The sequence below is a fragment of the Pleurodeles waltl genome, chromosome 5 (assembly GCF_031143425.1).
Source record: "Pleurodeles waltl isolate 20211129_DDA chromosome 5, aPleWal1.hap1.20221129, whole genome shotgun sequence".
In the NCBI taxonomy this organism is placed as follows: Eukaryota; Metazoa; Chordata; class Amphibia; order Caudata; family Salamandridae; genus Pleurodeles; species Pleurodeles waltl.
The window spans coordinates 1,541,965,181-1,542,109,359 of NC_090444.1; positions in this window are offsets into that span (position 1 = coordinate 1,541,965,181).

Sequence of the window (144,179 nt, forward strand, 5' to 3'; positions counted from 1 at the left end):
GACCTACCTGGCCCATCAGGGACCACTGGACAACTGGTCACCCAAGCCCACTCACAGACCACCACAGAGCCTCCCCCATCAGGATCCAACACCACAGCACCCACCCAGCGTACCCAAACCTCTGTCCGCAAGACATGTCAATCAGCAGTGTGCCCACCTGTACAGGGACCCCAGGCCACACCTCACCCCCACGACAATCAGGGTCCTGGGGTCAGTGGCAGTGGGCATACCGTTCAGGGGACAGAGGCACAGGTCAACAGGGACACTGGGAGGACTGCTGTGCGCCAGGGGGAGGACAGGAGCAGGGAACCGACTCTCCAGGAGCCACTTTCCGAGATCCTGGGAGCCTACTAACATTCCCAGGACACAATGGGCCAGATCCTAGACAACGTGCAGAAGAACAGGTGACTGCAGGAGGGACAGTATCAGGGGATCAGGGAGGACTTGCAGGGCATCAACACCACCCTGATCTCCATAGCAGGGGTGCTGGCAGACATGGCCAACAGCACACCAGCAGGTCCCTACCACTAGCCAGTCAATTGACCAGCCCTCCACTTCTGCTGCCGCTAGTGGGCAGGAGGCCCCGCCACAGGACCCACAGGCCAGCAGCATCCTTCCCCCTGCAGAAGATGAACCACCCCGCAAATGTTGCCTACGACCCAGACAGAAGCCAGAGAAACTTGCCAAGACCACCACCTGGAAATGAGACTCTCCTGATTGTCCCCCTTGTGTACCACACTGTCACCTTGTCCAATTTGAACTGCCTTTGCTCCCCTTCCTATGGCTACTGGGAACATTGCACCTTTGCTACAAACAGACTGGAACAATACCCTGGACTTTCCTCCATCATCACACCATTCCATTGCACTTTTCCCTCCATTTTTAGCACTACTATAAAAACCTTTGGACACAACTCAACTACTTGTATGTCATGTGTTGAAAATGTGTATTTATCAAAACAGTTACATCCATTTCAACTGTACTGTACATTCTGAGAGCATAGAAATAATGACCTGTAGCTAGCTGTAGTCAGCACATCAGTACACAGTTGTTATATCACCAACAGCTGCAATATGACAAACCATAGGTGACAGTAAGTAGAGGTAAAAGGAAGTGAATGCCATCTTGCCACAGCCACACAGAATGCACCAATAGTCATAGAAATGTTAATCTTCACTGTCTCACCTGCCTGCTGCTCATCCCACTGTCACTTGGAAGGACCCAGTTGCCCGGAAAATGGAGCACTGATAGCACTTGCACAAGAGGGGGTATCCCAGTCGGATGATGGATAGCTGATATAAAGTCCAACTGGGCACACAGCTCTGTGGTTGTGGCCCTGTCCAGTCTATAAGTGAGTATTATGTGCCTGTCCTCCAGTGTAGCCAAGTCCAGCAGAGGTCTGTGCATGGGGTTATGTCTCCACCTCCTATTCATCTGCATCAGTAGGTATCTAAGGGACACAGGAGTGAGTAGGCTGTCACAATTGGAACAACAAAACAACAACTGCAGCCCACATGGTACACTTATGTATTGGGACAGTGTAAATGGCGCAGTATGTGCCAATCTAATCTGTGACACAGTAATTGTCAATAAGCCTGTTTCCCCCCCCACCTGACCTCCCCCCACAGAAATGGTGACCGCCTGTCCTGGATAGAGGAACAGGTGGAAATGAGGTAATTTTGCTGACATTGGGCGTCGTGGCGGAAGCCGTGCAATTCCTCATTGGATAATTTGGGGCTCTATGGAGTACTGTGGCCAATGGGGATCTACACCTGCGGTGACGGTGTACACCACCGCGGACGTGACTGACATTTTCTTTCTGATTCCTCACTTGTTTCCTGACCTTCAACAGGAGAACACCTACACTGCATGTGCTGCTGTGACCTGTTTCTGGAACCTAATATGGCCCGTGTGACTGGGGAAAGGGCCCTAGCCTTCACTTTGGAGGATTTGGAGCGATAGGTGGATGGGGTCCTACCCAGTACGGACAGCTGTATGGGCCTCCAGACCAGCAGGTGAGTACACTTTGGCCACGATGCATGTAGCAAGGATGCATGGAGATGTGTGTTAAAGCACTGTGTAAGGGTGGGTGGGGTGATTGTCTGTTGGTGATGTACATGTTGTGCGCTGGCCTATGTGTGTGCCAATGGTGATGAAATCGGGTATGGTGCGCCATTTGTGTGACAAGCTGGACTGTTTGTTTAATGGTGTTCTCCTGTCTGTCTTGCCCCTGCAGGTCAGCGCCCATCAAAAGAAGGGATTATGGCGTGCCATCACCAAGGTCGTGTGGACCCTGGGGGTCTATGGCAGGCAGAGCACCCACTGTTGGAAACGGTGGGAGGACCTGAGACACTGGGCACGGAATACCGCTGATGCCCCAACTGGGGATGGCCTTCCAACGAGGAAGGGGTGCCCGTTGGACCCTGATCCCCCTGATGGCCCGCATACTGGCGGTGGCCTACCCTGAGGTAGATGGGCGCTTGAGGGAATCTCAGCAGCCACAAGAGGGTGAGTACATTGGGTATCATTACATATTTTGGCTGGTGGGGTGGTACCCGGGTGGTGGATGTGTGTTGGTGGGTGCCCCTAAGGCCAGGCCGGGCCAGACATTGCAGTGTGGGTCAACTGAAGGGTAATGGTTGCATGGCAAATACAGGTAACCTAGCTTGTTAGCAGTCCATATCAGGCAGGGCATTGTGGGTCCCAGGTGTACTGCAGTTGGTGGTGTGTGGTCCTCATCTGGCCTTAGTGACTAGCCATATCACTGGTAGTGCAATCCATAGTGGTTAAGCGTGTTCCCTGTGTGTGAAGGTGATGTGCATGCCAATAGTGGTGTTGATGCAGTCATTGACCAAGTGTATCCTTTGTCTCCCCCCTTTCTTGTTTTGTCATTCTGTCCTTGTGTGCATTAGCATCATCTGGCGGAGGTGCAGGGGCACTGATGACAGAGGGAGCTGCATCCCACAGGACCCTGGAGGCAGAGTCCACTGACGCCGAGGGAACCAGTGGGACGGAGGGCGAGGGGAGCACCACGGCGGAGACTGGAGGAGACAACACAGACTCAGATACCTCCTCCGATGGGAGCTCCCTGGTGGTGGCGGACACCTCTGTGACCACCCCAGCTGCAGGTACAGCCGCCACCCCATACTAGCACCGCCCTCCCAGTAGCCCCTCAGTGAGTTGCACATGACCGTTCACCCTGAAGGGTGGGCACCTCCTTCGCCCCAGGCACCTCAGGCCCGGCCCAATGAGCCCTGCTGCCCTGAATGAGGAGGTTATTGACCTCCTGAGATCCATCTCTGTAGGACAATCAACCATTGTGAATGCCTTCCAGGGGCTGGCATCCCAGATGCAGCAATGCAATGCATTCTTGGAGGCCATTCTCGGTGGATTGGTGGCCCAACAGAGATCGATTCAGGCTCTGGCCTCCTCTCTGATGGCAGCCACTGTCCCTGTTTCTATCCTCCCCCTCCAACTACCATTTCCCAGTCCCATTCCCCTCAGCCCCAACCCATCCCAGGCACACATACAGATGAGCATGCACACAAGACAACACCCAAGAGTGGCACAGGCAGACACAAGCACCACACTTTATCCCACAAGCACTCACGCAAACACCATACAGTTGCAGACACAACCATATCCACTACCTCCACTGTCTCCTCCTCCTACTCCTCCTTCCCAGTCACATCCATACTCACACCTGCATGCACTGCCTTAACATCCACCACCAGCATCACCACACCAAGCAGCGCACACACCTCACTAGCAGACACCTCCACAACATCCATCTACTTGTCACCCGTGTCCTCTCCCACTGTGTCTGTCCCCCCTCCTAAAGGACACAAACGCAAGCACTCAGACACCCAACAGCCATCCACTTCACACACGCACACAGCCCATGCACCTGCACCCAAGTCCAGTGGATGTACACCTCCAACAACCACTCCTTCAACCTCTACTCCCATCCCTTCTCCCCCCTCCTGCCCTAACGTTCCTAAAAAGCTTTTCCTTGCCCAACTTGACCTCTTCCCTCCGCCTCCCCTGTCCTGCCCATAGAACCAGGGTGCCAACCAGACAGCCCAGCACCTCAGCCAAACAGTCCACAGGGGCAGTGGAGGCACCTCCTGGTCGTGGAGGCAGGACTGTGAGGGATTCCACTCCAACAGCCAGGAAAGGAAAGGAGCCCACTGCAACCACAGCCAAGAAGGGGAAGGAGCCCACCACAACTGCAGCCAGGAAGGGGAAGGAGTCCACAACAACTACAGCCAGGAAGGGGAAGGTGTCCTCAACAACTACAGCCAGGAAGGGGAAGGAGTCCACACCTCCTGCCATGGAGGGAATGAAGCCCTCAACTCCATCAGAGGCTGGGAGGGTGAAACCAACACCACCGCCACCACCTGTGGTCACCGAGCCCTCACCGCGAGCAGAGGCAGCCCAGGAGGTACTGTCAACTGTTGCCACAGAACAGCAATCCACACCAACTGAGGCAGTGCAGCTATCACCACCAGCAGAGGCAGCCCAGGAGGCACGTCACCTTTTGCCACAGAGCTGCACTCCACACCAGCTGAGGCAATACAGCTGTCACCACCAGCAGAGGGCATGTAGGCCACCCACCAGGGACTGCTGCACAAGGGTCCCCCTCCAGAACCAGTGGGCATGTTCCCCAGCTCAAAGACTGTAACCTTGCACTCCCCAGCACTGAGAAATGGGCACGGAGTCCCCTCCAGAACCAGTGAGCATGTTCCCCGTCTCAGAGACTGTAACCTTGCACTCCCCAGCACTGAGAAATGGGAATGGAGTCCCCTCCAGAACCAGTGGGTATGTTCCCAGCTCAGAGACTGTAACCTTGCACTCCCCAGGAAAGAGGAATGGGCATGGAGCCCCCTCCAGAACCAGAGGGCATGTGCCCCAGCTCAGAGACCATAACCTTGCACTTCCCAGCACTGAGAAATGGGCCTGGAACCCCCTCCAGAACCAGTGGACATGTTCCCCAGTTCAGAGACTGTAACCTTGAACTCCCCAGCAAAGAGGAATAGGCATGGAGCCGCCTCCAGAACCAGTGGGGAAATTCCCGTATTCGGCTAAGGTGCTCCCCACACCCCTGGGGTGCCTGCCCACTTGCAAAATGATGCCCCTGCAGTGTTCTTTCCGGCTGTGTCAGGATACATGTTGGGCTTTGGACTGTGCCCTGTGGCCTTGTGTGTCCTTATGACTTTGAACTGGGCATTGGCACTTTATGAACATTTGTATATATATGGTTTGTGTAATGGGTTTTGCTATGCTAATACATTGTCAGTACTTCCGAAATCTGGCCCTTGTTTTATTATGCTGTGTGTCGTGTGCTATTGTTTTTTCGTGTGCAGCTGGTTGTGTGTATTGTGTGTGTGTGTGTCTGGTGCGTGTCGTGCGTGTGTGCGTGTCACTCTCATTTTCCTCCCTCCCTTGTATGCTAGGAGGCCGTACTCACCGTCGTCGTCTTCATCGGCGTTGGTGTTCCAGGTGGAGCATAACGTGGAAAATCATCGGGAACACTTGCAGTTCAGGTTCCATGGCGGCGTGGTTCTTCCCTGTGTCTCCAATGGTGAGTCCTTTCACTTCTGAGCTGTTTCCGGCAGGCTTTTGTTGGCGTTGGTACCGCCCCGGAAAAGGTGCCGGTTTGTAGTGTCTTAATATGGTGGGCGGTACTTTGTCTTCCGCCTGGCTATTGGCTGCTTCCACGATGGTGAGTGTTGTTTCCGCCCTGGCGGTTGGTGTGGTACATTGGCTGTCTATTGGAGTTATTACCACCATGGTCTTAATTTGGCGAAACTTACCGCCAGCCTGTTGGTGGTATTACCGCCACTTTATCACTCACTGCCAGGGTCGTAATGAGGGCCGTAGTTTTTTAATTGTCTCTCGGATAAGAATTCAGATGTGGAGAAGTCCTAAAAAGCTAAATATTTTCAATGTGGAAGACTTAATACCGTCTTTTAGGCTGCTGTGATACATTCAAGTTTATTGACAATTAACTAGTAAGGAGTGAATGTTCAGGAATTGTTTTTAGACTCAGTCACACAGCAAATATGAGTACAAAATTCACACAAACTCTGGCGGTCATCCTGACCCTGGTGGTAAAAACCGCCAGGGCCGTGGTCCGCGGGAGCACCGCCAACAGGCTGGCGGTGCTCCTTTGGGCATTCTGACCGCGGCGGTACAGCCGCGGCCAGAAACGGAAAGTCGGCGGTCTCCCGCCGGCTTTCCGCTGCCCAGGGGAATCCTCCATGGCGGCACAGCTTGCTGCGCCGCCATGGGGATTCCGACCCCCATACCGCCATCCTGTTCCTGGAGGTTTCGGCCGCCAGGAACAGGATGGCTTGTATGGGGTGTCGTGGGGCCCCCGTAAGAGGGCCCCACTTAGAATTTCAGTGTCTGCTTAGCAGACACTGAAATTCGCGACGGGTGCTACTGCACCCGTCGCCCCCCTTCCACTCCGCCGGCTCCATTCGGAGCCGGCTTCCTCGTGGAAGGGTGTTTCCCGCTGGGCTGGCGGGCGGCCTTTTGGCGGTCGCCCGCCAGCCCAGTGGGAAACCCAGAATGACTGCCGCGGTCTTTTGACCGCGGTACGGTTTTCTGGCGGGTCCCGTTTGGCGGGCGGCTCCCGCCGCCCGCCAAGCTTAGAATCACCCCCTCTGTCTCTTGTTGCTTCTGGTAGTAACATAATGCTCAATAGTTTAATAAAAAGGGGAGAGGAGGTGAAAATGGGGCCCTTTCCAATCTCAAGTAAGGACAAGCATTGGTAAAATCAGCACACACATAATGGATTGCTTGCAGGCACACAACCAGAAATACTTGTTTATTCACTGGATATTGATAGTTTGTTCTGTAAATTCTCCTTTATCAAAGCACCACGAACTAAAACAGTTCATAAATTGACCAATTGACCAATTTCATTAAAGCCAAAATATAGGGGCTCATTCCGACCCCGGCGGTCAAGGACCGCCGGGGCCGGGGATGCGGGAGCACCGCCAACAGGCTGGCGGTGCCCCGCAGGGCATTCTGACCGCGGCGGTTTGGCCGCGGTCAGACCAGGAAAACCGGCAGTCTCCCGCCGGTTTTCCGCTGCCCTGGGAATCCCCCATGGCGGTGCAGCTTGCTGCGCCGCCATGGGGGATTCCGACCCCCTCACCGCCATCCTGTTCCTGGCGGTTCCGACCGCCAGGAACAGGATGGCGGTGAGGGGTGTCGTGGGGCCCCTGGGGCCCCACTTTGAATTCCAGTGTCTGCTCAGCAGACACTGGAATTCGCGACGGGTGCAACTGCACCCGTCGCACCCTCCCACTCCGCCGGCTCCATTCGGAGCCGGCTTCCTCGTGGGAAGGGGTTTCCCGCTGGGCTGGCGGGCGGCCTGCTGGCAGTCGCCCGCCAGCCCAGCGGGAAAGCCAGAATGGCCTCCGCGGTCTTTCGACCGCCGAGCGGCCATATGGCGGTTCCCTCCAGGCGGGCGGCTCCCGCCGCCCGCCGGGGTCTGAATGACCCCCATAATGTTTTATATTCATGCTATAATGCTTTTAACATGACATTTAAGACGTGATAATTCTATAACCCAGAATTTGGCTGAGGAACACTATCAAATATGTTAAAGGTCAGAAGCAAAATAACTGTTCGATAATTAGCTACAACTGTCTTTTCCTTTTGTGGTGGTTGTGTGCTTGAAGGCAGTGCATTATGGATGGATGCATTGCCATTGAATGTTTAAGAAGCCTCAGTTGTGAACTCTGCACTCAGACTGTCCAAGAAGTGCTAATCTGCATGTTACAGGATTGAAAAAAAAGCACTGACCAATAATTAATGTAGAATGGCTTTGGCTGTGGTGGTTGTTGTGTGTTTCATACGATGCATAATGAGTAGACCTGATTCACCATATCTTCAGTATGAGAGAGAGAGATCGATCGAGCCTGGCTCCTCATGGGCTGCAGTACAGCTCCGAGCTAACCTGCTCGTAATGGGAGTATTTCTAGCAGTAGCTCAGCTCCGAGCTCTGCTGCTTCTGTCTGCCTATGATGAGGCAGAGCTGGCTGGCAGGGCTTGTGGTTCGCCTGTTCTAGAGTGGGTGGTGCTTCAGAGAAGCCATCAGAGCTGTCTGATAGGGCAAAGTTTGAAAATAGCCTAGGATCTAAGTTGACAATGTTAACCTCAGTGCAGACCTCCTTCTGCAGTTAGTACAATTCCAGTCTTAAGGTGAAGGAAATCTTGAATGAGGCCATTGTACAGAAGCTATGGTAAATCCAGCATACCCATAATGCATGACAAAGGGAGTGTGTTAAACAGCAGCGGAGGGGGGGTGATAGGGAACACAAACAGAACATATGCACTCGTATGAAGTGTGCCTAATATATTTAAAACAGGTACTGTGCATAACAAAAATGAGATAACTACTTTAAGGCATTGGAGACATAAATAGTACATTAAAAAACACACCTAAAATGCCTGCTGCTGCCACACATAGGGGGTTGTTACAACATTGGCGGTAAAAGGCGCTTACCGCCGTGCAGAAGACCGCCAATACACCGCCGCGGCGGCGGTATTCCGCCACAGCTATTATGACACACATCTCGGAATCTGCCGAAATTTAGACAGCCACACAACACCGCCACACCAAAGGTCAGTGAAAAACTGGCGGAAACAAATCCTCCACCTCCACGCCAACAGAAACACGCCCATGCTATTACGACCCACGAATCCACGCGGCGGTCATTCAACCGCGGTATTCCATTGGCGGTACACACCGCCACGCTCAAAATACACACACATCTCCAAAACACCACCACATTGGACAATTCCAAATACACACACCTGATACACATACAAACACCACTCCCACACACCCAATTCAATATAAAACACACACCCACATCAACCACAAACCCCTACGACCAAAAATTATTGACGAAGGCCAGAGAGAGAGCACAGAATAGACAACCCAGTCACACAGAGGCACACAACACCATCACCCACACAACATCCACGCACAAAACACCACACACCACTACACTCACCACACTCATCACCACATACACCACCCCACACCTCACCCACACCACCCCATGGCACGCCAAAGACACCCCCGCTTCTCCGAGGAGGAGCTCAGGGTCATGGTGGAGGAAATCGTCCGGGTAGAGCCACAGCTATTTGGCTCACAGGTACAGCACACATCAATAGCCAGGAAGATGGAGTTATGGCGCAGAATAGTGGACAGGGTGAACGCCGTGGGACAGCACCCAAGAAATAGGGAGGACATCAGGAAGAGGTGGAACGACCTACGGGGGAAGGTGCGTTCAACGGTCTCCAGGCACAACATCGCGGTACAGCGGACTGGCGGCGGACCCCCACCTCCTCCCCCACAACTAACAACATGGGTGGAGCAAGTCTTGACCATCTTGCATCCTGAGGGCGTCGGAGGAGTTGGTGAAGGATGGGACACTGGTAAGTCAAATCTTAACTATCATATCCCCCACCCTACCTGCATGCTATCACACACCCCCTCCCTCACCCCCTCCCCTATCACTACAACTCCTCACTAATGTACCCATGACACTAACCACCCATCCCAACACCAAGCCCTGCATGACACAACTAAGCATGGACACCCCTCACTAAAGCATGCCCACTGCCCATACCCAGAACACCCCCCCAACCATCATCACACAAACCCACACACAGGAAGGCATGCACTGGGGTACACAAACACCCACCCATTGCACACCATTACACACACACATGCAATAATTATGCTCTTATGCCCCTGCAGGAACCCGAAGGACCGTCACAACACCAGAGGGTCCAGACAACAACACTCCACCCTCAGAAGAGGCCCACAGTGATGAGAGCAGCTCTGCCCTACTGGATCCTGATGACCATCCCGGACCATCGTGGGCCTCGGGACAGTCGGTTCCCCTTGCACAGGCACAGCCCAACACCGGCCTTCCACCCTCTTGTAACACCAGCACAGCACCCACCCAGCGCGCCAAACCTCCCTACCCAGGACAGGTCAATCAGCGGTGTGTCCACCACTACAGGGCACCCAGGCTAACCCACCACCCCAACAACAACAGGGACCTGGGGCAGTGGTAGTGGGCACATGGTCCAGGGGACGGAGGCACAGGAACACAGGGGAACTGGGAGGGCTGCTGTGCGACAGGGGGCGGACAGGCCAAGGGAACCCACTCTCCACGAGGCCCTCACCTCCATCATGGGAGCATACCACCACTCCCAGGAGACGATGGCGACGGTCCTGGACAAGTTGCAGGAGACCCTGCGTCTGCAGGACGAACTGTATTTGGGGTTCAGGGAGGAGCTCAGGACCATCAGCTCCGCCCTGGGCACCATCGTAGGGGTGCTGAAGGACATACAGCAGACCTTGAGGGACACCGTGGCACTAAAAGGGGCCCCTGACACTAGCCAGGACGATGAACTACCCACCACCTCCGCCGGCGCTAGTGGACAGGACGCCCCGCGACAGGACCACCACACCAGCACCCCACCCCCTGCAGACGGTGAACCACCCCGCAAGCGGTCCCTGAGATCCAGGAACAGGACAGAGCAAGATGGCAAGACCCCCGCCAGGAAATGAGACCACCCTGATTGTCCTCCCACTGTCTCACTTTGTTACCCTGTCCATAGTCGAACTGCCCCAGCTCCACTTCCTATGCCCAGATGGGCAGTGCAACTGTGAGACTAATAGACTGGACTCTGCCATGGACATTCCTCCACCATACCCCATCACCATTTTACAACCCCCCTCCATTTTTGAGCACTTAAATAAACACCCTTGAAACACAAAACAATCTGTAGTCAGTCTGTGATTTAGTAAATATGTATTATCAATGACAGTGTCATAATGGCTTTACCATTGTCAGGCTAACATACCTATGTCTCACATCACAAGCCCTTGAAGGATGCAAGCAGTTGACACGTAGGTAACCACACCTGTGAAACCGTAATGGAAGGGTACAACTCAGTTACCAAATAGTGAATTAAATCGAGAAACAGGATAGAGGGAGACGTGTGAAAGTTAATGTAATGTTAAACCTGAAAATGTTCTCACCTGTGTGTCAATGGAAATATTGCTGTATGACTGACTCCCTGTTGTTGTTGTCTTCTTCCTCAGCTTCATCCTCATCACTGTCCACAGGCTCCACAGACTCCACAACTGCCACAACACCGTCATCTGGATCATCCTCCTGTAGAAAACGCACCTGGCGTCGCAAAGCCAAATTATGGAGCATGGAGCAGGCGATGATAATCTCGCACACCTTCTTCGGTGTGTAGAATAGGGATCCCCCTGTCATATGGAGGCACCTGAACCTGGCCTTCAGGAGGCCGAAGGTGCGTTCGATCACCCTCCTAGTCCTCCCATGGGCCTCATTGTACCGTTCCTCTGCCCTGGTCCTGGGATTCCTCACTGGGGTCAATAGCCAGGAAAGGTTGGGGTAACCAGAGTCCCCCAATAGCCATACACGATGCCTCTGGAGTTGACCCATCATATCAGGGATGCTGCTATTCTGCAGGATGTAGGCGTCATGCACTGAGCCAGGGAACATAGCATTTACCTGCGAGATGTACTGGTCTGCCAAACAGATCATCTGGACATTCATGGAATGATAACTCTTCCTGTTCCTGTACACCTGTTCACTCCTGTGGGGGGGGACCAGAGCTACATGGGTCCCATCAATGGCACCTATGACGTTGGGGATATGTCCAAGGGCATAGAAGTCACCTTTCACTGTAGGCAAATCTGCCACCTCAGGGAAAATTATGTATCTCCTTACGTGTTTCAGCAGGGCAGCCAACACTCTGGACAACATGTTGGAAAACATAGGCTGGGACATCCCTGATGCCATGGCCACAGTAGTCTGAAAAGACCCACTTGCAAGGAAATGGAGCACTGAAGGCACCTGCACGTCAGGGGGGATTCCAGTCGGATGACGGATTGGTGACATCAGGTCTGGCTCCAACTGGGTACATAGTTCCTGGATAGTGGCACGGTCAAACCGGTAGGTGACGATGACATGTCTCTCTTCCATTGTCAACAGGTCCACCAGCTGTCGGTACACTGGAGGATTCCGCCATCTTCTCATATGTCCCAGCTGACGGTGCCTATGAAGGACAACAGCGAAGAACCAGTCATTATTCCTCCAGGTATGTACCCACAGTTACACACAAGACTACACCACTCACAAAACCCTTCCTGTATGTGTGTTGAGTGTAGGCCTAGCTATGTGTGACGCAGTAGTAAATGAAGCCATGTGGGCCCCTGAAATGGCGGCTGCCTGACCTCTAAACTGGGACAATGGGATTGTGGGGTAACTGCGCTGGCGTTGCAAACCGTCACGGTAGGCGGTCGTAGACCGCGGCGCAATGCTGCATTGGTTAACATTGGAGCCAATGAACAGGTGCGCCGGAGGTGATGATGCGCACAGCTGCGGACGTCACCGCCGCAGACTTCACCACCATTTTCTATCTGTTCAATCACTAGATACCTGACCTTCGACAGGAGAGGACCTACACTGCAAGTGCTGCTGTGACCTCGGTCTGGAAGCGACGATGGCTGCTGCGTCTGGGGAAAGGGCCCCTGTCTTCACTGCACAGGAGTTGGAGAAACTTGTGGATGGGTTCCTCTCCCAGTACACGCTACTCTACGTCCCTCCAGACCAACAGGTTAGTACACAGGGAGTACGTTGTATGGGCTAGGCCAGGGTGGAGAGGGCTGGTTGGAAGAGGGAAGGGGGCAGAGTTCATAGAACATTAATGCATGGGAATGAATGGGCCACATGGCCAGAGTAGGGAGGGGGCCACTCACAACGACGGTGCAGTTGGTAATGACTGTTCCTCTTCCCTTGTGCATGTCATGTAGGTCAGCGCCCACCAGAAGAGGGACATCTGGCGTGCCATCGCCAAGGAGGTCCGGACCCTGGGGGCCCACCAGAGACGGGGCACCCACTGCCGGAAGAGATGGGAGGACATTCGCCGCTGCAGCAAGAAGACGGCGGAGGCTCAGCTGGGGATGGCCTCCCAACGTGGGAGGGGTGCCCGTGTTACCATGACCCCCCTGATGTTCCGGATCCTGGCGGTGGCCTACCTGGAGTTGGATGGGCGCTTGAGGGCATCACAGCAGACGCAAGGGGGTGAGTACAACCTCATTCTGCGGACTTTGCGTGCAGTGGAGGTGTCTGGGTGGGGGAGGTGGGCTGTGGGTGTCCCTAGGCCAGGGCGAGTTAGGTAGGCAAGGCTCTGTAATGTAGGCCATGTGGCACTCTACCCCACCTCAGCAGAGTGCCAAGTCGAGGTGTAGTTGCCCCTGTGGCATTCATGTGCGCAGATGTCCACCATTGCCATGTAGGCCATATCCCAGAAATTGCGTGTGCAGAGGGCAGGAGCACGGCGTAATGCAGGGGGCTGCTGCATCTGTCTTGTCCGCCAGCGGTAGCGGTATGCCATGCACTAAAACTCTCTTTCTTCTGTCTCTCCCCCCCCTTTCCTGCTCTCCCTGTCCTTTTGTACATCAGCATCAACGGGCAGAGGTACAGTGGCACCGGAGCACGAGGGAGCTGCATCCCACATGGCCATGGAGGGCCACACCACGGACTCTGAATGCACCAGTGGGACAGAGGGCGAGGGGAGCTTCACGTCGGCCACCGGATCACCAAGCAGAGACACGGACTCGTTCGCCGATGGGGGCTCCCTTGTGGTGGCGGCACCATCTGTGCCCCCCACCTCTACAGGTACAGCCGCCACCTCCCCTACCAGCCCGCCCTCCCAGCAGCCCCTCAGCGTTCGCCCCATGCCCGCTCACCCAGGAGGGTGGGCATCACCTTCGCCCCAGGCACCTCAGGCCCTGCCCCAGTCACCCCTACTGCCCTCAGTGAGGAGGCCATTGACCTCCTCAGGTCACTCACTGTTGGGCAGTCTACCATTGTGAATGCCATCCAGGGTGTAGAACGAGAGTTGCAACACGGTAATGCATTCCTGGAGGGCATTCATTCTGGTCAGGCTGTCCTTCAGAGAACCCTGCAATCTCTGGCCTCAGCACTGATGGCAGCCATTGTCCCTGTGTCTAGCCTCCCCCCTCCAATTTCCTCCACCCAGACACAATCCCCTGTACCCCAGCCCATCCCAAGCACACCGACAGACCAGCATGCACAGAAGTCACCACACACAAGTAGCTCAAGCAAACATAGGCACCACACACACCACAGGCACTCACACATGCATCACCCACATGCAAAGACTGCAACATCCACTGCCTCCACTGTGTCCCCCTCCTCCTCTTCTCCCTCCTCCCTCCCAGTCTCGTCTACACACACACCTGCATGCACCATGAATCGCACCAGGACACCCAGCACCACACGCCGCTCACCTGCACTCACTACCTCCACTACCATTTACACGTCCCCTGTGTCCTCTCCCAGTGTGTCTGTGACGCCCCCTCCCAAAGTACACAAACGCCGGCAATCACTCACCCAACATCCATCCACCTCACGACAGCCTCCAGTACCTGCACCTGCACCCAAAACAGCTAAAGTGACACCTCCGACAACCACTTCCTCTTCCTCCACTCCCAGACCCCCTCCAGCTACCCATCCCAGTGTTCGTCAGAAACTGTCCGTCTGTAAAATTGACCTTTTTGCCCCCACCCCCCCTCCAATTCATCAGTCCTGTCGTAGCGCCTCAGCCAAAAAGCCTCCAATACCAGTGGTGCGTGTTCAAGGCTTGTGGAGGGCACCGGCCACTAGGGCGGGCAGTAGGACCCCGAGCCAAGGCACTGGCAGCCCACCCCCTGTAAAGGCTCTAAAATTGGAGAGTGGACGACGGGACCGTGTTAAGACTCCTGGCGGGAAAACAACTGACATGGGTTCCAAGGGGATTGGAGAGTCAGCTGTGACTCCACCAAAGGTGGGGAAGGGCCAGTGGAAGTCTGCCCAGCCTGTTGTGAGTGTCACGGCGGAGAAGTGCGCCATCATTTCCGGCGGTCGAGACACAACCGCCAGCACCGTCATCACTGGTCCAGAGTCCACCGCCAGAGTCACAGCCCAGGAGGGCTCAAGTATCGTCACTGGTCAGGAGACCACCGCCGGAGTCACAGCCCAGGAGGGCCCAAGTATCGTCACTGGTCAGGAGACCACCGCCAGAGTCACAGCCCAGGAGGGCACAAGTATCGTCACAAGTATCGTCACTGGTCAGGAGACCACCTCCGGAGTCACAGCCCAGGAGGGCCCAAGTATCGTCACTGGTCAGGAGACCACCGCCGGAGTCACAGCCCAGGAGGGCCCAAGTATCGTCACTGGTCAGGAGACCACCGCCGGAGTCACAGCCCAGGAGGGCCCAAGTATCGTCACTGGTCAGGAGACCACCGCCAGAGTCACAGCCCAGGAGGGCACAAGTATTGTCACTGGTCCAGAGACCACCGCCGGAGTCACAGCCCAGTAGGGCCCAAGTATCGTCACTGGTCAGGAGACCACCGCCAGAGTCACAGCCCAGGAGGGCACAAGTATCGTCACTGGTCCAGAGACCACCGCCGGAGTCAGTGCCCTGGAGGGCCCCGGCTGCTACAGCCCCACTGGGCAATGATGGAACGTCATGCCACACACCAATGCCCAGTGTAGAGAACATCATGCCACACACCAATGTACAGTGTAGAGAACGTCATGCCACACACCAATGTACAGTGTAGAGAACGTCATGCCACACACCAATGTCCGTATCAGAACCGCCATGGCAAAGCACCGCTGAACAGTCCTGAGCCGTCATGGCAAAGCACCGCTGAACAGGGCAAAGACCGCCACAGTCTCTCAAGTCTCTACAGTGGGTGGCTTGCCCACTGTTCAATCCTGGGGAGTGCAAAGCCACAGTCTCTCAAGTGGATGCATGTCTCCACTGGTTCTGGAGGGGGACTGGTGCCCAGAGTGCTTCATCCTGTGCAGGACAGACAGAGTGGATGCATGTCTCCACTGGTTCTGGAGGGGGACTGGTGCCCAGAGTGCTTCATCCTGTGCAGGACAGACGGAGTGGATGCATGTCTCCACTGGTTCTGGAGGGGGACTGGTGGGTGCCCAGAGTGCTTCATCCTGTGCAGGACAGACGGAGTGGATGGTGTTCTCCACTGGTTCTGGAGGGGGACTGGTGCCCAGAGTGCTTCATCCTGTGTAGGACAGACGGAGTGGGTGCATGTCTCCACTGGTTCTGGAGGGGGACTGGTGCCCAGAGTGCTTCATCCTGTGCAGGACAGACAGAGTGGATGCTGTTCTCCACTGGTTCTGGAGGGGGACTGGTGCCCAGAGTGCAGCACTCACCCCGTGACGGTCCCAGTTGCGTCACTGCCCCTGCCGCTAATGGGCTAGCGGTGCTCGCCTTGGCGGTCTTTTCCCTGTTCGGTAGTCCTTGCCCTGTACAGCGGTGCTTGCCATGGCGGTCTTGCCCTGTTCAGCGGTGCTTGCCATGGCGGTCTTTGCCCTGTTCAGCGGTGCTTGAGTTGGCAGTTTCTGACCTGTTCAGCGGTGCTTGCCCTGTTCAGCAGTGCATTCCATGGCGATCTTTGCACTGTTCAGCGGTGCTTGAGTTTGAAGTTTCTGACCCGTTCAGCGGTGCTTGCCCTGTTCAGCGGTGCTTGCCATGGCGGTCTTTGCCTTGTTCAGCGGAGCTTGAGTTGGCAGTTTCTGACCTGTTGAGCGGTGCTTGCCCTGTGGAGCGGTGCTTGCCATGGCGGTCTTTGCCTTGTTCAGCGGTCCCTGGCCTGTTCAGCGGTGCTTGCCAAGGCGGTCCTTCATTGCCCAGCAGGCCTGTGGCTGGCGGTCCTTCATGGGTCAGCTGGGCTGTGGCTTGCGGGGCCCTCCTGGCCAGTGACTCTGGGGCTGGCGGTGGCCTCCTGGCCAGTGACGATGGGGCTGGCCTCCTGGGCAGTGACTCTGGCGGTGGCCTCCTGGTCAGTGACGATTGGGCTGGCCTCCTGGGCAGTGACTCTGGCGGTGGCCTCCTGGCCAGTGACGATTGGGCTGGCCTCCTGGGCAGTGACTCTGGTGGTGGCCTCCTGGCCAGTGACGACTGGGCTGGCCTCCTGGGCAGTGACTCTGGCGGTGGCCTCCTGGCCAGTGACGATTGGGCTGGCGGTGGCCTCCTGGGCAGCGGGGATGATGGCGGTCTTCTCCGCCGTGCTGCTCCTCCCAGACTTTGGAGATTTCTTCTGCCCCTTCCCCACCTTGGGAGGAGTCACAGCTGAGTCGACACTCCACCCGGGACCCTTGTGAGCGGGTTTGCTGGCTGGAGTCTTCCCCCTCTCCCGTCGGGCACTGTCCAACTTCTGGTGCTTCACGGGGGGGGACTGGCTGTGCTGTGGCTCCGTGCCACACTGGCTGTCCTGGTGGCCGGTGCACTCCACATACCTGTAACAGACACCACTGGTCCCGGAGATTTTTTGGCTGAGGTGCTAGTACGGGACCTATGAGTTGGAGGGGGTGGTGGGAAAGAGGTCAAAGTTGGCCAGGAAAGGTTTCTTAGGAACACTGGGACGGGTAGCTGGAGGTGGTTTGGGAGTGGAGGAAGAGGTAGTGGTTGTAGGAGGTGTACGTTTGGTGACTTTGGGTGAAGGTGCATGGGCTGGAGGCTGTCGTGAGGTGGATGGCTGTTGGGTGGGTGTGTGCCTGCGTTTGTGTATCTTCGGAGGGGGCGTCACAGACACACTGGGAGAGGACACAGGGGACGTGTAAATGGGAGTGGGGTGGTGAGTGCACGTGAGAGGGGTGTGGTGGTGGGTGTGCTGGTGTGGGACGTAGTGGCTGTAGATGTAGTGCATGCAGGTGTGAGTGTAGACGAGACTGGGAGGGAGGAGGGATACGAGGAGGAGGGGGACACAGTGGAGGCAGTGGATGTTGCTGTGTCTATATGTGTGTGATGCTTGCGTGAGTGCCTGTGGGATGTGTGGTGCTTATGTTTGCCTGAGCTGCCCTTGTGTGTTGAGGTGTGTGCAGGCTGGTCTGATGGTGTGCTTGGGATAGGCTGGGGTACAGGGGATTGGGTCTGGGTGGAGGAAGTTGGAGGGGGGAGGCTAGAGACAGGGACAATGGCTGCCATCAGTGCTGAGGCCAGAGTTTGCAGGGTTCGATGAAGGGCAGCCTGACCAGAATGAATGCCCTCCAGGAATGCATTTGTGTGTTGCAATTCCCTTTCTACACCCTGGATGGCATTCAAAATGGTAGACTGCCCAACAGTGAGGGACCTGAGGAGGTCAATGCCCTCCTCACTGAGGGCAGCAGAGGTGACAGGGGCAGGGGCTGAGGTGCCTGGGCCGAAGGTGATGCCCACCCTCCTGGGTGAGCAGGCACGGGGCAAAGGCTGAGGGGCTGCTGGGAGGGCGGGGCTGGTATGGGGGGTGGCGGCTGTACCTGTAGAAGTGGGGGGCACAGATTTTGCCACCACCACAAGGGAGCTCCCATCGGAGGACGAGTCCGTGTCGCTGGTTGCAGATCCTGTGACCGCCGTGGTGCTCCCCTTCCCCTCCATCCACTGGTGTATTTGAGTCCGTGGTGTGGCCCTCCATGGCCATGTGGGATGCAGCTCCTTCGTGCTCCGGTGCCACTCTACCTCCTGATGATGCTGATGCACACAAGAACAGGGAGACCACAAAAAGGGGGTTGGGGGACGACAGAAGAAAGACAGGTTGAATGCATGGCTTACCGCTACCGTTGGCGGACAATACAGACACAGCAGCCCCCTGCACTACGTCGCGCTGTTGGGCTCTACAGATGCAATTCCTGGGATATGTCATACATGGCTATGGTCGACATCTGCACACATAGATGACACATGGGCATGTATACCTGTACTTGGCACTCTACAGAGGTGGGGTGGGGTGCCACATGGCCTGCATTACGGAGGGGCCTAGCCTACGGAACTCGCCCTGGCCTAGGGAAGCCCACAGCCCTCCTCCCCCACCCAGACACCTTCACTGCGTACAAAGTCCGCTGAATGATGTTGTACTCACCCCCTTGTGTTTGCTGTGATGCCCTCAAGCGCCCATCCAACTCAGGGTAGGCCACCGCCAGGATCTGGAACATCAGGGGGGTCTTGGTTCGACGGGCACCCTTCCCACGTTGGGAGGGCATCCCCAGCTGAGCCTCCGCCATCTTCTTGCTCCAGTGGCGAATGCCCTCCCATCTTTTCCGGCAGTGGGTGCTCCGTCTGTGGTGGAATCCCAGGGTCCGGACGTCCTTGGTGATGGCACGCCAAATATCCTTCTTCTGGTGGGCACTGACCTACATGACATGTACAGGGGAAGAAGAGAAGTCATTACCAACTGCACTGTTGAAGTTAGTGGCCCACATCCCTACCCTTGCCATGTGGCACCTGCATTCACAGTCCTTCATGCACGCAGAACTGTGCCCCCTTCCTTCTTACAACCAGCCCTCTCCACACAGGCATAGCCCATACAACGTGCTCTCTGTGTACTTACCTGTTGGTCTGGAGGACCGTAGAGTAGCGTGTACTGGGGGAGGACCCTGTCGACGAGCTTCTCCAACTCCTCTGCAGTGAAGGAAGGGGCCCTTTCCCCAGACGCACAAGCCATTGTCTCTTCCAGACCGAGGTCACAGCAGCACTTGCAGTGTAGGTCCTCTCAAGTCGAAGATCATGTATCGAGTGATTGAACAGATAGAAAATGACAGTCACGTCCGCGGCGGTCACGTCCGCGGCGGTGCATACCATCACTGCCGGCGTACATCGTCATTGGCTCCTGGCACCCATAGGGTCCAATGTTAACCAATGCAGCATTGCGCCGCGGTCTTCGACCGCCTACCGCGACGGTGTAGAACGCCAGCGCAGTTACCTCACATCCCATTGTCCCACTTTAGAGGTCAGGCAGCCGCCATTTCAGGGTCCACATAGCCTAATTACCAACTGCGTCACACAGACCTAGGCCTTGTCGCACAACACAAATACAGGCCAGATTTTGTGTATGAATGGTGTTCTGTGTACACTGTGGGTACATACCTCTGAGTTGTTTGACTCTGTGGTCGCTGTTGTCATTCCTAGGCACCGTCCGCTGGGAAATGTGAGGAGATGGTGGAATCCTCCGGTGTACCGACCGCTGGTGGACCTGTCGACAATGGAGGAAAGACATTTGATCATCACCTACAGGTTTGACCGTGCCACAATCCAGGAACTGTGTGCCCAGTTGGAGCCAGACCTGATGCCAGCAATCCACCATCCCACAGGGATCCCCCCTCAAGTGCAGGTGCTATCAGTGCTCCATTTCCTTGCAAGTGGGTCATTTCAAACAACAGTGGCCATGGCATCAGGGATATCCCAGCCTATGTTTTCCAACATGTTGTCCAGAGTGTTATCTGCCCTGCTGAAACACATGCAGAGCTACATCGTTTTCCCTCAGGTGGAGGATTTGACTACAGTGAAAGGTGACTTCTATGCCCTTGGACATATCCCCAACATCATAGGTGCCATTGATGGGACCCATGTAGCTCTGGTCCCCCCCCCCACAGGAGTGAACAGGTGTACAGGAACCGGAAGAGTTATCATTCGATGAATGTACAGATGGTATGTTTGGCAGGCCAGTACATCTCCCAGGTAAATGCTATGTTCCCTGGCTCTGTGCATGACACCTACATCCTGCGGAATAGCAGCATCCCTTATGTGATGGGTCAACTCCAGAGGCACCGGGTGTGGCTATTAGGGGACTCTGGTTACCCCAACCTGCATGGCTACTGACCCCAGTGAGGAATCCCAGGACCAGGGCAGAGGAACGCTACAATGAGGCCCATGGGCGGACTAGGACGGTGATCGAACGCACCTTCGGCCTCCTGAAGGCCAGGTTCAAGTGCCTCCATATGACAGGTGGTTCCCTATTCTACTCACCAAGGAAGGTGTGCCAGATCATCGTGGCCTGCTGTATGCCTCACAACTTAGCTTTGCGATGACAGGTGCCTTTTCTGCAGGAGGATGGTCCAGATGACGGTGTTGTGGCAGCTGTGGAGCCTGTGGACAGTGATGAGGAGGAAGCAGAGGAAGAAGACATTGACAACAGGGACTCAGTTATCCAGCAATATTTCCAGTGACACACAGGTGAGAACACATTCCTGCCTACTACAAGTACTTTCACACTTCTACCTCTATCCTGTCTGTCGATTTCAACCAGTATATGGTAACTGAGTTGTACATTTCCCTTACAGTTTCACAGGTGTGGTTTCCAACGTGTGCCATCTGCTTAGATTCCTCATGGACTTGAGATGTGTGACATAGGTATGTTGACATTACATTTGAAAACGCATTTTGTCACTGTCATTGCTAATACACATTTTCAAAATCACAGACTGACTCCAGATTGTTTTGTGCTTCAAGGGTGTTTATTGAAGTGCTCAATATTGGAGGGGGGTTGTAAAATGGTGAGGGGTGATGGTGGAGGAATGTCCATGGCAGAGTCCAGTCTATTAGTCTCACAGGTGCATTGCCCAAATGGGCATAGGAAGTGGAGCTGGGGCAGTTCCAATATGGACAGGGTTACAAAGTGGGACAGTAGGATGACAATCAGGGTGGTCTCATTTCTTGGTGGGGGTCTTGGCATCGTGCTCTGTCTTGTTCCTGGATCTCAGGGACCGTTTGCGGGGTGGTTCTCCGTCTGTAGGGGGGTGGGGTGCTGGTGTGGTGGTCCTGTGGCGGGGCGTCCTGTCCACTAGCGCCGGCGGAGGTGGTGGGCAGTTCATCGTCCATGCTAGTGTCAGAGGCCCCTTGGAGTGCCACAGTGTCCCTCCTGGTGTTAAGTATCTCCTTCAGCACCCCTACGATGGTGCCCAGGGCGGAGCTGATGGTTCTGAGTTCCTCCCTGAAGCCCAAATACTGTTCCTCCTGCAGCCACTGGGTCTCCTGAAACTTGGCCAGGACCGTTGCCATCGTCTCCTCGGAGTGGTGGTATGCTCCCATGATGGAGGAGAGGGCCTCGTGGAGAGTGGGTTCCCATAGGCCTGCCCGCCCCCTGTCGCACGGCAGCCCTCCCAGTTCCCCTGTGTTCCTGGGCCTCCGTCCCCTGGACCGTGTGCCCCCTGCCACTGCCCCCAGGTCCCTGTTGTTGTTGGGGTGGTGGGTTATCCTGGGTTCCCTGTAGTGGTGGACACACAGCTGATTGACGTGTCCTGGGGACGGAGGTATGGGCCCGCTGGGTGGGTGCTGTGCTGGTGTTACCAGAGGGTGGAAGGTCTGTGGTGGCCTGTGACTGGGTATGGGGAACCGACTGTCCCGAGGCCCACGATGGTCTGGGCTGGTCATCTGGATCCAGTTGGACAGAGCTGCTGTCATCACTGTGGGCCTCTTCTGAGAGTGGGGTGGAGATGTCTGGACCCTCTTGTCTGGTGACGTTGGGTAGTGCTCCTGCAGGGGTGTAAAAGCATGATTATTGCATCGGTGTGTGTCATGGTGTGTAATGGGTGGGAGACCGTGTACTCCAGTGCTAGCATTCCTGTGTGGGGGCTTGTGTGATGATGGTTGAGGGGGGTGTTATGGGTATGTGCAGTGGGCATGCTTTAGTGATGGGTGTCCATGCTTTGTTGTGTCATGCAGGGCTTGGTGTTGGGATGGGTGGTTTGTGTTATTAGTACATTTGTGAGGAGTTGGAGTGATAGGGGAGGGGGCGAGGGTGGGGGTCTGTGATAGCATGCAGGTAGGGTGGGGGATATGATAGTTAAGATTTGACTTACCAGAGTCCATTCCTCCACCGACTCCTGCGAGGCCCTCAGGATGCAGAATAGTCAAGACCTGCTCCTCCCATGTTGTAAGTTGTGGGGTAGGAGGTGGGGGTCCGCTGCCAGTCCGCTGTACCGCAATGTTGTGTCTTGAGACCACGGAACGCACCTTCCCCCGTAGGTCGTTCCACCTCTTCCTGATGTCGTCCCGATTTCTTGGGTGCTGTCCCATTGCGTTGACCCTGTCGACTATTCTTCGCCATAGCTCCATCTTCCTAGCTATGGAGGTGTGCTGCACCTGCGATCCAAATAGCTGTGGCTCTACCCGGATGATTTCCTCCACCATGACCCTGAGCTCCTCCTCCGAGAACCTGGGGTGTCTTTGCCGTGCCATGGGGTGTTGTAGGTGATGTGTGGGGTGGTGTATGTGGTGATAAGTGTGGTGATTTGTAGTGGTGTGTGGTGTTTTGTGCGTGGAAGTAGTGTGGGTGATGGTGCTGAGTGCCTGTGGCTGCTAGTTTGTGGATGGTGGTGTCTCTCTCTGTCCTTCTTTCTGAAATTTTGGTCATAGGGGTTTGTGGGTGATGTGGGTGTGTGTTTTATATTGTATTGGGTGTGTGGGAGTGTGTGCATTTGTATCAGGTGTGTGTATTTCGAATTGTCCAATGTGGCTGTGTTTTGTAGAGTGTGTGTATTTTGAGCGCGGCGGTGTGCACCGCCAATGGAATACCGCAGTTGAAAGACCGCCACGTGGATTCGTGGGTCGTGATAGCATGGGCGTATTTCTGTTGGCGTGACGGTGGAGGTTTTGTTTTCGCCAGTTTATCACTGACCTTTGGTGTGGCGGACTTGTGTGTGTGTCTGAATTTTGTCGGATTTCGGGATGTGGGTCGTAATAGCTGTGGCGGAATTCCGCGGCCGCAGAGGTGTGTTGGCGGTCTTCTGCATGGCGGTAAGTGGCTTTTACCGCCAATGTTGTAATGACCCCCATAGTCTTTTTCTATAATGTTCAAGATGATATAGCATCTTTTGCAACATCTATCTTTCTTTCTCCTTTCACTTTCCCATCATGCCGCTTCCTAAAAGATTTCCAGTCTTATGTCTTTACTTAGAGTCTACCTTGACAGGGCGGGGAGGAACAGTCAAATTTTACAAAGATATCGTTATCTTAGTAGAAAGAATAGCTACCCTCAGAGCAGGCTGGTCAGACACAGAAGCTACAGCTAAGGTCACAGAGACTTTAAAGGTTCAGACATTAAACAGAGACAGAAAGTTATATCAGTCATACACGCTAATATTTCACAGAAAAGCAGTGATGGTATCAATAAAAACGTTCTTCTCAAAAGAGAGTACAAAAGAAGTGGCATCAGCAATAAGTGTTCTACGCTTGGCATCAATTATCACTCAAATATTCTCTTAAAATGGATTGTGAAAAAACTATTATTTCATCACCTGAAATCATATTGCCATTTTCTTTAATGCACACCCTTTTTTCCTATGTTATCTTTTTATTAGTGGCAAATGAACTGAAATCCCACAGTAAATAATCATCTTTTTTTTAAATTTGATACTATGCCACCTTTTTTCTGCGTTCCAATCATAAGGTGTAATAGTGTAACTGAAATGCAATTTTAATACACTTTAGAGTACCACGATATGCATAGAATGACCTAAGGGTCACTGTAGGAGTGTATGAGGTTGTAGGCAGCTCACCAGCCTGATTCGAGTTAAAAAGTTAGCTTTATATCAGGTATATCAAATACAGGGCACACATTGTTGGTTCGAGAGGGATACAGACTCACTTATGAAACCTGTGTGTGTGAGCTGATGGTCACACCTACTACCCAGTCAATGGATGAGAGTAACTCTGCTTTTCATGGCTGATGTTAGAGTACATGGCCATTTGAAAGTGAAGTAAATTATGCGAGTGCATAGTAGTAACAATGCCTTCTGCAGAAGCCTTAGAAATGTAAGATGAAATAGAGCTCATTGATACAGACCTTAACTATTAAGCTGTGAGATAAAATAACAGTGACCTCAAATCTCAGTGTAGGTTTTGGGATAAAGAAACTCAACTGGTTCTCGTCATTCATGCTTTACAATGTAATGTAGTGGGCAAGGGCTGCTAAGACTTCCATTTGCTCAAAATTGCCAGATCATAATATGGTGGTATCTACCTCCAGTATGATGTATTTGATGTATCCTGCAGCAGATGTGGCCAAATTGGCACACAAGTGCCAATGTAATTGTAAATTCTCTGTTGTAGAGAGTTGTGGTCATTTTACTGGTTGTAATGGCGAAGGTCCTCCCATTAGAAGCTTTGATACTACTGTGTGCGTACACCGGTGATGAAAGTGCTGATGTCTTTGCTGGGCCAAATGCTTACCCATTCTCCTAGTGACCACAATCCCAGCTCAGACAAGGAAGTCTCAGGATCCACTTCCAAATGTAGTTTTGGTCGAGCTACACCTACGTCGAAAGAAGCACCAACAGCTTACCAGACACTATGGGCCTGATTTATTAAAAGTTAGCACTGCCTTTAAGTCATTTTTTGATGCAAAAGTGGTACAAACTTACAATATATAATTATATTTTGTACGTTTGTGCCACTTTTGTGCCAGAAATGATGAAAAGGCGGTGCTAATTTTTCATGAATCAGGCCCTATATGTGTTCAGGAGAGGAAGGGGTGTGCCACAGGATGTTGGGCAACAAGTTGTTGAATGCCTCTTTGGCATCTCAGTGCTTGCAGTTGCCTTGAGGCGTGGGCTGCAAGCTGCCCGGGGTGTCAGCCATGATGTGAAGTGGCAGATCTGCAGAACTTAGTGAAGACAAATGTAGGTTTCTTCTTCATTACTAAGCTCACACCATGAGTTCCAGGAAAGAGGCATGGACAGTCATTACAAACTGCTCTTTCCATGATGGTCTATCCACTGGATGTTATCTGAGGTTCTTTTTTATGCAATTTTTTGTTTGCAATATATAAGGAAGCACTGCCGAAGGATAATGATTTGCCGCCCATTAGTTCATTTATTTTGCTTTATCCCCTTACTACTATTTATGTTCCTGATCTTTACTTGTCATAGTTATAATCTACTTCTGGATATAATGCTTGGCTTTCTTCTGATGCCAGGGGACGTTTGCTGCCTTGCTAATCATTCCAGTTTTAATCTTCATTTTCAATTATGAGCTACAAAATTCCAAAGGAGGTGTTTACATTTTGTTTTGGTCTTTCTTCGTCGGTGGGACACTGTGTAGGGTGGCACCTTGGCTACTGGGAGGAGTCACCTTTTTTAGGGACAATATAGAAGGGGACTCAATAGACCTCCTCAGCTTATAGTTGCTGACTGATGGATAAGTGCAATGGAGACATACACAGTTCTAGGTCGTGTTAAGGTGAATAAATATCATTAGATATGGGTTCTGTTTGGAACTTAAGTTAGCCAAGAATAGTGATCCGGTCTTTTTTGTTGTTGCTCCGAATCTCTTTATTGAGTTTTCAACAAACAAATCATTCAAATACTGGCAGTACAATTGCAAAAAACAAGCCACAAAAAGATATGTAAGCATTGGCATGTGGTCATATTGACATTATGCCATAGCCTTTTTGAGTGCACAAAGCTCCACCAGAAACAGATGTAGCAATAACAAGGCCACCACAGGAGAGAGCATCCACAAAGCGTGTAAAAGGACAATATGGTGTACATATGCAATGAGCGTCTAGGGAATTCGGAATGCACATCACCTGTCTTGTATGTAAGGAAAGAAAGACTTGCCATGTGCTGCTTCCCAGCCCTAATGAGGGGAGCCCAGAGGCAGCAATGAGGCAGAGACGGGATGGTGATGAAGTTGTAGCCAGTTTGCCCTAAGCTAACAGACACAAGGCCAACAGGCTCATCGGAGTAAAACAGGTAAATAACAAAGTTTAAAAGATTCACTCTTTCTAAAGCAGACTCATCTTTGAACACCCAAAATGAAACACTGCACTGAATAAGAAGACATTGCTATTGTGTTTTTCTTTACAATAATCTACACCAACATGGTTGTAAATTATTTGGTGTACAGCCATAAAACCCGACTCCCCAGTCTTCCCAAAATGCCCTCCTATGTACACACTGTACCATACTGGCACCTTGTTTGTTTGTTTTGACCAAACCACAACAAATGCAGCGTTATGCGCTGACAATCAAAAGGTGTAAAAAGGGATGGCAAATTTGGTGAAAAAATATAGCAAGTGCCTTATTTACAAAATCGTAACAAGCCTGTTGAAGAGTGCTACCAATTGGTTAAAATCTCATCTTCGGCACCTTCCTATAGATGAAGGAAAAAAGGCCAAACCTCTAAGGTCTACATTTGAAGAAAGCCTGGGTCATGTGTTCACAAAAAAATAATGCATTAATACCTGCATAAAAAAGGGAAATGCCCTCAATTGAATGGGGGTGCTACCATTGCTCTCTGGATCACAAATGCCCAACAAACAAGGTTAAGAATGTGTCCGAAGTACCCAAAAATAGTTTTGATTAAATAGGCCGTTTAAAGCATGATTAAAAACAATTGGACATGCACAGTCCACAAAGTAACAGATGGGAGTGCACATGATGTACACAGAGATGAGTTTGTGGTTGCATTTGTTAACGCTGACATTTTACTTATAAATATTCATGTATTCTGAATGTTTAATCTGCATAGAAAATGAAGTAATGTAGATAAATAAAACACAACTTTGAAAATGTACCTACTTGAGTGACCGCCAGTAATCACGGTGTCTTTATTAACTGCTTATTAATATGAAATATCGTGGTCATGTTTCGATTGATGTAGTAGTATGTTAGATTAATAACCATGCACTATGTACTTGCTTTATTAATCATAGGTCCTATAATAGCGAGGTCTTGGGCCTAGATGCATGGTCTCATGTTAAGTTGCATTGCTTAAACGAGTCACATAAAATGGCTGCATAGAAAAGTAGATTTGTCTTTTTCCACCGTGTTGACCAAATGCTAGTAGCTACATTTCTTTCCCACTGCTTGCTAGAATATGTTGTGTTAGCTATTGATACTTTGTAGAATTTAGTGTGTGTAAAGGCGATGTTCCCAGGAACTAACAATGGATGCGCTGACTGGAGTACACGTCGATACGAAATTGTTACGTGACGAGCCCAACAATGGGAACAGGAGAAGAGGAGCGAATCATCGACATGTGAAATACAGTATAGTTATATCTTAGACTTGAGATTCTACTTTTATTGGACTAAATGTAAACGTACGATGTTTTACCAAAAGCAACGTGGGAAGATGTCCTTGGGAATCTAACATAGCCACACTGTACGGAGAGGAGACAGCACACTTTATCCTAAGAGTCCCGAGAGGAGACGTGCTCACTTTTCCTAACCTTGTTGCCGAGAAGCGACTTTCTGGATTATGTCCAATCCTGAAACATTTCTATCTTAAACTTTATTGCTGAGTCCCGATGTCTTGCTGACTGAATAAATGCCCAGTTGACGAAGACTGTCGCAGCTCGCTGAACCATTCTGAGGCAAGGTATAAGGCTACATTATTGATCTCGATGTCATTTGCTTTTGTCTTTAGGTACCAACCGCTAACTTTGATAGAGCCATAGCTAGATGTTTTTCCAAATTTGTGTTGACTAAATAGTTTTGCATGAAGCTCAAACATGCTATTCTAATCAGAAGGTTAGTGAAGTTTCTTGCAAAATATTAACAACAGTTGATGTCTTTTCTTTGTTGAATCTAAATGTATGCTATTTCTATTGCACAGTTATTCTTGCTATTGATTTGTACTGTAACTCTAGAATGTGTAGTGATCCACACATTGATTAAATTGACATTCTTTAGAAGATTCGGTCAACCAGTATTGTTTCTGTATGTGTACTATTTGATTTTGCGACGTGAAGCTTTGTTTATATAGTGAAATAAACATTCTAACTTTTACATAAAGGTATGGTTATTCATGGCCAAGTGGTCATGGTGCGTGGAAATTACTGACTCCCAAGAATATTGATCCTATTGATTGATATTGTTATTGATTGATACTGAAATTAAATCTTATGGTGGGAATTACTCTAAGCACAGTCAAAAGGTCCATCGAACCTCTAATGTGTCTCCTGATAAATTAATGAGAAGAAACCAAATAAGGTCAGACACACTAACCGAGATGGTAGCAGAGTATGATGGATAGTCTCCTTAACAGCCCATCATAAAGTTTAGAGATAGGTAAAAGAGTGACATGGTTACGTTTCCTTGGGAGACTCAATAAAAGTTTCCCTTGAGAAATAGCTGGTCTTTCCAGAGAAGGTAGTGGGGTAATGGTTAGTCTCCTACAAAGAGCAAAGTAATTTGCAGATTATTTGGTAAGAGAAATTGGTAAAGGTTAAAATTTCAGATTCGATGATACAAAGTGGAGAGGAAATGTGCCCTTAAGAACTGAGAATGACTTTCTCACAACCTTAGAGCTTGCCAATGATTGAGGATCCTCTTGGCATTCTAGTGACGGTGTGAATAGAATAGGTGTTGCGCTTGCGCAGATTATGCAAATCACACGTGAATTGTGATGTTTGTATACTCCAAATTGAAGTTGTTGAAGGAGATTGCGTACTCTGAAGTGTGAGACTAGGGATTTTGTCGAACTTCACATGTGTGTAGAGCTTTGTGCTAAAAAATTGTCCACATGGTTGTTGGTATACGGGCCCTGCGAGGTCTAAGACTCTGGAGTATATTGAAAAGTGTATGAGACACTTGGTTTTTGTTGTAATTTATCCGGTTTAATAGGTCGATTGGACTGGGTTGACAAGTTTGAGTGTGAGTCCAAGTGAGTGAAATAATTTTTTGACTGAGATCTGGCGAGTCCTGTGTGCACCAGGACAGACCCACTAATCAGTCGAGAGTAAAATTTGCAGGTTTAATTTTGTTTGCGAATCAGGGAAACAGAGAAAGAAAAAGTAGCTGCAAGAGCGAAAGGTCGTCAGTGAAAAATCCATAAGGTTTCTGAAGCGATTGTGTTGCCCTAGCTGTAGTAAACGGATACATTGAGGTTTTGATTTTGTTTAGTGTACGCAATAATTTTGCATTAGTCTAGTATGAATCTGCGTTTAGGAGGACAAGCCGCACATCTTTGTCAGCTGCTGTACGTGTGAGTGTGATGTCATTGGAGCCGCGCTGGGACAGGTTGGTTAGTGAGAATGGTCGCACACGGATTGGCGGACAACCGTGAATCACAATTGGTTGAGAAGGTCAGCGAAAAGGATTCTGGGAATTGAAAGTCACTTCCTGATTCTATTCAGAATAACAAAGAGGTTGCAGGAATAAAAAATTTCAAAGTGTTAAGGAGTGCCCTAAGAGGTGATACGTATATATTACAACGAGTATAGGAGATATTGCACCGCCAGAAGGTACACATGCTTACATTGTGTTCAAGGAGAAGGGCATTGCACCATGTCTTTGGCTGAAACAATGGTGCAAAGTGACAGAGAAATATGGGAGTTTAGTGGTGTTTCCTGCCCATGGAACAATTAATTTGAGGAACTTAGAGAATCTAACGAGGGTGCTATATGATTTGAAACCTCCTCAGAGATCAGCACAGTTTGAGGAATTAGCAATCTGGGAACTAGTAGCCCGATAGCAACAAAAATTGGAGAGGAGACTGAGAAAGGCAGAAAAGACACTAGCGGAGGCTAGATGGGACAGCGATAAGAAATTTTGGGGAACCAAGACTTTACAGGGAATTTAGTTGTTTCCTGCAATTACACAGGACAGTGAGAGAGAAGAAAGGAAAGCTACCAGAAAGACAAACAGAAGTCCCTCCGAGAGTAGGGAGCAGAGATCAAAAGAGTCAAGGAGGTCTTTAACACTTAATAAAGAGTCAGATGATGATGATGAATTCATTTTATAGTTATTGAGAATTCGTCCCCCCACCATATGCAGCATAAGAGAGCAGTCTGAGCACTAGTGTAAACCCCTCTGCACCGACAGCCGTTAACATGACGATGAGTCCAGTACAGGTTAATTCTTACATGACTTTGAGCCTAATGCAGAGCAGTACTAATCTGCCTACTACTTCAGCAGCTCAAAATCCAATGCCGCAGTTGAATATTCCTAGAATTTACCCTGATGTACCCATTGTCGAAACTGCAACAAACTTAATAGTGCAAACAGGACAGGTTTTCCCAAAACCAACATTGGTTCAGACAGAGCCAACTTCACTCTTACTGCTTCGAGTGCAGACACAAACAATGCCAAAGTATACTCCTATAACAGGAACACAGACAGATGTGTACACACTGATGAGCCAGAATACAGGAATCATGCTCCCACAAAACCCGAATGTTAGATCAAATCCAGATGCAGTGTCCGTACCCGTCACCATTGGTCCAGTTATACCATTGTTTGCCAAGGGAAATAACAGCACAGACGGACTGGGAGTCCTGAGTCAGAATTCAATGAGAGGAGGACTCAATGAGGGTGCTAGAGTAGTCTCTTCTGTGGGACAGACTTTTGATTTACCCACTTGCCAGGCCTAAACCTTCCCTTATCTTACATGTAAGGCACCCTTAAGGTAGGCCCTAGGTAGCCCCATGGGCAGGGTGCAGTGTATGTTTAAGGTAGGACATACACTAATGTGTTTTATATGTCCTGACAGTGAAATACTGTCAAATTCGGTTTTCAGTGTGCAAAGTCTATCTCTCTCATAGGTTAACATGGGGGCTGCCTTTAAATATTATTAAAGTCCCTTTGGGAGCAGATAGAAATGTGGAGTTTAGCATCTCTGAACTCACAATTTAAAAATACATCTTTTAGTACAGGTTGTTTTTAGATTATGTGTTTGAAAATGCCACTTTTACAATGTAGGCATTTTCTTACTTAAACCATTCTGTGACTCGGACTGTTTGTGGATTCCCTGTCTGGGTCAGTTTGATAGTTGGGCTGTTTGTACCTTTCCTCTAGACAGTGACACAAAGGGATCTGTGGGTAGCCTGCATATCCTGATAAGCCTTCTGTGCTGGGAGGGAGGAGAGGAGTGGTCACTCACACCTGAAAGGGCTGTGCCTGCCCTCACACAATGCAGTCTCCAACCCCCTGGTGTGGGTCTTGGGCCTGTCCTGGGCAAGGGACGATCTTACAAACAAGAGAGACTTTTCTTAGAAATTTGCCTACTTCAAAGGCAAAAAGGGGTATAAGTAGTGGACCCAAATCCCTGAAAATTAGATCACTTCTGGATTCAAGAGGAACCTCTGCCAAGGAGAAGAGCTGAGGAGAAGTGCTGCCCCTGCTGTGACTGTGCTTTGTTGGGCTATCCTGCAGTTACTGCTTCTGCCTGTGAAAGGAGAAAAAGACTGGACTTTGTTGTGAATTCCTGCTTGAGAAGAATCTCCAAGGAATTGAATTGAGCTTGCCTCCTGTTGTTGAAGTCTCAGGGCCATCAAAGACTTCCCCTGCCAGCATCTGGACTCTCTGCTGAGACTCCTGCCCCGCTAAGTGCTACCCTATCCAGTCCCTTTGCCCTTGAGAGGTTAAGCTGGCAGACAAGAACTGAAAATCCACTCACAGGACTCCGTGCGGGGAAATTTACGATGCACCTTCCACAACACAGCTGATAAATGACGTGCTGCCGGCTTTGTGGATGAAATCGACGCTGGGAGATCAACGCATCGCAGCTGGAGAAACAACGCACAACACCCGCTTACAGAGGCTGATAACAATGCAAACTCCACGCAGCGTGGTTTTCTAACACCGTGCGAATGGATTTTCCATGTATAGTCCCTGGGAGTACAAGTCAATCCGACTCTGCGTGGATCCGTGGTGCCCCTTCGGGAAATCCATCACTCTCTTGTGAGGGAGAAAAACAATGCATCTCCAACCCGACTGAAGAAGGAAGCGACGCACTGCCTCACTTGTGAGTAAGGAATCAACGTATCGCTGACTTTTCTGATGCATGCTCACCTGTGCTTCTTCATTTTGGATGCTAACTAGGTCCTCTGTATAACAACAGCATTCTCACTGTTTTTTAAGAATTAAGGGCCAGATGTATCAAGATTCCAGGTAGCGATTTCCAAATTGCAAATGTTAAGCAATCGCAATTTTAGAATTGCAAAACGCGATGTATCAAATTTGAAAATCGCTAATAGCGATTTCTTAAAATTCGCAAACGCTATTTGCGAGATCCAAATACTGAATCGCAAAAAAAATAGCGATTTAGTAACTGAAAATCGCAAATAGAGAAAACGACAAACTGGACAGCCTGATGATATTACAAGCAGGAAGTGAGTCAGCCCATGCTGTTTCCAGATGCCACACCCATAGGAGCAGTGAGAGAGACACAGCCCAGCACTAGGGAGTCAGCATTGTGAGGAAGCCAGGATCAAACGGCAACATGGCCAACGCTGACAATGGGAAGGAGAAGGGAGACAGGAAGAGGAAGCTAAAATTCAGTGAGAAAGAATTGGAGGTGCTCATTGAGGAGGTTGTTGGGAACCATGATAGACTCTTTGGCAAGACCTCACTCCAAGTACCTGAGAGTGAGAAGCGGAAACTCTTGTCTGACATCCATACAAAAATATGCGCAGTGGGTGTTGCGCAGCGTTCTGTGGAGGAGATACGCAAGCATGGTACAACTTGCAGTCCCGTGCCAAGGAGAGGGTGGCCAGCAGGCTTAGGAGGCAAAGAACACTGGAGGTGTACCATCCACCCACACACTGTCCACCCCTATGGAAGACCTGGTGGAGTCCACATTGCTGCCAGAAGCTGTCAGTGGTGTAACTGACATTGACACCTCAGGGACACCCAACACCAGCAAAGGTAAGGCCGGTGATCATGTGTATCCCATATGTGCATGTACACATGCCCCTTAGGAAATAGAACATAGCTTGATGCACAATGAAAAGTAGTCCATGTCATATCTTACATACAACACCACAGTGCCTTATGGGAGTGGTAGTACACAACCTTAAGGTGAATACACAACATAAATAGCAAGATAGCGGTCAGCCACATAGAGAAACACCACAAACGTCTCAGGGTGACACAATTTAATTGCACATTTAAAGCAACACTGTGGAAATCTGTGACAAATGCTAGAACTGACATGCTGCACATTGTCCTTGCTGATGACTCGGTCCCTGCTGCTGCAGTATCTGAAAAAGTGGGGGAAGCAGAAGCACAGCCACAGTCAGACTCAAATACCAGTGAGTCCTACAGTATTGTTCCGACTAGACGCAGGGCAAGGGTGTTACCACTGCCAGAGTACAACCTGGACTCAGATGAGATGCCAGAACACGAACCCACACCACCACCAGAGGCGAGTCCCACAGGAAGACAGCAGTCCCTGCACCAGCACCAGCGTCAGTCAACTCCCCTCAGGAGGCGCCACGATGCAGGCAGATGGGGCACAGAAGAAGGAGTGGGCCCATAAATCTTTGGCGGCCTGGAAGCTTTAATGCTGAAGGTGCACTGCCTGCAATGCAAACATTTGAAGTCACTGCACAGACAGTTTGTGTCTCACAATAGCAATATGGGGTTACAAAAGAAGCACTTGGAGACCCTGATTGAGAGACAGCAAAGAGTTGCTGAAAACACCAAGGAATTGACACAGGCCATTGGGGAACTATGCAGTGAGATACGGCAGGAGGGCGTCAGCCAGCACAGGCGCCATCAGCAATATTTGGGAAAGTTTGATATCTTCTGTAGATCAGTCAATCGGCTTGCAAGTTCAACAGCCCAGATATCACAGCGTGCCATTGCCACACAGATGGAGATGGCACATTGCAGTGGGGACATTGCACAGGGACTGGTGCAAATTATCAACGTAGTGGATGCTATGCAAACAGCACACAGTGTCACACCCAGCAAACTGGGTGTTGGTGACAGTGAGGAGTCCTCTAGCCTCAGCAGTCTGACAGTCCCTGTGATTGATCCGAGGTGTCGCAATGCCAGACACAGTACTGCAGGTGAACCTGCTACTATAGGTCCCAGCGAGGGCACTGAACACTCAAGTGGAGTGCGTGGACTTAAGAAGTGATGTTGAGGGCTACAGGGGACCACCTCAACATGTAGAAATAAAGTCATGCTATGATGCTAATAGTGTGACACTGTTAATAGTTCATGTCTGCCCATTGTGAATAGCTATGTCCTAATGACACATTGTTTACCTGAAGTCCAGGTAATAAAGAAGCTAACTACTGAAATACATATTATTGAAGTGGATTTGTCAATACTTACATAAAAAATGGTTGCGCATGATGTCAGCACGTCTTTGCCTGCCTTCTGCTGCACTGGTCCTGTCTGCTGGTGGAAGAGATGACAAGGGATCATCATCCTCATCTGAATCTGGCTCTGTGAGTTCCACTGGTATGCCCCTGGTGGTTGCTATGTTGTGCAGGATATCACATGTGGCCACAATTTTGCATGTTGTCTCAGGGCTGTACTGTAGTGCACCTCCACTCCTATGGATGCACCTGAAACGGCTCTTCAGCAGCCCAAAAGTGCGCTCCATCACATTGCGGGTAGCCCTATGTGCAGCATTGTACCTCTTCTCTGCTGGAGTGGCAGGGCTCAGGTAGGGTGTTAGCATATAGGTGCGCACTGCGTAGGCACTGCCTCCTGAATGCACAGAGAGTAAAATGAGTACATTTGCTGTCTGACGTCATGCTTACATCAATGCATTATTCCGAACTATCAAATTACCTAGTAGATATCCTTCCCCAAACTCCCCAGCTAGCAGTCTTGTGTGTATCCCACTGTGGCGAAAGATGTAGGAGTCATGTGTGCTCCCTAGGTATCTGGCCACGAGATCTGCAATGATGTAGGAGGCATTGCATGCCACCTGTATGTTCATAGAATGATGGTTTTTACGGTTGCGATACACATACTCATTGGCCGATGGTGAACAGATTGCTACAGGTGTCCCATCAATGGCACCTAGGACATGTGGGAACTGTGCTATCTGGTAAAAATTACCTTTAGTTTGTTGTAATGCCTGTGGGTTGTTGGGGAATCTTATGTACAGTTGTATTCTGCTCAGCATTGCATTGAGAAATGCGTTGAAAAATCTAGAGAGGGCACTCTGTGATACCCCTCCAGCTGCTGCTATGACCCCTTGATAGCTCCCTGATGCTAGTAGGTGCAGGGAGCATAATACCTGCACATGTGTGGGTATGCTATTGGTCCTGTGTGTTGTGCGCTGTAGCATGGGTTGTAGCTCAGCTATCAGGTCAAGTATCATGGCAGAGCTTAGCTCTACTTATCATAAATTTCCTCCTCAGCCTGCTTAAAAAGGATAATGCGCACTCTGAAAATGCGCTCCTGTCTCCTCCTCTCTCTCCTCAAACCTGGCAAGATCCTCATTCTCCTCGCCATGACATAGAGTGCAGCCATTGTGGAAGAGGGGCTGAGGCATTCTGGGCCTCTTTATATAGGTTGCACCTGGTTACCACATGGTTTCAGTTTGTGGTAAATTGCATGTGCAAAATGGCCATTCTGCGAATAATCGCATTTTGTGATTGTTTAGAGCAGTGGGAATTGTCCACTGGACCTATTTCTAGTGATGAGAATGCCAGACAGGGATGCTGTCTCAGTAAAGCCATAGCTGGGCAAAAACTTTGTCCATATGGCTGGAAGAGAGAACAGGGATGCTGTTTCTCTTGAGTTGGAGCAGGGCAGGGATGCTGTCCTATGAGCTCCACACTAGGGCAGGGCTGCTGTCCTAAGTGTTGTGAGGCAGTGCAGGGTTTCTGCACTAAAGTTTCTCTGGGAGGGTTGGAGGGATGCTCCATGTTAACTAAAATGGTGCTCTTATTCATCACCAATATTAGTTATCCCACAGAGAGGTACTTCTACCTCAGGGAGTACAGCTATGCCAGCTGATGATTCCCTTGGAACAGGTGCCACCCCAGGAGAGGTTTCTCCCACCACAGGAATGGTATCCTGAATGGCAGGGTGGTTAGGGGATACTGTGATACCCTTTTTACCTGTTGTTAGAGAGGGATCCTGAGTTTTCATGCCTTTTTCTCTCCTTTGCTTTTTCATTTCAGTAGAAATGAGAGGGAGCAATTCCTCAGGGATACCCAGCATGGCTGCATGGGCATAAAACTCTACCTCAGCCCAACCTGAGGTCTCTAGGTCATTACCTAAGAGACAGTCTACAGGTAAGCTAGGTGATACTACCACCTGCTTAGGGCCAGTAACTCCACCCCAACTAAGCTGAACTATAGTAAGGGAAGAAACTTAGTGGAGTTATGGACATCAATAATCTTGTACTGTTGCCCAATGATGTGTTTTTCAGGAGGCACTAGGTTTTCAGTCATCAAAGTGATACTGGCACCAGTGTCCCTGTAGGCCTGTACTTATCCATTGTAAGGGGACAAGCAGCCAGTGTGGCAATGCTGAATGGTTCACCATAATAGATCTGTCACAAGCATTCTTTTCTGTACCTCTTCATGTGGATAGTCAATTTCTCTTCTGTTTCAAATGTTTAGATCAAGTCTACTGTTGGTGTAGAATTCCTCAAGGGTTTTCAGAATCACCTTCCATTTTTGACCAGATCTTGAAAAAGAAGCTGGAGTCACTGGAAATACCTTTCCAATCAACATTGGTACAGTACATTGATGATTTGTTGATTCCATCTTAAACAAAGGAAGAATGCAAATAAGATACGATTGCCTTACTGAACCGTTTAGAAAAGAATGGCCATAAAGTGTCCCCAACTAAATTACAATCTTGTCAGAAAGAAGTTACATTTTTGGGTCACTAGATTGAGAAGGGAGTTAGGAAAATATCCAGAGAAAGGGTTACAGCCATATTACAGATGAGTCCCCCAGCCAGACAGAGAAATATCAGGATGTTTTTGGGAATGGTAAGCCATTGTGGACAGTGGATTCCCAACTTTTCAGTCATTTCGAAGCCATTACAGAAGCTGACCCAAAAAGGAGTTACTGATCCCCAAGTGTTAGATCAGGCCTGTATGAAAGAGTTTTCTGAGTTGAAAGAAAGTTTGTGCAAAGCCCCGGCTTTGAAAATGCCTGACTACAAAAAACCTTTCATGCTGTTCTGTCATGAGCGTGATGCATGTTCTTTGTCTGTCTTGACTCATGTTCATGGTGGTTTAAACCACCCAGTAGCATATTTTTCAGCTACTTTGGACCCAGTTGCAGCAGCTTTACCAGGCTGTTTGCGTTCAGTTGCTGCGGTTGGGCAGAGCCTCTCTCAGCATGAGGGCATTGTGATGGGACACCTCCTGACTATTATGGTCCCTTAATCCATTAAAGTTTTACTTACACAAACCAAAACACAATATCTAGCAGTTGCCAGGCGGACTCAATATGAAACGAGCATTCTGAGGTCCCCAAATGTGTCTTTGAAAAGGTGTACACTGCTTAACCCGGCAACCTTACTCCCTAATGAAAATGTTGAAGTTGATAAACTGAAAGACGTTGAACATGATTGCCACAAAGTAACCGAGACCAGATATTAGAGACACCCAATTGGATGAAAATGACCAAATCATTTTTGTTGACGGTTCCTGTTTAAGGGACAATGCAGGAATACTGAGAGCAGGATATGCTGTGTGCACAATTTCTGGTCTACTTGAAGCATCCTGGATTCGAGGAGTATACTCTGCACACGTGACGGAACTGGTAGCCCTTACCAAAGTATGCCATCTTTCTGCACAGTTTAAAGTTACCATCTATACCAGTGGTTCCCAAACCTTTTCGGCCTGCGGCTCCCTTGACTTATTGGCCATTGCCCGTGGCTCCCAGTTATGTCACTCTTTTTTTTTTACGGGTGAGGGGATGTAAGCCAGGCCTCCGGAGCACTTCATTTTTTCTCCTTGAAAATAATTGGGATTAAGCCGATAAAGGGTTTCCGTGACAGATGTGTCTTCCATAACTCCCCCACATGGCATTCCCACATGGGTTACTCAGGCCACAAATGCACATTACAAAAACCTAACAAGTTTGATTTCTTTGTACTGTGATTCTTTCTCTTTCATTCTACTGCATGGCTCCATTCTAAAGCCATGTTACATTAGAACGGTGCCATACGGTAGTTAGTATGAAAAAGAAAGAATTACAGTGCAAATAAATCAAACTTGTTAGGTTTGTGCAATGTTATGTTTTAAATTGTAAAACCCATTAAGTCAGTGCTTAATTTGTAAATAAAAACGTGCTAGAGATTAAAGCTCTCCTTTGAAATATGCAGCTGCTGCAAACCCATCAAGTTTGATTTGTTTACACTGTGTCTTTCTCTTTCATACTACTGTGTGGCTTTGTTAGCTGTACCGTAGTAGGAAAGAGAAAGACTCACATTGGAAACACCTCAAACCTGATGGGTTTTGAATTTTACAATGTAACATTGCAGAAACCTAACAAGTTTGACACATTTGCACAGTGATGCTTTCTTTTTCATGATACTGCACTGCTCCGTTCTAAACGTAACATGCTTTAGAATGGAGCCATGCAGCAGTTTGAAAGAGAAAGAATCACAGTGAAAAAAAAAATCAAACATGTTAGGGTTTTACAATGTTACAATGTAAATTGTAAAACCCATCAAGTTTGATTTGTTTAAACTGTGAGTCTTGCTTTCACCCAGTGAAAGCATTTCCAATGTTCCCAAGGTGTGCACGGTGCACCTGGCGAGTTCTGACGGTGCACTAGGGGGTCGTGGTGCACACTTTCAGAAACAATTATCTAAATGGCAGCCAGTATGGATTTGTACTAGTGCATAATTTTGGGCAGTTGTGGTCGAAGGGAGGTTTCCTAACCTCTTCTGGTTCACCAGTCGAAAATGTCGAGAGAATTAATGAACTGTTACAATCTATTCAAATGGCAGAGAAGATTGCCGTGGTGAAGTGCAGTGCACACCTGAAATCACAAGGTTTTGGCCCTCATTACAACCCTGGCGGTCAGTGATAAAGCGGCGGTAATACCGCCAACAGGCCGGCGGTAAAACAAATTGGAATTATAACCACGGCCGAAACCACGCACACAGACAGCCACTTTAACACACCTACCGCCAAGGTGGTAGCAACAAGCACTGCGGCGGTAACCGCCAACATCTAGGCGGAAGACAATGTACCGTCCACAGTATTACAACAGGCCTATCTGCCACCTTTTCCGGGACGGTACCAACAAAATCAAAAGCACGGTGGAAACAGTACACAGAAGGAAAAGGACTCACCTCTGGAGACTCTGGGAACAACCACGACACCATGAGTTGCACAACTTCCCCATGATTGCATACCTCTTCATGCATTACGAACAGCAACGCCGGTGAAGACGACCACAGTGAGTACTGCCGCCTAGCACACAATGGAGGGGGGAGGAAAAAGAGAGTAACACATACATGCAACATGCAATACTTCCACCCCCAACACCATACTCACAAACAGATGTAATAACATCACATATCTACCCCGTACCTCTCAGGAATAATACAAGGACAAAAGGAATAGATTAAAGACAGTGTAATAAGATAAAATAGTAGAAATTCGTGCTTCAAAATCAAAACAGTATATACATATAAACAAATGGAGGGACACTGCCCAGTGCTTAATATCCGTGTGCCACAGGTCCACTACACATAGGCCAAGGCCCCACTTGACTCCTGCAACAACACAGAGAGAACACTGCATGGGCATCAGGTCGAAAATACACAGGCACCTTAGGGGGTCGGGAGACGGGGGGTCACCTCAGCCGGAAGATTGTACAACAACACTGGCCCTGGAGGGGGCAACATGCCCTCTGCGATGTCCTGGGGAGTGCAAGGCCACAGTCTCTCAAGTGGGTGTTTTGCCCACTGCTTGGTCCTGGTGAGTGCAAAGCCGCAGTCTCTCAAGTGGGTGGTTTGCCCACTGCTTGGTCCTGGGGAGTGCATAGCCACAGTCCCTCAAGTGGGAGGTTTGCCCACTGCTTGGTCCTGCTTCTTCCACTGGCTCTGGAGGAGGTATTTTGCCCAGTGTGCTTCATCCTGGAAAGGAGTGGGTGAGTGGATGGCTTCTTCCACTGGTTCTGGAGGTGGCCTTGTGCCCAGTGTGCTTCATCCTGACAGGGATGCAGTGAGTGGATGGCTTCTTCCACTGGTTCTGGAGGGGGCTTTGAGCCCTGTGATGCAGCCCTTGGGGAGTGCAAGGTCACAATCTCTCACCTGGGTGTCACACCTACAGAATTTGCAGGGTCCAGGACGCACTACAGCCCATGGAGGCAGGACTACACACTGCCCGCCAGCGGTGATGGCTGCTCAGTAGTGGCAGTGGCAGTGCCGGTGTCGCAGATGCCAGTGGTGGGGGGAGGCTCCAGCCATTCTGCTGCAGCCTCGGACGGCTGCCCACTGGGGCTGCAGCTGCTGGCAGTGGTGCTGGTGGCTGTGGGGGGGAGGCTCTAGCCCTTTCTCTGTAGCCTTGGACGGCTGCCCACTGGGGCTGCTGCTGCTGGCAGTGGTGCTGCTGGGAGTTCTGGTGGCGGTGCTGGTGTTGGGGATGCCAGTGGTGGGGAGAGGCTCCAGCCCTTCCCCTGCAGCCTCGGTCGGCTGCCGACTGGGGCCGCTGCTGCTGGCAGTGGTGCTGCTGGCAGTGCTGGTGGCAGTGCTGGTGGCGGTGCTGGTGGCGGTGCTGGTGTCGGGATGCCAGTGGTGGAAAGAAGCTCCAGCCCTCCCCCTGCAGCCTCGGATGGCTGTACCACCATGGTTGGTTGTGGGCGCTCAGAATCAGTCCCAGCACCAGGCCTCCTGTCCTTCCTGCCTGCAGGTGCAGGCCCCTTGCCCTTCCCTCTCGCAGCTGGTGGTGACTTTTTGCCCTTCCCCTTGGCAGCTGGTGGTGTCTCCTTGCCCTTCCCCTTAGCAGCTGGTGGTGCCTCCTTGCCCTTCCCCTTGGCAGCTGATGGTGCCTCCTTGCCCTTCCCTTTGGCAACTGGTGCAGGCACACCGTCAGTGCTGATGGCTGGTTCCCTGGAGCCTCTCCCACCTGCAGTAGCTGCTGACACTACTGTGGCCGTGGACTGGGTGGCTGAGGTGCTCGCCTGGGTTCTGACCACCCTGTCCTGATGTGAAGGACAGGGGAAGGGGTAGGGAAGAGGTCAACAGCGAAGAGGAAAAGCTTCTGAGGGACACTGGGGTGGGAAGAGAGTGAAGGTTTGGGAGTGGAGGAAGAGGGAGTGGTTGTAGGAGGAGTCTGTCTGCTGTGTTCGAGTGCAGGTGCAGGGCTGCATGCTGTTATGAGGTGGATGGCTGTTGGGTGTCTGAGTCCTTGTATTTGTGTACTTTGGGAGGCGGGGGCACAGACATAGTGAGAGAGGACACAGGGGACGTGTGCATGGATGTGGGGGTGGTGACTGCCAGTGAGGGGTGTGTAGTGATGGGCGTGATGGTGATAGGGGTAGTGGATGAGTATGTAGTGCATGCAGGTGTGAGTGGAGACGCTACTGGGAGGAAGGTGGAGGAGGGGGACACAGTGGAGGCAGTGGATATTGGAATGTCTGCATCTGGATGGTGTTTGTGTGAATGCCTGTGGGATGATGTGTGGTGCTTGTATTCGCCTGAGCCCCTCCTGTGTTGTCTTGGGTGCATGCTGGTCTAAATGTGTGCTTGGGATAGCTTGGGGTTGAGGGGAATGGGACTGGGTAGAGGAAGTTGGAGGGGGGAGCCTAAAGACAGGGACAATGGCTGCCATCATGGAGGAGGCCAATGCCTGGATTGATCTCAGTTGGGCTGTCATGTCAGAGTGAATGCCCTCCAGGAATGCATTTGTTTGTTGCAAATGGCCTGCCAGCCCCTGGATGGCATTCACAATGGTTGACTGCCCAACAGAGGTGGATCGCAGGAGGTCAATAGCCTCCTCACTCAGGGCAGCAGGGCTAATTGGGACAAGGCCTGAGGTGCCTGGGGAGAAGGAGATGCCCACCCTCCTGGGTGATCGGGCATGGGAAACTCGCTGAGGCGGTGCTGGTACGGGGGTGGCGGCTGTACCTGTAGTTGGGGTGGACCCAGAGCCACCACCAGGGAGCTTTCATCGGAAGATGTATCACTGCCCGAACTGTCCCCACCTTTCTACGCCGTTGTGCTCCCCTCGCCCTCCGTCCTGCTGGTGCCCTCACCGTCGGTGGATTCGGCCTCCTGGCCCCTGTGGGATGCAGCTCTGCTCCTCCGCCAGATGATGTTAATGCACATAAGGACAGGGTGACAAAACAAAAAGGGGGGGAGAGACAAGGGATATACTTAGTCAATGGTAGCAACAACACCCCGTTGGCGTACACAACACACACACACACAGGGAACAGCCCTACGCACAAGGCAATGCACTAACAGTCACAATGCTAGTCTCCAGCCCATGGACAGGAATACCTAACGCCAGTAGCAGCATACCTGAAACCCACAGACCCCTGCCTAGTAGTGGATGCCTACTAGCTTGGTTGGGGTTGTTTTACATTAGAACCCTGCCCAACATGGGACCTACCTTGCAATGCCTATCCTGGCCTAGGAGCACCCACAGGCCCACCTACCCCACCCGGTGACCACCCCACCACGCGCAAGTAGTATATTGGGAAACCGTACTCACCCCCTTGTGGCTGCTGTGATGCCCTTAAGCGCCCATCTAGCTCTGGATACACCACCGCCAGTATGCGGGCCATCGGGGGGGTCAGGATTCGATGGGCACCCCTTCCTAGTTGGGAGGCCATCCCCAGCTGGGCCTCTGCCGTCTTCCTTGCCCAGCATCTCAGGTCCTCCCATTGTTTGTGACAGTGGGTGCTCCGTCTGCCATAGACCCCCAGGGACCGCACGTCCTTGGCGATGGCACACCATATACTGTTTTTCTGATGGGCGCTGACCTGCAGAAAAAGAAACATAGAAAAAGATATCAGTCATACCGTTTGGCCTGTTACACTCATGGCCCACCATAGCCCTCACATCCCCTTACGCACAGACATTGGCCACCATACATGCATCATGCTGCTCGGAACCCTTCAAGCAGCCCCCTCCCCGACACGTGGCCCACACACGCAGCACTCCATGCATTCATGCCCCATGCATTGTGCTCACAGTGTATTCCCCGGGTGGTCTGGAGGCCCTTACAGCATTCGGTACTGGGGTAGGACTCCATCCACCAGTCTCTCCAACTCCACAGTGGTGAAGGCAGGGGCCCTTTCCCCAGTGACAGGAGCCATGGTCGGTTCCAGACACAGGTCACAGCAGCACTTGCAGTGTAGGTCCTCTCCTATTGAAGGTCTGGTAGCAAGTGAGTGGCCAGATAGAAAATGGTGGTCACGTCCGCGGTGGTGCGTACCATCACCGCAGGCATACATCACCATTGGCCACTGTAACCCATAGGGCCCAATGACAACCAATGAGGAGTTGCACGGCAATACTAGACTGCCTCCCAGAATGGTGCACAACGTCAGCGGCATTACCTCATTTCTCCATGTCCATCCACACAGGACAGGCGGACGCCATTTCAAGGGGGGGCAGGCCATGGCACCTAACTGCGTCACAGTACACATAGGCACCATATGGGCCTATCCAATGACATACTGGCACAGTCACATCATGCAATGCAGTGTAGTATTTGGAAATGTGGAATACTGACCAGCTGCTCACCGTTTCCCCCCCTAGATTACAACCACTGCGGATAAATAGGAGATGGAGTCATCCCCCGTGTACAGACCCTTGCTGGACTTGTCAACAATGGAGGACAGGCACATTATCCTCACCTATAGACTGGACAGGGCCACAATCACAGAGCTGTGTGCCCAATTGGAGCCTGACCTGACATCTGCTATCCATCACCACACTGGAATCCCCCCTCTAGTGCAAGTCCTATCAGTACTCCATTTCTTGGCAAGTGGCTCCTTCCAAGTGACAGTGGGCTTGGCAGCAGGAATGGCTCAGCCAATGTTCTCAATAGTGCTGACCAGGGTGTTGTCTGGCCTGATTAAACACATGCGCAGCTACATTGTTTTCCCCCAGGTGGAGGATTTGGCCACAGTGAAAGTTGACTTCTGTGCAATGGGACATAACTCCAACATTATTGGGGCTATTGATGGTACACATATTGTCCCCCTCCCCCGGAGAAATGAACAGTTGTTCAAAATCGAAAGAGCTTTCACTTGATGAATGTGCAGATAGTGTGCCTGGCGGACCAGTACATCTCCCATGTCAATTCAAAGTATCCTGGGTCTGTGCATGATGCCTTTATCCTGAGGAATAGCAGCATCCCATATGTGATGACTCAACTCCAGAGGCATCGGGTGTGGCTAATAGGTGAACCCATTGTTCCCACCCAGTATATGTTGGTGTATGGGTATGGTGTTGGCCATAAGGGTTAGTGTTTGGCTAACATGTATACCTCGATATTTGCAGGTGACTCTGGTTATCCCAACCTCTCAAAGCTGCTGATCCCTGTGAGGAATCCCAGGACAAGGGCAGAGGAATGTTACAATGGGGCACATGGGTGAACAAGAAGAATTATAGAGAGGACATTCGGTGTCCTGAAGGCCAGGTTTGATTGCCTCCATCTAACAGGTGGATCCCTGTACTACTCACCCAAGAAGGTGTGCCAGGTCATCGTGGCATGCTGAATGTTGCATAACCTTGCCTTGAAACGCCAGGTGCCTTTTCTGCAGGAAGATGAGGCTGGAGATGGGCGTGTGGCAGTAGTGGACCCTGTGGACAGTGAAGATCAGGAGGCAGAGGATAAGGATGAGGACAACAGAACAGTTTTTATACGACAGTACTTTCAGTGACACACAGGTAAGACACTGTTACTTAACTTTGCATTGACAGTTTTTATTTGACATTGTACATGGCAGGCAGATTCTCCCAATTCTTTGGCCACTTACTGTACCCTTTGGCATCTCGATTTTCAGATATCTGTTCCCCACTCTCGTACCTGGTGTGTTGACTGCAGCCTACTACAGGTCATTCCTATGTATTTATTCCTGTACAGTTGTATTGCAGTGTTTAAAGCTTGTTAAACAAATACTTTGTTCAATCATTTGACAGACTCCATACTTGTATTTTTTAAATGGTGTTTATTTAAGTGCTAAGAAGTATCGAGGGTAGTGGCATGGGCTGGGTTGATGGTGGAGGAAAGTCCAGGATAGAGTCCAGTCTATTGGTATCACAGGCGCATTGTCCAAAGAGGCATAGAAAGTGGAGCAATGGCAGTTCAAGGTGGACAGGGTGACTGAGGTGACAATCAGGAGAGTTTCATTTCCTGGCGGGTTCTTGGCAATGTTCTCTGGCTTCTGCCTGGATCCCAGGGCCCATTTGCGGGGTGGTTCTCCTTCTGCAGGGGGAGGGGTGCTGGTGGCCTCTTGGTCCTGTGGCGGGGCCTCCTGTCTCCTAGCGGTAGCGGAGGTGGAGGGCTGTTCATCGTTTGGCTAGTGTCAGGGGCCTGCTGGTGTGCCACTGCCTCCCTCATGGTGTTGGCCATGTCTGCCATCACCCCTGCAATGGTGACCAGGGTGGTGTGAATGTCTTCCAGGTCCTCCCTGATCCCCAGGTACTGTCCTTCCTGCAGCCACTGGATCTCCTGCAACTTGGCCAGTATCTGGCCCATTGTCTCTTGGGAATGGTGGTACGCTCCCAGGATGTTGGTGAGTGCCCCCTGGAGAGTCGGTTCCCTGGGCCTGTCCTCCCCTGTCGCACAGTAGTCCTCCTAGCTTCCCTGTTGTCCTGTGCCTCTGTCCCCTGAACCCTGTGCCCACTGCCACTGACCCCAGGTCCCTGATTGTCCTGTGTTTGTGGGATTGCCTGGGGTCACTGTAGTGGTGGACACTCTGCTGATTGACGTGTCCTGGGGACATTGGTATGGGCCTGCTGGGTGGGTACTGTGGAGGTGTTTCCTGAGGGGGGAGGCTCTGTGGTGGTATGGGACTGTGCCTGGGTAACCGACTGACCCGAAGATCCCTGATGGGCCAGGTTGGTCATCCAGATCCAGGCGTCCAGAGCTGCTGTCATCATTGTTGGCCTCTTCTGTGGGGGAACTGGATGTTGCTGGCACCTTCTCTCCAGTGACGTTGTGGAGGACCTGTGGGGATGTAAATGCAGTGTTATTGTTTCTGTGTTTGACATCTTGTGCGTGGGTGTGTTGCCCTGTATGGTTGTGATTGCCCTGTCAGCTTTGCCTTGTGTGAGTAGTGATTTTGTGGGCGAGGTGATTCTCTCTAATGTGCATGCTTTAGTGATGGGTGTCCATGCAGGGCTGTGAGTGATGTCCATGCATTGGTGTTGCATGCAGGGCTTGGTATTGGGATGGGTGGGTTGTGATGGTGGGGTGCATGTGAGGTGGTGGGGTGATGGGGGTGAGGGTAGGGGTGGGGGTATCTGATGGCATGCAGGTGGGGGGTGATAGTAATAGAAATTTGACTTACCAGAGTCCAGTCTTCCTGCTACTCCTGCCAGGCCCTCAGGACTTCTCCTCCCATGTTGTTAGCTGTGGAGAAGGAGGTGGGGGTCCACCGCCAGTCCTCTGTACAGCTATCTGGTGTCTTGCAACCACGGAACGCACCTTCCCCCGTAGGTCATTCCACCTCTTCCAGATGTCATCCCTTGTTCTTGGGTGCTGTCCCATGGCGTTGACTCTGTCCACAGTTATCCGCAATAGCTCCATCTTCCTAGCCATGGATGTCTGCTGCACCTGTGATCCGAATAGCTGTGGCTCTACCTGGATGATTTCCTCCACCATGACCCTTAGCTCCTCCTCAGAGAACCTGGGGTGTCTTTGTGCTACCATGGGTGTAGTGTGTGTAGTGTGTGTGAGGGTGTGTGGGGTGATGTGTTGGGGTGTGTGCTGTAAGGTGTGTGGATGGTGTATTGGTGATGGTGTTCTGTGGCTCTGGTTCTGTGGGTGCTCTTGGTGTCTCTCTCTGTTGTCAATTTATTTGAGTCGTAAAGGGTTGTAGGTAGTGTGTGTGTGTGTTTTATAGTGTTGTGGGTGTGGTGTGTGTATGTGTCAGGTGTGTGCAGTTTGAATTCAATGTAGTGTTGTTTTGTAAGTGTGTGTGTATTTTGAGCGCAGCAGTATGTACCGCCAATGGTTTACCGCAGTTGAATGTCCGCCGCGGTGATTCGTGGGTCATAATGCTGTGGGCGTAGTTCTGTTGGCGTAACAGTGTGGGTTTTGCTACTGCCAGTTTATCACCGACTTTTGGGTTGGCGGACTTATGAGTGTGTTCAAACAGAATTGGTTCAATCCGAAGTTCAGACAGGTCGCTGAAGCAGTTTGCCATTGTTGCGCCATTTGTCAACAAATGAACGCGAAAAAAGGGACAGTTGTCAATTTGAGCCACATTGGAAGAGCAGGAGGTCCTTTCAGCAGAATGTAGATGGATTTTATTGAGATGCCTGCATGTGGAGGATTGAGATACGTGTTGGTGATTTTCTGCATCTTTGGTAACTGGATTGAAGCTTATCCTACACGTATAAATGACAGCCTCACAGTAGCGAAATTACTGCTTAGGGAACTGATACCACATTTTGGGTTTCCGATCCTCATGGGCAGAGCAATGAGGTTGCCAGTGGTTCCTGCAAATGCTCTTGTGAACATAACAGATGATATGGTGTTGGACTGCTGCAAAGGTCTGGCTGATGTGGTTCGCTCTTTCTCTCATCAGGTGGAAGCTATCACATTGCAACCATCTCAAGGACACAACCTGGAAGAAGGTGACTGAGTTGTGATCAGAAGGCATGAGAGGAAGACATTTTTGGAGCCCTGGTGGAAAGGCCCTTACCAGGTAGTGCTGATCACTACCACAGCTGTGAAGTGCGCTGGAGTTCCGAACTGGATCCACGCAAGCCATACAAGGAAAGTGGCATGTCCTTTGGACAATGAAGTGGAGTTGTTGAGAGTACCAACAATGACCAGACCAACCTCAGAGCCAGGAATGGGAGAAAGAGGAACTGAAACTGAATCTGAGCAAATCGAAAGCGGTTCAGCCCAGTCCTGTGAGAGACGAAGGAGAAGACCTACAGGAAAGTAGAAGTGGACCAACCTGTAGCAGGAACGTCTAAGCAGAGGAGGGCTCTCCCAGAAGCAGACAGTCTTGAAAGACAAGCAGAGTAAACAACACACCCCAAGGGATAAGGAGTTGGGGGGGATTAAAGCCACTGTGGTCTTATCCTCCTGAACCAGTTGCAGGTCCATCAAGAGAAAATCCTGCAGAGCAAGAAGAAGTTACAAGTTTGACACTGAAAAGTGAATTACCAATGGGTCTACTGAAAGGTGATAAGTGGCCGGAATCACAAGCGAAAAGAAAAGAAGCAATTACTGTGACAACAATTGAGGAGGAGGTAGACACGACCAGGAGGGAAGATGTGAGAGAAGGAGAATTAAATAGAGATCAAAAGCTGAAAAGAAGGAGAATTCCAAGTCGAAGGTACACTTGTCCTCAATGCGCGAATGAACAACAAGTGAATGGCAAAGATAATTTTTGTCTTTTTGTTTTGATCAAGACATTCCAGGTCAATATTTTGGCACCTGAAGGAAATCAATGAACTGTTGAAAACTGTATGCTGAGAGAAGTGCAAAGAAAAATAGACTATTGCAACTAACTGGAAAATACCTTGTGATAACCTGATTTGACAAGCTGCTAAACAGATTTTGACAACCTTGCCAATTTTGACAAAAGGATCCTGGAGATAAGACTGAAAGCTGTAAAGAATTGCTGAAAAGGATTGAAGATTTGTTTTCTATTTTGCTGAATAGTTATAATTTTTCTCTTCTACTTTCTGATTCTTTACAGATCATGAGTAACCTTAGTCAGCAGGTTAGGAAGAATGGGTGCTGTAAATACTTGAGTATTGGTTTGGCGATAGTATGCATGATATGGTGTCTGGTATTGATTGTGGGTATGACTATTCTTGACAAGAGTAAAGCCAACCATACTTCAGCTTTAGTGACAACTACTACACCCACAAAAATAGAGAAGTTTAGGTTAGATAAGAAGTATCTGCATGTAGATAGTGCCCAAGGAAAAGTTTCTTCTAATGTTTACTATCGGTTATTGAGTGAGTATATTGAAACGATGGATGTGAGAGATTATGGCCCTCATTACAACCCTGGGAAATGGGATTACGACCGTGGCGGAAACCGCCAACATACACAGCCACTTTAACACTCCGACCGCCACAGCGGTACAAACAAACAGCGCAGCGGACACCGCCAACAGACAGGCGGGAGACAATGTACCACCCACGTTATCACAACATGACTATCCGCCACCTTTTCCGGGGCGGAACCAACGTGAATAAAAACACGGAGGAAACAGTACACAGAAGGGAAAACACTCACCTCTCCACACCCCACGAGGAACCAGGACGCCATGGAGCCTGAATTGCAGATACTGCCGGCGATGGTCTTCCTGCTCCTCCATCAGGAGCTCCAACGATGGCGGCGACGACCACGGTGAGTACTGCACCTACAACACAGGGGAGGGCGGAGGGAAAAGAGAGTGACACACACATGCAACGCGCAACACCCCCACCCTCACCCTCACCCATTAAACACAAATACATGCTGCAACATTACATATACACCCCCCACCCCCTTGGAAGAATGCAAGGACAAAAGAAAATGATTTGAACAAATGTAATCATGTGAAATATCATTATCAAAATGCAAAATCCAGTATATACAATTATGTACACCAACTACACAAGTCCGGATAGTGCACCAATCATTGTCTGTGGACCACTGGGCCCAAAATGCATGGGCGAGGCCCACACATGATACCTCACTCCAAACAGAGAGAACACTGGAGGGGCATCACATAAAAAATACACAGGCACCTCAGGGGGAGGGGGGCACCTCAGCCTGATGAACGCACAACGCCACTTCTCCACGAGGGGGCTCCTTGCCCACTGCTTTATCCTGGGGAATGCAAAGCCACAGTCTCTCAAGTCTTTTCAGTGGGTGGTTTGCCCACTGCTTTATCCTGGGGAGTGCAAAGCCACAGTCTCTCAAGTCTCTCCAGTGGGTGGGTTGCCCACTGCTTTATCCTGGGGAGTGCAAAGCCACAAACTCTCAAGTCTTTTCAGTGGGTGGTTTGCCCACTGCTTTATCCTGGGGAGTGCAAAGCCACAGTCTCTCAAGTCTCTCCAGTGGGTGGTTTGCCCACTGCTTTATCCTGGGGAGTGCAAAGCCGCAGTCTCTCAAGTCTCTCCAGTAGGTGGTTTGCCCACTGCTTTATCCTGGGGAGCTCAAAGCCACAGTCTCTCAAGTGGATAACAGTCTCCACTGGTTCAGGAGGAGGCTTTGTGCCCAGAGTGCTTCATCCTGCCAAGGACTGAGGTAGTGGATGTGATACTCCACTGGTTCTGGAGGGGGTTTGGTGCCCAGAGTGCTTCATCCTGCCAAGAACTGAGGTAGTGGATGATATACTCCACTGGTTCTGGAGGGGGCTTTGTGCCCAGAGTGCTTCATCCTTCCAAGGACTGAGGTAGTGGATGTGATACTCCACTGGTTCTGGAGGGGGCTTGGTGCCCAGAGTCCTTCATCCTGCCAAGGACTGAGGTAGTAGATGAGATACTCCACTGGTTCTGGAGGGGGCTTGGTGCCCAGAGTGCTTCATCCTGCCAAGGACTGAGGTAGTGGATGAGATACTGCACTGGTTCTGGAGGGGGCTTGGTGCCCAGAGTGCTTCATCCTGTCAAGGACTGAGGTAGTGGATGTGATACTCCACTGGTTCTGGAGGGGGCTTGGTGCCCAGAGTGCTTCATCCTGCCAAGGACTGAGGTAGTGGGTGTGATACTCCACTGGTTCTGGAGGGGGATTGGTGCCCAGAGTGCTTCATCCTGCCAAGGACTGAGGTAGTGGATGTGATACTCCACTGGTTCTGGAGAGGGCTTGGTGCCCAGGGTGCTTCATCCTGCAAAGGACTGAGGTAGTGGATGAGATACTCCACTGGTTCTGGGGGGGGCTTGGTGCCCAGAGTGCTCCTCGTGCAGTGTGGCCGGAACAATACACTCACCTGGGTGTGTGTGCCACAAGATTGCCGATGTACAGGTAGCATGATACGCCATGGAGGCAGAGACATACCCCACACTGCTGCGGCTTCGCATTCCATATGCAGGTGACAACTGTGATGACAGTGATGCTTCCCGGAAGCTGCCCAGGGTCCTGGAACTCACCGCCAGCCTCTGACTACTGACCACTGGGGATGGTAGCCATGTCTGCGGTGGTGCCACTGTCTGCGGACGTCACAGGCTGCTGGCGGTGTCAGTTGTGGCAGTGCTGGCTGCGGGGTCTGTGGCGGCGGTGCTGGCTGCGGGGTCTGTGGTGGCGGTGCGGGCTGCGGGGTTTGTGGGGCGGTGTTGATGGTGGGGTCTGTGGCGGCGGTGCTGGCTGCGGGGTCTGTGGCGGCGGGGCTGGCGGCGGGGTCTGTGGCGGTGCAGGTGGCGGTGTTCTCCGCCGTACAGGTTGGCGTCAACGTGGACAGAAGGTGTGACACTGGTCCCTCAGTCGGTGCCACCATGCCCTCTCCTGACCTGCCCTCCAGTTTTTGGCCCTTCCCCACCATTGATGGTGGCGTAGCTGTCTTGCCACTATCCCCTTTCGTTTTCCCTGACCCCTTGATGGCCGGTGTTTTCGGCTTCTCCCTCCTGAATGTGGGCACCTTTTTCACCCTGTCAGGTGGCGGAATGTCCTAGCTCTCGTTCCGTGGCACACTGGCAGCCCTGATGGTTGGTGCACTTCATGGCCCAGCAGTTGCTGGCACCACTGTGCCTGGGGATGTGGTGGCTGAGGTGCTGGGCTGGGACCTGGAAAGCCTGGCCCTAGGGGAAGGACGGGGGGCAGGTGTAGGGAAGAGGTCAATGTTAGCCAAGAAAAGTTTTGTAGACACGCTGGGACGGGTAGATGGAGGGGGTTTGGGAGTGGAGGTAGAGGTAGTGGTTGTAGGAGGTGCACGTCTGCTAAATTTGGGTGAAGGAGCATGGGCTGGAGGCTGTTGTGAGGTGGATGGCTGCTGGGTGGGTGTGTGCCTGTGTTTGTGTACTTTGGGAGGAGGGCTCACAGACACACTGGTAGAGGACACTGGGGATGTGTGAATGATAGTGGGGGTGGTGAGTGCACGTGAGCGGTGTGTGGTGATGGGCATGCTGGTGATGGAGGAAGTGGCTGAGATACTCCACTGGTTCTGGAGGGGGCTTGGTGCCCAGAGTGCTTCATCCTGCCAAGGACTGAGGTAGTGGATGAGATACTGCATGCATGCATGCAGGTGTGAGTGGAGACGAGACTGTGAGGGAGGAGGGAGACGTGGAGGCAGTGGATGTTGGTATGTGACCATGGAACGCACCTTCCCCCGTAGGTCGTTCCACCTCTTCCTGATGTCATCCCTTGTTCTTGAATGCTCTCCCACTGCGTTGACCCTGTCGACGATTCTGCGCCATAGCTCCATCTTCCTTGCAATGGAGGTGTGCTGCACCTGTGATCTGAATAGCTGTGGCTCTACCCGGACGATTTTTTCCACCATGACCCTGAGCTCCTCCTCAGAGAACCTGGGGTGTCTTTGAGGTGCCATGACATGGTGTGGGTGATGTGTGAGGTGGTGTGTGTTGTGATGTGTGAAGGGGTGTGTTGTTGTGTGTTGTTTGAGGTGCGTGGATGTTGTGTAAGTGATGGTGTTGTGTGTCTGTGGATGCTGGTGTTGTTTATGGTGGTGTCTCTCTCTGGCGTGGTTTCAGAATTCTGATAGTAAGGGTTTGTGGGTGATGTGGGTGGTTGTTTTATATTGGATTGGGTGTGTGGATGTGGTGTGTGTATGTGTCAGGTGTGTGTATTTTGAATTGTACAATGTGGTTGTGTTTTGTAAATGTGTGTGTATTTTGAGCGCGGCTGTGTGTACCGGCAATGGAATACCGCAGTTGTAAGACCGCTGCGTGGATTCGTGGGTCATGATAGTGTTGGCGTATTCCTGTTGGAGTGACGGTGGAGGTTTTGTTATCGCCAGTTTATCACTGACCTTTGGTGTGGCGGACTTGTGTGGGTGTCTGGATTATGGCGATTTCCGAGCTGTGGGTCGTAATAGCTGTAGCGGAATTCCGCGGCCGCAGTGGTATGTTGGCGGTCTTCTGCACGGCGGTAAGCGGCATTTACCGCCAGGGTTGTAATGAGGGCCTATGTTTGCACACAGATTCCTTCATCAGTCGATGAAGGAGATACTTATCATAGTTTGTCCCTCACCTATGGGATACGTTTTGGTCTGTTACTAACAGGATTCTATAACCAGGAGTACATTCAGGGCCGTATTTATACTCCGTTTGCGCCGAATTTGCGTCGTTTTTTTCGACGCAAATTCGACGCTAAACTAACGCCAACTAACGCCATATTTATACTATGGCGTTAGAGGCGAATAGCGCCAAAGTTCCCGGAATGTGCGTCATTTTTTAGCGTGAACCCCTTCCTTGCGTTAATGATATGCAAGGGAGGCGTTCCCGTCTAAAAAATGACTCCCAGGCCTTTACGTGGTATTTATACTCCCGGGCAAAAGAGACGCCCGGGAGTGGGCGTGGCTAAAAACGGCGCATTTGCGCCGCTTTTTAACGCCTGGGTCAGGCATGGCGTTAAGGGACAAGTGGGCTCAAAATGAGCCCAGAGTGCCCTCCCCTACCCCCAGGGACCCCCCCTGCCACCCTTGCCCACCCCAGGAGGACACCCAAGGATGGAGGGACCCACCCCAGGGACATTCAGGTAAGTATTTTTTTATTTTTTTTAAATAATTTTTTTTGGCATAGGGGGGCCTGATTTGTGCCCCCCTACATGCCACTATGCCCAATGACCATGCCCAGGGGACAGAAGTCCCCTGGGCATGGCCATTGGGCAAGGGGGCATGACTCCTATCTTTACAATGATAGGAGTCATGTTGATGGGGGATGGGCGTCGAAAATAAATGGCGCAAGTCGGGTTACGACGATTTTTTCGACGTAACCTGACTTGCCCCATTTTAAGACGCCCATGCGCCATTTTCCCCCTACGCCGGCGCTGCCTGGTGTACGTGGTTTTTCTCGCGCACACCAGGCAGCGCCGGTCTGCTTGCGCCGGCTAACGCCATTCAATAAATACGGCGCCCGCATGGCGCTTCAGAATGGCGTTAGCCGGCGCAAAACTTTTTGACGCTAAACTGCGTTAGCGCAGTTTAGCGTCAAAAAGTATAAATATGGGCCTCAGTATTTCTATTCCAATGAGGACGTTGTGTTTTCGTTTGTCCCTAGAATTCAATACCTGAGTAGAGTAGCTAAGGAGAACACTGTAGAAGTAGTGAGAGGATTCTTTGATCCTCCGTTAACCTTTGGCGCCACATAGGTGCATAGAAACAACTTGACATGCTTGCTTACACCAACAGAAAAGAGCTTTTTAGATCAGACAGATGATAGGAGAAAAGCATTAAAGGAGAAGTTAGAAAAGGGTTTATAGAAAAGGACTTTTAGAAATGATTATGCATTTAGTGAAATAAAAACACAAGGTAGGTTAGCTTTAGATGAGCAACACGTAGGAAAGCTGTGTGTATCTAGGCTGAAATCAATAACTGATATGTTGTTTGTGGGAACGGGTGAATGTGGACATGTGTTTTTGTTTCAGAGTAAATGGACGTTCATGTTGAAGGGACAGGTCCAGCAGTTCCTAGAGTTTATTACATCTGTGGGCCAAATGCCTATTTGTAGGAAAGTACCATCTTGCCTGGCATGTTACCCCCATATTTCACTGTATATATGTTGTTTTAGTTGTATGTGTCACTGGGACCCTTCCAGCCAGGGCCCCAGTGCTCATAAGTGTTCCCTGTATGTGTTCCCTGTGTGATGACTAACTGTCTCACTGAGGCTCTGCTAACCAGAACCTCAGTGGTTATGCTCTCTCTTTGCTTCCAAATTGTCACTAACAGGCTAGTGACCAATTTCACCAATTTACATTGGCATACTGGAACACCCTTATAATTCCCTAGTATATGGTACTGAGGTACCCAGGGTATTGGGGTTCCAGGAGATCCCTATGGGCTGCAGCATTTCTTTTGCCACCCATAGGGAGCTCTGACAATTCTTACACAGGCCTGCCACTGCAGCCTGAGTGAAATAACGTCCATGTTATTTCACAGCCATTTACCACTGCACTTAAGTAACTTATAAGTCACCTATATGTCTAACCTTTACCTGGTAAAGGTTGGGTGCTAATTTACTTAGTGTGTGGGCACCCTGGCACTAGCCAAGGTGCCCCCACATCGTTCAGGGCAAATTCCCCGGACTTTGTGAGTGCGGGGACACCATTACATGCGTGCACTATACATAGGTCACTACCTATGTATAGCGTTACAATGGTAACTCCGAACATGGCCATGTAACATGTCTAAGATCATGGAATTGTCACCCCAATGCCATTCTGGCATTAGGGTGACAATTCGATGATCCCCAGAGTCTCTAGCACAGACCCGGGTACTGCCAAACTGCCTTTCCCGGGGTTTCACTGCAGCTGCTGCTGCTGCCAACCCCTCAGACAGGTTTCTGCCCTCCTGGGGTCCAGCCAGGCTTGGCCCAGGAAGGCAGAACAAAGGACTTCCTCAGAGAGAGGGTGTTACACCCTCTCCCTTTGGAAAAAGGTGTCAGGGCTGGGGAGGAGTAGCCTCCCCCAGCCTCTGGAAATGCTTTGATGGACACAGATGGTGCCCATCTCTGCATAAGCCAGTCTACACCGGTTCAGGGATCCCCCAGCCCTGCTCTGGCGTGAAACTGGACAAAGGAAAGGGGAGTGACCACCCCCGTGACCTGCACCTCCCCTGGGAGGTGCCCAGAGCTCCTCCAGTGTGCTCCAGACCTCTGCCATCTTGGAAACAGAGGTGCTGCTGGCACACTGGACTGCTCTGAGTGGCCAGTGCCAGCAGGTGACGTCAGATACTCCTTCTGATAGGCTCTTACCTGTGTTGCTAGCCTATCCTCCTTCCTAAGTAGCCAAACCTCCTTTTCTGGCTATTTAGGGTCTCTGCTTTGGGGAATTCTTTAGATAACGAATGCAAGAGCTTATCAGAGTTCCTCTGCATCTCTCTCTTCACCTTCTGCCAAGAAATCGACCGCTGACTGCTCTGGACGCCTGCAAAACCGCGACAAAGTAGCAAAGACGACTACTACAACCTTGTATCGCTGATCCTGCCGCCTTCTCAACTGTTTTCCTGGTGGTGCATGCTCTGGGGGTAGTCTGCCTCCTCTCTGCTCCGAAGAAATCTCCAGTGGGTCGACGGAATCTCCCCCCTGCAACCGCAGGCACCAAAAGACTGCATCACCGGTCCTCTGGGTCCCCTCTCAGCACGACGAGTGTGGTCCCTGGAACTCAGCAACTCTGTCCAAGTGACTCCCACAGTCCAGTGACTCTTCAGTCCAAGTTTGGTGGAGGTAAGTCCTTGCCTCACCACGCTAGACTGCATTGCTGGGTACCGGGGGATTTGCAGCTGCTCCAGCTCCTGTGTACTCTTCCAGGATTTCCTTTGTGCACAGCCAAGCCTGGGTCCCTGACACTCTAACCTGCAGTGCACAACCTCCTGAGTTGTCCTCCGGAGTCGTGGGACCTTCTTTTGTGACTTCGGGTGAGCTCTGGTTCACTCTTCTTCGTAGTGCCTGTTCCGGCACTTCTGCGGGTGCTGCTTGCTTCTGAGAGGGCTCCTGGTCTTGCTGGGCGCCCCCTCTGTCTCCTCACGCAATTGGCGACATCCTGGTCCCTTCTGGGCCACAGCAGCATCCAAAAACCCTATCCGCGACCCTTGCAGTTAGCAAGGCTTGTTTGTGGTCTTTCTGCGTGGGGACACCTCTGCAAGCTTCTTCACGACGTGGGACATCCATCCTCCAAAGGGTAAGTTCTTAGTCCTCTTCGTTCTTGCAGAATCCACAGCTTCTACCATCCGGTGGCAGCTTCTTTGCACCCTCAGCTGGCATTTCCTGGGCATCTGCCCAATCTCGACTTTGTCGCAACTCTTGGACTTGGTCCCCTTGTTTCACAGGTACTCTCGTCCGGAAATCCATTGTTGTTGCATTGCTGGTGTTGGTCTTCCTTGCAGAGTTCCCCTATCACGACTTCTGTGCTCTTTGGGGAACTTAGGTGCACTTTACACCTACTTTTCAGGGTCTTGGGGTGGGCTATTTTTCTAACCCTCACTGTTTTCTCAAAGTCCCAGCGACCCTCTACAAGCTCACATAGGTTTGGGGTCCATTTGTGGTTCGCATTCCACTTCTAGAGTATATGGTTTGTGTTGCCCCTATACCTATGTGCTCTCATTGCAATCTATTGTGACTGTACATTGCTTGCATTGCTTTCTATTGCTATTACTGCATATTTTTGGTATTGTGTACATATATCTTGTGTATATTTGCTATCCTCATACTGAGGGTACTCACTGAGATACTTTTGGCATATTGTCATAAAAATAAAGTACCTTTATTTTGAGTATATCTGTGTATTGTGTTTTCTTATGATATTGTGCATATGACACTAGTGGTATAGTGGGAGCTTTGCATGTCTCCTAGTTCAGCCTAAGCTGCTCTGCTAAGCTACCCTTTTCTATCAGCCAAAGGTGCTAGACACCTCTTCTACACTAATAAGGGATACCTGGACCTGGTGCAGAGTGTAAGTACCCCTTGATACTCACTACTAACCAGGCCAACCTCCTACACTATTACTGTCTTCAAAGAGGATGGTATGGCACATGTTACCTAGGGATAGTTTTCCCAAAGAAATTTCAACTTGAGGACTTGAAAAGATTACCAAAAATAACTGAGTTACAGCACGTTAAACAAAAGAAAGAGTCTTCTTCTCCTATAGTTGGAGATGTATTTGGAGCAATAATCCCTTCAGTGGGAGTTATCCTAAATTCTATAAAGATTCGAAATTTTTCTACTAATGTGGATAACATGTTGACACATTTTTCAGGAGCCATAGTCCTCATGGATACAGAAATGGCTGCGGTAAGAACTATGGCTCTTTAGAACCGCCTTGCGCTAGACATTCTCTTAGCAAGAGATGACGGAGTTTGCAAAATGTTGAATTCAAGCATTGTTGTTCATATATTCCTGACAATAGCAAATAACTTAGAAGCTTGATTAGTAATCTGACTAATAATAGTGCTGATTTGAAAGAGCTGAAAGAACCAGGTGTTTGGGAAAAAGTTGGCAAAGGATTTGTTTCAGTGGGAAATTTGCTCAGCAACCTTGGGAAAGGGATAATATTGAAAATAATACAAGGGATATTGATGATCATGTTTTGTATAATTGAAGCATGGGGGATATGTAACTTTTATCATGTGATTAAATTTAAAAAAATGAAAAAAGATCAGAGGAGGGAAGAGATTAAAATGGAAAAATTGTTTAGGGAAAATTCGAAGAGGGAACGAAAAACTGAAAGAGATAGGGTTGACAAATTTTAGCTGAGCAAAAATTTGTGTGGGAAGATATAAGTGTGATGACATAGTCATCAGAGGAGGAATTGTTAACACTGACATTTTACTAATAAATATTCATATATTCTGAATGTTAAATCTGCATTGAAAATGAAGTAGTATAGATAAATAATACATGACTTTGAAAATGTGCCTACTTGAGTAACCGTCAGTCACACAAAGTGTCTTTATTAACCGCTTATTAATATGAAGTGTTGTGCTTATGTTTAGATTAATTTAGTAGTATGTTATAATAATGACCATGCACTATGTATTTGCTTTATTAACCATAGGCCCTAAATTAGCAAGATCTTGGGCCTACTTGCACAGCCTCATGTTAAGTTGCATTGCTTAAACGAGTCACATAAAATGGCAAAATAGAAAAGTAGATTTGTATTTTTTTCACCGCATTGAACAAATGCTAGTAGCTAAATTTCTTTCCCTTGAGAACTGCTTGCTAGAATATGTTGTACTAGCTATTGATAGATTGTAGAATTTAGTTGGTGTAAAGGCGATGTTCCCAGGAACTAACAATGGATGCACTGACTGAAGTACAAGACGATACAAAATTGTTACCTGACGAGCCCAACGATGGGAACAGGAGAAGAGGAGCCAGTCACTGACATGTGAAAGACAGTATAGTTATATCTTAGATTTGAAGTTCTACTTTTATTGGACTAGATGTAAACATATGATTTTTTGACCAATAGCAACGTGGAAAGTTGTCCTAGAGAATCTAACTTAGCCATACTGTACGGAGAGGAGACAGCACACTTTATCCTAACCGTCCCGAGAGGAGACACGCTCACTTTTCCTAACTTTGTTGCCAAGAAGCAACTTTTTGAATTATGTCCGTTCCTGAGACATTTCTATCTTGAACTTTATTGCTGAGTCCCGATGTCTTGCTGACCGAACAGATGCCCAATTGACGAAAACTGTCGCAGCTTCCTGAACCATTCTGAGGCAAAGTATAAGGCTATGTTATTGATCTCGATGTAATTTGCTTTTATCTTTAGGTACCAATCGCTAACTTTGATAGAGCCATAGCTAGATGTTTTTCCAACTTTGTGTTGACCATATTGTCTTGCATGAAGCCCAAACCTTACATTTTAATCAGAAGGTTAGTTAGGAGACTCACTAAAGATGCTTGCTAAATGTTTACAACATTTGATGTCTTTTCTTTGCTGAATCTAAATGTATGCTATTTCTATTGTACAGTTATTCTTGCTATTGATTTGTACTGTAACTCTAGAATTTGTAGTGATCCACGCATTGATTAAATTGAGATTCCTTAGAAGATTTGATCAACCAGTTTTGTTTCTGTATGTGTACCATTTGATTTTGAGACTAAGATGGCCATTATGAACCTGGTGGGAAAGACTGCCCCGCTGGTTCAGACCACCATATAATGAAGCACATGAGAAACAGCCAGCGGCCCATCCACTCACCGCCATTTTGGTAGCGCTGACGACGGTGGCGGAGGCCATCTTCAGCCCAGCAGAAAGGCCCTACCCGCCCACCGTATAATGAAATATCACACCGCCATCAGTTCTGGTGTGGGAACCACCGCCATGCAAAGCTTGGCGGAAACGACCAATATAAAGGGAAACACCCACTGGAGGCTCACAGAACACGCCGACATGGAGCGAGAGTTGGAAATAATGCCAGTGCTTCTCCTTGCAATATTTCTCCAGGACTGTGACCGCCGACGAAGACGACAACGGTAAGTAATGCAGCTTTGCATACATGGGAGGAAAAGGCAGAATTACACAGTCACCCACCCCTCCTACACCGTAACGCACACCCAACCCCTCCCACCACCCCAATCCATACATATCCTAACTAAATGTACTCACCAGACACATGCCAACAAATACCTGCACCAATGCACACACCTGTGCACACCACACCCCCACAGTGAAACGCTGCACAACGGGTCAATACAGCATCAACAGGTGTGCTGGCACTAAAATTCATTTTTAGGAAATAATAATAAATGTCCAAACAAGGCCATAGGCCAGTCCATAATCAAGTCCCGGAAGGGTAAATATAATCCATACTTGACTCCCACAATGGAAAAAATCCTCCACTGAGAAGGGGCATCAGTGGGGCAGCCAGGCATCTCAGGGATGAGGGGCAGAGGGTGGCGGGGTGAGGACTCAGGTTTGGAAAAGGGGGGGGGGCTTAGGCATAGGTTCTGGAGGTGGAGAGGGTTAGGGCTTACCCTTGGGAGGAGGAGGAGTGGGCCTGCACCGGGGGGGACCAGGGGCAACACAGGCCTTCTTCCTCCCTGGGAAGGGACACAGGAATGGGTAGGGCTGACTGGGGAGGATTTTGAAGAGGAAGTAGTGGGCTTGTGGAGGCCAAGGAAACGTTTAGGGACAGGACAGGGTGGGCCAGTGGGTTCAAACAGGTCAAGGGAAAGCTTTCTAGGTGCAGCTGGAGGGGTTTTGGAGACAGTTTTGGGACTGGAGGTTGAGGGAGTGGTGGTACGAAGTGTCGGTGTGCTGGACTTGGATGCAGTGGATGTGTGTGGAGTGGATGAGTATGAGCATTTCTGTGTTTTGCAAGAAGGGGGGTGGACTCAGTGGGGGAGGTGGATGTTGTTGTGTCTGCTTTGGTATGTTTGGTGTGTGCTTGCATAGAGTGGGATGTGTGGTGCTTGTGTATCTCTGTGTACTTCTTGTGTGTTGATTTGGATCCATGGCTGTCTGTATGTGTTCTTGGGATAGGTGAAGGGAGAGGGGTGCTGGAAGGGGTAGAGGTGGTGGGAGGGGGGACAGAAAGACCAGGGACACTAGCTGCTGTCCAAGAGGAGGCCAGAGCCTGAAAAGATCTCTGTAGGCCAGACATGGCACCGTGAATGCCTTCCAGGAACGCATTGCATTTCTGCATCTCAGATGCCAGCCCTTGGATGGCATTCACAATGGTTGTCTGACCTACAGAGATGTTTCTCAGAAGATCAATAGCCTCCTTAGTGAGGGCAGCAGGGCACCAGGGATAGGAGAAGAGGTGCCTGGGGTGAAGGAGACTCCCACTCTCCTGGGTGAGCGAGCACAGGCAACTCGGTGGGGAGCTACGGGGAGGGTGGTGATGGTATAGGGGTGGCAGAAGATGGCAAAGAATGGGTAGCCCAGTAGGGCCCGCCACCAGGGAGCTGCCATCAGAGGAGGTGTCAGAGTCACTACTTCCAGTGGTAGTTGCCTCCCCGTGGTACTCCACTCGCCTTCCAACCTACTGGTCCCCTTGGCCTCGGTGGACTCTGCCTCCTGGGTCCCGTGGGCTGCAGCATCCCCACTCGCCTGTGCCTCAGCTCCCTCGCCAGATAATGCTAAAGCAAACAATGACACAAGAGCTCGGGGGGGGACAAAAGAAGAAAGAAGTATGTCAATTTCAGGAAAAATATACATGTTGGGACATATACACTCCCACCCATCTTAGGCACTGACCCTCAGCAGACACAATATATGATATGAATGTTCCCCTGACTGGTAGGCATGATCCCACAGAACACTACATTACCATCCTAGCCCTCTACTCTGCCACACTTTGCAATGGGAAACAATGAGAGACAATGCCAAGACAACAAATCTGCAAATCCATGAGGCTACATGAAAACCAATGGCCCAAACAGGGAACCCCTCACAGGACTAAATTCCCAGGCATATCTACCTAAGGACACTATCCCATGGACATAGAGAGGGGCAGAACTTCAGGGACACACCTGTCTATTGGCCTGGCACCACAATCCATACACCCCATAGCACCTAACTACACTCATCATAGTAGCATCACAACAGTGTCGATACTCACCCCCTTGTGGCTGCTATGCTGCCTTCAAGCATCCATCCAAATCTGGATAGGCCACCACCAGAATGTGGGCCATTGTGGGGGGGGGTCAGGGTCCGACAGGCACCCTTCCCTCGTTGGGAGGCGGTCCCCAACTGGGCCTCTCCGGTCTTCCGGGCCCAGTGCCTCAGGTCATCCCACCGCTTCCTAAAGTGGGTGCTACGCCGGTTGTAGACCCCCAGGGTCTATACTTCCTTGGTGATGGCTTGCCGCAATCCCTTTCTTTTGATGGGCACTGACCTGCAGGGGTCACACAGAGTAAAGAAACAGAAGTTAGTGTCGGTGCCCCATACATAACTGCCATGCCAGTTCAACCTGACATAGCCCATGGAGACATACATATAGACAATAGCCAAGCCAGAAACTGCCTGACACACTACGGGTAAGCATTCACACAGCCAACAAAAATGCTTACAAGCATCCACCACATTTACACACATTCAAGGAGGACAAATAGCAACTCACCTTGGCCTCTGGTCGCCCATATGTTGGAGGCTGGCCTGGCTTGTAGTGGGTACCAGAGGTACTTACACCTTGTGCCAGGTCCAGTTATCCCTTATTAGTGTAGAAGAGGTGTTTCTAGCAGCTTAGGCTGATAGAAGGTAGCTATGGCAAAGCAGCTTAGGCTGAACTAGGAGACATGTAAAGCTCCTACTATACCACTGGTGTCATATGCACAATATCATAAGAAAACACAATACACAGATATACTAAAAATAAAGGTACTTTATTTTTATGACAATATGCCAAAAGTATCTCAGTGAGTACCCTCAGTATGAGGATGAGAAATATACACAAGATATATGTACACAAACCAAAATTATGCAGATAATAGCAAAAGGAAGTAATGCAAGCAATGTAAAGTTACCGTAGATTGCAATAGGAGCACATAGGTATAGGGGCAACACAAACCATATACTCCAAAATTGGAATGCGAACCACGAATGGACCCCAAACCTATGTGAGCTTGTAGAGGGTCGCTGGGACTGTAAGAAAACAGTGAGGGTTAGAAAAATAGCCCATCCCAAGACCCTTAAAGGTAGGTGTAAAGTGCACCTACTACCCCCAGAGAGCACAGAAGTCATGATAGGGGGATTCTGCAGGAAGAACAAACACCAGCAATGCAACAACAGTGGATTTCTGGACCTGAGTACCTGTAAGACAAGGGGACCAAGTCCAAGAGTCACGACAGTGTCGGGAGTGGGCAGGAGCCCAGGAAATGCCAGCTAATGGTGCAAGGAAGCTGCCACCGGTTGGAAGAAGCTTGGTGTTCTGCAAGAACGAAGAGGACTAGGAACTTCCCCTTTGGAGGATGGATGTCCCTCGTCGTGAAGAAGCTTACAGAGGTGTTCCCACGTGGAAAGACCGCAAACAAGCCTTGCTAGCAGCAAGGGTTGTGGTTAAGGTTTTTGGATGCTGCTGTGGCCCAGGAGGGACCAGGATGTCGCCACTTGGATGAGGAGACAGAGGGGGCGCCCAGCAAGTCAGGGATCCCTCACAGAAGCAGGCAGCACCCGCAGAAGTACCTGAACAGGCACTTAGAAGAAAAGTGAACCGGAGTCCACCCGAAGTCACAAAAGGGAGTCCCACGACGCCGGAGGACAACTCAGAAGGTTGTGCACTGCAGATTAGAATGTTGGGGACCCAGGCTTGGGTGTGAATGAAGGAAATCCTGGAAGAGTGCACAGGAGCCGGAGCAGCTGCAAATCACGCGGTACCCAGCAATGCAGTCTAGCGTGGGCAGGCAAGGACTTACCTCCACCAAACTTGGACTGAAGAGTCACTGCACTGTGGGAGTCACTTGGACAGAGTTGCTGAGTTCCAGGGACCATGCTCGTCGTGCTGAGAGGGGACCCAGAGGACCGGTGATGCAGTCTTTTGTTGCCTGCGGTTGCAGGGGGAAGATTCCGTCGACCCACAGAGATTTTTTCAGAGCTCCTGGTGCATAAAGGAGGCAGGCTACCCCCAGAGCATGCACCACCTGGAAACAGTCGAGAAAGCCAGCAGGATGAAGCGATACAAGGTTGCTAGTAGTCGTCTAGCTACTTTGTTGCGGTTTTGCAGGCGTCCTGAGCAGTCAGCGGTCGATCCTTTGGCAGAAGGTGAAGAGGGAGATGCAGAGGAACTCTGGTGAGCTCTTGCATTCGTTATCTGGTGAGATACCCGAAGCAGAGACCCTAAATAGCCAGAAAAGGAGGTTTGGCTACCTAGGAAGGAGGATTGGCTACCAAGAGAGGTAAGAGCCTATCAGAAGGAGCCTCTGATGTCCCCTGCTGGCACTGGCCACTCAGAGCAGTCCAGTGTGCCACAAACACCTCTGTTTCCAAGATGGCAGAGGTCTGGGACACACTGGAGAAGCTCTGGGCACCTCCCCTGGGAGGTGCAGGTCAGGGGAGTGGTCACACCCCTTTCCTTTGTCCAGTTTCGCACCAGAGCAGGGCTGGGGGATCCCTGAACCGGTGTAGACTGGCTTATACAGAGATGGGCACCATCTGTGCCCATCAAAGCATTTCCAGAGGCTGGGGGAGGCTACTCCTCCCCAGCCTTCACACCTATTTCCAAAGGGAGAGGGTGTTACACCCTCTCTCAGAGGAAGTCCTTTGTTCTGCCTTCCTGGGCCAGGGCTGCCTGGACCCCAGGAGGGCAGAAACCTGTCTGAGGGGTTGGCAGCAGCTGCAGTGGAGACCCCGGAAAGGCAGTTTGGCAGTACCCGGGTTCTGTGCTAGGGACCCGGGGGATCATGGAATTGTCCCTCCAATGCCAGAATGGCATTGGGGTGACAATTCTATGATCTTAGACATGTTACATGGCCATGTTCGGAGTTACCATTGTGAAGCTGTACATAGGTAGTGACCTATGTACAGTGCACGCGTGCAATGGTGTCCCCGCACTCACAAAGTCTGGGGAATTTACCCTGAACGATGTGGGGGCACCTTGGCTAGTGCCAGGGTGCCCACACACTAAGTAACTTTGCACCCAACCTTCACCAGGTGAAGGTTAGACATATAGGTGACTTATAAGTTACTTAAGTGCAGTGGTAAATGGCTGTGGAATAACGTGGACGTTATTTCACTCAGGATGTGTAAGAATTGTCAGAGCTCCCTATGGGTGGCAAAAGAAAGGATGCAGCCCATAGGAATCTCCTGGAACCCCAATACCCTGGGTATCTCAGTACCATAGACTAGGGAATTATATGGGTGTACCAGTATGCCAATGTGAATTGGTGAAATTGGTCACTAACCTGTTAGTGACAAATTTGGAAAGCAGAGAGAGCATAACCACTGAGGTTCTGGTTAGCAGAGCCTCAGTGAGACAGTTAGGCATCACACAGGGAACACATACAGGGCACATACTTATGAGCACTGGGGCCCTGCCTGGCAGGGTCCCAGTGACACATAGACTAAAACAACATATATACAGTGAAATATGGGGGTAACATGCCAGGGAAGATGGTACTTTCCAACACCATACAGCTTTGCATACAGGGGTAGGACCCCGTCCACCAGCTTTTCCAGCTCCTCCATGATGAAGGGCGGGCCCTGTTCCCCTGTAGCACTTCCATCTCAAGACCAGAGTCAGAACACAGCAGCACATGCAGTGGAGTTCTTCCCTACTCGAGGTGCAGGAGTCAAGTGGCAAGGGCATGGCAAAATGGCGGTATATACCGTGGCAATGTGCACCATCACCGCCGGCGGTGATCATGATTGACCCTGCTTCCCCATTGAGAACAATATTATCCAATGATAAGGTGCATATTGGTGAACACCGCCTACCTTCATGACGACTAACGCCAGCAGAATGAGGTCACTTCCTACACTACCTGTAGGGCAGGGGGCTGCCATTGTGCATCCACCACGTCTTCATAGTCTGGCCGGGGTCCTAGTCCATGGCTCCACTCCGTCTCCCCTTCGTCGAGTACTGTTATGATTACTGGTCCTCCTCATAGAATCATGGTGGGAAGTGCGCCTACACTGTGATGCAATAAAACATACACACCTCACCACACATTACCCTGACAGGAATACCACGTTCTTTGTGTCTGTGTGAGGGACAATTGTGTTGCATGTACAACATGAATAGTGAAACATTGTTACAGAAGTGAAAGTCCCAACTCAATGTGTCTCTCCTCCTCCCCCATAGGTACAGACCCATGTGGCGAGGGAGGGCGCCATCTGTTTACAGACCCCTGGTAGATCTCGCCACCATGGAGGAACATCACATCATCGTCAATTACCACCTGAATAGACTCACAATCCTGAAACTCTGTGCACAAATGGAGCCTGTTCTGATGCCAGATAATAGGAATCCCCGTGCCATACCTACCACTGTGCAGGTACTATCTGTGCTACATTGTTTGGCCACAGGCTCATTCCAAGTGACAGTGGCATGGCAGCCAGTGTATCTCAGCCAGTGTTCAGGCCCATCCTGTCTAATTTTTTTAATTGATTTGTGCAACACCTGCAAAGTTATGTCCAGTTTCCCCAAAGGGCTGATCTCACCACCATCAAATCAGGATTCTATGCTTTTGCAAATATCCCCCATGTGATAGGTGCCATTGATGGTACCCACATAGCCCTCACACCCCCAAGAGTATATGAACAGGTGTTCAGAAATCATAAAAACCTTCACTCCGTGAATGCCCAATTGGTGTGTTCTGCTGATCAGTCCATTTCTAATGTCAATGCAAGGTTCCCAGGATCAGTCCATGATTCCTTTCTCCTGAGAAACAGCAGTGTGACACACATGATAGGACAACTACAGGGGGCAGAGCTTGGCTCATAGGTGAGTGTGTATGACACTGTGTTAGTTACATACCTGACAGGCAGGATGTATGCAAGTGTAAAGTGTGTGTTTTAACCCTCCTTCACCCACTTTGCCAGGGGATTCTGGCTATTCAAACATGCAATGGCTCCTGACACCTCTGAAAAATCTCAGGACAGATGCAGAAATCCATTATAACAAGGCATATGGTCGCACTAGGAGGGTGATTGAGCTGACCATAGGATTCCTGAAGGCAAGATTTTGTTGCCTGCCTCTCTCTGGAGGATCCCTGTGCTATGTCCCTGACAAGGTGTGTCAGATAGTGGTGGCCTGCTGCATGCTGCACAACGTGGCTGTGAGGAAATCTATCCCACTTCTGGAAGAGGAGGATGCTGTCCAACCACCCCTGCCACCTCAGAGGATGGATGAGAGTGATGGAGAAGAAGAGGGGGAAGACATCAACTCCAGACCCCAGCTAATCCGGCTATACTTCCATAGACTCTCAGGATATGCAAATGGTTTTACGGCATTGTTTCAGGGTGACTTAAGTACGAAGTGCTGTGGTATCCCTTACCAGTGATGTGGCAACTTTATGAATGAAGAAAGAGATGTGTGTTACAGCAATGGAATGTACAGCGTGACATACTTCAAACACTACAGTCTGTTAGACCCCCTCCTGCAATAAAAGTGGCATTATGATGAAAACTGGCTAATACATACACCATAACATTTGATTGCTAATATTAAATAAGGACAGATAATTTGTGTGTACAAGTGTATTTATTTGAAGATAAAACATACATGAGGGATGGGACAGTAGAAGGGAGTGGGCACATGGTGCACAATATACTCAGGTACATTTCCACAGCTGTTGGTAGCACAGGGGAATAGTCCATGGGGCCATTGGAAGATGGTGAAATGGCAGTGGCATGTCAACAAGGAAGCTCAGTGGCACACAAGAGAGACAGTTCAGGGCAGAGTCACTTCCTCGCGGTGGACTTGGTCTTGGCTGGTGTTTCACTGGGATGTCTGGGTCTAAGGCCACATTTGCGAGGGGGAACCTGGGCTGCAGGGGAAGTGGTGCTGGTGTCCTGTGAGTCCTCTGGCAGTGCCAGCAGTCCACTAGCTGCTGCAGATATAAATGGCAGGGCAGTGTCCTGGCTAGTGTAAAGGGCCTGCAGGTGGATAGAGGACTCAGCTTGGATGTTGGTATGGCTCTGCAGCACCCCTGCAATGGAGGCCATGGTAGCATTGAGCTGTTTCCATTGCTGCATGGCCTCCTGGTGGTGTCCTACAGGCAGCCTCTGGTTCTCCTCCAACGTGACCAGGATCTGCCCCATCCTGTCCGGGGAATGGCAGTATGCTCCCAGGATTTCAGCAATGACCTTCTGGGCAGCATCATCCCTCCTTGGGCCACCCCTTAGACCACTGATAACCTCCCACTGGCCCTATCCCCTGGTGCCTGTGTCCCCTGCACAGATCGGGCAGTCCCACTTGCACTGGGCCCTTCATCATCCTGCCTGGTGATGGGTGGAGACTCGGGCCTCTGTACATGTGGGCAGACAGTCCGTGGCCTGGAGGCACTGGTATGGGGGTGTTTGGCCAGAGCTGATGTTGGTGGCTGAGTGGTAGGGGTGTTAGTGATGTCCTGGGTGGGGCTTCTGGAGGGTGACTATCCAGGACTGTGATATGGTCCAGGGATTTCCTCTGTGTCCAGACATCCCTCTGCACTCTCCTGAGTGGGACCTTCATCTTCAGGTGGAGGACTGGCGCTCCTTGACGTCTCCATCCGGGTGGCATGGGTGCTGGTGCCTGTGTGTGAGAGAATAGAGATGGGGTGTCCTGCACTTTCTTGTCCCTTGCAGCACTGCTCACCAGTAATTGGTGGTTTCATTCCCATGTAGTAGCATGCAGGATTCCCTTTGTGTTCTTTTTGATGCATTTAGTGCTGGGATGGTGGTGCATTCTGGGTGTTGTAGTGCTTCTGACGTTACATGCATGGGTTGGTGACTGTGCACAGAGGGCTGTATAGTGATTTGTACAGGGGGTTGTAGGCATGCAGGAAACATGGATAGGAGGGTCTGGGTGTTGTGGGCTTGGTAGGGGATTAGGGCATGGTGGTAGTGAGAGCGATGGGGTGATATCTGCATTACAGGTGTGGTGACTGTTAGGGTATTGTAGTTGATTTACCAGAGTCCAACCCTCCAGGGAGTCCAGTGAGTTCTTCCGGGTGCAGGATAGCCAAGACCCTCTCCGCCGTGGTGTATTCAGGAGGAGGAGGTGGGGGACCACTGCCAGTCTGCTGTACTGCGATGTTGTGTCATGATGCCATGAAAAGGACTCCTGCAACCTAACAGACAGAGGAGGTGCTATCCCCTAGCTGCGGTCACACTGTTGGGGCACCGGCAGAGTCCTCTGATGGGAGGTGTGGATGCAGTGGGTCGTTTCATTTGTGCCTCAACCCTGTGGAACCTGGAGGCCATGGAGCCTGCAATGACGGCCCCCATCCTGGTGGCATTGTAACACCTGTGGAAAAAGGTAAGCAGGGCTGAGAAGAGACAGCCTAGGGTTCCCTGTGGCTCCCCTGTCCTACGCAACACGTTGCAGGAGCCCTGAGTCTGAGGTTGGTCCCACAAGAAGACCTTTGGCCTAGACTCTCCTTGCCTGCACATCAGAGGCTGGGGCTGTGAATAAACCTGCTGGCCCTAGAGGAGCTGGAGCCATGCCGGGTATGGCACGGTTTGCAGGCTGGTGGAGGCGAGGGCCCAGAGCTGGGATACTGTTGCTGCATGGGCCCAAGGTGCAGCAGTGAGGGCTTCCCATGCTACCTGCACATGGAATGGGTGCTGTAGAGAGGGCGCACAGTGGTGTAGTGCTGGGAAGAGCCCTGTATTGACGCTGGCCTGGGTTCGTCACAGCTGGGCCTGGCTGGAGAGGTACCCGTAGGTGAGAGAGAAGGAGGTGGTGCCCTGGCCCTTAGGGTCACAAAAGAGGCAGGGGAGATTTGCTGGAGGGACCTGAGGTTTTCCACAACCTGAGCAGAGTTGGGTGAAAGGCAGACGCTTGAGCACAGCGGATACCTTGTTATGTGGAGTGGTGCTCAATTCTGGACATAGTGTGGTGGGCCTGGCCTGGAGTGGTTCACTTGCCTGCTGGGTCCACTCGGAGCAGTTGGCCACTCCCAGCGACTCTGCCACCTGGCTCGCCTGAGGCTGGGGGCAGCTTGAAGAACCTTGCTCTTTACCCACTGGCCACTCCTGATGTTAACCCCTATTGCTGATGGGTTGCTGACCTGTGACCCAGCACTCTACTAGAATCTGAGAACTTGCTTAACCCACATTCTATTCCCGGGAGACTACTGGGTGCCCTGCTGCCTCTAGGCTGGAGATTGTGGTTTTCTATGATTCTTCCCACCTGCTGGGCCGCTGGTACTTCATAGAGCTGCTTTGGCTCTAGGCGCTTGCAAGCAGGCCCTTACCTACTGACATACTCCTTCTTCTCCTGATGGCAACTGAGATCCTGGCTGGAACCTGAGAACCTACTAAACCCACATCGTGATCCCAGGAGTCTACTGGCTGGACTGTGGCCCCTGGACTGGAGACTGCTACTTACTATGGATTGTCCCACCTGCTAGGTTGCTCATGCTGCGTAGCACTGCTTCAGATCTTGGTGCTCACAAGCAGGCCCTCGTCTATTGATGAGCTCCTTCTTCCCCTGATGGCAACCAAGACCCTTTGCAACTATGGGGAGTGTGTGATGTGGATCCCATCCTGTACCCTGCACTTATCGTCCCCACCCATACAGGCTCCAAAAGAAATCAACTCTTTGGACTGCCCTGTTGCTGATAAACTGGAGACTTTCCTGGCAGCTATAGAGAAATTCCATGTATCACTGGAGGATAAAATTGACGCAGTGGTGATAGACCGCACCCTACTGCACGACAAACAGCATAAGCTAGCCGACAGAGTACACTCTGTGCACTAATCATTGACCACCCTCCGGCTGCAAACTCAAGACTCACAGACTCAGTTGCACACATTGGGTGATCAGGTCTGCATACTGAAGAGAGAGCAGAGGATACTGAGGGCCGCTACTGCAGAAATAATGTTCACCTAGGGGGCCTACTTGGCATCGTGGATGGTCAGGATGCAGTTACATACCTGGAGACATAGGGCCTGATTTATGAAAAGTTAGCGCTGCCTTTGCGCAATTTTTTTAGGCAAAAGTGGCACAAACTTACTGAAATTGATGCAAAGCCGGTGCTTACTTCTCATAAATCAGGCCCATAATTTCACAGTCTTGTCCATTACTCTGCACTTTCACCCTACTTTTCTATTGAACAGGTGCAAGATTCCCAGTGAGGAGGCCCCCTCTGTGCCACTCCCTGGCACACTGCAAGCATTGCAATCTCATCCTGAAGGAGGCCTGAAAACTTGACAATTTGGAAGTGGACAATGCAAAAGTAATGATGTTTCTGGATTACACAGTAGCAGTGCAGCCACAACAGAGCTTGCTCCTTGCAGTCAAGTGCAGACTCCGGGATTCTAACATTTATATTATCTCCTGTTGTTGGCAAGGCTCTGACTCCTGGCAGAAGGGACATCACACTTTTGATGGATCCTAAGGAGGCCTGGGACTGGTCAGACTGACGTGGGATTGGGGGCTCTGACTCATCGCAGCCACGGGCAGTGGACTCTGGGACTTCAGTTATGGGCTGATGATGTTGGTGGGGCCACTGGCTGGTATGAGCGTCACAGACATTGCACTTGTCGGATCTGGAACAGTTTATCCAGGAGAGGAGGCAGTCACACCATAGGCTACGGCACTCCCATTGTTGGTTACAACAGGGGGGGGCGAGGGTCACTTCCTTGGCAGAGATGGACCCCTGGCATGAAGCGAGTCATCATACTCTGAGTGATATACCACAACAGCGCTCTCCTCCCAATGGAGGATTTCATCACGGATGCTGAGCTTCATCTGGGCAACTTTCTACCATACAATTCCCTTATTCCCATGGTGGGAATGTACTCGGGTGATATACAGCAGGAACACAAAATGCAATATACATGTCAAGAGGATGGGTCGCCATTAATACGCTGGCTCGCCAGCTTTTTACGCACACATGTAGCAGTACCGCTTACTTCATTGTGACTTCTTTGGTACAGTGAACTGGGCCGCCCTTACACAGATGGAGAGTGGCAGAGCAGCCCTCTATACCCTGCCCTGGTGTCCCGAGATGAACACTTCAAGCTCATACAATATTACATATGGCATAGGGCTTGCCTCATCCTACATAAGATCAACTGCTACTTCCACCACATTGTTGCTGCCTGCCTTCACTGCCACTGGCCCCACACTGATTTCCTACACATGTTCAAGGCAGGCCCCTCACTTGCCCAATACTGACTGGCTCCCACATCCCTTTTAGCGAGCTGCACAGGAAATTTCTTATTGCACACATGCGATTTGTGCCTGCTAGAAATGCTCTGTCAAACCAAAAGAAATAGGGTCACTACATGGTTCAGTGACCTGAGACTTCTGCTTGCTAAGCCCTTGATCACTCACAGATGGAAATCATCCCCTCCCCCTGTGATCTCTGCCTGGGCCCAGGCTGAGAGTGTTAACTTGTACAGACAGAAACTCAGGGGCCTGTGCAAATATCCCATCTCTGCTGACTGGGACGCTTTGCTGGCTGAGTTCCAGTCTGTCTTGCTGGACAATAACCCCCCTGGGCACACCTTCAACCACTGTCTAACTGCCATCCTGCCCCCTGTCTGACTAGCATATTATACGTTGGTTGAAGTTGACTTTCCCCCTTACAGACCACAAGACAAACATTTCCATGCTCTGTTGCTCAGTGTTCATTTTCTTGCATAATGTGTGGGTACAGGCTAGTTCTATTGTTTAACATTCTGAAAAGTAACATTGTTTATCGCATATGTAACAGCATGTTGTTCTATGCTTTGTCACATTAACAAACATATACCTGCTTTATGTTGATCAGCAGCCTGTACCATATTTGACCTAGCATCAAGGATTGTGATATACACAGTGATGATATCACCAAATTGATGTGTTTGTTGACTGTAATTTACACTGTAGGTAGAAAAAATTAGATGTAGTAACTTTTCAATGAAAAGATTTTAATAAAACGGAGGGAGTGGAAGCAGTCGCCATTGTCAGAAAGCAGGGTCCAGTGGTGTGCTGAGGAGTTGGTCTGAGGGTCCAATATTTATACCTGGTGCCAGCATTGAAGTGGAAGAAACTTCTAGGCTTCCCCCTCACATCCTGTTCTGAAATTTCCTACCTCCCTCCCTTTGTCCCAACATTCTGAAGTCACAAAAGGTGAGTGTGAAGTTCTTTGTGTGTGTGCTTACACAGTTCTTTGAAGTGCAAGTTTGGTAGGTTGACAACTCCACCCCTCCCTTCAGCTTCAGATGACCCATCCTGCCAACATCTAGTACTCCTTTGTGGGTCTGGGAGGAATACACAAAGAACATCTGCCAACTACACTTAGTCATGTGATCCAGGATACATGCTGCAGTCACGAAATGTTAAGGATAAGAAAGCACCAGATTTCTAAAACTGAGATTTTCAGTATTGTGACTTAAAATCCAGCCATTAAAGAATATTTTACACTACAATTCCTTAAAAACTAAACATTATACTTCTACCTGTTTCCAAACAAAAGTTATTAATTATTAAATGTAATAATATGGTAACTCAATGTTATTCTATTGGAGTGGTAGGCCTTGCAGTAGTTAAAAACTAAATTAGGAGTTTTTCATTACTAAGATATGTAAAACGTAAAACTTGTGCACACCCAACTTTCTAAATACAATTATCTATTTTCAGTGTATGATATGTACACTGTTTATATGCCATTTATACTTATCTATAAAACAATAAAATGTTTGAAAAAAATCAAAATAGGTTATTAAAATCAGTTATAAATAAATAAATATGTAATATTTGTGTGTATTAGTTAAAGTCCCTACCTCAATTATTCTCTAAGGGGGCGTTGCAGTACCAATGGTTGGCCATGTATTGTGCTGGACTTACCATTACATTTTTTTTGTGTTAAGTGGCACTCAAAGTTTGTGAATACTGAAAAGCAGTTAACTTACTAATAATCTTTGTTTGAATGTGGGGATTCAGGCGATATCTGTACTGGCAGCGTTAAAACCACTATAGTACTGGGTTTGTATATGGAGTACCCACAAATTGTGCCACCACAGGGAGGGATTGCAGGATTTCATTATGGTTAAGCGGGTGGAGAAAGTCAGATGGTTAAGTTGCCTAAAAAATGCCTGGAGTAAATTGGGACTAAGGAATTGTTGGAGCGAGCCCCAGTCCATTCATCGAGCAGAGGCCCCCAAAGTTAGAAAAACCTACCCACGAGAAAGCTTACTAGCATCAGGGACCGCTCAACGACCGCTCAACTTCACTAGGCTGCTTAACAAGTGCTTCCCTCCTCCATAAATCTGTAAATAGGGCTCAGGAATTCCTGAATTGTATCTGTCCGGCTTGTGCCTGGTCCCTGTTTCTCCAAGTTAGGTATGGAACTCTTCCAGTAACAGCTCACACCTTTAATTGGGGGAAGACAATCCGGAGTTCTAACCTTTGGTTTTAGTGTGGGAATGTACGAGAAAGTGATAAGCATGTGTTGTTTTTTGCCCTTTTTATGCAAAACCCAGACTCAAATGGATCATTCCTCTATGCAGATCACTTAGCCCACAAACTTGTGGAGAGGCGTATAGAATATGCAGAAGTGACATCTCCTCAAGTGTGGTTGTAGCTGTTTCCAAAATTCTGTTTCTAGCTTGGAAAATTAGATTATCGCACTAGGTCCTGTATAGAAGCCCCACTCCAGATGATGTTCTGTATGACCCTGCTCTTAGACATTTATATCTGGCTAATGAATTGCTGCACATGTTTTTTAATATACTTATTTTCATTTTTAAATGATTTTAACCTGTATTATGTTTTAAACTTTTTCACTGATGCACTTTTTGATGATGAAACAAATGTTTTGAACTATCAATAAACAAATCTACTCATAAGTGTAAACTTATTCAAAAGTGTAAGTTACCTTTGTGAAACTATACCTGGCTAATGAATTGTTGCACATATTTTTTTTAATATATTTATTGTTGTTTTAAATGGTTTTTAACCTGTATTATATTTTAAACTTTTTTACTGATGCACTTTTTTGATGATGAAACAAATGTTTCGAACTATCAATAAACAAATCTACTCATAAGTGTAAACTTATTCAAAAGTGTAAGTTACCTTTGTAAAATATACCTGGCTAATGAATTGTTGCACAATTTGTTTTTAATATATCTATTGTTGTTTTAAAAGGATTTTAACCAGTATTATGTTTTAAACTTTTTTACTGATGCACTTTTTGAAGATGAGACAAACGTTTCGAACTACCAATAAACAAATCTACTCATAAGTGTAAACTTACTCAAAAGTGTGTTAGCTTTGTGAATCAGGTCCTATGTTTTTAATGCATTTATCAGAATTTTTTGCATTAATTCCATATACCTTGACCTCCATCTGTGACAGAAAATGTTAGAGTTGTGCCTTATTAATTTAAAATATAGAAGTAGATGTTGCTCAGTTCAAAGTTCCAAGAAATGTATGCTGTAGCTACTCATATTTTTCTTACCCAGCTATAGACTCTTAGCGCTCAGGTTTGGAGACCTCAGCCTGGCGTATGAAGAAACACAAATATGCTGCTTTTTAACATACTGACTATGATTTCCGGATAAGGGCATCAGTCTATTTTGTTCCAACTACCTAATATAAGTTCAAATGTGTGACCAGTAGATTATGCACACATTCCAGTTACAAGTGCATTACTCACCTCAGCTACCTTACCAGTGTGATATCCAGGCTTGCTGGATACACATAGATCCTTGAAGCAAGTAGCTTATTCCCATAATGTAATATGCTGTCAGCTCTTGCTCTCATAACATGTCTGTCCTATTCCTGCCCTCTTCTGAAGCCAATATTTTCACCTATTTCCCCCTGTGTGTTGGTCCTAGGGTCATTTTTAGGTTTCGCCTGCACGCGTGCTTGTGTGCTGCTTGCAAAATCTATTGTGAATTAAAAAAACTTAAAAGGAGCTTAGAACCAGCTCCTTACTTACCAGACCTAACCATTGGCTTAGTTCAATGTCGCTCTGGTTTACATGCTTCTGATTGGCCAGCACATCATATACTCATCGTCCTGCTTCACTTCTAGTTGTCTTCTTCGTCCTCCTCGCTGTTCATGGCATTGGGTTGCCTCTGGACCAAGTACTCCTTCCGGTCACTTGCCTTTGGACACTTGCCAGGGTGCTTCCTCTGGCTACGGCACTGAAGGTACTTCTTTTTTCTTTCTGCATGCCGTCTTCTTTCTTCACTGCCCTCTTATTTCTTTGCTGTTGTCTTCTCTGTCTTCTTTCTTTTCTGCCATTTTCTCTGTCTTCTTTCTTCACTGCCATCTTTTCTCCTTCACCACATGCTGTCTTCTTTCTTCTTTGCCACATGCTGTCTTCTGTCTTCTTCGTTCACTGCTGTCTTCTTTCTTCTTCACTGCATGCCGTCCTCTCTCTTCTTTCTTCACTACCATCTTCTGTTTTCTTTCTTCACTGCTGTCTTCTTTCTCCTTCACCCCATGCCATCATCTTCCTTCTTCACCGCACGCCATCTTCTTTCTTCTTTAGTGCATGCCCTCTTCTGTCTTCTTTCTTCATTTCCATCTTCCTTCTTGTTGTTTATCAAATCGACATATGTCACAACACAAACAACTTTTAACGGTTTATCAAATTTAAAATAAACATTGTGATAACATTTTTCTAATATTTTATAATCCAGTTAGATAGAAAGAAAAAACATAAGTGAAACCTATTGGCTTTGCCAAAGCTTGTTTACATGTACAGCGCTTGTATCTGTTTATTAGTGTCTACTCATTTAGCCACTCTTTTTGTTGACTTGCTCAGTGTACAAAACATGGCCAGACTGGGAACCCAAAGGAGCCCTGGCAAATGTTTTCAGACCAGCCCCCTGTTATGCAGCTAGCTAGCCTGACCACTACAATGGGACTTAACCACCCTCAAGAAAATGTGGGGGAAATGGCAAAAACAGTGCATTCTACAGCATATTTTTCATTATATATTCAATTGCATTAGTTTTTAATTCATAGTAAATGATGACATTACAGTGCACCAGGATACGGCACTCTTTATTGGGGTTCTTCAATCAGTCCCTCACCATCACCCTCTAACACTGCCTCTCATCTCTCCATAGACCTTCTCTCACATGTATTTAATTTGTTTTACAGCACCTCTCTTACCTGTGTAGGGTGTTAGAGCACTGTACATCACGCACACATACAGAGACAATGAATCATACGTGAGTAAATCAGTGCATGGAAAATGTTGACAAGGCGGGTTACAAGGTGTAAGATTCACGTCATTCATATTAGCAGGCATTTTTAAAGAGTGTTTGGCCTAGGAAAGCATATACTCAGGATTCACAAAGTAACACAGTGGTGAGGGTTGATTTTACTATTAACAATTTGTTTCAACTCCCCAAAAAAACTTTTTAGTAACATTAGGCTAATCAAAGACTGGGAAAAAACATAACTTTGTAACTTGTACCATGCAGTTTGCCTGAAGCTCTTTGAGGCCAGTTCATAGCTCATTGTGCTATCTTTTGATCGTAACTTATTAACTGCACAGTTACAAAAGGAGCTTTATGACAAACGTAGTAATCCACTGAGCTATGCACATCTTAGATGAGTCAGCATTACCTCTAGACAAAACCCTGATCTCTCTCCACCACGTACATTAATCACCGGAGCTATCGTGGATCATCTTGGAACGTTTATTGTTGCCTGAAAACTGTTGTAGATATAAGAAACTCTGTAGTTCTTTTAGAAGTGCTGCACAGCTACAAAATCGGACCCAGTAACAAAAACACCCCCACCCTGCCAGTCTCTCGGTAAAACACCCGATGACTGGTATGACCAGTCCAGCCTTGGTACAAAGAGACTTATTGTGCCATAGTCTGCGGAAGATTTTCTCCCACAAGGACAATGTTGGACAAGTAGTTCCAATTAAGGTGCCTGAATAGATGCTACTTTCAATGTCGGTTCAAAAGGGTTTGACAAGCAGCAGTTCCAGGTGCTAATGGTGGAAGGGGTGCCACCTCCATTAAAAACAGTTCCTAAAGCTACCTTGTTAAATTGACGTCATTACAGAGGGGGAATTTCACATGGTACTTCTCTCTGTTTTTGGTGATAGCCCGCTTGCCAGCCCCACTGCAAACGATGCCCTAAATGCCTCTGAAAATGTTCTGAGAGACTCTGTTGCAATGTTATTTGACTCAGCTATATAAGTTTCCAGGGCCCTCCAGTTCTTTTGGTGGGAGGGGGGCAGCTGTCACAAATCAAAATCAAATCAAATCATTAACATTTATAAAGCGCGCTACTCACCCGTGCGGGTCTCAAGGCACTAGGGGGAAGGGGGCTACTGCTGCTCGAAGAGCCAGGTCTTGAGGAGTCTCCGGAATACGGAGTGGTCCTGGGTGGTCCTGAGGCTGGTGGGGAGGGTGTTCCAAGTCTTGGCCGCCAGGTAGGAGAAGGACCTCCCACCCGCCGTGGAGCGGCGGATGCGAGGGACGGCGGCGAGAGCGAGAACGAGGCCGGTGGAACGGAGGAGACGGGTGGGGGCGTAGAAGCTGAGGCGTCGGTTGAGGTATTCTGGTCCTTGTCGTGGAGGGCTTTGTATGCGTGGGTGAGAAGTCGGAAGGTGATCCTTTTGCTGACTGGGAGCCACTGCAGGTGTCTCAGGTGGGCGGAGATGTGGCTGTTGCGGGGTACGTCGAGGATGAGGCGGGCGGAGGCGTTTTGAATACGTTGCAGACGTTTTTGGAGTTTAGCGGTGGTCCCAGCATACAGGGTGTTGCCGTAATCGAGGCGGCTAGTGACGAGGGCGTGGGTCACGGTTCTTCTGGTGTCGGCGGGGATCCAGCGGAAGATCTTGCGGAGCATGCGGAGGGTGAGGAAGCAGGCGGAGGACACGGCGTTGACTTGTTTGGTCATGGTGAGAAGAGGGTCCAAGATGAAGCTGAGGTTGCAGGCGTGGTCAGAGGGGGTCGGTGCGGTGCCAAGGGCCGTGGGCCACCAGGAGTCGTCCCATGCGGTCGGGGTGTTGCCGAGGATGAGGACTTCCGTTTTGTCTGAGTTCAGTTTCAGATGGCTGAGCCTCATCCAATCTGCGACGTCCTTCATACCATCTTGTAGGTTGGTCTTTGCGCTGGCGGGGTCCTTGGTGAGGGAGAGTATAAGTTGGGTGTCGTCGGCGTAGGAGGTCATGATGATGTTGTGCTTGCGTACAATGTCGGCGAGGGGGCTCATGTAGACATTGAAGAGTGTCGGGCTGAGCGAGGAGCCTTGAGGGACGCCGCAGATGATCTCGGTGGGGTCTGAGCGAAAAGGTGGGAGGTAGACTCTTTGGGAGCGGTTGGAGAGGAAGGAGGCGATCCAGTCCAGGGCCTGGCCTTGGATCCCGGTGGAGCGGAGGCGGGTTATTAGGGTGCGGTGACAGACGGTGTCGAAGGCAGCCGAGAGGTTGAGGAGGATGAGGGCGACTGTTTCACCGTTGTCCATCAGGGTTCTGATGTCGTCTGTGACTGAGATGAGGGCGGTTTCGGTGCTGTGGTTGGCTCGCAATCCGGATTGTGAGGGGTCGAGAAGGTTGTTGACTTCCAGGAAGTTGGTAAGCTGTTTGTTGACGGTCTTCTCTATTACTTTGGCAGGGAACGGGAGGAGCGAGATGGGGCGGAAGTTCTTTAGGTCGCTTGGGTCACACTACTTCAGACGTGGAGGTAGCTCTCCCAAAACAGAGCTGAACGTGCAGCATAGCGCTGTAGCCCCCCACCCACACAGACTCACAGTCACCTACAGAGGACTACTTTGATGGATGAGGGCAACTCAGTATATCTTCAAAGAGTGGGTAGGAGGTGAGCCAGATGTCCTTTGTGCATGCCCAGGCCAAAATGGTGCATATTGTATGCAGAAACGGTGCTCAATGTGCTAGGCACATATCTATTTTCTCGACCTAGGTCTTTTGTGCTTGTTTACTCATTACAGTAGAATCAGTTTTTCTTATGTAGTTGTCCGTATGATCCGCTTTCGTTCTGCATTAATTGCTTAGAAACACGAAGTGCAATATTATGTTCGAAGCGAAGCTCTAAAATATGATAGATAGATTGCTTTACTCTATAAATACAAGATAAAATATCGCTATTTATACCAGTTAGGCACCTAAATGTTAAACAACCGTATGGGATTTTATTTTGTATGCACATTTTGCTCTAACCTGCTTAAAATAGTCAACCTGACACTCGAAGAGTAGATTTAGGATGTGTGTGCAGTTTTTTTAAAAAGGGATATTTTGCATGTGACTGTGTGTCACCTTAGAAAGCCGGCAACATATCTCTGAAGGAGTTCACGGAAAATACACTTCAAAGTTGTAGAATAACAAAAGGGTCTTTATTGGTGTAAGGTGGATAGGAAGTGGAGGACAGGAAGGGGGCTGACATTTTCTTTTGCAGGCAGAAGAAGCACTGAAAGCGGAGGAGATCCAATCGGAGGAGCCCTAGGGCACGATTCTCAGGATCCGTGATATTATGCACCCCACATCTTGTCTCTTTCCTACAGAATGCGACTAACCTTATCTCGGTGTCAAATACCCCAAGCTTTTCATGGGTACTTAGTGAGGCTTTAAAAATGAATGCATCTCCTTCCTGAGCCAACAGCGGCAGGTGATTCTTTACCGCTCGTCAATAGTCCAAGGACAGGTCGGGTAACATGAGGCTTCCCGTCTGAAAACAGAGCTGACAGCAGTGTTTCCGTAAGGCCATTTGCCTTTCTTTTGGCAGAGGGTAGGCTGCAGGTTGGGGAGGGGCTCCACAATCGGCAGATTCTACACAACGATAGCAAACACGCCAGCACCCCTTCGCTGTACGGTTGCTGATTTCGTAAAGCCAGACATGTTTCAAAATCACAGAGGAGTGTATGGGTATCACCAGAAACAATAACTAGACAAACACGGCTCACAAAATAACAACCGTATAAATATTTGCTTAAGGCAAACTACTTTAACTGGAAATTGTAATAGACTAATATTTCCCGCGAAACACGAAATGCAACTATAAAGTCCATTTAGATACCAACAGGGTACTACTTTTCATATATTTTATCATGCAATCACATTTGCAAATTGTATATGATAACAGAAGTACATCAGTAATTACCAAGTACTAATTAAATTTGTTCATATGCTAGTAAACATCCTCTGTGATGAGCGGTGCAAACTACACATTTTAAGGAACTGAGAAAGAGACTTTCTTTACGTCTTAATACAAAGCAGGGGAATTGATTGATGTTAACTAAATTTTGTTTCAAGTGTGCTTGCAATGGCACCTTCCCTCTTCTTGCGTTGTAGCAGTTGCCATGATCCTCTTCTGGTCTTGTAGATATTAGCAAAGTTTGGTAGGTGCCGCACATGTAAGGAAAACTGATCTTAAATCTGCCAATTTCTGGGTCTGAGCAACACCACAACATCTACTTTGCACTTGCATTATGATTCATTCATGCATTTGGCTAACCCCTGAATTATTATATTTTGATCTAGGAAAATAGACCACGAAGTTAATATGTCTCTTCCAAAGAAAGTGTGTAATTCGATTATCATAAGACACTGCTTTTGTGCTGGTTGCGTCCGCTGCATGTTTGTTGTTTGACTGTCGTTTTGCCACTTGTTCTTTGATAAGGCAAACCTCTGTTCCTTGAGTTTTCTGCAGAATGCTCTACCTGCCACTGTTCTTCTCCTGGGACACCCCACGTCACATTCTCTTACCACTGCCTGTCACTGTGCTTTATAGTTCACATGTTCCGGTCTCAGCAGCCTCTACCTGTTTTGGCTTGGTTCTCTCACTACACTCCGTCTCTACGTGTCCCTTCTGAATGGCAGTCTCCACCCTATCTAAGGCCTTTGAATTGGCGTTTCCATGACCCTTTCCCACTCTCAACCACCAGACAATCTAAAAACACAATTATATATCTCCTTTGCTGTGACAGTCCACCGATCCGTCATTCCAGTCCAGTCTCTCCCACCATCAGCCTCCACTGCCACTTGTTTTCTAAGTCCAACTTCTGACTTACTGCCCCTTCCCTGTTGCCTGTCACCGACCTTCAAACCTCTGTGCCCACTATTCACATTCTACCTTTCTGGCACTGCGCCAGATTCCCATTCATATTCTACATGTCTTATGAGAGTGTAAGACGTCAATAAACGCCAGTCTTATATGAAAATAACAAATGGAGAAGACTGAATTCTAATAAAGTGAACCATCCTTTTCAAGTTGGTAATATGATCACTATTGAGTTGACATTAGTGTTAAGAGATAAACAAGTGTGTAGCATGTGCTGTGGACATTGTACACGTTATTAATACTAACGTAGCCACTTTCTTACAATTATTCAGTTTTATTTTTCAGGTTTGGAATGACAGCACCACTGTCTGCTGGAGCATTTGACTTTACTCTTCTAAACCTCATGGTGGCCTTCAGAGCAGTAAATATCACTCACCTCCTGAAATTGGCTGTTTTGTGTATCATGGCACTCCCTATAAAGTCGTTAAACTGCTATATATGAGGTCCATTGTTTTTAGTACCTGGATATTTCAGAGAACCAAACTGGTGAGCATGCCCGGGCCAAAATGATGCAATCATTGTAGTCAGACAATGGTGCTCAATGTGGTGGGGTGGGCCCATATCTATTTTCTCGACCCAGGTCTTTTGTGCTAATTTACTTATTTTAGTGGAATCCGTTTTTCTTGTGTAAAGAAAAATATCAAGGGGAACATGATGTGTATTATAAAGAAGTTAAAATGGCCATTTTGAATTTCAGAAGGTGGTGAGTTCAAACCCATGTGGCATGAAGTACATTTGCAACAGTTGAGATCTTGCAAATGTAGTAGATTTAGCATTGTGGAATTGATAGCTGAGTTCGGAGCAATATGAGTCCACAATTGTTAGAATTGGGGTCTTTAGTTGGCACCCTGTCCAAGTAGGGACCCTCAATCTAGTTAGGGCCAGGGATTCACAGAGCTAAAATAACCCCTGCTCACCCCCTTGGTAGCTTGGCTCAAACAGTCAGGCTTATCTCATAGGCAACGTGTAAAGTATTTGTACACACACACACAGTTACACAGTGAAAACACTACAGGACTCAACACCAGTTTAAATAAATAGGCCATATTTATCTGAATAAAACAAGACCAAAACAACAAAAATCCAGTCTACAAAATTCAAGATATCACTTTCTAAAAGTTGAAATGACTCTTAATCCAGAGCAATCAATGGTTGTATCTTTCTTACACCAAGTACCTGGGATGCACCAAAAACAAAGACGATGCAGGCCACAGAGGAGGTGAGGCACCAGAAAAACAGGCAATGTGTTGGTTCCTTACTGGAAGGGGAAGTGATGCGTCGATTCTTCTGCAGCAATCCAGGCGCTGCGTCAATTTTAAGCTGTGGCACGTTGATGCATGCATTTTCATCCTTAGGACACCGGTTTCCACTGTCAAGGGCCCAGGGACCGTATTTGGTACCACTTCGCAAGTCAGGACTGTCAGCAGAAGAGTCCAGGCACTGGCAAATGCAGTCTTTGATGTCCCTGAGACTTCTAACAGGAGGCAAGCTCAGTTCAAGCCCTTGGAGAACCTTGGAAAGCAGGATCTAGAAAGCAAAGTCCAGTCCTTTTACTCCCAGGGCAGAAGCAGCAAGCAGAAGGCCAGTCCAATAAAGCAACAGGCAGAGTGGCAGTCCCTCCTACAGCATCAAGCTCTTCTTGTTGGTAGAATGTCCTTAGTTCAGATATGTTCTAAATTTGGGGTCTCAGGGGTCCAATACTTCTACTCATTTCTGCCTTTGAAGTAGGCAAATTGCAAAGGAAAGTCTTTGTATTGCACAAGATCCTACCTTTCCTACCATTGCCCCAGACACACTCCAGTGGGTTGGAGACTGCTTTGTGTAAGGACAGACACAGCCATATTCAGGTGCAAGTGTCAGCTTCATCCACCACTCTAGCACAGGAAGACCCACCAGGATATGCAGGGCACAACTCAGCTCCCTTTGTGTGACTGTCTAGAGTAAAATTCACAATTAGCCCAACTGTCATCCTGACCAAGACATGTATTCCACAGCCAGGCAGAGGCACAGAATCGTTAAGAAGAAAATGCCCACTTTCTAAAAGTAAAAAGAACAAATGATGGACGGAATGATGAACAATTTCAAACAGTCACCCGAGTACAGAGATCTGGGCCTAAATCCATCGTTTTTTTGCTACTCATTTCATATCAGTTTGGTCCCAGCCATATGCAAATCAGTCTTGGCTCTGCTACCAATGGGAACAATCCAGCCTGAACAGCCAGGCCAGGTCCTCCCTGGACTGGAAACAAGCATTCTGGGACTGGTTTTGCCATATCACCCCTCATCAGCCAGGCTGTCTTGACTCCAGTGGCATTGGGAGCACTAGGCCATAGATTTGGATAGGCTCACACCTGCACAAGCCAGGATATCCTCCTGTCTGATAGTGAGCGCTACACATCTGCATCAAATAACATAGTCATATTTTGATTAAAATATCATGTCACATCATCTTATATATTATGACATAATACCAGAAGCATATCGTGATTCATAATCATGAATCTTATTTTGAATAATAGGTGCTAGGTATTGTCCTCATTGTATGAACAGATAGGTTTGTTGGTTGTTCACATAGATGCAGATCTGGCCAACACCATGTCTGTTGTGGACTGCAATAGTTAGGGAGATCCAAGTTGTCGGTCCTGTCACCAATTCAAGAGTGTTCTGGTGCAGGTGGTTCTGGATTTCCGTTTCAATTTATTTCTGCATACTGAATGAAGTACCTGTGAATGTTCTACCATATGTTTATTTGATGATCAATCTGAAGAATATGTGCATGTTCCTAAATTCTGAAACAGTTTTGGACACATATTCACTGTAGCAGAGCACCTGTAACAAGCTCAGTTTGACATCATTACAAAAACGCAGGGGACATAGATTACACTCTGATGTCCCTCAGTGTCGGACAGGCAGGAGAAGTTGAAGAATGGCCTGCATACTTCCTTTGAGTTTCAATATCCTGAATCATTTTCATTGAGGTTCAAATCCTGCTTCTGGGCATTGTGGACTGCTTGGGGGAAGTAGCTGGAGAAATGCAAGACTTCATGGTCTACCTGGATGTGCACATATCTTTCAAAAGTAGCCTCTTTCACCACCGCAAGAAATGCAGTCGCTTGCTTGTGCCAGACATTCACCAGCATGCTGGTGCAAGACACCCCTGCATATCTGCCTGACCCATCATTTCACCTTTAATGTCAACTGAATATATGGTGTGTGCCTTGGTAAAAATGTCCTAAGTCGCTGTAATTTCTTGGACCAACTTTTGGGAGAACTTCGAGGACTAACAGCACAAAATTGAGGTCACAATGCTTTAGTGACCCTGTGTTTGCTGAAATCACAAGGACTGATTTAAATATTGGCGGACAAGTTACTCCATCACAATGGTGACAGATATCCTGTCTGCCAAAATATAAATTCCACCAGATATAATTGGATTTATATTTCAGGGGCCGGGATATCTGTTACCGTTGTGACAGAGTAATTCATCCACCAATATCTAAATTAGGCCCACAATCTTTCACATATACTTTCAGGTGAATCATAACATCCACTGTTTCCCAAAAGTACAGACACATGGAAAGGAATGTGGATATTTCAAAATCAACATTCTTCTAGGGTTAAAAATGTTTCATTAAACAGTGAGTGAGTCAGTGTATGAGGACAGTAGTTCAAATACAAAGTTTTGTGTGTCACTCCAACACAATGCATTACGCAGGGATGCAACACAGGCCCCTGCAGTCTGGCCAACATGGGGGTGTGGGGCTACCCTTGAGGGGGCCCAACCCTTAAGAGGAACCCCATTCTGTCAAAAGCCTATGAGTGTTTGTGAGATATTGGAGAATTGGGGGGCCCTTATCACATTCAGGGGTGGAGGGCATTATATTGCATTACTCCACAGGCAGGAAGGAAAACTACTTGTGTTCCACATCTTTGATATCAGTGCAGAAAATTAGATGTCAAAAAGGTCTCTACCATTGCCCTATAAAGGAACCAAGTTTCCAAATCATCAACATTAAAGAAAGGTGCCATATCCAGAGCTATGGCATCACTAAAAGTAAGCAAAGAAATGTTGCCACTTGGGGACATATTTATGAGCCCATTTGCGTTGCTCTTGCACCACGCAATGCGGTGCAAGAGTGACGCAAAAGAAAAATGGGATTTATACAGCCTCGCAAGGCTATCTTGCAAGGTCCACTATGGCTTCATGAATCTTAAGTTATGTAATGCGTACTAATCACTGCATTGCACTGTATTGCATTGCGTTTCCATGGGTGTTGTGTGGGAGTTCACATGCAACACCCATAGATTTTGTTGCTTTCCCAAATTTACAGGTACACTTAAATCTAGGAATGTGGCAAAAAGATATACCTCCCTAGGTGAGGCGTAACAAGAGAAAGATCTTTATTTCTCCTTGTGATTTCCTCTTTCTATGTGTACTGCATTCTGCAGCACACATAGAAAGAGGAAAAAGCATCAAGAGATTGATTTTGTACAGGTGCCCCTTCCTGCATGGAAAAAATTCTGCACGCAATGCAGGCGCCATGGTGTAAGGGTGCCTGTGTTGGTGCTAAGCAGCTCATTGTGTGCCAGTAAAGAGGAAAGGATAGGAATGTGATGTATTGCCTTAAGTATAGTGCATTCCTGCCCTTCCCCTGTCATGCAGTGCAGCGCAGCAAGGTGACTTGCTGAGCTGCAGTATGTGACTTGGCCATAAATATGGCCCTTGGTGTTTAATAAATGTCTCAGGTTTGATACTCTGTGAGGCAAGATCAGTCTGTTGGCTGCCACTCTCCTTCAGTTCATTCTTTGGCCATATAATAGGGGTTTGAAGCAGAATATCCAATAGGTGAATAATCTCCTCTAGAAAAGCAGATGAGTGTATACCTCAGCATCACCAGTGTAAAGTCTGAGGTAGTGTGTCATTAACACTGAATCTCGCATGTGCTGCCTCTTTAAAAATATTTTGCGTCCAGAATCACTCTAAACCTCCCACTCTGAACTCACGTCACACACACCTGAAGGAGCTCCACCCGCTTCCTCTTCCCAAATGAACACAATTCAGATTTCTCACTCACATTTTCAAGGCACTACATAACACTGGCCCAACATACCTCAAAAATTGCATTTGCTTTCACAAACTCTCCAGACACTTCTGCTCACCGGACTCCTACTTGCACAAATCCCATGCATACGGAAAACCAGATATGGAGGTTTGGCCGTCTCCTACATCACTCAAAAAGCATTGAATGACCTGAGATGACCTTTCCTCACAATTTGTTATGTAGATAGTAGTGTTTATTCGGAATAGAAAGACAACATGTCTGGTATAAAAGGGCATATAAAATAACTGTCAAGGAGAGGCATGGAATACATCTACATCATACATTCCACAGATGTCATTGTGTTCCATGCTCCTAAATAACCTGTATAAGCTGTTGAAAATATGCTCTGCTTGAGACATTCAGGTGGTACCAGTTTTTTCCTCGCACTACCTTATAAGCCTCATTGGACAACTCATCAGCCACTTTCTAAAATATTTGCAAATCAGTGGAGAGATTGTTCTCTTTAGGGCATCCTGGTTTGACCAAAGTCATTACTTTCTTCAGAATCTTGTCTTTATCTACTGCATACACCCATTTCTTGTCTTCTATACACATATTAGTATCATTACACATGCCACAAAACACTCTTCAGTATCTGTTTCCCAGTTTAGTTCTTCTATATCCTCAATTGGTAGTCTAGATAAACAGTCTGCTCTACAGTTTTTTCCTCCTGGAATGTACTCCATAGTGAATGTAAATTCGAAACGTTTGGCAGACAGCCTTGCAATGCGGACTGTTGAACATTTTACCTTCTTACCTGACAAAATATCTACTGAAGGGCAATGGTCAGTCTTATAAACAAATTGTCTACCTAGACATACTGTTTAAATTTCTCTACATTCTGAACACACAGCAGGAGTTCTTTCTCAATTACTGAAAATTATTGTTCCACTTGACACAAAGGGGGTCATTACAACCCTGGCGGACGGTGTTAAAGCGGCGGTAAGACCGTCAACAGGCTGGCGGTCTTTTTTTTTAGTATTATGACCATGGTGGTTACCGCCATGGTCATCCGCCGCTTCCCCGTTCCGCCCGCCAGGGCGGAGACGACCACTGGGCTGGAGACCTTGGTCTCCAGCCCGGCGGCCGTGACAATACCGCCGCCGTTATTGTGACCCGGCTTACCGCCGTGGATTTTCAGTGGTAGGAACCGCCATGAAATCCATGGCGGTAAGAACTATCAGTGCCAGGGAATACATTCCCTGGCACTGATAGGGGTCTCCACCACCCCACCACCCCCACCCTGACTCCCTCCCCTACACCCCCCACCACCCCTGCCATCCCCCAAAGGTGGCAGGGCCCCCCTCCCCACCCCGACCCCCAACATAACATTACTGACACACACCCGACACACACGCAGGCACCACCAACACACATACACGCACACACACCGACATACATGCCAACATCCACACACACACTCAGACACGTACACACACATTCACACATTCACGCACACATCCATACAGACATACATACAGACAGACATGCACACATTTCCGAAACACGCAACACCCCCGCAAGCATACACGCACTCACACACCCCCCTACATACACAGACGCACACCCCCATGCACCCACACAACACACAACACCCCCCACCCCCCTCCCCTAACAGACAATCGACTTACCTGTTCCATCGATCCTCCGGGAGGGGACGGGAGCCATGGGGGCAGCTCCGCCAACACCACACCGCCAACAGAACACCGCCGCGCAGAATCACAGGACGTGATTAGCTCGGTGGTGTTCTGTTGGCGTGGCGGTGGAGGTGGAGCAACCTCCACTTCCCCGCCGCCCGCAAGTATGGCTGTTGGCGTCTCTCTGTCGATAAAACGATGGAGGGCAGCCAACGGTCATAATACGCCGAGCGGCAAACCGCCACTACTGGCGATCTTCCACACGGCGGTCCCTCGGCGGTCTTCTTAAAAGACCGCCGAGGTTGTAATGACCACCAAGGTCCTTGAAGCAAACTCTGTTGTGTTTTCCAGTGTACCCTCACTGTGTGATAACACTGCTCCTAAACCGTATGGACACACATCTACTGTTACAACAGCTTTCCTCCCTTTCACAAATGGTTGTAATGCTGATGAGCTAATAATCTCCTTTTTCATCTTTTGAAACATATTTTCACACTCATTAGACAACTTGAATGTAGGCTCCCTTTTTAATAGTGACCTGAATCATTCAGTGTTCTTTGCAAAATAAATTAAAAAGTTCACAGATAATTCACACATACCTAGGAAAAACATCAATTATTCCCTGTTCCCTGGAGGTGGTGCTTCTAAAATGTTTCTTACTAGACTTGGTCTGGGTTTAACCCCTTGTTCTGATACACTGTGTCCTAAATATTCTACTTCTCTGCTTTTAAACACACATTTGTCCTTTCTTAATGTCACACCCTTTTTTTCTAAAGTACTCAAAACTGAATCTAGAATACTGTCATGTTCCATTTCCTCATTAGAAAAAATTAGGATATCATCTAGGAATACTACTACATGATGATTATCCTGAAACATCTGTGACATTAATTTCCGAAAAATGGCTGCCACCGATGCGAGACCAAAAGGTAATATGCAAAACTGGAATACTCATCTGAGGTTAGAAATGCAGTTAGGTGGCGAGGCTGAATATGCTGCTTTTAAATCCAATTTGTCAAATTAACCTGAACTCCAAATTTTTGTTATTAAATCTTTCATCCTTGGCAACGAGAAATTGTCCACCCCGATCGTATCATCCAAGCTTCTAAAATCTACACACACTCTTAAGTCTCCTATTTTCTTTCTTGCTAATACTATGGGAAATAGCCACACAGTTGCTTCAATGTTTTTCAATAATTCCTTGTTGGAATAAGACTTTCAATAACTCAGTTTATTCTTTTCTGGCACTTAATGGTACATTGCTTAATTTGTGCTTAACAAGTATTGCATTTTACTTCACTTTATTACTGTGAGTGAAATCTGTGATTTTACCTAAATTGTCTTGGAAAACGTTCTCAAATTTCTTCTCACAATTGCCTTTGATGCTACTTATGCCCTTAGTGAATTCACCTATTTTCTATCAATAAAGACAGGTGTGTCCCATCCAGGTTTGTTAGTTGAATTGAAGCCAGGTTGGTGTAACCATCCAAGAACATTAATTCCCTTTTTGGCTGTGTAAACATTTCCTCAAATAACTTCACCTAATACTCCAATGACAGACCAAAAAAAACCCAACCAGGTCTATTCTATTTCCCTCAAAAGCTACCAGCAATACATCTGGAGGATGCAATGTCTTGTCATTCCATAACTGAGTAAATTTGTCATGGGATACAATAGTAATGCGTGTCTCTCTACTTACTAAAAGTTTGATTTTCATATAGTCAATTAACTATTCAACATATATCTACAATTGTTTTACTTTTCTGTAGCTCTGTGACTCTGACCACTAATACATACACTCTACTGTCATTTTCTTTTTCATACTCAATTTCTTCATGCTCATTCGAAACACATAAAAAGCTATTTTGTTTTGGTCCTCTACATACTATAAACAAATGGCCCATTCTACCACAATTTCTACATTGTTGACTCACAGCTGGGCAGTTTTTGAATGAAGGTACACGAGAAGAAGATCCACACCTGTAACAGCTAATCTTTTGTGTGAACTTAAATGGTGCACTAGATTTACCCCACTAGTGAAACTCTGTTTCTTACTGTCTTGAGCTGATACCAAACCCTGTTTCTTACTGTCTTGAGTTTATGACATTTTGTTAGCTGCCACCCCTGGTATAGTAATATTGGATAACAGCAACTTTAATTGCTTTGGGTTTTCACATGAATACTTCATGCTTTTTACATTGTCAATAGCTTTATCTGATAAAGGACCTTTACAAGTTTATAATCTCTCTAGAATTTTTTAGAATAACATCTGGCAATTAATTGATCCCTAATCAATTGTGACATAAAATTCTCAAATTTATATCAGGCAGCTAATACTATTAAAACTGTAATGAAAGTGTCTATGCTTTCATTCGCTTTTTGCAAACTTGTAAATAATTTATACCTATGCACCACATTGTTTTTTGTTTTAGTAATACATTTGTCTGGTTTTGCTATTGCCATCTCAAACTCATCTGGATTTTTACCCTCTTGAGGCTGATACACAGGTAAGTGATGAAAAACATTTTTACTTTTTACTCCTAAATATTAGGACATTGACCTTTTTTCTTTCTGGTCTAAATCTTTTCTGATTCAGGTCAATCAATTGCACCTACATACTCCTTGAAGGATCTCAGCCATAATTGCCGTTCAAGAGGTGAATTACAAGGTTCCTTTAGAAATGGTGAGGAAGGTGATACATTTTGCACTCTGCATGATATTAGTGTTCTCAGTGTTGTGACTATGAATTACATTGATGGTGTTCATTGTGAAAAACACTGGAAACGAACATTGATATGATTTATGATTATCTTCAAAGTGTGCACATTGCTGCAATAATGACCTGCACAAAAGCTTCTTTCTCCTCTTTTTTTGAGGGTGCAAATCACTGAAAATATGGTTGAAAACTCCACCGTTTTTAAGTGTGTCAACTGCTGAATGGCTGGCAGAATTTTCAAGTGTGCAAATCACTCCAATAATGATCTGGACCAAAACGTGTAAGTGTGAAAATTACTGGACGGGTAAATAAACTCTTTCTCCACAGTTCCTAAGTGTGCCAATCACTGAATGGATGGATAAATCCTTTCCAATATGGCTGATAATTTGCTTTTAAAATAATCAAGAAATGTAATCCTTTTTCTATTCATACTAATTTCCTTATGTCCTTCTTTTGTTTCACTTCTTCTGCCAGGGTTATTCAGAGAAGATGCCAAAACCATGAGTTGACTGCTGGGAATGCCAGTTGAGAGGTGTGCAATTTGTACTTGTAATCGCCGCCTTTTAACACACGCTGAATTTCAATAAGTGTGATGCATCTAGTAATTAGCATTCACTGAATAATGAGTTAAAAATGGATCCAGCTGCTGATCTGGACGTGTATCTTCACCAACAGCTGATTACATTGCTCTCCGGCCACTGATCTCAATGCGTGTCTTCATAACAGCTGACATGCACAACAGCTGATCACAGTGCTCTTCAAGTGCCCACGCTCATACCACAGATATGTTTGGAAAAAATGCTTTGATCATTCATTTGACATTACCAGACTTAGAGGCTGGCTTTGTCTTGACAAAACAATGTGTTTCTGTGCCCCCAAAATGTAAACTATACTTTGATGTGATCTTACAACTTGTTTCTAATTTACAGTCTAAATCTTCAATAAAAATGCTGCTGTACTCTACTCGCAATACTTTGAAATTACCTTTTTTCACAATTCTTGATACAGATAGTTGATACAGATAGTAGAATTTATTAGTAATAGAAAGAAAACACACCTTGTATAAAGGAGCACAGGAAATAACTGTCAAGGAGAGACATGGAACACACCCTCATCATAGATTCCACAGATGTCATTGTGTTCAGTGTTTGTCAAGTGACTTCACCACACAACCTGACAGTACACATAAGAGCCTCCGCCTCACTTCTTGAATTTCATAAAAAGCTGAAGTCCTGGCTTATTGAGTAGTCCGAAGAGACTCTAGGTGAGCCTAGACTCACACCTGCTTGTGCCAAATACACTCCTGGGTGATAGTGTGCTCTACAAATCTGCATATTATAACATAACTGGTTATGCTGAGGGTGTGTCCATGTGCAAGCTTGTCGTCTTTTGAACTGCTGTGGGTAGCGCCTTGTTCATAATGCAGCCTGCCAAGCTCTGTTGAGCCCCACCACCATGCTTCAATTCCCACGCATTCCCCAGAGTGCAGGCAGTGGAACTTGAGTGTTGGTCCATGGTGCATTAGGTCAAGCATGATCAGTGCTTATTGGTGTGCAAATATTTTATCACAACTTTGATTTTTCACAAACTAGGAATTCAGTAACATCACACGTAATTGAAACTGAAAAATATATTACTGCAATTCCTAAACTTTGGCAGGTGTTAGTTGGCATGCCGGAAACCTTGGCTTGTGGCTAGCATGCATGTGAGCCAATAGATTATGTTCCTGGATATGCAGTCATTTCTTCTGAATCTGGTTCTTTCTGCCCACTGTATGCTAATGCCTATACCACCATTTAGTGCCATTATCTATAGCTCCGAACAGAGTATCGAGGTATTCAAGCATGTCTTTTCTTTCGATCTCTTCTTCCAGCTGTGTGATACTTATGGTGATCCTCCTTACCATTGCAAATTCTTCACATTTGTCCATGAGACTCTGGGCTTATTGCTAATGTTACTGTGGCATGTTCCTCATCTGTTTTACACTTATGAGTTCTCAAACTCAGTATTAGCTTTCAATACCTAACACACTGTGATCTACCAGGTCAAATCAGTATTTTAATTTACTGCACTTGCTCCTTGGACTGATTCAATGTTTTAGGGAGTTACTGTATTTTCTTGCAGTGCTTTTAAACATTAAATAGTTGCATAGACGTTGATGTGGCACAATCTCTTGACTTTTGCTTGTTGCTTATGCACAGTATTGTGCTTAATTATCATTAGTGTTCATTGATATTCAAGAATCAGAGAATGCTTGGGTTGGGTATTCTAAAAGCTAGTGGTCCAATAGTTAGGGATATAAGATCACTTTATTTTTAATACACTGTACTGAAGAAGAGTATAGATACATATCCTCCCTCCACACCAGGTTATGTGCCTTTACATCGGAATGGTGTTAGGTTGATGAGAATATGTCTTGTGGAGAGCAGATTGAAGTGGAGGTTGTGAATCCTTGCTCATCTTTCTGTACCCAGGCCACAATCTTAAGATTGTTTGATGCCTCTGTCACGTCTAGTCACATTTCAGGTGCTTGTTGAGTTTATGGTTGACCGCTGCTGTGTGATTTTGTTCTGTATTGTTGATGCCAGTTCACTGGAAGATCATCAATGTCCTGCCAGATTGTTTGTGTGTTGTTTTAGAACCAGTACGTATTATGAGCGTGACAGGACATCTCTGAGGTTAGCATTAATTTTTTTAGGGGCCACAGTAAGGGCTGCACAGTGGATGTTCTGTGATCCCTAAATTATAAGGTTAGAAATGGTGTGGTGGACTGGTTGTTATAGGGAGTTGTTTCAGTAGGTTCCTCAGTAGGACAATTTGAACCCTTTTCCGTAGTCTGATTTGGACATCACCAGAACATGAACTTAATCAACTGTGGGATGGAAACTTAATATGGAGACACCCTTGCTCAGCAGATTGTAAATGTGAACAAACCAGTTGTACCCAACATGACCTCTATTTGTTTTACTCAGCTTACTGTGATTTCCCAGTAATGTGCAGTACTACAATGGTATAGAATCTGAACAAGACTTATGAAGGCTAAGAATATCTGTTATAGATCCATGTAAGTACAAACATATCTTCTTCAATCATTTCCACGCAGTCAAGGCAGTTAGAGATGTTTGAATGACTTTCATCTTCTTTTCATAAGCAGACCATGCTATGCATCCTGTCAGCATAACTTTGAAATATTAAATCAATTGTAAATTAGATAGCTGTGCACTATAAAATGCTGGATCTATTGATGTATACCCAGGAGATTTATAGCTAGCAAGTGAGAAAAAACCTCATTATACGGTATCAACCAGCATATCACTGTGATTTCTTCTCATAACAGTTTTGTGTGAAGATCACAGATGTCTAATAAAGAATTAGAATATTCACCTATTTCACAGATTATGCCTGCTCTGGTAGACATACTGCTGGACAAGACATCTTTGAAATCATTCACATTTATGTGCAGAAGGTGCAACATGTGCATAACAATGTAAAAGGAAAAATCTACTCACATGTATTTAAATAGAAGATTAAAAAACCTTTGGTGTCTGCCCAAATGCTACTTTTTAAAAATTTAGACCGAGATAAGGCAATAGAGAATTTGGGTAGTCTGGGTAAATAGCAGTGGAAAGGAGATATTGGATTTAGGCAGGGTTGTCTTGCTAACTACTTTTAATCCTTTTGAAAATGTATTAGGCCTCAAATAACTAAAAGTTCATTACTCCCTTCACATTTTTTCACCAGATGGTGTCACAGCTGCATCAAAGCCTCGGCAGTGTTTAATTTGAGCTGGCAGTTGAAGGTGGAGCTTACTGGCACTCATTGTTTGGGACAGGCACTTATTGTCCCTCATCAGACTTTGATCTCATTGGTCAGCGTCTGTTGCTCCCCAGCATGCAGCTCCACCTGTCTGCTGCTGCCCCTCACACTGCTCTGCAGGTTTGCGCGCTCGAGGCCCTCCACCCATAGGCTGTTGCCTGTGCCTCATTCCTGGTGGTCCAGTGGTGAACTCTGTCTCTCTTTCTCTTCTCTTCTGCTTTTTACTTTTGCTTTTTTCCTCCATTATTCCTTTTGTTTTTCAGTTTCTGCCTCTTTCCTCACTTTTTCCCTTCTGCTGCTTCCCTCGCTCTTCTCCCTTCCAGCCCCTGCCCTGTCCCTGCGGCCCGCACCCTCTCTGTGCTTCTTTCCTGCTTCCCAGCTGACCAGCCCCTCCCTGTCCTTCTTAATGACAGTCGCTGCGTGGTGACAGAACGAATTCACTGACGCTTGGTCAGTGTCTCTTACTCCACAGCTCCACCTGTCTTCTGCTGCCCCTAACACTGCTCTGTGCTCCAGGTTTATGCATTTTAGGCCCTACTCCACTCACAGGCTCCTGCCTGCAACTCATCCTTGGTGGTCCAGTGGTGAGCTCTGTCTCTGCTTCTCTTGCCTTTTGCTTTTTACTTTTGCTTTTTTCCATAATTTTTCCTTTAGTTTTTCATTTTTTGCTGCTTTCCTCACGTTTCCCGCTCTGCTGCTTCCCTTCCTCCTCTCCTCTCCCTTCCCACACCTGCCTCTCCTCTGTCCCTGCAGCCCCGCCTGCCTTCTGCGCCGCTTTCCCACCTCCCAGCTTACCAGACCCTCCCTGCCCTTCTTAATGGCGGTTGCTCTGCAGTTACAGAGCGACTTCACTGACCCTTAGTCAGCATCTGTTGCTCCCCACTGCACAGTTCCACCTGTCTGCTGTTGGCTTTCAAAATGCTCTGGGCTTGAGGTTCACACGTTTGAGGCCCTCCTCCATCTGCAGGGTCCTGCCGGCGCCTTATCCCTGGTAGTCCATTGGTGGTCTCTGTTTCTCTTGCATTTTGCTTTTGACTTTTGCTTTTTTCTTCTATTTTGCCCTTTGTTTTTCCTTTTCTGCTGTTTTTCTTATTTGTTTCCTTCTGCTGCTTCCCTCGCCCCTCTCCCTTGCAGCCTCTGCTGCCACTTTGTCCCTGCGGCCCGCACCCATTCCCAGCGCCACTTTCCCACCTCCCAGCTGATGAGCCCCTCCAACCTTCCTGCCCTTCTTAATGGCAGTCGCTTCTCAGTGACAGAGCAACTTCACTCGCTCTTCTCCCTTGCTGCACCTGCTCCATTCCTCCAGCCCCCCCCTCAGCGCTGCTTTCCTGCCTCCCAGCTGACCAGCCCATCCCACCTCCCCGCCCTTCTTAACGGTGGTTGCTGTGCGGCCATGCTGCTGGTGCGGCGAAGGCTTGCCAAAGCCAAGCTCATATATGCCTGTCTGTGGCTGGACCACGTCCAGTGCCACGGACCTTGGTCCCCACGCCTGCCATTGCTACGACACCAGCACACTCCTTGCCCTCAAAACCAGATGACCCACCACCTACCACCTTGTGTCACCAAACGATACTCAAAGCCTGTTCACCTGCCGCAACTGCACCTTCTCCTGACTCCGCACACTGGACCATCCTCCCACACACCCACCTAGTACTGGATCCAACCTCCTCGACTGCATCCTTCTCAACACTTGCTCCCTTATCTCACATGCGGTGGAGATCTGGGACCTATTTGACTTCACCTCTACAGATGTTGCCTTCTTCATGGAAACCTGGATGACCCCCTACTCAGCCCCGGATATTGCCACCGCCATTCCCAAAGGCTACAACATCATACACAAGGTATCACCATCTTGCACAGAAATACTCTCCACCGAACAAGTAGCTCCAACGACCACTCCCCCCGCATGGAGCACCTCCACTTCTGGGTCCAGACCAACCTGAATACCACTCACCATGGTACCCTCGTCTACACCCCCCCAGACCCGGTACCCCCTTCAGCGAATCCATAACTGACTTCATCGCACACAACGCTCTCACTTCAACAGTCTATATCCTCCTCAACTACCTCAATTTCCACCTGGAAAACCTCAACGACCCTACCCTGGGACTCAAACAACTGATCACCTCGCCTACCCACTCAACAGAACACACGCTGTACCCCGTCTTCTCTACCAGCAATGACATCCTCGACACCCACACCTCTGAACTGCACTGGACTGATCACCACTGCGTCCATTTCTCCTTCACTTAATCCACCAAACACCACAGTGCTCACTGCCATCCATGAAGAAGGTGGAACAAGGTCTTCAAAGACCAACTTGCCACCGTCCGCTGCCAAACACCACCGCCGCCCCCACGAATGCCGACACATCAAGACGCAACCTCCACCAATGGATCTCCAGTTGTGCCAACACACTGGCCTCCCTCAGGAAACCCTCCAACAAGCAACACCCCAAGAAGGCCAGCTGGTTCTCCTCCGCCCGCAAGAGTCCAAACTCACCTGCAGACTGCTCAAGAGAAGATGGAGGAGATGCAAGACCCCAGCCAACCACGCAGCCTTCAAAACTGCCATAACCACACTCCACCACCTCATCAGAAACACAAAGAAAATGGCCATCCAGGAACGCATCAACGCCAATGCACACAGCAGCAAAAATCTCTTCACCATGATCCAAGAACTCACCAAACCCAGGACGAACTCCAGAGACATCCCCCCTCCCAAGATCTCTGTGACAACTTTACCACCTTCCACCGCAAGAAATTAGACATCTACAACAGCTTCACCACCCAAGACCCTCTGACCCCACCTGCAAACACCGCACCCAAAGGCTCCAGTTCCCAGCTGACCCTGCTTAACTGGACCCCTCTCTCCACTGACGACACCCTGAAGATCATGAAACCCATCCTGTCTGGAGCCTCCTCAGATCCATCCCCCCACCGCATCTTCAACAGAGCCGGTGCCAGCATCACCCCTGAACTATGCTGCACCATCAAGTACTCCATTGAGTCTGCCACCTTCCCGGAAGACTGGAAGCAAGCAGAAAACAACCCACTGCTGAAGAAACCCTCTGTGGACCTGACGGACCTCAAGAACTGCAGACCCATCACTCTGCTTCTCTTCCCAGCCAAAGTCATTGAGAAAGGCATCAACGCCCAACTCACCAAATTCATCAACACCAACCACATCTTGGACCCCTCCCAGTCAGGCTTCAGAAGCAACCACAGCACTGAGACCGCACTCCTCGCAGCAATGGACAACATCCGCACTCTCCTCAACTTAGGCAAAACCTCAGCCTTCATTCTCCTGGACCTCTCTGCCACCTTCTACACTGTCTCCCACCTCATCCTCTGCACTAGACTCTATGATGCCGGCATCCACAGTAAAGCCTTTGAATGGATCCACTCCTTTCACACCGGCCTAACCCAGAGAACCAGGCTCCCACTTCTCTCGTCAGAACTGACACAGATCAGCTGTGTAGTTCCTCAGGGCTCCTCTCTGAGCCCCACGCTCTTCAACGTTTACATAGCCCCACCCGCTAACATCATCAGAAATCACGGACCCAACATTGTCTCCTATGCCGATGACACCCAGCTGATCCTTTCCCTTGCTGACAAGCCTACAACTGCAAAAAGGAACTTCCACATTGGAATGAAGGTCACCGCTTGGATGAAGGACAGCTGCCAAAAACTCAACTCTGACAAAACCGAGGACCTCATCCTAGGTTCCGCCCCTCTCCGCCTGGGATGACTCCTGGTGGCCCTCAATGCTTGGAACCCCCCCACACCCACTGACCACACACGCAACCTCGGCATCATCCTTGACTCCTCGCTCTCAATGAACCACTAAATCAACACCATCTCATCCTTGTGCTTCCACACACTCCACCTGCTCCGGAAGATTTTCAAATGGATCCTGATCAAGTCCAGGAGAACAGTCACCCAGGTGCTTGTCAGCTGCAAATTAGTCTACAGCAATGCACTGTATGCTGGCACTACCTAAACACTCCATAAGAAACTGCAAAAAATCCAGAATGCCTTGGTTAGACTCATCGTGGACATCCCCTATAAAAGCCACATTTCCGGTCATCTGAGAGACCTTCTCTAGCTCCCGATCAACAAAAGAAGCACCTTCAAGCTTTTCATGCCCTCATACAAGGCCCTCCACAACATCAGGCCTGCATACCTTAACCACCGCCTGACCTTCCACACTCCCATCTGTCACCTCCGCTCCACCCAACTGGCCCTCGCCACAACCCCAAGGACATGCAAGAACTAAGCTGGAGGAAGATCCTTCTCTTACATTGCAGCGAAGACCTGGGACGCTCTCCTGCTACACCTCAGGCAATCGCCCTCACTACCTCAATTCACGAAGGACCTCAAGACGTGGCTCTTCAACTGAACTCCTATTTCCCCCAGCGCCTTGAGACCCTCACAGGTGATTAGCCACTCTCTACAGGAACCATGATTGATTGATCAAGAGTAAGAGAGTGAAAAACACATGAGGGAATGAAGAAAGAAAAGAAAGATTGAAAAACATGGCAAAGGGAGGAAGCAGGAACCTGCAAGAGTGAGATAAAGGGACATGACTTGTCTGTTGGTAGATTAAAGAGAAATGAGGTGGAATCAAGACTACGCAGCATTGGTATTCAGCATGCCAACATTCCAAAGTGCCAGCGGTAGGCTTCTGATAAAGACTTTGGGCCAGGCACTTATTCTTTTACAAATTAAGCACTGCGGCACTGCATCTCAGTGTTCATTTACTCTGGCCTGCTCCACAGGAAATGCTTTATATTTAACAGCTCCTTTTCCAACAAAATGGAGTTTAGGAGTGCAACACTTCTGTCTTGACTACACAATGTCAGCACTTTAATTGTTCATTGGAACTCTGTGGTGAAGCTACAATAGATCATGGGGGAGCCAATCATTAAATTACTGCTGGTGCTGGAAGTCCATGTTTCACTCAGCATGACAGACATTTTACTGATATGGATGAGGAAGATATATGAGAATTGATAGAAAATGTGTTCTCATTTTAGCTTTCTAATGCACTAACCATAATTCCTATGAAAAAAATACATCCCCTCATCCCCTCAGTTTGTTCATTTGCTGCAATTTCCTCTGTAGGAAACGTTGTCATTAATTTAGAATGTTAGGGTATTAGTTGTTCATTAGAACTCAGTGCTATGTTGCCAGACTGGGCTATACTTCACATAAATTGGTGATATTTTGGACCAGGCAAAAACTCTCCTAGTGCATTGAACAAAGTTGGCCTTTCCCTAGTATTTTGTGTGTGAACTTTGTGGATATGGTACTGCCTGCCACTGAGCATGTTCTAGGCAGACCCCAATACTCTCCCCAGACCCAGTGGTTCAGGGCTGTCAATCATTCAGAGCATGGAAGTGCTACCTATGTAGTTGGCCTGCCCTCAGAAAAGTCAAGAGGGGCTAGCCTGTCATCATTTTTTAATGACTGCCATACAGTAGAAATCTTAGCCCAGGCCTCAGCTGTCTGAGGAAGGAGGAGAGTCAAGCTCTGCCAATTGGCTGGTTAGCCCCAAAATCGACTACTCTGCTCAATATGACAGTCTTTATGTGCCCAGCAATTTTCAGGGGATTACAGTAACAATAACATACCTCTGATGGCTAATGTTCTTTCTAGAGCGATGTATGTTTTGTCTAGTCATAGTTTTTATCCATCATAAAATATCATAGAGGGTAGAACTTATAACACGCAGATCACAGATTTGTATTTTATGAAGATAGCTCTGTAGGTTACTGCTTTTGTAAACTACAGTCCTTCTAATGTAGCACAGTGTGCTATGAAATGGCATCAAGGCGTTGTGCGTAAATGGTAGGTTATATGTTTAGAACCTTGTTTTTCCTCAATCTTTAATGAATTAAAGGTTACTAAACGGGTTACTTTAAGTAGCAATAAACACTTATTAGTACAGACAGCCACAAACCCTATGTTACCTCGTACATCATGACTTTGTGTTCTTCTAAACCAAGTACTCCTAACATTCAATCCCTATCATTATGGATGATATGTGACTCCAACACCTTGTAACCTGCAGTGTCCTATTAATGTTGCTTGTGTATTGATTTACACACTTATATGAATCGTTGTCATTCTATATTAAGCACTCTGACACCCTACATTAGGAAGAGTAGCACTATGAAAGAAATTAAATAAAATAGTTTAGTCAGTGCTATTTGCATCATTATTAGTCTAAATACTCATAATTACTCATACAGATAGATACATCTGATATTCTTAGAGCACATGCTTATCTCATACATGCAAGACCAGAACAAAGTCAAAAACATACTTCACAATATAGTTTTCTTACTCACTTGTGAAGTGATATTATTGTGAGTGCCTTTGTTCCCCTCACTTGCTTTGGTATCTAAATGCTAAGCTTCAGATAACACTTACTCAGAATGATATTCCAATGAAAGGAGAGATGATGGCCTTTTAAGCAAGGCATTTATTTTGGGTCCAGCTGCAAGTGATAATAAAAAACTCTCTCATGCCTTAAAGTTTTCTGCTTTGAAAGGACAGCAGACAACATGCGGCCACTGCTGAATGAGTCCTGATGTCAGCAAATTACACCAGGACACATTAAGCGTATTTCATTGATGCTGGCCAGAATAAGGCTCAATAATATCAACTGAAGCCCTTAATTTCCTACATTAGTGAAAGGGTATGTGCACAGAAAATCTGGTGCTGGACAAGAAAGAGATGACGTGAAATATGTAATTGTGGGATTTCAGAAAGATGTGGGGAGAAAAAGGGCATGAAAGCCCTGGTCTCACCACACCTCACATGCCCAAATGGACATGTGAAACCGACTATGATCCTGCCTCCAGCAGCATGTGCACAGTGCTGCTTTCAGCATATATGTGACTTTTGTTGTGTGCGCTCTGCAGACAGGCTAAGGATTGGATGTTGGTTAGTCTGAACACCTTAATGGTTCACTAACAGGCACTCTGAGAAGTGTGTACTGCCTACAGTCTCAATGCTCTTAATCAGGAAGGAAGTTTATTACTTGCAACAGTGATTTTGTTGTATACTTTTTGATCTGCCCATGTGGCCTCCAATATGTGGGGAGTGCCATCTTCCCTGTGAAGAAGTGCATTTTAGAGCATTTGCATACCATAAGTTATAACCTTTCCTTTTTAGGAATTGACAGGGTACTGATCAACGGAATAGGTAGTGACAGGGAGCATCTACTTAGAAAAATGGAGTCAGAATATATTATCAGATTCAACAGTAGACACCCATGGGAGCTGAACCAAGATGAGGACCTGCATATAAACATGGCTGAGGACTCTAACTGTGATGACTGATATCAAGTGGGGTATTATAGTACCCCTTTCTCTTCCCTTTTCCCACCTCCTTCTCCTATCCCTTCTTCCCTCAGAATGACCTTTTTGTTTTCTTGAAGGTCTTATGTCCATGTCCAGTTTGACGTGATTTAGATGAATTTAAACTGGTTAGCTTGGATTTTGCCAATCTCTTATAATATTGTACAGAATGGATTTGTTTTCTTTCCTTTTTCTTTTCTTGAGAATGTTTTCCTTATACAATGTGTATTCAGCACACAGGACTACAAATGTGTTGAAGTTATGTACAGATGATGATATTTAGGTGCATATTCACAAGCCCCTTGCGCCACCTTAGCGCTGCCATAGCGTACATTTCTTTATGGTAAGGTGGCGCTAAAGTGGCTTTTTTGTCACGCCATATTTACAAAGTGGTGCAATGTTTGCACTGCACCACTTTCTGACTTTTTGCGCCACATTAGGCCTGCATCAGAAATAATGTATGAAAGGATGGCATTCCGGTGCAGGGAGGCCCAAAAAAATGGGGCAGTGAAATTTACAACATTTCACTGCGCCATTTTTTCTGTAATTTTTAATGCTTGATAAATATAACATCCCTGTAACCTTTGTTTTTTTCTGTGGATTTCTATGTTTTTTTGTGAAGTAAAGTAATTTTCATTACTATATTCTAAGCCAAGCACCTCTGTGCATGGCCTTTGGCCGTGTGCAACTGTGGTTAGCCGCAGAGCCTGGTCAACCCCTATAGAAATTCAAGCCCACGCTGTGCGCAGCCTTCGTCTGTGTGTAGTGGGAGTTGGCCACAGGACCTGGCCAGGCCATGCAGTCAACCCCTATAACCACTCAACCCTGTGCTGCTCATGGCCTCGGCCGTTCATAGTGGGTGTTAACCACAGAGCCTGGCATGTGGCCAGTTCCTGTGACCAACCCCTATTTCAACCCAATCCCGCACATTCCCCCTTCCCAGGCCGATCTCAGTCCCAGGGACCCCATCTCCCAGGACCCTGCCTACATATTTAAATTTTTTGGGTGGAGTGGGCTGCTCGGCCCTCCTCCCCTGGCCAGTCTCGGCCCCAGGGACCCCATCCCCCATGGCCTTGCCATAAACATTTAATATTTTTTTGGGGGAGGGGGGATGCCTGGCTCTCCTCCGCAGGCTGATCTCGCCCCTGGGGACCCCATCTCCAGTGCATGGACTAAACATTTAATTTTTTTGAGGAGGGGGGCTGCGCGGCCCCTTTCCCCAGGCCAATCCCTGCCCCGGGTACCCCTAAGCCCGAGTCCTGGCCTAAATATATGTATATATTTTTTATAAGGGACAGGGTCCCCCGACCCCAGGCTGATCTTGTCCCTGAGGACCCCTTCTCCCGGGACACGGTCTAATAATTATTTTTTTGGGGTAGGGCTGCATTTCGATTTTGGCCGTGGGATCCCCATCCCCCAGGACCTGGCCATGTGACTTGGGTGCCCTCTGGCCTGAAGGCCTCCACTGTCCCAGCTGGTTCTCTGCCAGCATAGCTTTCACAGAAAGGGAACTGCTCCAGGAGACCTCTGTTCACAGTGAGGGAGAGCTGTTTGGCTGCTCTCCCTCCCTGCAAGCAAAGTGTTTGCTGTGACATGGCGGCAGCTGTAAAGCCGCAGCCAAGCCACAGCAAACAGCTATGTCACGGGTTGGGCACCCCGGGACATAGTAGGAGCCGCCTTGGGGGGTGGCGGTCTCCAGGGCCATCATTGGCTCCCTGAGGTGGGGCTACGCAGCCCCCCTCCAATGAATGGCCCCAGGGAAGTGGTGGTCCCTGGGGCTCGGGCCTGCCTGCCCCCCATACTCCATTACAAAACTGTCCCGGGAGGTAGAGGTCTGTGGGGCTGTGGGGAGAACTGCGCAGCCCCCAAATGCAGTTACTCAAATGGCCCAGGTAGGTGGTGGTCCCCAGGGCTGAGGGGGCAGTGCAGCACCCCGCACTTAATTACATAAATCCCCCAGGTAATTGGCAGTCCCAGGGGTTGTGGGGTGGCCACATGCCCCCCTGCATCCATTTTGACAAGTGCTCCAGGGAGGTGGCAGCCCTCCTCCTTACAAAATATGAATGCCCCCGGGACATGGCCCACCTGGGGGCTTCTAAAAAACAAGCAATTATTTTTTTCTTATTTGCGATTTCACATCGTCATTGTGAAATCGAGGCAACATTTGCAAAAAAAGTTTTTTTTTGTCTGGGGGTGCCCTCTGGGACCCCAGTACAGAGCTAAGGGATCAGGGGACTCTACCGTGGCCCCTTGTCTTTTTTTTTTTTAAATGTGTGGGACTCGGGTTCAGTGTCATCAGCCAATCAGAGCTTTGTATTTTCCGTGCACGAGTTCTTCATATTTGCAAAGCCATTGCGACCAGAGACATACAAATGTATTTTCCCTTTAATACCTCCTAACCTAGCGGATGGATTTACACCAAATAAGCAAAAGCACAATCTATGTACCAAAAGGTAGGTTTCTGCCAAATTTGGTATAATTCTGTCCAATGGTTTGTGCTGTAGCCTTGTTCAATGGTCCTACCGGAATTAACACGTGAAACACACGTTTTTTGCCCCCCCACCCTTTTTCTCACCTCTGCTTATAGGATCACTTTGAAACTTCCAGTGCACATCAAGAATCACAGGGGCATCTTATTGCTAAAGATGTAGGCAAGTCAAAAAATGCTTTTTCTATGGAAACATGGTCCTAACTATAACTACCTAGTAGTGACCGCCACTAGGTAGTGTGTATATATATATATTTATATATATATATACATATATATATATCAAAACTCCTTCGTATTTCACTCCAGAAAGGAAACTGTTACAAAGTTTATTTAACACTCAAGCTTATTGACCAACACGGTCTTCGTCAGAGCAAACACAGTAGAAACAATGTTGCCACATTTAAAGACACAACAGCACATTTCCAAAATAAACATAAAAAAGATTCTTCAAGATTTTAACATTGTTTCTTCGTTGCCCTCAAAACAATTATTATGACACATCAACAACTGTATGTAACAATGTATCACCACACCGACATGTTTTAAGAAAATAAAGAAAGGCAGATAGAAGAAAATCGATTTGTTTTGTCTGTCACATGGGGTTTTGTTTACGATTATCCAATCAGCATTACCTATTCCATTTCTGTGCCCAAGCACAGTGGCTTCAATTCAAACCTCAACACAATTGCCTAAATAATAGTCACTGTTCAAACATATATTTAAACAAAGAAAAAATCGGCAAAAGAAAGCTTACTATCCTGTCTGTCAGACGACATTGTACATAAAGCTGCCAGAGTGACATTATCAATTTATCTTTACTTATCAAAGCTTGTAGATCCAAGCCCAGTGGTTGAATATCAATTATCTGATCTTTCAAACAGCGAGCCAGATGATACCCATAATCCAACCACATAGCTTTTCCAAAGAAAGAATATTTCTCAATCCTACTGGTATATCCATTGATGAAAGAGGGACAACAACAATTTATATAAATGCTGAAAATTGACAAAAAATGTTTTACAAAATCCACATTTATCCCCAAAAAAGAAATCTATTAGCCCTTATTCCAAACCCTAAAACAAATACAATACAGAAACCCATATTTGAGGCAAGTCATGTAAGTCCCTTGTGAAAAAAACTTTTATACTAATATTACCCTAAAAAGATGAAAGGTGGCGGGAGGAGAAAAGGAAGAAAACATAGCAATATATGACACATCCATAGAAAGATATTATAACCATTTTATCCCGAATGCACATGAAGTTCTTCATCCAAATTCAGTCCTCCAGGGAACTGACTCCCAAGCTTGAATATATGTTTAGATTCCAGTCTCCTCAAAGTTCTTTCTCTGTCTCCTCCTCTGATATTTAATGGGACCCTGTCAATGCCGAAAAAAGAGACGTTTTCAGTGATTGGCTCATGTATTGTCTGCCAATGTCTCACCACCGGATATGTGGGATCATGATGTGAGATAGCTCGATAATGTTCCAAAATTCTCTTTTTGGCCAGGAAAATAGTACTTCCTACATACTTCAAACAACAGGAGCAAACCAGAACCTAAATCACATAGTCACTGTTACAGTTGTGGAACTTATTAATCTTTACATTCCTACCCGTGGGCAATGTATATGTTTTCCTGTTAATGCTGTGCATACAGGCTTTGAACTTTCTGCATTTGAAAAAGCCTTTTTGTTCCTGTAGCCATGCGCTCTTGCTTCCTTTATTAAAATGGTTACGAACCAAAATATCCTCTATTGAACTGCACTTCCTATAAGTGATAGTAGGATGTGGTGTTACTAAATTTCCAATCACCTGGCCCGATCTCACCAAATACTAGTGTTTATTCAAAATATCGCTGACTTTCTCTGACTCATTGTTGAAAGTAGTAATCAGTCTGATCACATTACTATTCTCTTCCTTCACCATCTTTTTGCTGTCTCCAATTGTCAAAAGTCTCTCTCTAGAGATTGCTTCTGCTCTCTGGATTGCCCCTTTAACCCCTTCTGTGCCGCGGACGTAGTGGTTACGTCCCGCGGCACAGTGCTGCTGTGCCGAGGACGTAACCACTACGTCCTCGGCACACAGCCCAGAGGGAGCGCTCTCGCTCCCTCTGTGTGCTTCCCCCCACCCCCCCAAAGTCAGGGATGGAAGGGGAAGCCCTTCCCCTTCCACCCCCGAACCCCCCACCACCCCATAATGACGTCAGCGCGCGATCGCGCGCTGACTTCATTGTGGGGATTTCGCCGCACAGGAAGCCATTTGCTTCCTGTGCGGCGACGAGGAAAGAGGTGAGTTCCTCTTCCCGGTGGGTGGGGGGTTTGGGCTAAAGAGGCACCGGGGGAAAGGAAAGGCTTTTCCTTTCCCCCGGTGTCTCTTTGAGCATTCCTGCTGCCCGATCGCATTGCGATCGGGCAGCAGGAATGCCCACTAGACACCAGGGATTTGTTTTTTTTGTTGTTTGCTCGTGTTTCTTGCTGGCGGGGAGCGGCCCCTTGGGCAAGGGTCGCTCCCCTTGTGGGGGCAATTAGTTACGGCCATTTCTGCCCCCCTTGGGGGCAGATTGGCCTACTTTTTAGGCGGATCTGCCCCCAAGGGGGGCAGAAACCACTGGATCACCAGGGATTTATATTTTCTGTGCAGGTATGTTGGGAGGGGGTGCCCCCTTGGGCAAGGGGCGCCCCCCCCAAGGGGGCAGAGAACTGTTGGCCATTTCTGCCCCCCTTGGGGGCAGATCGGCCTATTTTTTTTAGGTCCATCTGCCCCCAAGGGGGGCAGAAGCCACTTAGGCACCAGGGATTGTGTGTGTAGTGGATGGGGGGGCGCCCCCTTGGGCAAGGGTCGCTCCCCTTTGGGGGGCATGTCTTTTAGGGCCATTTCTGCCCCCTTGAGGGCAGATCAGCCTATTATTTTTAGGTTGATCTGCCCCAAGGGGGGCAGAAACCACTCGAACGCCAGGGATGTTTTTTTATGTGTTTATTTTTGTGGGGGGGCGTCCCCTTGGGCACGGGGCGCCCCCCCATGGGGGGCATTGACCTGTTGGCCATTTCTGCCCCCCCTGGGGGCAGATGGGCCTATTTTTCTAGACCCACCTGCCCCCAAGGGGGGCAGAAGCCACGTAGACACCAGGGATAGTGTGTGTGTGTGTGTGTGTTAGTGGATGGGGGGGGGCTTGGGCAAGGGTCGCCCCCCACTTTGGGGGCACATGTACCCAGGCCATTTCTGCACCCCTTGGAGACAGATCAGCCTATTATTTTTAGGCTGATCTGCCCCCAAGGGGGGCAGAAACCACTAGAACGCCAGGTTTTTTTTTTTATGTGTTTATTTTTGTGGGGGGACGTCCCCTTGGGCACGGGGCGCCCCCCCAAGGGGGGCATTGACCTGTTGGCCATTTCTGCCCCCCCTGGGGGCAGATGGGCCTATTTTTCTAGACCCACCTGCCCCCAAGGGGGGCAGAAGCCACGTAGACACCAGGGATAGTGTGTGTGTGTGTGTGTGTTAGTGGATGGGGGGGGCTTGGGCAAGGGTCGCCCCCCACTTTGGGGGCACATGTACCCAGGCCATTTCTGCACCCCTTGGAGACAGATCAGCCTATTATTTTTAGGCTGATCTGCCCCCAAGGGGGGCAGAAACCACTAGAACGCCAGGGATTTTTTTTTATGTGTTTATTTTTGTGGGGGGGCGTCCCCTCGGGCACGGGGCGCCCCCCCCAAGGGGGGCATTGACCTGTTGGCCATTTCTGCCCCCCCTGGGGGCAGATGGGCCTATTTTTCTAGACCCACCTGCCCCCAAGGGGGGCAGAAGCCACGTAGACACCAGGGATAGTGTGTGTGTGTGTGTGTGTTAGTGGATGGGGGGGGGGCTTGGGCAAGGGTCGCCCCCCACTTTGGGGGCACATGTACCCAGGCCATTTCTGCACCCCTTGGAGACAGATCAGCCTATTATTTTTAGGCTGATCTGCCCCCAAGGGGGGCAGAAACCACTAGAACGCCAGGGATTTTTTTTTATGTGTTTATTTTTGTGGGGGGGCGTCCCCTCGGGCACGGGGCGCCCCCCCGAGGGGGGCATTGACCTGTTGGCCATTTCTGCCCCCCCTGGGGGCAGATGGGCCTATTTTTCTAGACCCACCTGCCCCCAAGGGGGGCAGAAGCCACGTAGACACCAGGGATAGTGTGTGTGTGTGTGTGTGTTAGTGGATGGGGGGGGGCTTGGGCAAGGGTCGCCCCCCACTTTGGGGGCACATGTACCCAGGCCATTTCTGCACCCCTTGGAGACAGATCAGCCTATTATTTTTAGGCTGATCTGCCCCCAAGGGGGGCAGAAACCACTAGAACGCCAGGGATTTTTTTTTATGTGTTTATTTTTGTGGGGGGGTGTCCCCTTGGGCACGGGGCGCCCCCCCAAGGGGGGCATTGACCTGTTGGCCATTTCTGCCCCCCCTGGGGGCAGATGGGCCTATTTTTCTAGACCCACCTGCCCCCAAGGGGGGCAGAAGCCACGTAGACACCAGGGATAGTGTGTGTGTGTGTGTGTGTGTGTGTTAGTGGATGGGGGGGGGCTTGGGCAAGGGTCGCCCCCCACTTTGGGGGCACATGTACCCAGGCCATTTCTGCACCCCTTGGAGACAGATCAGCCTATTATTTTTAGGCTGATCTGCCCCCAAGGGGGGCAGAAACCACTAGAACGCCAGGGATTTTTTTTTATGTGTTTATTTTTGTGGGGGGGCGTCCCCTTGGGCACGGGGCGCCCCCCCAAGGGGGGCATTGACCTGTTGGCCATTTCTGCCCCCCCTGGGGGCAGATGGGCCTATTTTTCTAGACCCACCTGCCCCCAATGGGGGCAGAAGCCACGTAGACACCAGGGATAGTGTGTGTGTGTGTTAGTGGATGGGGGGGGGGGCTTGGGCAAGGGTCGCCCCCCACTTTGGGGGCACATGTACCCAGGCCATTTCTGCACCCCTTGGAGACAGATCAGCCTATTATTTTTAGGCTGATCTGCCCCCAAGGGGGGCAGAAACCACTAGAACGCCAGGGATTTTTTTTTTATTTGTTTATTTTTGTGGGGGGGGCGTCCCCTTGGTCACGGGGCGCCCCCCCAAGGGGGGCATTGACCTGTTGGCCATTTCTACACCCCCTGGGGGCAGATGGGCCTATTTTCTTAGGCCCACCTGCCCCCAAGGGGGCAGAAGCCACTTAGGCACCAGGGATAGTGTTGTGTGTGTTTTTTTTGTTTTTTTTTGTTTGAGGGCTGTCCCCTTTGGCAAGGGTCGCTCTCCATGGGGACACAGTACTAAAGGTATTTTCTGGCTTCCTTGGGGCAGACAGGCCTATTTTTTTAGTAGGCCCATCTGCCCCTATGACAGAATCCACTTAGGCACCAATTTCTAAAATGTTTGATGGTGGGGTGTTTGTCAACTGAAGAAGTCTTTGCATTTGTGATAAAAAAAAATTTCCTCCTTTTTGTTCTAGTTCAAAGCTTTTGCTTTATTTGCTGTGGCTCCTTGCGGTTTTGGCGGTGGTTGACCTGCAGTTTGCACAGTTGCATGTTTTAGGTAAGTAAAAACAATTTACTCCAAAGGAGTGTTGTTGCCATGCATGAATGACATGTTTGTAGGGGGTGTACTAAATGCAGGATTGTGTGTGAAATTGTCCTTAGGTTTGTGCACAATGATATTTGTTTTGTCTTATTTCTAATTTGCCTTTCTTTCTTTCTTTTTAGTGGGATATCATTGGTGATTGCTGTGTAGTTGCTGGTGAATCAAGCTTTTTCAGGCAAGTGAGCGGTATAGTTTTTGAGTTTGTAACTCTTACTAACAAAGCTACACTTTGTTACTTGTCTTACACAGTGCTGGTTGTTGGTGGTGAATTTGTCCAGTTAATTTTAGCAGGAGAGATCATGGCTAGCCGCAGGATGACCGCTCAGCAGGTGGTTGGTATGCTTTTTGAGTCACAGTCTGATCATGACTATGAGACGGACTCTGCATCTGAGGCAGAGGAGGAAGTCAGAGATTCTGGCAGTGATGTTACTGTTGGAGGGGAATCTTCTGATGATGAAGCCACACTCAGTGCAGATGAAGGTTCTGTTTTAGAGGAGGACATTGATGTGCCAATAGTGCAGCAACCTGGGGCTGAAAGGTTTCCTGTTAGAAGACCTGATGTCTGGGTTGCCCCAAACATGGAGCAGCCAGAGTTGCCTGCCTTTACTGGTCTCCCGGGGTGTAACGCCAATACAGAGAACTTTATGCCTATCAATTTCTTTGAGTTATTCATGGATGATGTGTTTTTGGAAGAGATTGTTGAGCAGACTAATTTGTATGCGGAGCAGCATTTGAGGGACAACGCTGCTAGACTTAGGCCACACTCTAGAGCTGCCCAGTGGATTCCCACAAATTTGGAGGAGCTAAAAAAGTTTTTGGGTTTGACTTTTTTGATGGGGTTGATAAGGAAGCCGTCACTGGCTTCTTATTGGTCTACTAGTCCCTTGATGGCAACAGCTATATTTCCAGCTACCATGAGTCGTAATCGGTATTTGCTTCTTCTTAGGATGCTGCATTTTGTTGACAATGCATTAGCCTTGCCACGAGATCACCCAGATTCTGACCGTCTTTTTAAGATTAGGCCTGTCCTTGATCATTTTGTAGATCGGTTTTCGGAGGTCTATGTTCCAGGCAAAGAGATAAGTGTGGACGAGTCTTTGGTCCTCTTCAAGGGTCGTTTGGTTTTTAGGCAGTACATTCCTAGCAAAAGGGCACGATATGGAATTAAATTGTATATGCTGTCTGAAAGTAGGACAGGATATGTGTATAGTTTCCGTGTGTACACTGGTAGGGATTCCAATATTGACCCCCCTGGTTGTCCTCCCACTTTTGGAGTTACTGAGAAAATAGTGTGGGATCTTGGTAGACGACTGTTCAACAAAGGTCACCATTTGTATGTAGATAACTTCTACACTGGTGTGCAGTTGTTCAAGGAATTGTTTAGAGTGGACACAGTTGCTTGTGGCACAATCCGTTCTAACCGGAAAGGCTATCCAAGGGAGCTTGTCTGTAAAAAACTTGAGAGGGGACAGTGCTGTGCCTTGCGGAACGAGGAGCTGCTAGCTTTGAAATTTTCAGACAAGAGGGATGTCTACATGCTAAGTACCATCCATGATGAGAGTACTTCCCCTGTGACTGTTTGGGGCCAGGTTGCTGAAGTGCGCAAACCTGTGTGCATTTTAGATTATAATAAGCACATGGGAGGTGTAGATAGAGTTGACCAGAGGTTGGAACCTTATACTGCTATTCGTAAGTCTTATGTTTGGTATAAGAAGTTAGCACTTCACCTCTTCCACTTAGCAACCTTCAATGCTTTTATTGTGTTTAGGGATAGGTCTCCAGACTCAAAGATGACATTTGTGAAATTTCAGGAGTCAGTGATAGAGAGCCTTATTGTGGTGGAATAGGCCAGAGTTCCTAGAGAAGCAGTGGTGGAGGATGTGGCTAGATTGAAAGATCGCCACTTTGCTGAGCACATTCCTCCCACACCCAAAAAAGACTTTCCAGCTAAGAAATGTAGAGTGTGTTTTCGAAGAGGTATCCGGAGGGAGACTCGAATGTACTGCCCAGATTGTCCTTCAAAGCCTGGGCTGTGTGTCGGTGCTTGTTTTAAGAATTACCACACCCAGAAGAATTTCTGGGAACAACCATGAGTGTAAACTCATGTCTGTTTTGTATTTTCATGTGTTTAGTTTCATGGTTAGCATTTCTGTCATGTTGTTAGTTAGAGCTTTTGTGTTTGTTGTTTTGTAATTCTTTCTACTTAGTTAGGGGTTCCTCTGTTAAAAAAAAAAAAAATATGATGCCATTGTGTGTGGAGTGGGGCTTGGCTGAGACTGTACATATTGACTTGATGTTGGCTACTGCAACACACTGCAAGCCAAACACCAGTCCACACACTCCCATCAGCTGGTGTGATTGTTGTATCAGGCATGTGGGCGTATGTAAGTGATGGGCCCTTGAGTGGCGCTGTCTGTCGATGTGAGTGTTGTAATGTGCTGGGCCCGTGGCTGGCGGTGTGAATGGCCTTGTGTGTGTCATGTATGAAAGTTGTGTGAATGGACTGTAAAGCGGTTGGTGCCTTGTCGCGGCTTTACAGCTCACGAGCTGTGAGTCATTGGTTCAGTTTTTTGCCTTTCAGTTACTAACAGTGCTTTTCATTTTTGTGAAAGCTCTTGTTAGTAAAATTTGATCCACTGAACCATCACTCACCCTCGTGCCAAATCCAACCAGTATGTGTGGTAAAAATGACCAAACCTGCTCCGCTGTAATCAGGCGTCGCAGCACACCTATGACACGCTAGGTGCCTCAGGTGGGACCCCGATGATGAAGCATGCCACCAACTTGGTTGGTGGGTGAGGGGTCTTTTTCACATAACCTAAGTGTGTTTCTTTTCAAAATTTTAGTGTTTGGCACATCACGGACGTATGTGGGCACATCAAAACGATATATTACAAAACTACCTGTGTTTGGGGGGGGAGAGGGCACCTATGTTTTTGGTCCTGTGTGCGGCCTTCATCTAGGGAAACCTACCAAACCCAGACATTTTTTAAAACTAGACACCCCAAGGAGTCTAGGGAGGAGTGGCTTGCGTGCATCCCCCAACATTTTCTTACCCAGACTCCTCTGTAAACCTCAAAATGTGCTTAAAAAAAGCATATTTTCCTGACTTTTCTTCGTACGATCACCACTCCAGCACAAAATTCCTACTCCCCAGTGTTCCCCTCAGTCTCCCAAATAAAATGACACCTCACGTATGTGGGTCCCCAAAGCAGAGTCAGTCTAAAGATGTATAAAAGAATATGTCCTTATAAACTCGCAGTACTATCCCCTGTATCTCTACAAGTTTTGGGCCTTATTCTGTTGGAGGCACCTGGCCCACCCACACAACTGAGGTATCATTTTTATCGGGAGACTTGGGGGAACGCTGGGTGGAAGGAAATTTGTGGCTCCACTCAGATTCCAGAACTTTCTGTCACCGAAATGTGTGAAAAATGCGTTTTTTTAGCCAATATTTGAGGTTTGGAAAGGATTCTGGGTAACAGAACCTGGTCAGAGCCCCTCAAGTCACCCCATCTTGGATTCCCCTAGGTCTCTAGTTTTCAGAAATGCACAGGTTTGGTAGGTTTCCCTAGGTGCTGGCTGAGCTACAGGCCAAAAACTACAGGTAGGCACTGTTTTCAATGAAAAAATGTGATGTGTCCACGCTGCGCTTTGGGGCGTTTCCTGTCGCGGGCGCTAGGCCTACCCACACAAGTGAGGTATCATTTTTATCGGGAGACGTGGGGGAACGCTGGGTGGAAGGAAATTTGTGGCCCCTCTCAGATTCCAGAACTTTCTGCCACAGAAATGTGAGGAACATGTGTTTTTTTAGCCAAATTTTGAGGTTTGCAAAGGATTCTGGGTAACAGAACCTGGTCCGAGCCACACAAATCACCCCATCTTGGATTCCCCTAGGTCTCTAGTTTTCAGAAATGCACAGGTTTGGTAGGTTTCCCTAGGTGGCGGCTGAGCTACAGGCCAAAATCTACAGGTAGGCACTTTGCTAAAAACAGGTCTGTTTTCTGTGATGTGTCCACGTTGCGCTTTGGGGCGTTTCCTGTCGCGGGCGCTAGGCCTACCCACACAAGTGAGGTATCATTTTTATCGGGAGACGTGGGGGAACGCTGGGTGGAAGGAAATTTGTGGCTCCTCTCAGATTCCAGAACTTTCTGCCACAGAAATGTGAGGAACATGTGTTTTTTTAGCCAATTTTTGAGCTTTGCAAAGGATTCTGGGTAACAGAACCTGGTCCGAGCCCCGCCAGTCACCCCTCCTTGGATTCCCCTAGGTCTCTAGTTTTCAGAAATGTACAGGTTTGGTAGGTTTCCCTAGGTGCCGGCTGAGCTAGAGGCCAAAATCTACAGGTAGTCACTTCGCAAAAAACACCTCTGTTTTCTTCCAAAATTTTGGTGGTGTCCACGTTGCGCTTTGGGGCGTTTCCTGTCGCGGGCGCTAGGCCTACCCACGCAAGTGAGGTATCATTTTTATCGGGAGACTTGGGGGAACGCTGGGTGGAAGGAAATTTGTGGCTTCTCCCAGATTCCAGAACTTTCTGCCACAGAAATGTGAGGAACATGTGTTTTTTTAGCCAATTTTTTAGCTTTGCAAAGGATTCTGGGTAACAGAACCTGGTCCGAGCCCCGCCAGTCACCCCTCCTTGGATTCCCCTAGGTCTCTAGTTTTCAGAAATGCACAGGTTTGGTAGGTTTCCCTAGGTGGCGGCTGAGCTACAGGCCAAAATCTACAGGTAGGCACTTTGCTAAAAACAGGTCTGTTTTCTGTGATGTGTCCACGTTGCGCTTTGGGGTGTTTCCTGTCGCGGGCGCTAGGCCTACCCACACAAGTGAGGTATCATTTTTATCGGGAGACGTGGGGGAACGCTGGGTGGAAGGAAATTTGTGGCTCCTCTCAGATTCCAGAACTTTCTGCCACAGAAATGTGAGGAACATGTGTTTTTTTAGCCAATTTTTGAGCTTTGCAAAGGATTCTGGGTAACAGAACCTGGTCCGAGCCCCGCCAGTCACCCCTCCTTGGATTCCCCTAGGTCTCTAGTTTTCAGAAATGCACAGGTTTGGTAGGTTTCCCTAGGTGGCGGCTGAGCTACAGGCCAAAATCTACAGGTAGGCACTTCGCTAAAAACAGGTCTGTTTTCTTCCAAAATTTTGGTGGTGTCCACGTTGCGCTTTGGGGCGTTTCCTGTCGTGGGCGCTAGGCCTACCCACGCAAGTGAGGTATCATTTTTATCGGGAGACTTGGGGGAACGCTGGGTGGAAGGAAATTTGTGGCTCCTCCCAGATTCCAGAACTTTCTGCCACAGAAATGTGAGGAACATGTGTTTTTTTAGCCAATTTTTGAGCTTTGCAAAGGATTCTGGGTAACAGAACCTGGTCCGAGCCCCGCCAGTCACCCCTCCTTGGATTCCCCTAGGTCTCTAGTTTTCAGAAATGCACAGGTTTGGTAGGTTTCCCTAGGTGGCGGCTGAGCTACAGGCCAAAATCTACAGGTAGGCACTTCGCTAAAAACAGGTCTGTTTTCTTCCAAAATTTTGGTGGTGTCCACGTTGCGCTTTGGGGCGTTTCCTGTCGCGGGCGCTAGGCCTACCCACGCAAGTGAGGTATCATTTTTATCGGGAGACTTGGGGGAACGCTGGGTGGAAGGAAATTTGTGGCTCCTCCCAGATTCCAGAACTTTCTGCCACAGAAATGTGAGGAACATGTGTTTTTTTAGCCAATTTTTGAGCTTTGCAAAGGATTCTGGGTAACAGAACCTGGTTCGAGCCCCGCCAGTCACCCCTCCTTGGATTCCCCTAGGTCTCTAGTTTTCAGAAATGCACAGGTTTGGTAGGTTTCCCTAGGTGGCGGCTGAGCTACAGGCCAAAATCTACAGGTAGGCACTTCGCTAAAAACAGGTCTGTTTTCTTCCAAAATTTTGGTGGTGTCCACGTTGCGCTTTGGGGCGTTTTCTGTCGTGGGCGCTAGGCCTACCCACGCAAGTGAGGTATCATTTTTATCGGGAGACTTGGGGGAACGCTGGGTGGAAGGAAATTTGTGGCTCCTCCCAGATTCCAGAACTTTCTGCCACAGAAATGTGAGGAACATGTGTTTTTTTAGCCAATTTTTGAGCTTTGCAAAGGATTCTGGGTAACAGAACCTGGTCCGAGCCCCGCCAGTCACCCCTCCTTGGATTCCCCTAGGTCTCTAGTTTTCAGAAATGCACAGGTTTGGTAGGTTTCCCTAGGTGGCGGCTGAGCTAGAGGCCAAAATCTACAGGTAGGCACTTTGCTAAAAACAGGTCTGTTTTCTGTGATGTGTCCACGTTGCGCTTTGGGGCGTTTCCTGTCGCGGGCGCTAGGCCTACCCACACAAGTGAGGTATCATTTTTATCGGGAGACGTGGGGGAACGCTGGGTGGAAGGAAATTTGTGGCTCCTCTCAGATTCCAGAACTTTCTGCCACAGAAATGTGAGGAACATGTGTTTTTTTAGCCAATTTTTGAGCTTTGCAAAGGATTCTGGGTAACAGAACCTGGTCCGAGCCCCGCCAGTCACCCCTCCTTGGATTCCCCTAGGTCTCTAGTTTTCAGAAATGTACAGGTTTGGTAGGTTTCCCTAGGTGCCGGCTGAGCTAGAGGCCAAAATCTACAGGTAGTCACTTCGCAAAAAACACCTCTGTTTTCTTCCAAAATTTTGGTGGTGTCCACGTTGCGCTTTGGGGCGTTTCCTGTCGCGGGCGCTAGGCCTACCCACGCAAGTGAGGTATCATTTTTATCGGGAGACTTGGGGGAACGCTGGGTGGAAGGAAATTAGTGGCTCCTCTCAGATTCCAGAACTTTCTGTCACTCAAATGTGAGGAAAATGCGTTTTTTTAGCCAAAATATGAGGTTTGCAAAGGATTCTGGGTAACAGAACCTGGTCCGAGCCCCGCCAGTCACCCCTCCTTGGATTCCCCTAGGTCTCTAGTTTTCAGAAATACACAGGTTTGGTAGGTTTCCCTAGGTGGCGGCTGAGCTAGAGGCCAAAATCTACAGGTAGGCACTTTGCTAAAAACAGGTCTGTTTTCTGTGATGTGTCCACGTTGCGCTTTGGGGCGTTTCCTGTCGCGGGCGCTAGGCCTACCCACACAAGTGAGGTATCATTTTTATCGGGAGACGTGGGGGAACGCTGGGTGGAAGGAAATTTGTGGCTCCTCTCGGATTCCAGAACTTTCTGCCACAGAAATGTGAGGAACATGTGTTTTTTTAGCCAATTTTTGAGCTTTGCAAAGGATTCTGGGTAACAGAACCTGGTCCGAGCCCCGCCAGTCACCCCTCCTTGGATTCCCCTAGGTCTCTAGTTTTTAGAAATGCACAGGTTTGGTAGGTTTCCCTAGGTGGCGGCTGAGCTAGAGGCCAAAATCTACAGGTAGGCACTTTGCTAAAAACATGTCTGTTTTCTGTGATGTGTCCACGTTGCGCTTTGGGGCGTTTCCTGTCGCGGGCGCTAGGCCTACCCACACAAGTGAGGTATCATTTTTATCGGGAGACGTGGGGGAACGCTGGGTGGAAGGAAATTTGTGGCTCCTCTCGGATTCCAGAACTTTCTGCCACAGAAATGTGAGGAACATGTGTTTTTTTAGCCAATTTTTGAGCTTTGCAAAGGATTCTGGGTAACAGAACCTGGTCCGAGCCCCGCCAGTCACCCCTCCTTGGATTCCCCTAGGTCTCTAGTTTTCAGAAATGTACAGGTTTGGTAGGTTTCCCTAGGTGGCGGCTGAGCTAGAGGCCAAAATCTACAGGTAGTCACTTCGCAAAAAACACCTCTGTTTTCTTCCAAAATTTTGGTGGTGTCCACGTTGCGCTTTGGGGCGTTTCCTGTCACGGGCGCTAGGCCTACCCACACAAGTGAGGTATCATTTTTATCGGGAGACGTGGGGGAACGCTGGGTGGAAGGAAATTTGTGGCTCCTCTCAGATTCCAGAACTTTCTGCCACAGAAATGTGACGAACATGTGTTTTTTTAGCCAATTTTTGAGCTTTGCAAAGGATTCTGGGTAACAGAACCTGGTCCGAGCCACACAAATCACCCCATCTTGGATTCCCCTAGGTCTCTAGTTTTCAGAAATGCACAGGTTTGGTAGGTTTCCCTAGGTGGCGGCTGAGCTAGAGGCCAAAATCTACAGGTAGGCACTTTGCTAAAAACAGGTCTGTTTTCTGTGATGTGTCCACATTGCGCTTTGGGGTGTTTCCTGTCGCGGGCGCTAGGCCTACCCACACAAGTGAGGTATCATTTTTATCGGGAGACGTGGGGGAATGCTGGGTGGAAGGAAATTTGTGGCTCCTCTCAGATTCCAGAACTTTCTGCCACAGAAATGTGAGGAACATGTGTTTTTTTAGCCAAATTTTGAGGTTTGCAAAGGATTCTGGGTAACAGAACCTGGTCCGAGCCACACAAATCACCCCATCTTGGATTCCCCTAGGTCTCTAGTTTTCAGAAATGCACAGGTTTGGTAGGTTTCCCTAGGTGGCGGCTGAGCTAGAGGCCAAAATCTACAGGTAGGCACTTTGCTAAAAACAGGTCTGTTTTCTGTGATGTGTCCACATTGCGCTTTGGGGTGTTTCCTGTCGCGGGCGCTAGGCCTACCCACACAAGTGAGGTATCATTTTTATCGGGAGACGTGGGGGAACGCTGGGTGGAAGGAAATTTGTGGCTCCTCTCAGATTCCAGAACTTTCTGCCACAGAAATGTGAGGAACATGTGTTTTTTTAGCCAAATTTTGAGGTTTGCAAAGGATTCTGGGTAACAGAACCTGGTCCGAGCCACACAAATCACCCCATCTTGGATTCCCCTAGGTCTCTAGTTTTCAGAAATGCACAGGTTTGGTAGGTTTCCCTAGGTGGCGGCTGAGCTAGAGGCCAAAATCTACAGGTAGGCACTTTGCTAAAAACAGGTCTGTTTTCTGTGATGTGTCCACGTTGCGCTTTGGGGCGTTTCCTGTCGCGGGCGCTAGGCCTACCCACACAAGTGAGGTATAATTTTTATCGGGAGACGTGGGGGAACGCTGGGTGGAAGGACATTTGTGGCTCCTCTCAGATTCCAGCACTTTCTGCCACAGAAATGTGAGGAACATGTGTTTTTTTAGCCAATTTTTGAGCTTTGCAAAGGATTCTGGGTAACAGAACCTGGTCCGAGCCACACAAATCACCCCATCTTGGATTCCCCTAGGTCTCTAGTTTTCAGAAATGCACAGGTTTGGTAGGTTTCCCTAGGTGGCGGCTGAGCTAGAGGCCAAAATCTACAGGTAGGCACTTTGCTAAAAACAGGTCTGTTTTCTGTGATGTGTCCACATTGCGCTTTGGGGTGTTTCCTGTCGCGGGCGCTAGGCCTACCCACACAAGTGAGGTATCATTTTTATCGGGAGACGTGGGGGAACGCTGGGTGGAAGGAAATTTGTGGCTCCTCTCAGATTCCAGAACTTTCTGCCACAGAAATGTGAGGAACATGTGTTTTTTTAGCCAAATTTTGAGGTTTGCAAAGGATTCTGGGTAACAGAACCTGGTCCGAGCCACACAAATCACCCCATCTTGGATTCCCCTAGGTCTCTAGTTTTCAGAAATGCACAGGTTTGGTAGGTTTCCCTAGGTGGCGGCTGAGCTAGAGGCCAAAATCTACAGGTAGGCACTTTGCTAAAAACAGGTCTGTTTTCTGTGATGTGTCCACGTTGCGCTTTGGTGCGTTTCCTGTCGCGGGCGCTAGGCCTACCCACACAAGTGAGGTATCATTTTTATCGGGAGACTTGGGGGAACATAGAATAGCAAAACAAGTGTTATTGCCCCTTGTCTTTCTCTACATTTTTCCCTTCCAAATGTAAGACAGTGTGTAAAAAAGACGTCTATTTGAGAAATGCCCTGTAATTCACATGCTAGTATGGGCACCCCGGAATTCAGAGATGTGCAAATAACCACTGCTTCTCAACACCTTATCTTGTGCCCATTTTGTAAATACAAAGGTTTTCTTGATAGCTATTTTTTACTCTTTATATTTCAGCAAATGAATTGCTGTATACCCGGCATAGAATGAAAACCCACTGCAGGGTGCAGGTCATTTATTGGCTCTGGGTACCTAGAGTTCTTGATGAACCTACAAGCCCTATATATCCCCGCAACCAGAAGAGTCCAGCAGACGTAACGGTATATTGCTTTCGAAAATCTGACATTGCAGGAAAAAGTTACAGAGTAAAACTTAGAGAAAAATTGATGTTTTTTTCACCTCAATTTCAATATTTTTCTTTTTCAGTTGCTATTTTCTGTAGGAAACCCTTGTAGGATCTACACAAATGTATGTCCCAGTAAAATGCCAAAATTGGGTTGAAAAATTGGGTTTTCTGATTCAAGTCTGCCTGTTCCTGAAAGCTGGGAAGCTGGTGATTTTATCACCGCAAACCCTTTGTTGATGCCCTTTTCAGGGAAAAAACCACAAGCCTTCTTCTGCAGCCCATTTTTCCAATTTTTTTTAAAAAAATGAAATTTTCACTGTTTTTTGGCTAATTTCTTGGCCTCCTTCTGGGGAACCCACAAAGTCTGGGTACCTCTAGAATCCCTAGGATGTTGGAAAAAAAGGACGCAAATTTGGCATGGGTAGCTTATGTGAACAAAAAGTTATGAGGGCCTAAGCGCGAACTGCTCCAAATAGCCAAAAAAAGGCTCGGCACAGGAGGGGGAAAAGGCCTGGCAGCGAAGGGGTTAATAACATCCCTGGGATACCCCCTAGCTCTAAATCTCTTAGGAGTAGCAGCTTGTTCCAACTAATACGCTATTATAGTGCTGCAATTTGTCTTAGCACAGAGAAATTTTCCATAGGGGATGTTCCATTTAAGTTTTATGGGGTGATGGCTCTGTGCATGGAGAATGCTATTACCTTCAGTTTCCTTCCTGAAGAGACTAGTTTGTACTGCTCCAACCTCTACTCTGATCAAGATGTTCAAAAAATCAATCTCTGAATCATCTATCCTATAGGCAAACTTCAAATTCAAACTATTAGTGGAAATGAAATCCAGAAAGGCATGCAGCCTTTCACATGGACCCTCCCAGATGGCAAATATGTCATCTATATAGTGTATTTATAGTTTAATCTGCCCAATATCGACAGTAGGCATTCCAAGAGAATTACACATATTAGCAAAGAAACAATTTATGCATCAGATTTCAAATAATTTGTTGATGACATTGGTCAAGCCAATTTCACACATCAATATATCAAATTAGATGGACAAGGTGTAGCTCAACCTACTGCTATTGCAAATTAGGACAAGCATGTGTGGGAACAGGCTAACACATGCAGGCAAAAGAAAAAGAAAACAAAAATAATTTGAAAAATTCATCTATCTCGGGCTAAGTTAGGCTAGCTATAAAAATAAAATAGGCATGAGTCAACATGCTAACTAAATTAGACAAACCAGGACAAGGGGGACAATACCTTTCCTGGGATCAGCATACAATTCAGGTTCGTCGACAAAAGAGTGAATCTTCATGAAAGTCTATTAGAAACACCAGTGGGGAAAGTGCTGAACACGGCTGCACATAAGAATCAGAGAAAGTCCAAGTGGACAAGTTAAAAGTTAAAGATAAAAAGGGGCTCTGCTCCCAAACTTACAAGTCCATTCCCTACTTACAATTACTTTGAACAGTTTAAAGTCATCTCTTCTGTGTGACACCGGCAATAGCTAGCATCTCTGTCCATTACTTGATACATCCCAACATCTTCCAATGGCTCAACACAGTTCCAATGGTTCATAGTACATAATACAATAGGACTCTTTACTTTTCATATTTAACAACCTGATGGAAAAATTTATTTTAGAGGGAAAGAGAATGATTCAACTTTTCATATTACTGCAACATGAAAACATAAGGTTTAGTTATGCTAATGCAAGAAATGTAATACATTAATATTGGCAGCAATAAAACATAGGTAATACACACTTATGAATTCATCATCAAAAATATATTATTAATGTTTGCAAAAGCATTTCAACATGAATTGCAATCTTGATTAATGCATTACACTAAATATGACATAGATGTGCATTTATTTTTCTGCACACATATAACTTTAAACTAATAGATCATAATTCAGTGTAAACCATGGTAATTCTACTCATAATAATTCATTCTAATGATTAATATATTTCAATATTGTTAAATCAGGGTAGCATTTCTTCAGTTCTGGTAAGCACAATGTCTGTCATGTTAGGCACAATGTCCACCACAAATTAAAACGTGTACACTTTTAAAATACAAATTAGTGCAATTGTCTATGTTGAGCTTTTAAATGCAAATATAAAGTCACCTTGTGCATTTCTAAAATGTACGCTCCAACTATATCTATCTATAAAAAAATATATATATATGTATATATATATATATGTATGTGTGTGTGTGTGTGTGTGTGTGTATATATAGGTATAGATATCAGTATTGCAAAGAAAAGTTCACTGCACTCCGGGAATATAAAATTAACATCTTTATTTAAGCACCAACACGTTTCAACTATTGCAAGTTTTGCTCACAGTTAGTGAGTCCTTTCACTATTTCTCATTATAGACAGCAAATCCGCCCTGCTGACCATGAGGTATTATGAATTCTATAGTTCAACATTAAAAATTGACAGCATAACTATATAAATACATGTACAATTATTACCACAGAAACAAAAAATTATGGTTTTGCCATATATTATACTGTGACATGTGTTGAACCCCATTGGATGCGATCACAAATGGCACCGTGAAGGATAAGATGACCCGTTTCTAACATTGGCAACAATAATGACACACACGATAGCTGTAAATGCACAAACAAGTATTTGGCTCAGAAAAAAACAAATGTTCTGGCACATAACTGGTTAATACCTTGGACATAGCAGCATTTTGATTATACATACTCCTAATCCAACCCGCCTATGATGCTGACCAACCTAGGTAATCCCAGCTAAGTGCCGCAATCTGGCCCCTTATATATTGACCATATTTGATTGTCATGACTATCCTGAAATCAAAGACTGAGCGCTTCTTACGACAAGTGCGCTATTTGTATGCCTCACTACTAGGCTACAAAGCAGGACATTGGCTGTAATTATCTACTGAATACATGCACCCCTTGACTCGCCTGTCCCTTAATTCCTCCTCGTTCATCTCTCATGGATCATACCAAATGCCACAAACTGAGCATATCTACTAGAACCATGAGACATTAGGGTGGTCATTACAACCCTGGCAGTCGGTGTTAAAGCAGCGGTAAAACCGCCAACAGGCGGGCGGTAAAAAAAATTTAAATCACGACCGTGGCGGAAACCGCCAACAGACAGGTTGAAGACAAGGTTCCGCTCACTGTATTACAACAGTCCAATCCGCCACCTTTTCCGGGGCGGATTCACCGCGAACAAAAACACGGCGGAAACAGGACTTGGAAGGGAAAACGCTCATCTCTACACACCCCACGAGGAATCAGGACGCCATAGAACCTGAGCTCCAGATACTGCCAGCCTTAATCTTCCTGCTTTTCTACCAGGAACAACAAAGACGGCGGCGAAGACTGCGGTGAGTACTGCACCTATGACACAGGGGAGGGGGGAGGGAAAAAAGAGTGACACACACACGCAACACGCAACACTCCCACCCCCACCCTCACCCACTAAAACACACACACAAGTACATGTTGATACAGTACATTAACAACCCCCAACTTCCCCTGGAAGAATGCAAGGACAAAAGGAAATGAGTCGAACGTTTGTAATCTATTCAAAAACAGTAATCAAAAATATATGCATTCATATACATATATTTACACTAGAAACAAATATATACACCAAGAATACAAGTCCAAAGTATTCCACCATCATAGTCCTTGGACCACTGGGCCCAAAATGCATTGACGAGGCCCACACTCAATACCCGATCAAAACGGAGAGAACACTGCTGGGGCATCAGATAGAAATACAACAGGCACCTCAGGGGGAAGGGAAGGGGGGGCACCTCAGCCGGATGAGTGCACGACGCCAGATCCACGAGGGGCCTCCATGCCCATTGATGTATCCTGGGGAGTGCAAAGCCACAGTCTCTCAAGTGGGTGGTTTGCCCACTGCTGCATCCTGGGGAGTGCAAAGCCACAGTCTCTCAAGTCTCTCAAGTAGGAAGTTTACCCACTGCTGCATCCTGGGGAGTGCAAAGCCACAGTCTCTCAAGTCTCTCAAGTGGGTGGTTTGCCCAATGCTGCATCCTGGGGAGTGCAAAGCCACAGTCTCTCAAGTGGATGCCTTTCTCCGCTGGTTCTGGAGGGGGCTTTGTGCCCAGAGTGCTTCATCCTGCCAAGGACAGAGGTAGTGGATGTGAATCTCCACTGGTTCTTGGAGGGGGTTTTGTGCCCAGAGTGCTTCATCCTGCCAAGGACAGAGGTAGTGGATGTGAATCTCCACTGGTTCTGGAGGGGGCTTTGTGCCCAGAGTGCTTCATCCTGCCAAGGAATGAGGTAGTGGATGCATTTCTCCACTGGTTCTGGAGGGGGCTTTGTGCCCAGAGTGCTTCATCCTGCCAAGGACTGAGGTAGTGGATGCCTTTCTCCACTGGTTCTGGAGGGGGCTTTGTGCCCAGAGTGCTTCATCCTGCTCGTGACGGCCTCAGTAGCGTCATAATCTTTGGCGCTCACTGGCCTGCGGTGCTTGTTGCGGCGGTGTCCTGTTCAGCGATGCTGGTGGTGGCTGTGTCCTGTCCAGCGGTGCTGGTGGCGGCAGTGTCCTGTTCAGCGGTGCTTGTTGCGGCGGTGTCCTGTTAAGCGGTGCTGGTGGCGGTGGTGTCCTGTTCAGCAGTGCTGGTGGCAGCGGTGTCCTGTTCAGCGGTGCTGGTGGTGGCGGTGTCCTGTTCAGCGGTGCTAGTGGCGGTGGTGTCCTTGGCAGCGGTGCTTGTGGCGGCAGTGTCCTTGGCAGCGGTGCTTGTGGCGGCGGTGTCCTTGGCAGCAGTGCTTGTGGCGGTCTTGTCCGCTGTGCAGGTTTTCCCAGACTTGCCTGTTTTACTGTGCCCCTTCCCCACCTTGGATGGTGGCGCAGCTGTCTCCACACTCCCAACTGTACCCCTGGGAGAGGCTTTGGAAGATTTTTTCCTCTCTCCCACCGGGCACTGGCCAACTTTTTGTGCTTTTGAGGTGGGGGACTGTCCATGCTCTGGCTCCTTGGCACACTGGCTGCCCTGCTGCCTGGCGCACTCCAGAAGCCGGTCACTACTGGCACCACTGTTCCCGCTGATGTTGTGGCTGAGGCGCTGGGTTGGGACCTGGAGAAGAGGGCCCTAGGAGAATGAAGGGGTGGGGGAGGTGAGGGGAAGAGGTCAAGGTTGGACAGGAAAAGTTTTTTGGACACACTGGGACGGCTAGATGGAGGGGGTTTGGGAGTGGAGGAAGAGGTAGTGGTTGTAGGAGGTGTACGTTTGCGGACTTTGGGTGAAGGTGCATGGGCTGGAGGCTGTCGTGAGGTGGATGGCTGTTGGGTGGGTGTGTGGCTGCGTTTGTGTACCTTGGGAGGTGGGCTCACAGACACACTGGGAGAGGACACAGGGGATGTGTGAATGGTAGTGGGGTTGGTGACTGCACGTGAGCAGGGTGTGGTGGTGGGTGTGCTGGTGATGGAGGTAGTGGCTGACGATGTAGTGCATGCAGGTGTGAGTGGAGACGAGACTGGGAGGGAGGAGGAAGACGAGGAGGAGGGGGACACAGTGGAGGCAGTGGCTGTTGGCATGTCTTCATGTGCATGATGCTTGCGTGAGTGCCTGTGGGATGTGTGGTGCTCATGTTTGCCTGAGCTTCCCTTGTGTGTTGAGGTGTGTGCATGCTGGTTTGATGGTGTGCTTGGGATAGGCTGAGGTACAGGGGTTTGGGTCTGGGTGGAGGAAGTTGGAGGGGGAGGCTAGAGACAGGGACATTGGCTGCCATCAGTGCTGAGGCCAGAGTCTGAAAAGCTTGCTGATGGGCTGCCTAACCAGAATGAATGCCCTCCAGGTATGCATTGGTCTGTTGCAACTGCCTCTCTACACCCTGGATGGCATTCAAAATGGTAGACTGCCCAACAGTGAGGGACCTGAGGAGTTCAATGGCATCCTCACTGAGGGCAGCAGGGCTGACTGGGGAAGGGCCTAAGGTGCCTGGGGCAAAGGAGATGCCCACCCTCCGGGTTGAGCGGCCACGGGGCAAATGCTGAGGGGCTGCTGGGAGGGCAGTGCTGGTAGGGGGGGTGGCAGCTGTACCTGTAGATGCGGAGGGCACAGAGAGGCCCGCCACCACAACGGAGCTCCCATCTAAGTAGGAGTCCGTGTTGCTGGTCTCAGCTCCTGTCCCCGCCTTGGAGCTCCCCTCACCCTCCGTCCCACTGGTGAATTCTGACTCCATTGTGTCGCCCTCCAGGGCCATGTGGGATGCAGCTCCCTCCTTCTCCGGTGCCACTGCTCCTCTGCCTGATGATGCTAATGCACACAAGCACAGGGAGACCACAAAAAGGGGGGGAAGACAGAAGAAAGACATGTTGAGTGCATCCAATACCGCTACAGTTGGCGGACACTACAGACACAGAAGCCCCCTGCACTACGCTGTCCACTTGGAGTTCCCTAATCAATCACAAGGACATGGGTTACAAGGCTATGCCCGATTGCTGCACACATGGAAGTCACAGGAGCCTGACTAGTTGTAGTTGGCTCTGTACACAGGTGGGGTGGGGTGCCACAGGGCCTGCCTTAAGAAGGGACCTTGCCTACTAAACTCGCCCTGGCCTAGGGGAACCCACAGCCCACCTCCCCCACCCAGACACCTACAATGCGCGCTGAATCAGCTGAATGAGAGTGTACTCACCCCCTTGTGGCTGCTGTGATGCCCTCAAGCGCCCATCCAACTCCGAGTACGCCACCGCCAGGATCCGGAACATCAGGGGGGTCATGGTGCGACAGGCACCCCTCCCACGTTGGGAGGCCATCCCTAGCTGGGCCTCTGCCGTCTTCTTGCTCCAGCAGCGAATGTCCTCCCATCTTTTCCGGCAGTGGGTGCTCCGTCTGTGGTAGACCCCCACGGTCCGGACTTCCTTGGCGATGGCACGCCAAATATCCTTCTTCTGGTGGGCGCTGACCTACAGGAATAGTACAGGGGAAAAGGAGAAGATATAACCATACACACCGTCACAGTCATTGGCCCGCATCCCTACCCTTGCCATGACGCACATGCACTCACCGTCGTTTCATGCACGCCTCATTCTCCCCCCCCCATCTTTCATCCACACCACTCCAAAAAGGCATTGCCAATACAGAATGCTCACAGTGTACTCACCTGTTTGTCTGGAGGACCGTAGAGCAGCGTGCACTGGGGGAGGACCCCATCCACTAGTTTATCCAACTCCTCCGTGCTGAAGGCAGGGGCCCTTTCCCCAGACACACGAGCCATTGTCTCTTCCAGACTGAGGTCACAGCAGCACTTGCAGTGTAGGTCCTCTCCTGTCGAAGATCAGGTTTCAAGTGAGTGAACAGACAGAAAATGGCGGTCATGTCCGCGGCGGTGCGTACCGTCACCGCCGGAGTACATCGTCATTGGCTTCTGGGATCCATAGGGTCCAATGTTAACCAATGTAGGATTGTGCTGCGGACTTCGACTGCCTACCGTGACGGTGTACAACGCCAGTGCAGTTACCTCATATCCCCTTGTCCCACATTACAGGTCAGGCAGCCGCCATTTCAGGGGACCACATGGCATTATTTATGACTGCGTCACACACATATCTAGGCCTTGCTTAAACACTAATACAGCCATATGTCGATTTTAAAACATTTTCCGATTAAGTTGTGTTAACGTACCTCAGTGTTGGTTGACTCTCTGCTCGCTGTTCTCCTCCATAGAGCACGTCCGCTGGGGCAGGTAAGGAGATGGTGGCATCCTCCTGTGTACAGACCGCTTGTGGACCTGTCGACAATGGAGGAGCGACATGTAATTATCACCTACAAACTTGATCGTACCACAATCCTGGAACTGTGTGCCCAGTTGGAGCCAGACCTGATGTCAGCTATCCGCCATCCCACAGGAATCCCCCCTCTAGTGCAGGTGCTGTCAGTACTCCATGGCAAGTGGGTCTTTTCAGACGACAGTGGCCATAGCAACAGGGATGTCCCAGCCTATGTTCTCCAACGTGTTGTCCAGTGTGTTGTCTGCCCTGCTGAAACACATGCGCAGCTACATCGTTTTCCCTCAGGTGGCGGATTTGCCTACAGTGAAAGGTGACTTCTATGCCCTGGGACATATCCCCAACATCATAGGTGCCATTGATGGGACACATGTGGCCTTGGTACCCCCCGCAGGAGTGAACAGGTGTACCGAAACCGGAAGAGTTACCATTCTATGAATGTGCAGATGGTGTGTTTGCCAGACCAGTACATCTCCCATGTGAATGACAAATTTCCTGGCTCAGTGCATGACGCTTACATTCTGCGGAATAGCAGCATCCCTTATGTGATGGGGCAACTCCAGAGGCACCGTGTGTGGCTATTAGGTGAGGACATGGACCCAATACAGTGTGACTAGGTGTCTGGGACTGGGGATGTCCCTAAGAGTTAGTGTGTGTCTAACAGTTGTCTCTCGCCATTTGCAGGTGACTCTAGTTACCCCAACCTGTCATGGCTACTGACCCCAGTGAGGAATCCCAGCACAAGGGCAGAGGAACGCTACATTGAGGCCCATGGGTAGACTAGAAGGGTTATAGAGAGGACCTTCGGCCTCCTGAAGGCCAGGTTCCAGTGCCTCCATATGACAGGTGGTTCCCTATTCTACTCACCAAAGAAGATGTGCCAGATCATCATGGCCTGCTGTATGCTTCACAACTTGGCTTCGCAATGACAGGTGCCTTTTCTGCAAGAGGATGGTCCAGATGGAGGTGTTGTGGCAGCTGTGGAGCCTGTGGACAGTGAAGACGAGGAAGCAGAAGAAGAGGACATAGACAACAGGAACACGGTGATCCAGCAATACTTCCAGTGAGACACAGATAAGAAGACAACACTGCCTGCTACATCTGATTTAATTCTTCTACCTCTCATCTGTCTGTCATTTTCACCCAGTGTATGGACACTGAGTTGCCACTTTCCCTTTCGATTTCACAGATGTGGGTCCCACTGTAGTGTAGCCATTTTTTAATGTAGCTTCATGCGCCTTAGATTAACATATTAGGCCTCTGTGCACTTTGCCCTAGATACATTTTATTCCACCTCGCACTGTTATTTTACAATAACCAGTTTTACGGTCTTGTTTTTATTTCATTCTATCACACTGTTTAGCTTAGTTCAGCACTGTGTTCTCAACCAATGCATTCTTGCTCACTCTGTGCTTCAGTCAAGGCCACAGTCTGGTACATTGCCGGTAAACGTGGTAGAAGTTTAGTCTCTAGTGTTCGTAGAAAATACACATCCTTACGTAGGGACATTTTCTTAGAACATCTGCGTGTTAGTTATAAAAACACTTTCTAGTCCTAGTACACGTCAGAGGGAGATTCCATCCAGGAACCTACACCTAGATGCTGACTTCCCCGTTGCAGATGCTGATGCAGAATACAGGCCTTTGCTCAGGTATGAAAGTTGATGTCCTACCGGGGAAACCTGAAAGGCAGGCTTAGAGCTTTACATGCTGTGCTCAGACTATAATTTAGAGAGAACCTAATCTAGTTGCACTATGATAGCCTTATTCTTGTGCTTCACTCTCATCGTTACCATTTTAATCCTACTGTGCTTTATAGTTCTGGTTATTGCAGCTCACGCTTTGCTATCTAAAATGCAGTTGTTTTATTAAACCAATCTTTAAAACTTAAACTGCTTTTGTCATTTATATATGTGACCGCAATGTATATGAGAGAACCGGTTGTGACCTGCGTGACCACGACTTCCCTGGGAAGTTTTAAGATGTCATGCGCTCGGCTGCCCAATTGTTTCTTCCTTTTGGGAGAGATGAGGTACTGCTAGTTAGCCGGAACAAAACCCGGATTTAGAGTGACAAGGGTCCTTCACCATGGGTCAGACTTAGTCCCCCACACTGTGAATGATCTTGCTGCTCAAAATCCAGTAGTCTCATTAGGATAATGAGAGCCTATGCAACATGGCGCTGCCAACGTTTGGTCAGGCTCTAATTATCGGGTCCACCGGTACGTCTCGGTCTCATATAATAAGATGCCCCTCAGTTCCGTATAAGGAGACGTCCGTGGTACTGAGGATTTCCACCCCCACCGTATAGGTAACCCTATTTACAGCAGGTGGTTGTTCAAGCTTGAACCTTAAAAGGATAGACCCCATCTTGGTGTGCCTTCTCTGAATTCTTACAGCTTTCCTAATGGCGAATCCCCAAGTTGTACAAATAGCTCTAAACATGAGACAACCGCTCACAACACATTTGCTAGCAAATGGCCTTACGGCCCAGGGTGGTCCAGTCACGTTTGTGGTGGACGCCCACGCAGCCTATAGAACAGAACTTTTTTACTCTTGGGTCACATTTCCAGCAGTTGATGGAAACACAAATACATTTCATACATATACAATTGCGAACGCGCCTGGACAGTACAGGGAGTATGCATACTTAGAGATACCTCTATCTTATCAAGAACATAATAATTGGCTTGATGGCGCCCTACCCCATACAATATTACCAGTAAGGTTAGGTCCACCAAGTAATGATGGTCCTATCTGGCCTTTATTGGCCACATATACACCACATCCTGAGGTTGCAAATATGGCAGTGGCTGAAGTTCGATGCTTATATACTGACTTAACGGCAACATATAGACGCTTAGTACAATTTGTGATGCAGACACTAAATACAAACCCAGCGCGTGCTGCTCCAGCACAACCACACGCAGTAACTCCAGGTATAAATCCGGTGACTGTACACTCGATTATGGGTAAAGTCCCAGCAAAACGAGAGGAGACTCCGTTTTGGCTGGCACAAAAAATTAATACGCTGGAGGCAGTAGTTCCCCATACGGGACCTCAGGATAAACATAGAATATTAACTATATGTTTACCCTTTGGGATGGTTCCCACAGTGGAACATTGTAATACATGGGGCACGGTGTTTGCCGTGCTCTATACAACGGCACACGGTACACCGACACTAGCATACCTACCGGAAGTGCTTAAACAAATTCAAGATGATGGGGCAGCCCCGGCCCTAGATTTGGGAATGCAACTGATGGGCAATTTTGCCATGGTTTCTTCGATAATCCTAAATAATCTTAAAGGGGAAGCAGTTACGCTTGCAGTGCACATGCGTCTTTGTGACGTCTCGCATCAAGATCAGGAGCGGGAACTGCCTAAAATAATAGCGGAAACATATTCCAGTATTGGTCGAGATAGCTTGGGGGCTAGACCACAAAAACCTCAATTTCAGGGAAAAAGTAATAAAGATACTACTAAAAAACAACCTGAGGGTAATAAGAAGTGCTGGGAGAAAAAAATAACACCTAAAAAAGAAAGGGGAGAATCTCCGCGCCCGGAGACCCCACAGAATAGGTATAATCTCAGAAATAGGGATAATATAAAAACACCTGACAGATATCAATATACTGATACACGCCAATCTCGTTCCTTTTCGGAAAAGAGAAATGAGAGGTGGACGGTCAGAGCGGCGAACAGAGTACGTGAAACCGAGACAGGAATCACAACGCTCTTCAGAGGTTTCTGTCAAGAAGGAAGAGAAACCAACAGTTTAAAAAGAAAAAGATGGCTGCAGTAGCAGTTAGGCATGCCACTGAGGAAGAGGGTTCTCTTGAAGAACAAGAAATGGGCTCTAGCACTGCTAGACAGCGCGGCAGCGGTCACAATAGTTTGCCGGAATCTTCTAGAGCATCTGGAGGTGAAAGCAACTGATGACTTTATACAAGTAGAAACAGCAGATATGCGTGTCTCCGAACCCGATAGGGTGTATAAAGTAACTTTACACTTGGAAGGAGACATTAAACGCACTATACACGCAATCTTCTGGGATCGTGTAGTTAAGATATATGACATTTTGCTGGCCGAACAAGATTGGCCGCCTGATTTTGTACGCACCTGCCCAGCTGGGGAGGAGGTTGTTAAACCTTCCTTCTCGCCCCTTGTTCCAGAGGAACTCGCAGAGTCCTATTCCATAAAATGAGCCCTTGCACAGGCACCTGCCTTATATAGAAACCACGTAGGGTGGGACAGGGATTCTCCATATCATGTAATTCCCATTAAAGGTGAATCTCAGCCACAACCGCAGTATCCCATAAAACATGAAGCAAGGGCACCGGTGAGAGAAATACTTACACAATTAGAATACCGGGGGTATTTGAACCCTGTGTCTCGCCGATGAATAATCACTTATTTCCTGCAGCAAAGCCGGACCATTCATACAGAATAGTCTTAGACTACAGACATTTGAACGGACATACACGTACATATGCTATACAAAACTCGCATGGCACCACATTAATGAGCAACATTGTGTGTAGAAAATATAAAACGACTTTGGATATCTCGAATGGATTCTTCTGCCAGAATATAGCTCATGAAAGTCGTGATTTAACCAGCTTTAGCGCACTAGGCTCCCAGAAAAAATTCTGTTGTTTGCCTCAGGGGTATAAGAACAGCCCAGGACTGTTTGCGGCTCATGTGACTGCTATTTTGCACGAGTTAGACCCTGAAGGATTGTCATATGTGGATGATATATATCTCACAAATGATGAGTTGCTACAACATTTAAGATGGGTAGCCCGCATTGTTGGAGGGTTTGCCGAAATAGGATACAAATGTAACTTTAAAAAATAAAAAATTGCCTTCCTCAGCGTCCTGGTCTTGGGATATGAGCTGTCGAATGAAGGGAAGAGCCTAGCGCCACAATTCTTAGAAAAGTGTGCACAATTGCAAATACCAAATATGATTAAGAAACTCCAATCATTGTTGGGCTTTCTGAATTTTGGCAAAACATACATTCCGGATTATGCTACACGAATAAAGTCTTTATATGAATTAATACGTCCTGACTTTTCGAGCAAATTTTGGACAATAGAACATACACATACTCTTCGAGAGTTACAAGCAGATATGCTTGCAGCGAAACATCTACACACGTGGGCCAAAAGGACACATTTGGTCATCAGGGTGATAGCTGGGGACATAGGGTTTACTTATGTCACATTTAATGAAAGTGAGACAGTCTCAATAGCATACAAGTCACGCTTGTATACCGCTGCCGAGCAATGATTTGCACCCACAGAGAAAATTCTCACTGCTGTACAGATGGCTGTTATTAAAGAGAGACCTCTGGCCCAGGGAAAACGCATTATTGCTGTTTCTCCTATTCCGGCTCTTGAGGCTGTTACCAAAGCTAGCATCACGAACGCAAAAGCACTCCACCCAAGATGAATTCAATGGGCCACGTCCTTGACAGCCACTGATGTAGACTTGATTTTTGACCGAAAGTTACAAACTCAGGAATTTCTACAATATGAAGTTGAATATCCAGTTCCAGCTGACACGTTGCCTATTGATCAATATCAAGTAGTCATGTACACCGATGGCTCTGTGCAACCAACGATTGGAACAAAACACCAATATTCTGCTGCATGTGCAGTAGTGAGCAGCTATATGGAGGGGAGAAATTCTGCTCCCAACATACATTTACCCAGACCTTAGGAGATTATACAGCACAATTGGCTGAGCTAAAGGCTCTACTAATGGCTCTAGAACATACGGATCCGACACAGTTTACACTGGTTGTTTGTGATTCATATTATTGCGTCCAGTCTTTTAATGAATACCTACATTACTGGCGCTTGAATGGGTTCAGAGATTCAAAAGTCAACACCATAAAACACAGACTACTGTGGGGGAAGGTAGCAGATCTGAAAGAGACGCTACCCAAAGTCCATGTTGTGCATACACTTGGACACCAGCGCGTTGGAATACACGTTGCTAGAAATACTTTGGCTGATGAAGCCGTAAAGTCGGCAGTGGCGGTTGCCACTGTAGCTGCAGTGACTCATTCGAGTTCCAAACCAGACACAGACTTTATGGCTGCCATAAAAGCTACGGTTGATGGCACGCCTTATCCTAAGGGATTTCCTAATAAATACCAATACTTTCTGGGAAGTATGCTGAATGCTGAAGTTAAGATTCCAGGTGTAGGCGTCCGCGACATCCCCAATAAAGATGTAAGACCACAATTGATTAAAGCAGCACATGAGGGAGTGGCATCTGCACATGCTTGCGTGGCAGCTACAATTTCGCTATTACAGGCCCGCTATTAGTGGCCTGGTCTCTATAAAGAGTCCAAGCAGTATGTCTTTTGTTGTGACATCTGTCAACAAATTAAAGTTTCAACAGCTAAGCGCCCGCCACAGACACCCCTCTTAATCTCAAACAGACCATTACAATGTGTGTACTTGGATCATTGTGGTCCACTAACACCGGATAGTGCATACAAATATATCCTAGTCGCTGTTAATTCTTGCTCCAGATTTATGTGGGTGTGGCCACAACGCTCGGCTGACGCTTGGACTGTTATTAAAGATTTGTGAGTCTTTGTCGGTACATATGCAGTTGCGGCATTCCATTCGGAACAGGGACCTGCTTTTGCCTCAAGGGCATTCAGGGACACCATGGCTTCGTTGGGGGTCCAGCTCCAGTACTCGTCTCCATTTCAACGCGAGGGAAATTCTGTTGTGGAGCGATTAAACCGTGATTCAAAGCAATCCTTAATAGCCAGAGTCTTAGGTACGGGTCGTAGTTGGCTAACCTACCTGTATGGAGTTCAGACAGCACTAAATAACCTGCCCAGAAGGACCCTGGGGGGTCGTACTTCATATGAGTGCCTGTTCGGAACACAAATGTTTGTTCCGGATCTTGATGGTCCTGGTGTGGAGGCGGCAGAGACACCTTTTGACATAAATGATCGTTTCACTGTTTTACAGGAATTACAGCAGTTCCGTGAAGATAACTCTTCTAAAAGTGCTGCCTTGTCAACACCAGGACAGTGCGCGCTCTACGGGCAGCTAGAATGCAAAAATCCAACACTCTTAAGATAATGTAATTTATACATTGTACTGATATGTTATTGTTTAACCTTTTGCATTGCAGAATTCAATTCAGAAGATTCATTCTTAAGGTGCTTATAAATACTGTTCAATTGCAATGTATTTCTGCAGGCTTTCAGAGTGAGCCAGGGTGTGGTCCCTTTCCAGGGCCTTCTAGAAGCTTTCCCTGCAGAATGCCTGGGTGTGGTTGTGGGCTGGGCCAAGACTCTATAAGAGGGAGCCTGCCCAGCTCCACGTGCTCACTATTCAGAGGTCCCGGTGCAGAGCACCAGCAACTTCCTGAGCTCCTGTTCCGGTGGCCTACCTTGACCTCCGAGGCCTCTGCGCTTCATACTTCAGTGGTGATCCTTAGTCAGGACGGTAAGGCGGAGGTTGGGCTGGTGTAATTATGCATTTTGGATTTTTCTTGGCATTTGTATGCTCTCATTCGAATCGGCAAGACGTGCAAGTCTTTTCTTGTGATTAACCCATGATATTCATTGTGCGCTACCATTCCTTGACAGTCACATGGTGGCCATCGAATCGCTAAGACGTGCGATTCGTGTTCAAGTGGTTTTAACCCTTGATGTTCATAGTACACTACCATTTCCTTAGCAGTTTCATGGTGGCATTCGAATTGGCAACACACGCAATTCTTTCCTTGTGAGTAATTCTTGATATTCATTGTACGCTACCATTTCCTTTGCAGTTTCATGGTGGCATTCGAATCGGCAAGACACGCGATTCGTTCCTTGTGTGTGATTCTTGATATTCATTGTACGCTACCATTTCCGTGGCAGTTTCATGGTGGCATTCGAACCGGCAAGACGCGCGATTCTTTTCTTGGAGTTAATTCATGATATTCATTGTACGCTACCATTTCTTAGCAGTTTCATGGTGGCGTTCAAATCGGCAAGACGCGCTATTCGCTTCTTAGTGATTTAACCTTTGATACTCATTGTGCGCTACCATTCCTTGTCTGTTACATGGTGGCATTCGAATTGGCAAGACGCACAATTCCTTCCTCGTGTTTAACTCATGTCATTCACAGTGCGCTACCATTTTTTGACAGTTACATGGTGGCACTCGAATCGGCAAGACGCGCGATTCTTTCCTCGTGCTTAATTAATGTTATTTACTGTGCGCTACCATTCTCAAACATTTCCTTGGTAGTATTTGAGTTGACAAGTCATGTGATTTATTCCTTGAATCTACGTCGAGTTATTTCATGGTGCACAATCCTTATATGGTGTTTTAATACTCAGATAAAAACCTGCAATGTGCGCAATTCATTGTCCAATGTTTTGAGTGAACACAAAAAGATCAGAGTTCTAGATGTAATGCTATGTGTTCCTAATATGTATTCTTAAAATTAGATTCATATGATGGTTCAGAAATTACTCATATTGTTTCCTGATTCTCATGCTAAAGAAAGTACTTGAATCTGAAAGTTTTATCTAACTTCCTTTGTTTCCCTCCACAGGTATTCAGTCATCTAAAGGCCTAGTCATTTTAAGACTATTCTAGGGTTGTTCATGTTTTCAGAATGACGATAATTAGAGTCATAGCATAGTACTGATTTCATGAGATGTAATTTTGATGTTGTGTGTTTTAACCTTTTGCTTCCTACAGGTCTCCTTCCCAGCTGTTCCCATCCTAATCCCCTTTTACCCACTTGGACTCTCTTAGACTCTGTGACAAAATCTAATCAGAGTATTGGAGCTGTCTTGTGGTGGAAGTGTTGGGAACGTGCACAGATTCCGAGGATCTGGTGACTCTGACATGCCTCCACAGGAATTAAGGATGTGCCAGTAACACCTACCGGTTGGATTCCCAGGGTTGGGGATCTTGTGCGTGAAAAGGTCGCAGTGAAAAAAGAATTTGGCCCTTCTTATCGTGAACCAGTCCCCGTGTTTGGTATACACGGTACCAGAACTGTTACTCTTCCCCCGTTGCCAGGTGCCAAAGAAAATCACTTTGTTTCTATTGACAATGTCAAGTTACAACAGGTGGCCGATTCTACACAGCCAACCAAGAGGAGCGTCCAGTAGTTCCCAAATCCCTCTCACTACTGGAGAAGAAGTTCCGCTTCAAGTTGTCCATACCAACACTGGTGCCTCTCCGAGCTTGGGGAGGGTGGATGATGATCTCGCATTAGTTCCACTAACAACGACCAACTTAGAAACATTTGATCAAGTCACCATGACTACAGATGTGACGGATGGTGCTGTCTACAGTGTACCACCGTGAGAAACACCAACTCCTCCATTGACTACTGCGACGCCTTTTGCACAAACTGCCTCTGGTTACTTGGCCGACAACTATGATGGTCTATCGGACTCATTTGCCTCTTCGATTGCTGACCTGTCAGGTCCACGTAAGCTGATGCGTTGGCTTAAAGGTACGTATTTTGTTTCTCCATGGAACTATCTGTGGCTTTTATTGACTATGCTAGCATTTTTTCTTTGGATTGGGTTTGTCATTACTTTTTTCTGTCGATACATGGTCATTTTCTTCCTGAAATATCAGCGGTTGAATAGGTGGAGGAGGTGTTGAAACCACATTTTTCATCACATAAGGTTCGAAGAGACTTGTCCTTTGTGAACATTTCTGCAGTGCCAATTCCAGATGGGATTGTGTGGGATAAAGTAATGTTTGATATATATCCCCTTCCGTGCCCAGGAAGTAATGGTTATGTCCAGAGGCACAGTGCTCGTGTGCCCAGGACATAACCATCACGTCCTGTGCACAGAGCCCAGAGGGAGTGCTAGCGCTCCCTCTGGGGGGTTCCCCCCACCTCCCCAAGGCAGGGATGGAAGGGGAAGACCTTCTTCTTCCACCCCAACCACCCCACCCCGTGACATCAGCGCGCGATCGCGCGCTGATTGTCACAGAGACCTCCTGCCATCGATCAGAAGAGAAATGCAAAGCATTTCTCTTCTGAACTCGTGGGGGAGGCCGAGAGAGGCTTCAAAGGGAACGAAAGGAATTTCCTTCCCGTTGAAGTCTCTCTCTGCGTTTCAAAAGCCGGATTGTAAAGCAATCCGGCTTTTGAAATGCCCACTAGACACCAGGGATTTATTTTTCAAATGAAATTGGCATGAGGGGAGCGACCCCTTTGGCAAGGGTTGCTCCCAGGGGGGGCATTTTTTTTTAAGGCCTTTTCTGCCCTCCCCCCCCCGGGGGCAAATCGGCCTATTATTAGGCCGGTCTGCCCCCAGGGGGGGCAGAAACCTCTAGGCACCAGGGATAATTGTTTTTATTTTTTTATTTTAGAGGTAGGGAGCGACCCCTTAGGCAAGGGTCACTCCCATAGGGGGCAAATTATATTTAGGCCATTTCTGCTCCCCTTGGGGGCAGATTGGCCTATTTTTATGAGGCCAATCTGCCCCCAAGGGGGACAGAAACCACTAGACACCAGGGAGTTTTTTTTTCCGTAAATTTCACGCAATGGGAGCGACCCCTTAGGCAAGGGTCATTCCCCTGGGGGGCAAATTTATTTTAGGCCATTTCTGCCCCCTTGGGGGGCAGATCAGCCTATTTTAATTAGGCCGATCTGCCCCAGCAGGGGGCAGAAACCACTAGGCACCGGGGATTTTTTGTTGTTGTTGTTTTTTTAGAGATGGGGAGCGACCCCTTAGGCAAGGGTCGCTCCCCTGGAGGGGCAAATTGTATTTAGGCCATTTCTGCCTGCTTTAGGGGCAGATCGGCCGATTTTAGGTCAATCTGCTCCCAAGGGGAGCAGAAACCACTAAGCACCAGGGATCTTTTTTTTGCGCCGTCACGCAAGGGGAGCGACCCCGTAGGCAAGGGTCGCACCCCAGAGGGGTGGGGGGGGGGCACATTTATTTTAGGCCATTTCTGCTGCCCCCGGGGGCAGATCGGCCAATTGTTATTAGGCCAATCTGTCACTAGGGGGGGGAGAAGGCTCTAGGCGCCAGGGCAAATTCTTTTTTTGTGTTTTATTTTTGTTTGTTTGTTTTTTTAGAGCTGGGGAGCGACACATTAGGCAAGGGTCGCTCCCCTGGGGGGCAAATTGTATTTAGACCATTTCTGGCCCCCTCGGGGGCAGATCGGCCGATTTTAGGTCAATCTGCCCCCAAGGGGCGCAGAAACCACTAGGCACCGGGGATCTTTTTTTTTTGCGCCAATGTCACCAAAGGGGAGCGACCCCATAGGCAAGGGTCGCTCCCCGGGGGGGTTGGTGGGGCAAATTTATTTTAGGCCATTTCTGCCCCCCCTGGGGCCAGCTGAGCTAGAGGCCAAAATCCACAGGTAGGCACTTTGCAAAAAACATCTCTGTTTTCTGTGAAAAAATGTGATGTGTCCACGTTGTGTTTTGGGCCATTTCCTTTCGTGGGCGCTAGGCCTACCCACACAAGTGAGGTACCATTTTTATCGGGAGACTTGGGGGAACGCTGGGTGGAAGGAAATTTGTGGCTCCTCTCAGATTCCAGAACTTTCTGTCACCGAAATGAGAGGAAAAAGTGTTTTTTTGGCCACATTTTGAGGTTTGTAAAGGATTCTGGGTAACAGAACCTGGTCAAAGCCCCACAAGTCACCCCATCATGGATTCCCCTAGGTTTCTAGTTTTCAAAAATGTGCTGGTTTGCTTGGTTTCCCCAGGTGCCGGCTGAGCTAGAGGCCAACATCCACAGGTAGGCACTGTTTTCTGTGAAAAAATGTGATGTGTCCACGTTGTGTTTTGGGGCATTTCCTTTCGTGGGCGCTAGGCCTACCCACACAAGTGAGGTACCATTTTTATCGGGAGACTTGGGGGAACGCTGAGTGGAAGAAAATTTGTGGCTCCTCTCAGATTCCAGAACTTTCTGTCACCGAAATGAGAGGAAAAAGTGTTTCTTGGGTCAACTTTTGAGGTTTGCAAAGGATTCTAGGTAACAGAACCTGGTAAGATCCCCACAAGTCACCCCATCTTGGATTCCCCTAGGTGTCTATTTTTCAAAAATGCGCTGGTTTGCTAGGTTTCCCCAGGTGCCGACTGAGCTAGAGGCCAAAATCCACAGGTAGGCACTTTGTAAAAAACACCTCTGTTTTCTGTGAAAAAATGTGATGTGTCCACATTGTGTTTTGAGCCATTTCCTTTCGTGGGCGCTAGGCCTACCCACAAAAGTGAGGTACCATTTTTATCGGGAGACTTGGGGGAACGCTGAGTGGAAGAAAATTTGTGGCTCCTCTCAGATTCCAGAACTTTCTGTCACCGAAATGAGAGGAAAAAGTGTTTCTTGGGTCAACTTTTGAGGTTTGCAAAGGATTCTAGGTAACAGAACCTGGTAAGATCCCCACAAGTCACCCCATCTTGGATTCCCCTAGGTGTCTATTTTTCAAAAATGCGCTGGTTTGCTAGGTTTCCCCAGGTGCCGACTGAGCTAGAGGCCAAAATCCACAGGTAGGCACTTTGTAAAAAACACCTCTGTTTTCTGTGAAAAAATGTGATGTGTCCACATTGTGTTTTGAGCCATTTCCTTTCGTGGGTGCTAGGCCTACCCACAAAAGTGAGGTACCATTTTTATCGGGAGACTTGGGGGAACACAGAATAGCAAAACAAGTATTATTGCCCCTTGTCTTTCTCTACATTTTGTCCTTCCAAATGTAAGGCAGTGTGTAAAAAAGATGTATATTTGAGAAATGCCCTGTAATTCACATCCTAGTATGGGCACCCCGGAATTCAGAGATGTGCAAATAACCACTGCTTCACAACACCTTATCTTGTGGCCATTTTGGAAATACAAAGGTTTTCTTGATACCTAATTTTCACTTTTTATATTTCAGCAAATGAATTGCTGTATACCTGGTATAGAATAAAAACCCATTGCAAGGTGCAGCTCATTTATTGGCTCCGGGTACCTAGAGCTCTTGATGAAACTACAAGCCCTATATATCCCCACAACCAGAAGAGTCTAGCTGACGTAACGGTATATTGCTTTAAAAAATCTGACATCGCAGGAAAAAGTTACAGAGTAAAACGTAGAGAAAAATGGCTGTTTTTTTACCTCAATTTCAATATTTTTTTATTTCAGCTGTTATTTTCTGTAGGAAACACTTGTAGGATCTACACAAATGACCCCTTGATGAATTCAGAATTTTGTCTACTTTTCAGAAATGTTTAGCTTTCTTGGACCCAGCATTGGTTTCTTACCCATTTTGGTCACTAACTGGAAGGAGGCTGAAAGCACAAAAAATAGTAAAAATGGGATATGTCCCCGTCAAATGTAAAAATTGTATTGAAAAATTGGGTTTTCCAATTTAAGTCTGCCTGTTCCTGAAAGCTGGTAAGATGGTGATCTTGCCATCACAAACCCTTTGTTGGTGCCATTTTCAGGGAAAAAACCACGAGCTGCCTTCTTCAGCCCTTTTTTCCCATTTAAAAAATAAATAAATAATTTTCACTGTATTTTGGCTAATTTCTTTGTCTCCTTCAGGGGGACCCACAAAGTCTGGCTACCTCTAGAATCCCTAGGATGTTGAAAAACAAGGACCCAAATTTGGCGTGGGTAGCTTATGTGAACAAAAAGTTATGAGGGCCTAAGCGCAAACTGCCCCAAATAGCCAAAAAAAGGCTCGCCACAGGAGGGGGAAAAGGCCTGGCAACTAAGGGGATATGGTCCCACTGAAATAATTCAAACACTGTATGTGCTAAAGTTATCAATGAATGATGTAGCGATACCAGGCATTGTATCTGATGATAGGGATGTGAAGACAGTTGACTCAATTATGACAGAATTGCAATATTATACTGTCTATCAAAATGAAGATGTTTACCAGTTTAGAGACAATTATGGTGACATGTTTTGCTATAGTTATTATGGGCACCACTTCATACATAAAGCAAGTGCTCCCAAAATGATATTTGACTATACACAATGGGAACATCGCCCGACTCCCCCGCAAGGGAGTTCCAAAACTTATTTTGAAAAATTCACGTATTTTTCTGGGCACCACCAAAAGAAAGCTGAGTCATATTATTTTAAGTTAACCCTGACAAAAGATAAACAAATGTTGCTGACCAAAACGAAATTCGTATATTCGGATTCCTTTGTTTACCGATTGTCAATTGAAGGTTATGAATATTGGTAAAAAAATTTGATTTGAAAAGCGTTTGGGGAACAAAAAATTGGCAGACCAAGGGTAGAGAAACATTGTTTAGAGCATGTCTCATTCCTGTTCAAATTATTTTTTTATATGAAACAGTACAGCAAACCAGCTGCTTAGGTTTAGCTACAATCAGAGAATTAAACATGCCCAGTATACCTGCCCCTACAAAACTTAATAATTGGCAGAAATACATAAATGCCACCTTTAGTGAGCTTTCTGAATGGGTCCAGAATGGTACATTTAACACTTCATTGACACGTCCAGGCAGGTGGTTATTGTGGCTAGTAGGTACCAACGGGCTTCAT